The following is a 131,104-nucleotide window of genomic DNA, read 5'->3' on the forward strand; positions in this document are numbered from 1 at the left end:
TTGACGTAACGTGTCCTCAGCTAGAAGTCAGCGTGTTTGAAGACCGGGGCTCGGGCAGCTCCAGTCCCAGCAGCAGCATGTCGTCGGCAGGCAGCGCTCGGTGACTGGAGGGGCAGCGCCAGGCTTACGGGTACCACCACAGGGGCAGCGGGACGCTTACCAACATCCGCATGCTGAAACATGAGAGCACCAGGTTCTAAGACAAGTGCTGAGAAAAAAGGCGAGGAGGTGATCCACAGCATTCACACTCTCCTCTGCTGCGGCCTTCGACGTACCACCTCGAGAACAGGAACTGGCTTACACAAACACACTGGATACGCAACAGAACCAACACAAGTACAAGCCAACATCCAGGGTGTCTGTGAGGGAATATCCTTCACTCTCCAACAGCTGTCCGAACCAAAATAATCATAATTTCTTTTGTTCTTATTTCCCCCCTCACATTTTCCCTCATTCCATCACGTCTGTTTCCATGAGTCACACCATGATTCAGCGGGCTTATCCAACGGGACGTCAATGCTTGATTGTTCTCAGTAAGGGTCACTGTCACAATGTCTATCTGCACTGCAGTCCATGCAGCAGCACTGAGATCTGGAAGAAGGAAAACTACCTGCCTCCTGGGAGACGAATGTTCTCCGGTCTCGCTGAATGATTGCATTCATGTCAGGTGGGTCGGGGTCAAGCCGCTTTAAATGCTGGCAAATTGGGCCCGCTGTGGGACCGGTTGGTTCTATGCTCTGTTCACATGCACTTGGCTTCAGTATCAAACAGCTAACAGAGAGCACCTTGGCTTATTTATCCTCCTCATTCACAGCAGTGGATACTGGTGATCCACATCACAGCTGTAGGTCACCACACTCCTACGCACACACACACATGCATAGAACCGTGCCCAAGTGCTCATACAGACACATACGAGCGAGAAACATGCGTACATACACACACTTGTGGCTCTCAGCCATGAATTCCTGCACACACACACACACACACACACACACATACTCTGGCGGTTGCGGAGTCGACCCAGCCAGACAATATTCTCTGTGGTCTCAGCTCATTGCAGAAAAACCCAGGCCCATGGTCGTGCGCATGTGTATCTGGTGTGTTGTGGGCGTGCATGTGCCTGTGCCATTAGTCCCAGCCTCAACTAGTGTGAGATGAAAGCTCACTCGATCATTAAGAAGATGTCGGAGAACAAAGATCAGCGCTATAAATGAGAACCGAACACACTCTGACACGTTTGGTTCTGAGGAGACTGAGGCAGGGTGGTTGTTATCTCTGCTGCTGTTTGATCTGTGTTGGTGCATGGAAGTTAATGAAAAGTGTGTGTAGGAGAATCAGCACATGCAGGGTTCATTTCCTGAACTTCTTTTAGTCTGTTGGCAGCTTATGTTTATTTTAAATCCAGACTATAATGATTAAATAGAATGTGTTGCATTCGACTTGCACACCACAATAATGTAAGAAATGAAGAGATGTGTTGATGCAGATGCAGATTTAACATTTCTATCATCAAAGGCCTACTAGTTCATTAGTGGGGTTTTTTTTGTTTTTTTTTTAAAATCTGTTTTCCATTATCAGAAAGATAGGCATCAGTTTAGATGTCATTTTGTCAGTGATCCACAGTTGTAGCTCCCTCTAGGGTCAGACTGAGGAAGTTCTGAAAGAAAAATCACCAGAAACATTCCACCTTCTGCTCCGTAATGAAACATAATATTCATCTAACATTGCCTTTCTAATATCGTCAATGCACACAAGACAGAGCAGCCTGAGGATCATTAATTCCGTTTTTTAGGAAAATAGTTAATCCGGTCTGACTAACATGCGTGTGTGCGTGGAGGCTGACGAGACAAAAGATGATCATTATGTAGCAGAAAAGTTGATGCCAGTAGACAGCACACCCACACAACGCCTAACACAAGACAAGACCTCCTGAAAACAACCTAAGCCCTGTTTCACTGTCTGCATATTTTATTTCCGTTGCCACAGTTTCTGTCTCCATTTTTAGTTCTGCTTTTGTTAAACTCAGTCATTAACATAATCTCTTAGTTACCTGTGGGAGTGTAGCCCTCGACTCTTCTTCAGCCGAGTCGTCAGCTACAGTATGAGCAAAACCCTCAGCCTGGGCCCCTGCCTTGCGACCAGCCCTGTGTACTTTCACCAGAGCAGCAGTGTCAAGTTGAAGTTAAACTACTCACAGGAAAGTCATTGTAGATATAAAGACTTTTTGATTCACCCCAGTGGATAGTTTAATTAAAACTCGACATTTTAATACCTGGATGAATGAGACGAACCTACTCAGACATTTTACCACAGCAGTTGAGTTCAGTCGTGCTTGTGTTCAGCCTCCTGTGCTTTTCGATGCCTTCATGTTTCATCCCAGTGGAATGGATACCCAACCTGGGGCTGATGGACTGATTAATTTACAAATGACTCAACACTGCCAATAAGCGAATAAAGGAGCTCATTGGACAATGTATAAAGGAAAAAAAACAATGAGTGTGTCTGAACTGTGCAGCAGAAGAACTGTACCGTACATGCTCGTCTGAGTTTGTAAAGTGTAAAGAGGTGGATCGAAATGCCATAATGCTATTTAATTCCAAAACATCTTTGGTGCCCAGTATTAGTCCCTAAATACATTTTTGATGTTTTAATATCCTCTCTAATTTGGGCATCAAGTGACAGAGCAGCTATAAAGCATACCGTCTGTACAGCTGTCAGCTGCTTTGTCGTATCTTCTGGAAAATGAAGATAACGTTTTGTTTTCGTCCAAGAAGTGTTGATGATGTAGCTTATGATGTTGTTATTAACAATGTCAGTTATTGTAGTGGAGGTAAATAGAGGGGTGCTGATGGTGACGATCCTCAGGGGAAAAGTGTAAAATGTGCCAAATTCAAAGGCTGAAGTAAAGGATAGGTTCAGGTTTAAACATAGCAGCTAGCAGCTTTAGGGATTGCAATGATGCTGTGTTGGTTGGTCCACCACTTTCCAAACTGAAATATTTCAATAACTATTGGATGGATTGACATGAAACTTGGCTCAGAAATGGTATTCAATGAAAAATAGTAATTCCTTCCCTCCCTACATCTACATTGAATTATTAAAGAAAAGGTTGACGTTTTCTCTCAAGACAAGCAGCTTCAAAAACTCAGGGTTGTGTCTTGAGAAAGGTTTTTGTGACCAAAACTTCAACCTTTTCTATAGTATTTAATTCCTTGCACCATAAAAAAGCAAGTGGTGTGCATGTTGCCTTTGACTCAGATATCCATGGTGCCAACTAACTTTTCTAAGTTAGTTAGTTAGTTAGTTAGTTAGTTCAGAGGTACACGTTCCCTTCAGTTTGGATTGTATTTACTTTGGTGATCCCTCGACTAGAGCCATCATCAAGTGAACATTGTGAGTTGTCTAATGTGGTTTATGACTGGATAATGACATTCCCATGAGCCTCAGCTGTACTTTGTATTAACTGCTAATTAGTAGATGTTAACACGCTAACATGCTGAACTAAGATGTCGAACATTTTACCAGCTAGAATAGCATTTTTTCATTGTGAACATGTTAGCATGTTAACATTAGCATTTGGCATTTATCGGTGTCTAAGTGCAGCCTAGGTCCTGTGTGTAGGATGTAGTGGCATCTAGCGAAGGACGTTCAACCAACTGAATACCCCTCGTCTCATTCTTTCCTACAGAGACTGCTGAAACATGAAAAGCCCTCACTAAAGCCAGTGTTTGGTTTCTCTGTAGATTAAAGGGACTCATTCTAAGGTAACAAAAACGCAACAATTATTAGTAAAGAACATGTAATTATGAATATTACATTCCATTTTTGCCAATACATCCTCCTTAATCCTCCACACTGGACATATGGGCATGTAAGTAGTGTTTTAAAAAATACTAAATAAAATCTGAACCTATCCTTTAAGACTGAGGTGAAAAAGAAGCACTGTGTGCCAAATAACAAGGCGTTATGTAGCTTGTTCTTCCTGTAACGACTTCTTTGATTAATGAAGACAACCGAGGGAGAGAAGCTTGTGATATGGTAGTAATGTATTCTCGTAAGAAGATGTGCTCTGAGATATCAGTACATTATCACGGAGCAGATTAAATGTTTGGTCCTTGAACCTCTATCATGCTGAATATCAAGATAACCTCTGTGCCAACACGTGGAAGAGCAGCAGAGATTTAAAACTTGTGGACCAAGTGATGATGTATAGTCCTTTTCAGTATGTAAATTCCCACATGTCATATATTTAACCTGTACTGTATTTGAGAGCGCAGCAGGATCAGTAATGTCTGTTATGCTGTTATAAGTGAGAGATCATTCATAGTGCAATATGATGTCTTCCTGATGTAGAAGATGCCGTGTAGAGTCTGAGTTCTGAGCCGTTCTGCCTCGGGGAGACTAAAACTGCATTGATGTTTAATGCTGCATGATGTGTGTGTAAACAAAGCGAGTACCAGATGACAAGAATTGAAATCCCCGATCAACAAAGTCCCTCGGTTGAGCTGCTGTGAGAGAGGAATTTCTATCTTATCTTGGTGTTATCTGTGTGTTTACATCGGATTATTTACATATTTATTGAAATGGATTCATGTATATTTTTTCTCAAAGCTGATTATTATTCAATGCCTGGGGAGAAGAGTCTCAACTGTCTCCAAGAGATGAATAAAGTGTCTGATGAAGTTGATTATTGTGTCTGCAGGCTACTGTTTGTATCCAACGAGGTTCAATTCATGTTGTTGTTTAGAAACCCGACCCATGCTGCTCCGAGTTCATGTGAGGATCGATCTCTCTCTCAAACACATTTCTTAGGATGTCTACAGTAAAAATACCACAATGAGTCAAGAGTATGAGTTATCTACAGTTTGTCAAAGTAAACTCTTGGGCCATGAGCCTCAGCTGCCTCAGACTTTGGTGGTTTCGTTCTGCACATAAATGTGTCACTTTTGGTTAAATATTACAAAAGCTGGGAAGCAAAGTCACTTCATTTGGATATTAGTTTTAAAATCTTAAGCAAGTGAAGACAATCTGCCTCTGGGATGAAATAACGAGGTATTTTGGCCATTTGAGAGCAGCGGAACAAGCTTTAAACACAACAACATACAGTATGTTCACTTTTTTTGTTGATATGGTGAACATGTTAGCAAATTTGCAGTCGTGTTTCTGACCACCTGACAAATTTAAGTTAAATGTTCTCCTTTAACAATGTAATATGTAACATTTAACCATTAAAATGAATGAAAACTTGAAAAATGAATGAATGAATGAAATGAAAATGTAGTCAGCTGGTGCGTATCAGTTGATCACCTGTGGCTATAACTGCCAGGGAAACATCAGATGATACGTCATAAAGTGAGGAAGAAAGTTGTCGAATGTGACTAAATGTAACACGAGTAAAACTTAAAAACATTACCTCGTCTGTGAACAGTTCTGCCTGAGACACATCAGCAATGGTGGTTGTCTAACAATCAACGCACCAACTCCCATGATCCCACGCTACTTGATGACACCATCAAACTACGTCTTTTATTTTTCATTGATTGAGGGACCCCTAGCAGCAGAAATCAGTGGCTTATATAGGTTTGCAGGCTCACGCCCTCGCAGACTTGACATGATGGCAATGAACATGGCACAATACATGGGACAGTCTGAAAGTGGGTGGACATTTGGATTTAGCCCTGGACTCAACCACTGTGTTCAGCTGACATGTAACTTGCTGTACATGTTCAAGTTTAGATGCACTTCAGATTTACCTCAGATTTAAGGTTAAAAAACAAAGAAATGGCTCCATTTGTGTAAACATTTTGACATTCACTAACCAAAGTATTTTGTAAAGGCTATGTGACTAATAGAAAATTGTCCATAACTAATCAACCCTTCCTCATCACAGAAACTGTTTTGTTTGTTCAGAAAGGGGTCAGTGTGATGTCTGCAGAGGTTTCAGTGAACCCAAAGGAGAGCATAAAATGAGCACAAAGAGAATTTATCCTTGTGACTGATGGTTCTGGCCTTTTCAGGGAACTAAAGGTCAGACTAATTGGCTCACACCAAGTTATCTTTTAAGTTTGGTGCTTGGTGGACCACTGAAACGATTCTACTGCTAATATAGAGAATGAGAAATAATGTTTATCATTTTATATGTTATGACTTTATTAAGAATTTGAAATGTCTTTTTGAATAAAGTAGAGTGGAGTACACACAGCATAACTGTTTCATGACTTAATAGGCCACCAATTACGAAAATCGGTGAAGCTGCACTGGAAATGATTAAAATGTTCTCAGCCTTTTGGAACATTGTCCCCTATCAGAGCCACTCTAACAAATATTTTTGTGTTGGCATTGGATCAAATGACTACTGTATGTATAAAGTGCAACACATCCTAAACGACTGGATAGGTTAATTGCCAGTGACGCCGAAAATGACTTGTATTACCGTTCCCAAAGCAGCATGACTTCCTACAGAGGATCTTCCTCGTTTGCTCGTAGTTTGATTTGGTTTTGGCACTTATGAGCTGCTTTGACAGTCGAGCTGGTTGCTTTTATGATGACAGCCTGGAACACTAATGTTATTGAAGTTTTGACTCACAGCTGTAGGAAGTCTTCATATCTTTTGGCTCATTGTTTTGAATATGCGATCCATTTTGATTGTCTTGATTCACTCTCATCAACCTTGTTTTCAGCAGCAGCAGTCAGTCTGTCATCGTGGGCCCCCCTAAGACATTTTGACACCATTAAAAGTATGCTGAATCAGCTATTAGCAGTTCCTGTTTGTGATGTGCTAATTGACTTTGATACCAAAGAAAACTTAAAACATGATGAATCTCAGGCAAGTTCTGATGTTCTGAAGAATGTCCTTTTTAGCCACATTATTGGATTTTCACTTGCACTGCAGAAGATGACACCCTTGAAGAGTGAGTCCTACTGAATTTAGCCTGTCTGTGTGGTTTCAGATTTGACTGGGCTATGACTCAGAGAAACAGTTTGATTTTTACCCTGTTGCGGCCCATGACTCACATCTCTCCCTCCGTGCCCTTTTCCTTCAAGCATCCCGGACCTCCTGGGGAGATTAGACGGTGAACACAGTGGAACATTTAGCAGCTCAGGAGCCAGATATTTCCCTCAGGAGTTGGTTGCGATCAAAGTAATACCCATTTTTGCTAACGCTTTCACCTCACCACCTTTTTTTCCAGCTTGTTGCACTGCCACCAAGTGGCCAACAAATCATTTAATGTAGGATTATTAAGGTGTAATACGTTTTCTGAGTTCTGGACCAACTTGTTTCATTGAATCTTTTTTGCAGCGGTAGTATTTGTGTGTGTGTGTGTGTGTGTGTGTGTGTGTGTGTGTGTGTGTGTGTGTGTGTGTGCGCATGTGTGTACAAGAGGTGTACAGTAGATCCATCATAGCCTGCTCATAAGGCTAAAAAATTAGTGATAACGTCCTGGCAGATATTGAGGCTTAGTGAAGATCACAGGGGTAAAGACAGAGGAGGAGCAGTGAGGGCCAACTGATATTTACTCAAAGACAGCAGAGGAGTGAAGAAACATCTCAACACCTGTGGAGAAAGGTCACGCCTACGCTAACAAGCTACTCTCTCCCCCCTACACAGACCTTCTTTGTTCCTTAAAACCTTTTTTTTCCCTACCTTCTGCTACAGTTTGTTGCTGCAATTGTTTTGAGTTTCCAAGTTTTAAAATTCTCCATTCTTTGGCTGCATGGCACTTTCTCTGTCCATTTGACTTCCTGCACGCCTTTCCTGCTCTGTCATTTCTTGTTCTCTAAACAGGAAAAGTGGCCTGCTTTACCTTTTCCACACTTTCTTTTCTGCCTGAGTCACAGAGGGCCAGAGGGGATAAAAAGTCACTTTCTGGTATTGACTGGTTAAAATGTTTATTCCGAAAAATGACAAAAAAAAAATCAGTATCCTACCGCAGCCTCGTGTTCCACACATATTTTGACTGGCAGCGGTGCCTGGCAAACGCTGAGCAGTCATTATAGTGAAGTTTACAGTTGTGTGCTTGCATGTAACGCATCAAACATGTGGTCCCTCAGGAGAAGAAAGACTGAAATCAGGCCTGTAGTGACATAAGAGGAAGGTGTTCGCTCCTATATCCTGCTCCTAACGCTCATCTGTGACCGGAATCACACACAAATACACATTTATTTCAGTTCCCTGAACAAAAAACTATCAAAACAACAGGAATCCAGTCAAACAAAATAATCTGTGAACTCTGGCGGTCTAACACAGAGTCTCATGAGGCATCAAAACTCTGAGCTCAAAGCTGTGTTCACTCAGGCCCACCAAACATTTATCAACATCTGCCCAAATTCAGGATCACGGTGAGTTATGATTGTGCATTAAACCAACAATTGTGCATTGTTGCAACAAACAAGAGAGATTCAGTGCTACTGCTCCCAGACTTCATGTACACAAAACCCCACCCACACACAGACCCTTCTGGCTCTCTGGCTGAACATGGAGGTTGTATCTGATGTTTAACATTTTTTTTGAAATTCTGCTGTGAAACCCACAGAGCTGAGAGGCTCTTTGAAGAGCTGAAACATGGTGGAAACTGCAGGATTTGCCTCTCTCTGTTTTGGCCACACTTGATTTATTGTGCTTAGCTTTAGTTTTGGAGACTCTCCCTTAGCTAAATCGATTTTTTTCCCCCGCTATACTGCTGCCCTGCCTGTTGGCTTTGGCATCGACGTCCGCTCAGTTTACTTAACCTCCATGTGATTGACAGCCCTTGTGTTGTGTTTGCCGTTGGACCGCCCCCAAGTGCAGCACAGAATGCTGCATAAAAATACAATGTTAAGAGTCTGAGGATGGAAACGTGTGGTTCTGGTTAAAAATGTCACTTCTGATCACCTCGGGTAATTGTGAGACCGAGGTTATTGTGTGTCGCTCTCCTTAGATCTGTGGCTGAAGGCAAATAAACGGTGCTGTGTCAGTCACTGCTCCCTGCACTGCTTTTAAATGTTGAACAGAAACAGGGATGAAACAGGGATTAAGCCTTGAAACGTTGTCTCCATGTTACACACCCAACAGCACACACAAGACCAAAGGCAGGGATAAACAACAAAAGATTCACCAATTAAAGAGCACACCTACTGGACAATCCCCACTGAGACTACACATGGGACATTGTCCATTTTGACAGTGTTAGTACATGCTTGTGTATGGTACATGTGAATGTATATGCACAATGCATGTTGAATAGACTACTGCACCTTTGACTGCAGGAAGTAGTCACATTACAGTCAGTACAGCATAACAAGAAATCCAGGAAAAGAAATATATTTGTTCTTCCAATACGACTGTATCTCCGATCAAGGCAGATCATTTTTAAGGTTAGAATAAATTGAATTAGTGAAATACTTGGCTCAGTGGTTAGTAAGGTTGTCCAAAGTATTGTTACTTGGATACTTTTTTGATACCATGTGTCTAAAACGACACATAACCGTTAAGCAGTGTTGGGGGTAACGCGTTACAAAAGCAACACGTTACAGTAATCTATTACTTTTAGCGGTAACGAAGTAATATGACGTGTAACTAATAATATTTGAGTAATATATGACTACAGTTCTGTCACCACAATCCACGTTATCGACCGAAGTGAAGCGTTTCTTGTTGTTTTTTTAAGAATCCATCCACACCAACATGACCATATTAATATAGGCCAGCATGTGTTTAATATAACCGAGCCTATAAGTTCTTTGTTAAGTCTGTGTGACTGAAATGAGCCTAATGATGAAGCCTAATCCTCCGCAGCGTACTTTAATTTACATTCTTGAATCACACATGTCCATGCATTCCTTGTTCTATGGACTAAAATAAAAAGACAGAGAAATTGTTTTCATGTTTTTATTGGCTATATTATAGAAGGTATAGGTCTGCTGTGTTTTTCTATGACTGAGCCTACAATTAAAAATATTTATTCCTATCTCATAGTATATTAGACTTTCATCCTTTGTCTGCCTGCTCTTCACTGTGTCCAAGGCCAAACAGATCTGGGCTATTTAATTCTTCTATAAAGGTTATTTGGGCATTTTTTTTAAAGTAACTAAAAAGTAGTGTAATAAGTAATCTATTACTCTACGCAGACAGTATTAATGTAAGGTAATTTATTACTTTAAAATGAAGGTAACTAGTAATATGTAATATATTGCATTTTTAGAGTAACTTGCCCAACACTGCAGCTAAGTATGCATTCAATAGTACTGAAAGTATGGGAAGTGTTTAAAAAAAAAAGATCTGCAATCAGATTTTTAACACAAGGCAGCACAGATATTAAATCCTTTTGTGGTTAGCTCTGCTGCCTCACGTCAAGACCGACCCCTGTGCTCCAGCTGCAGCTCGTCTGTGCAGGGTTTGCATGGTGATGTCTTTATAAGTTGGGTCGATGGCAGAATTCTTATCTTTATTCTAACAGAGGAAATAATCTGAAAGAGTAATAATCAGTTATAACGTCGGACTTTAGTTCACTGCTGACATCTGGAAACAACATCTCTGAATAGAGGCCGAACAGGGGAAGAAGCACGAGTACTCAGACGACCACACAGCATTAAAACAATCACTTTGGATAACACAACTTATTTGGAAGAGAAGTTGAGGGCAAATTGTAAAGTTAATAATAAGAAAATGACTTCTTGGTTCAGCTTTTACTGACTGTACTTGTCAACTTCAGAATTAATGTTTCTTGCTCCTTCAGACTTTGTTGCTGCCATGCTCCCAGGTTAGAAATGATAGTCAACACTATTTTCCTTTAACCGCATGCTTTCTACCTGTTTTTGTACTGAGAATAGTTCCAGCCTCTTGTAGTACAGCAGGTAAAGGAAAGGAACGAAGGACAATGAATTTGATAATGTGTTATCACTTATTTAATTATCTTTGACGTGTTTAGATAATGGCTCGAAATTAGCAGTAATTACAATAACCTGCAGCCCACTTAACAGCCAGCTGTTGTGGGTAATGCCATTCATGCTCAAGTGGTTGTTCAAGTAGCTTAATCTGTAATGTCACTGACTCGTTTGAATGTTCAGGCACGGTGAAATTAGTCAAATAAATTGAAATCAATTGACATGAGGTGTGCTCCAGCAATTATAAACACGAATGATGAAGCGTTCATTTTCACCTCAGGTTGCACCTGGGATTAGTCCTGCACTGCCTGGCCCAAAAGCACAGGAGATGAGAGTCTGCACGGAGCATGACTCTGCTCATGAAGCTGAAAAACGTGCCTGGTTGTTTGCATCCGGGACAAGCTCGTTTTCAGAAACTAAAGAACAAACTGGCTTCAGCTACAAAAATGGCCGCCACAGTATATACATCCACATCTACACAGCTTTTTCTTCTCCACTCCTTCCGCTCCTTTTTTCTGGTCATTTCCAAGCAGTACAAATATTTTCTTAACATATCCTTCTGTATCTGATCTTATGTCAGTCTCTGTGGCCGCTTCATGGCATGTGTACATTGTGCAATTGCTGTTTGTGGGATATTTTGTGATTAGCGGTCTGAAGCACACACACAAAAAAGGCATTTGGATTGTTTTTCCACATGGAGCAGGCTGCACACACACAAACACACAGACACACGGGCCCAAACTCCCCTGAAACACACACACACACTGAGCAACGTGTTCCAGGTTTTATTTTTTCACAGGGACATCTCCACTTGCAGTTCATTTCATCAGAGAGAAACACAGCTGGAGCTTCTGGGACGCAAACAATCCCGTGACCATGCCAGACACACTCACACACGCACACCATCTTTCCTGCAGGTCGTTGGACATCATTTAATGACACTGTTCAGCTACATTACACAGTTTGATTTCTTTTAAAGAGGTCATATTATGCTTTTTGGGGTTTTGCCCTCCTTTATTGTGTTATGTATCATTTATGTGCCTGTAAAAGGTCTGCAAAGTGAAAAAGTCAAAGCCAAAGGGAGTTGCTCTTTCCCACAGAAAACACTGCTCCTGCCTGCCTGAAACGCCTGGTTTGGAGTCGAGCCTTTACTTCCAACCTTATGTGAGTCACTATGTAACAAGCGTTATAGAAATATATATATATATTTATATACAGCTGTACCACAGCCATGCTTACCAGCTGTAGCTGCGTTATTTTAGATCACACTACCTTGCTCGGCATGACCCGCCCTACTCTGCCTCTGATTAGCTACATCCCGCCCCTTAAGTAATGCACATGTGCAACTCTCATCAAAGATTGAACAGAGGCGAGATGTCTCACTCTGTAGCTAAAACAGAGCATTAAAGACACAGTGTGAGAAGGAGTGCTGCAGCAATGCACCATATGAGAAAAATAATGTGTTTTTTGAAAATTAAAGTATGTAAACCTACTCTACTAGGACCCCCAAATAAAAGTATGAACCTGAAAATCAGCATAATATGACCTCTTTAAAGCTTACCTCGTCCACAGCGGAGTCTTTTCTGTTGTTCTTATTACTGATAACATATCATTTCTCTACCTTTCTGTCCTATAAATCTGTAAATCTACTTCCATGTGTGTCCAAAGTGCTTGAGTAAAGTAATCCATCACTGTCAATACTGTGTTTTCATTTATTTTTTCACCTTGAATTAAACTCCAGTTTGACTGGACACAGAAAAGCTTCATATCTGAAATGAGTCTTGTATCACTGTGAGAACTGTGATTTCCAGACTCCCCCTGCATGTTTGAATGGGCAGAGTAGTAACACAGTATGTTTAGTTGCACATTGCATGTACACATCGTCGACAATCTTCTGTGGTATCCTTTCTCTCTTTACAAACTTCAGAATCAGCTGAAATGCCACAACACATTTCAACACATTTATAGGAAAAGATACAAACTGGATTCACACAACCATGTCTGACAACAAATGATTACATCGTTAGTAGGATTGTGTAGGAGAATGTGAGGGTTAAAACAATGGAGTGTCCTCTTAAAGCGTGCAATTTTTTGATAAACAACGTGTGGATCTTATTGTTCATGCAAACTATGAGCTTACATCTCAGATACAGTTCGAGGCTGACCCCAGAGTGTGATTCAAACTACAAAAAGTTTCCACTCCCTCCTCATGATAACACTTCCACAGCAACCTCAGTTGAACCTCATTAACATTTCTGTTTCTATAAACATATTCAAAAATTTAACTTAGCTGTGATTTCTCTGAACCCTCAGTAACTCTCACTCTCCACAGATTCTTTGGCTTTCACAGAGAGCATGACAACATCATCAGTGTGGATCCAACAGAGATCCGCCGTGAGTAATTTTAATTGCTTTAACACATCCATCATCGTTTGCTTATTAGTTTTTCATGCTCCGATGCCTCTTAGTTTTTCATTAAAAATGTCTCAGAGAGAAGTAAGTTCAGTGTCTAAATCTCAGCTGAAATGTTTGATATTTACAGGTGGCATCTGTGGTCTGGGTCCAACTCATTAGCAGGCTCAGGGACTTATGTCAAGGGCCACGAGTTTGGTGGAATGTGTGAGGTTTTCGGCTAAAAATGTCCAAAATTTATATAACACTTGCCTCAGCGAGTGAATAGGGAGAAGTCTATGAATCACACACAGACTCACAAACACACACGCACTACTCTGGAGGACTGTACAGGCCAACACTTGATGATGAATCTATCCCCTGCTATGACAGTGATTGTGGTCTTAAACTGGATGAGTTGGGAGTTACGCTGTGTAGTTTCTGCACTGCGACTGCTGAGAGGAGAACTGATGCTCCCCTTCAGAGTAATGTGGAAGCTGTCAACATCTTGTGGGGGGGCGATGTTCTCACTTTTTGCTCATCTTTTCGGCCAAAATATGGATGCATTTCCTAAAAAGTGTCAAGAAACATGTGGCAAAGGAGTGTTGCATAAATAAATAAATAAATAAATTGAGGGTTAAAAGTAAGAAGAATCACTTCAGACACATGATGAGGAAAGTGGGGTTTGTTTTAGTTTATTTCAGAGAATCACAGCCTCCAGATATCCACACCTTCTTACTTTTGTCTTTGTGTCTTTGCAGCTTTATCTTTATTTCTTTAAATGTTATGGCGGGGTCCAGTTCTGATAAATATTAAATATTGTGATGTAATGTTTATTTAATATTCACATTCATAAGTCTGGTGATATTTTAGATTTTTCATACTGTCAACAAATCTCTTAAAAAGACCAAAATCCATGATGAATTGACCCTATTAAGCATCGCCTGTGTTTCCAGACCTACTGTATACATGGTTTCTCTGTGCCATGGAGCTCCATTGTTCTTCAAACATTAGTAAACAAATAAATGAGCCACACTGTTGCGTGAGTGACATGTTCCTCAGCATTGGCAGGGACAAAACTTTTCATTTCATCAATGTGTTACTGGCAAGTTAATTTACCACCTATTACTTGTGCTCTGTGTGGAGAAACAGCTCCTGATGTCCCTTCTCTTTCCTCTGGTATCATGCATTCTATCTACAAATCACAAAATGTGTTGGTATGGAAAAAAATGTACATTATCTGTGCTGTGCAGTGCAGGCAATAGAGTAAAGGGAGTAAAAAGACTCAAATTTAAGACTGTGCTTGATGTATGGACTGACAGCCCTGATAACTAACAGTGATCAGCTCTCGCCTCCTCTGTGTCTGACAGTTTATATTTCAAATATCAAATGTGCACGTGACTTAAAGCTCCCAGCCCCTTCCATCCCAGTCATAAAATGCTAGCATCGCAGACCAAAATTGGTCATCTTGGAGACAAATTTCATGTTAAGTACACTTCGCTGCAGCAATAAATAGCATACCCAACAAATATGCATCATTTACTCCTGTTAGAGTAACATTTACTAAAAACTACAGTTCCCAACTGGACAACATACAGTCAGAATGCCACAGACAGGGTAGGGAAGTGACACATTATTAAGGGACTTACTTATGCTTTATTGACTTTGTTTTTTCATGGGATTTTTTGACAATAACATATAGAATATCACCAGGATTGTCCTTTATACTGTAGTTTTACATTTTGTAGCAAATTATTTTAAAGCTGTTTAATATCTTTTTATGGATTCAAGTCAACCTTCCAGCTACTGTGCTTATACGTTAAAATGACATTAAAACATTAAAAAGATTTAACAGATTACTTTACTGCACATTATTGAGATTAATGTGGAACATCACCAGTGCTACATTAAATGGACTGGTGAGTTTCATTTTAGGTGTTTGTCCAGAACAATAGTTTATTTCAGAAAGCATCATGGTCCATAAAATCGAGATCATTTTCCTTTTGTCTGCATGTTCTTGTCAACTGCCCATTATTTTAATCTTAAATGGGAAAATAAGCAATAACTAAACTGGCAATTGACACATTTTTTGCTGTAAACGTGATTGCACAACGTATTAGCTCTAGAATAATGACACAAGGATTTAGATAGGCACTCCTTTAAACCTCAATTTCCCTGTGCAGTTTTCTCTGCAAGAAATCTCCCGGGAAAATGAAGGCTGACTGGTTAACGAGTCAGTCTGGCAGCCCGGCACCTCTTCTAATTGGTTCACGTCTCTATTATATAGCTATTTTGTCCTGTGTTGTTGTTAGCTGCTACCCTGTGGGAAATGAAGAACAACCTGGTTGTCTTTGTGACAGCGGCACAGACAATAATACCACTTGGAAACACTAATGGGGGATTGACTGTTTCCACTTTTCTTTTCTATGAGAATCATTTAAGAAATTAATTTTAGCAGTGAATATTGAAGGCTGAAGCTCGTTTAAAATGCACCTCTAAGTTTTAATTTAAGTGGCTGATCATTAAAAAATCAAGTCAATTATGATTCAAGTACACCTTCAGGCTACTGTACTTAATCAAATTCATTTACTCCTGCCGACTCTTGTGCTCTCTCACACACACACACACACTCCACTGCGCTGTTGTGTTATTCATAGGTAACAAAATGTAAGCTACCATCAGAGACAGATGGTCTGGCATATGTTTCTCTACCCGACGGTCTCTTCGGACGCACACACATACACACAGAACCTAAAGCTTGGAGACCTGGTGCTCCTCAGCATCCCAGTAAGCCTATAATAAGACTGAGAGTGACATTGTAAGGATTAATATAGTGGCACTGTGGAGATACAGATGGGGCCTCAGCATGTCTCTAATGAATGTGGTGTGTGGAGTCAGTAGATCTGTCTGCTGTACAGTGTGTGCAGTGCTTTATGTGCTGCAGCCCGACTTATTGACTTGGCTTCGGTTCAGGTCCCACTAAGATAAGTGCCAGGTGATGACGTGAGGGCTCTGCGGGTGTGACACAGTTACTTCTGAACCCCGTAGCTCCCAGCGAGCATGCTCCCTGTGTGCTTCTTTATAGTCCAGAGGGGGCCGGGAGCCAAGAGGTGACACATACCAGCGGAGAGCGGTGGGCAAGAATGTGAATAACTGTTGGAAAAAGATAGCAGAGATCCACAGAGGAGAAGGAGGAAGAGATGTTTCAGTGAAAAGTTTGCTTTGAGAGTTTCTGTACATCCCCATTAAGCAGTGGAGAGAGTTGTGAAGGGGAGAAGACAGCGACAGCTACAGTAGTCCAGTCTGGAGATGGGAGGAGACGAGTGGTAGCACAGAGACGGAGAGCAGCCAGAAAGAAATGCCCGACCACCTGCGTTCCCCAGAAGACCGTGTACCCCCAAAGTAAGCGATCTGGGCTGCAGAGAAAGAGGCGAAACAGAGGGCAGGTAAAAGTTAGCCAACATCTGCGTCTTTATGGCTGAAAGAGAGCTCATTCACATGGGGGAGTTAGTCATGCAAGACAGCGGGGTGCAGAGAGGGGACACGGTCAGAGGAATGTTAGCACCTCTAAGCCTTTACTCCAAACCAGAGTAATTAAGGCAGCTTAAGGCATCTCGTTCTCTGGCAGTGCTTCCTTTGTTCTCCCGATCTTAGTAATCCAGCTAAGTCTACCCTGACTCTGCCAGGACCACTCACCCACACAGGCCGAGCCATCATCGTTGGGCTCAAAGCCCTGGTTGCATCTCCTCTTGGCGCGGCACTTATAGCTGCCATAGGTGTTGGTGCAGATAGGGCGGTCAGAGGGGCACACAGAGGGGAACTGGCTACACTCATCTTCATCTGAGGGAGGAGGATGGTAAGGCAAGGGAAGGAAACACACTTTTTGTCTTGATTTTGAAAAAAAGGACACAAGTAGAGAGCGGGTCAACAGATGGATGTTTGCAGCTTACCTGTGCAACGGCCATTCTCATTCAGGGCAAACCCATGACCACACTGTAAGACACGGTCAGTCTGATTAGAAACAAGAATGGGTTTGAATGAAAATCCTTTTATGTGTAGACTGTTTAAGCAATTATACAGCCAGGTGACAAATACAGTAAAAGTTGATAAATGAGTGGAGAAACATAACTAATAGAGACACTTTCACTCTGATTGAGCAATTGTTGTTGGCGTGTCTCGGAGCCACTTGCACCCTTAGAGAGAAGGCTAATTGCTTATGAACATAAGTTATTCCAAGTGATTCCATGTTGGCTGTAGCCATGTTCTCATCAGTGTATTTAAATTAGAATAGATTGAAAAAGAAGAAGAAGAAGAAGAAGAAGAAGAAGAAAGTGTATTGGTAAACATCTGGTTTTGTTTCCTGTTTGCAGCCTCCACTTCTTCTACATGTGTAACATAGCCTTATTCACATTGTCTTTTTTTTTTCTTTTTTGCAATATTTTAAAAGTTCGCTTCATATTTTCTTGACAATTAAATGGACACACTGCTACAACCATTTTATTGTGATGCCGTAAGGTTTGCATTTGTATAAAAATTTGAAAATCCCAGTCAAAATTTGTGAGGTCTGTGCTTAGCCGGATCAAACTGTGTGGAGCCCATATTAACCCAGTATTCTTCCCACTTTCGGTGCATGTCCCATGCCATAACACTACCCAACCCCAAGTTTGCTGTGTTGTAGTTTGACTTCACAGAAATTGAAAAAGGAATATGCAATAATATAAGCACAAAATATGTAGAATTAAGGTCTAAACATTAGTAAGCCTGAAGTTATCGGGATCACTGAGCAGTCCTGTGTTACATGTGTTCGTTTTAGCTCCTTCATCTCAGAGCAAAGCCAGAACAGTTCATTGATATTGAAATTGAAAACAAGGGCATTTTAAAATTCTACTCATAGTGGCCGAGCCAGTTCGACAAAGCATAACAATGTTTTAGATGTTGACAGTTGAGTATTGCTATGAAGCAGTGCTGTACCTCTATCTCCACAGTAGGAGTGATTTCCTCCTCATCTCTTGGATAGTGTATCTCCAACACTGTGTTGACGTCTGAGGGTTCCAGGGGTCGAGCCACCGAGCGGCCGTCTGGCCAGTACACCTCAACATTCGTGGCAACATCCTTACCTGGTCAGGCATACAGCACAGTCACAACACACACACACACACACACACACACACACACACACACACACACACACACACACACACACACACACACACACAGAGGAACATTCATACATCATTTTGTGATTTTCAGGAGATGCTGTAGTCTCATGAGGCCTTTCTCTTCCCCTCTTTCAGACAGGGAGTGGCACTCTCCCCTTCTCTCTCCATTAAACATTTTAATCAGGCAGAGAGAAAGCCCCTCTCCAGAGGGCCTCTGCAGCACTTAATTAAAGTGGCATTTCTAATGTAAACAGATCTTGAGTTACCTTGCCAGGCAGTGATCTGCTCAGCAGGTGTGCTGCCTGAGAGCCAAAGAATATTTCACCTGCTCTGAACTGCATGACGCCCTCTTGTTTAGTGGTGGGGGATGTATCACATGTCTTACAGTCTGTCGCTTTTTGCAAGTGTGTTCTGAAGCCACGATGAAGTGGAAGATTAGCTCTTGGAGTGTGTGATGAGTAATCAGGCAGTAAAATCAAGGGCCTCCAGAGATGATCTGTGTTTGGAGCCATTCCCAGGTAGCAGGGCTGGATGACCAGCAGCTGACAGTCCTATGGGGGCAGAAGGAGCTGGTTCTAGTCTGGCTTCCAGCGGCAACACCTGTCCCCCCATCTCTCTCTACTCTCCCATGGGTGTCCAATCAGGCTGGAGGTATAAAACAATGCTTTCCACATGGAGCTGTCATTTTTCTTCTCACTGCTCATTATGTCATCCATATCTCTTTGTCTGTCTAACCTTTACTCATCCGTCCCAAGCAGTGGTGCTAAAAATGGTAAGTCAACTAAGCGATTAATCGATCAACAGAGACTAAATCAACAACAAGTCTTTATCCAAAGAAAGAGCCAAACATCTGCCTATTTTGGCAACTCACATTTGAGAGTTTTTATCAGTTGTAATTGTCAGGCTAAATATGCTACCTGAAGACATCACCTTGAGCTCTGACAAGTGTTGATGGACAGCTACAAAAAAGGAAAAATAATTCCAAAATATATAATCTTTAGTAAAAGCTCTAACAGAGAACCAGTTAGCAATAACAGATGCAATAACAGTATTAGTTTAATTGTTGAAATAAAACCTTACCGAGGCCAAAGTGGGCGACAGGCTCCATCTCACACAGGTACCCTGAGCCACCATCGATGATCCGTGTGTGTGGGCCACTCTTTTTGGTGTACACCACCACTTTAGCTCCTCGGGCAAAAGCACCAAATTTGGTGCGGGGAATCACTCGCAGCCAGGAGTTAGTGGTTCCCTGAGACAGACAGAATAAGAAAAGGGAACTCTCAAGATAACACTGTCAAAGTGATGCTGAGGCTTTTCAGATGTCTTCCAAACACTCACCTGGATGACTTTGTAGACGGAGAGCGGCTGTGCTGCACTTTCCCCGTGAGACACCAGCAGCTCCAGACGGCCGTCACCATCAAAGTCTGTGGCTACAGCACCTGGAGAGCCATTACAGTGATGATGCAACTAAACACTTCCGGAAACAGCCTGCATAACAGTTATTGTCTTAATGCAGGGAAACATGGACATAATGTTTCATCAGTCATAGAACTAATTATGTGGAACAAGTCTTTATTTCTTTTATAAAGCACATGAAGGAGCACAGATCTCCAGTGGAGCACTGGTGCCACCTAATGGAAAGACTTTGGAATAGCAGACACTTGTCATTGTTGATGCTGAGATGAAAGATGAAAGCACTCACCAGTTCCTCGTCCTTCAGGCTCTGACGCCTCCCCAACGTTCAGCTCTTCTATCTGGGGGTCTCCATGTTCTCTCCTGCTCACCCTATCACATCAGCATCACAGCAATTGACACATTTTATATAGAAGCAACAAACTAACATTTTTGAGGTACTTGTACTTGAGTACCAAGTACTGAGTATTTGGCAATTAAAAGTACTCCACAGATTGAGATTGTACATACACATATATGCTGAACACTTGATAATACCATCATTAATTAATTAACCATAAATTTCCAGTAATTTTACTTTAGTTATAGTTATTTCTGTTTACAAAGAAATGCTTTATATATCATTTACCAACCATTTTCTAAACATCAGTTGCTACAATATAACAGCCATCCAAATAATGTTTACAGATGAGCTACACAGTATTATACACATGAGTTGTAACTTTACAATAAACAGTTGCTTGATGGATGGTTTATAAAGCATTTCATTGTTTGTTTACAGTGATATAACTATTAACTAAAGATGAATTAACTAGAAATGTTCAATTTATTAATGAAGTTTATTTCAAAGTGTTACCAAGATATAATCAGCTAAGAAAATATGATAAAGTGACATAAACTTAACTATATTACAGTACATAAAGTATGTAAAATTAGCCTTCCTCAACCAGCTACACATTAAAATATTACTGATAAGTTAATTTGTCAGAGATAATACTCCAATAATGTAATATACTGTATAATAATGTAACATCTAAGAGGGGATACTCAACTTACTTTAAATACATTTTGCTGACAATAATTTTGTACTTTTATTTGTGTAGAATGATAAATAGAGACTGCAGGACTTTGCAGTGGGGTATTGCTGCTTTAAATAAGGATCTTCATACTTCTTCTCCTTCCCCTCCCTAGACTCAAATGTCATCTCACATGACATTCAGTATTTGTAAATAGTAAGCAGGGCTGCAGGATATTGGAAAAAACTGACATGACATTGCGATATTGTGGTTTTCTGTGATATATAAAGCAACTGAAAAACACATTCATTTTATCAAAAAACCAAAGTAGGCCCTGCTTTTTTGGATACATTGATCAAGAATGACTGGTGGTTGCTGTGTATGCAGCGCCTGCATGTCTCTTTTGCTGACTAAGTGACAGACTTCTCCTGTAGATTAATCATAACAATGACAAACTTGTGAGTTCTGCTTTTGTATCAAGCAGAAAAAAAACTTGAAATTATATATGGTGCAGTCTTAATAGTAACTTTGAGGTCTTAATTTTTTTTAATGCTACATACAACGTAATTAAAATTTCAAAATGATTGACCTTCATTTATTTTATCTATTCATTTACTGATTTTTTCATCATAATTTACTTGGTTTTATGTGATTGTCATCTTTCTGTGAAGATGTTTTTTAAAGTATGCCTTATGAATGATTTGGCCTGACTTGAATGACAAATCATGCACATAACTACCTGCAATGCACCTTTAATGACAAAGCATTTCCATATCCAAGTTTCCTTTAGTTATAATTTCATTTCCCAGGGCACTAATGTGCTGATCCTGGCTGTTAAAGCCCTCAGCTCAGCTAAATATTGATTAGCAGAATTTAATTAATTAGCTCGGGCACAATAGTTTGAGCTTGTTTTTTTTTCAGTGCCAGAGAGCAGAGTTAAATTAGCTGATTCATCTTCATACTAGACAATGGCAGAGCCACGGGCTGTGGAGCAGCGACCCTCTCAGACCTTCAGCGTGTCCAGAAAGACAAATTCTCCTCCAGTGACCTGGCGTGCAGGACTATTCTGATCCAGGAAATCTCTGGGGCTTACACTGATTATTGATATTCAGTATGAATTGACCCACCAGCTCATGGCCACATTCATCATGACTTCTGCATCCTGTTCAGAAAAACATGCCAGATCAGATTCTTTATTCAGACAGGATGGGTTTATTCTACTATTAAGTCCTAACAATTGATATGTATCATATATTGCATTTTCAGAGCTCAGCTCATTAATATTATCTAGAGAGGAAGCCAAACCGTGAGCCAAAAAGAGACCTAAAACTGTCTTAATGAAAGACTCATTCATGTGTGGAGGAGGAGGCGGGATGCCAGACTAGATAAGTATCCTTGGCTGGGAATTTTAAATTCTTCTCAGCTTCCTCCAAGCCCGGTTTTAGAATATTAAATCAAGACACAAGAGTAATTCATTAAGCTCATCACCAAACTGCTATTAAAACTCACTACCATACTTGTGTGCGTATGTATGAGTGTGTCTATTATTGAGTGTGTACCTAAAGAGCCTGTTGGCAGATGGACCCCTGTAGGCGATGTTATTGAAGAAGACCTCCAGCTCGTTGTCATTGTCAAAGTCTGCAGCGATAACGGTGCGAACCGGGGACGGCATGGAAAACTTCTGGGATGCTATGTCCTGAGAACAAAGCAAACACATGGAACATCAGACACGCACACACACGCAAATGTATGCACGAGCTAAGAATCCAAACACAGGCAGGATTTTCTATTGCTGTGAGGTGAAATGCTTGAAATGCCTTTTCAGCAGTTAGAAGCTAAAAAAAGAAGAAAATTCAGCAGCAGCAGTCACAGAACATGCTCATGCTCATCTTCTATGCGTATACGTTACACCTCAATGTCTTGGGTTTCTTTCATATATTTCATATAAGTCTGTGTTCTTATATTTTCTTTTTTGGGTGAGTGCTGTTTTATTTTGACCTTTCAAAGAACTTTGAACTGGTTATGAATAATGATGCCTCTGTATGACCAACATACGCAAACAAGACAATCAGCGAGAAAATTGGTTATTCTATAGTTCCAGATTCTTGCCACTGGGTCAGATTCCGAAAATTAGATTCTATTTTTCATGGTGGAGTGCTGAAGATGAATTGCAGCGAGAGGCTGCCTAATGTTACAGCTCAGCTAAAGCGGTGGCCATTAATGTTTACATCCCGTTTGGCGGGTGTAGTTTGGTATAAAGAAAATAGTTTGTAAATGAAACTGCCCACAATACAGTCTCTGGATTATCTAGAGCAAGTGCGTCATGATTCCCAAAAGAGACATGCTGTTCAAATGTATTTTTTTGGGTGCTCTTAAAGCACCACAAGCTGCTAGGCAACTCACACCAAAACAATCTAGATGGACAAATAGCACCTGTAGTGCTATTTGCAAGCAGGAAAATATGTATTTTTGAATTTCAGGCAAACAGTCCCTTTAAAAAATCAGTTGCGTCTTCCAGTAAATGTCCTTTTTGTTGCTATATATGCTGATAACAGCATATTCTCAAATTCTATAAAATGCAATTCTAAAAATAGTTTTTTTTTCAATGGGAAGGATGGGGTTGGTTCACAAATGCCCCATTAACACCTAGGGGTAGTGTCCCCATTCTTGTTGGGATAGAGGAGTATGTCGAAATGTTAGGGCTACGTGGTGACCCTTCAAACGGAGGTTTATCAGGGACACCTCAAACTGAGGGTTATGACAACTCTCTGTCTTTCCATGTATTATGGTCCTTTTCTTCACAAAGAACATAAACGCCATGTACGACCACTGATGGCGTATGACGGTCTTGACGGGTCTCATTCATAGTGGGAGATTTCAACCACTACCTCAAGTAACTGTTCTCGAAACTGGAAAAGGAGGGTTAGGTGTAAAAATTGGAAATGGAATTGATCTTAAATCTCAACATTTTGCACTAAAACCTGTTTTTATTACAGCTTACATCCTATCTGTGTTCGGTCCAACAACACAGCGCACCAACCCACCAGTGGTGCAAGCTGAGCCAACTGCTCGAGAGTCTATTCCATAACATGAAGGTCACAAGTTCAACCTCCACAACAGACAGCACGTCCATCAATAATCCAGTCCTTGAGTTAGACACTGATCTGTCATCTCAGAATCACCCTAGCTACGAGTTTCATCAAAAGCCGAAAGATAAGAACAAAGGCCCGTTTTACATCCTCTGGCATCTGAAAAGTAGACTGCAGCTCTCCTGCCCCAAAAAAGTCTCCTCAGCAGAGGAGTTTTTGCACGAGAAAGTAACGGATATCTCCTCGCTTCAGTGACACGGTGATAAGTCGAGGAAGAGTTATAGAGCGGCCCTTCACTCCCTCCAGTATTTACTCCCTGTTTTAATTATAAGGCTCATAAAGCCGGTGGAGGGAGGGCGAACAGTGACCTTCTGCTTCTCAGGTGAAGGAGAGGGGATGGCCAACTGAGGCCATGAGGGGAGGGAGGGACAGTTCTTAATTTACTATATTACTAGCTGGATGAATAGATGTGCCATAAGAAAAAAAGAAAGGGACTCCCACCAAAACAAATATGGAGCATAGAAGCATGAGATTTACAGAAATAGAGGGGAGAAAGTTTGTTTAAAAAGTGCTCTACGGTTTTATATTATGAATCTGAAAATGGAAGGTAATTATTCACAACTTTTTTGAATGTGTTATGACAAGGAATTCATTATATTATATATTAAATTTTTTTTTTAATAATATTCCAAATATGTTGATTTTTAATTGTGTACTGTGTACTATTTTACTGCACTGTTTTATGACAAGAATTTCTACACTGTATACCGTACTCATTTAGTGTAAGAATCGCTCCGATTTCAGAACACAATTAAGAAAAACTTCTAGTTGGTAAGTTTTCCTTCTCTTGAAATACATTTTAATATGTGTGGGTGTGCTTTTGTGTAGAAGTGTTAAACCTTTTGTAAGGAAAACCTGGGCAATAGATTTTAATTAAAGCACAAACAGCCCTAATCGGCACTTTCCACTGCCCAGGCAAGCTGCTGTTTCAGCCCAATTTAATTAGCGGTTTACTGGAGTGATACAACGGCTTCATTATGCATGCCAAAGGTCAACACGGCGAGTAGGAGTGTCAGCTTGTGTGGAGGGAAGGGGTCCTGAATGTGTTGTGGGCTCGTGATTTAACAATCTTGGTTTTAAGAAAAACATCGGCCAGCTAATTCAATTTGTCTTCTGTGCGTGTTCCTGTGTGTGTGTGTGTGTGTGTGTGTGTCACACTGATGGAACTGTCTCTGGGCTAAGCATCACACATTAACCCCTTATTTGACCCCTATAAAGATGTCTCCTGTGACGTTTATCTCTTTGGTAAAAGATGCAGCTGCAGGTGCTGACAGATAGATCACCGAGCACGAAACCGCCGCAGATTTACAAGCACCAGAGCTCGTCTCCGTCTCTGCCGCTCTTTACTGTAATACACATACACATGTACACCGCTGCCTCACAGCGGTAGTCTATAGAGTCGTTGATTCAGTAAATCACTACGCGTCCATCTTTAAGTCCCACTCAATCTCAAAGTGTTCCCCCACTGACGAGTGTTAATTCACTGGCTGTCCGTTAGCATAGATAACTGTGAGTCACAGAGTGAATAGGTGAGATTTGCTGTTTGAGTGTTGCTTGTTCATTAGTCACTGATTCTGAGGAGAGAAGAAGTAGAGAGATCCACAGTCTCGCTTTAAAACTCACCTGCATCATCAGCTGCACCTGATCTTCTGATGAGGGAGTCATTCAACACAAAGACTGTACAATCTTTCCACCAAAGAAATAGTCCCAACCAAAATGAATGGTTACTACTTCAGATACGTGAATGCTTATTCAGTATGTTTTGTAATTTGGGTCAACTAAAACTTTGATCAATAAATTAAAGCCTCAGTGTGCTTCAAACAAAGTGCTCGTTAGTCTAATTGTGCACTGTATGAAACATTCATGGTGGTGGAATCTGGGAGGGCTTAATCTGACTGCATCAGATGATTCTTGTTTACAAAACCAATAATCAGACTTCCTGCAGCCACTGGTCAGTCATGCAGAGGTGTGAAGCTCTTTTTTAACTCTTCATGCGACGACTTCTGTCACTTTTTTATGCGAGCCTTTCCTTATCAGAAAAACAACCACACAAGTCAAAAATGAAAGCAGCTCATCACAATCCACATTTGTTAGGCAGCGACCTCTAGCAGCTGTAGTAATTATTACAGCTGCAAAGGAGGAAGTGAGGAGTAGAATTAGAAAAAGTCAAAAGTCTGTATAGGGCGAAGGTCGGGGATGGATGGGCGGGTTAAAAAAGCACAGGACTTCCATTCAGGAGGCCGCTGTCCGAGTCCAGATTGAAACCAGAAGTCACAATGAGCTCTTTTAACTTAGTAACGTAGTGAGGTAACATCACATACATAATAACATAGGTAACATAGGTACGTTACATAGTGATTGACCCCAACTACAAAAACAATCCTAAACCTAAGCAACTGTGACTGTACCATTTCAGTATGAGGATGTGTTATTTTGTGTGTACAACTGAAAGTGCAGTGATGGGATGTAACTTAACAGCTTCACTCAAGTACTGAAGGACAAAATCAAGATACTTTACTTTCTTTTCTTTTCATTCTACCTTCACCTTCTAATCCACTACGATTCAGAGGGAAATATTTTATTTTTGCTTTCACTACATTTATTTGACAGCTTTAGATAGTGTATTAGTTATTTTTATACCTGCAGATAGTGTGGGAGATGAGAAAAAAGCTCTGTGGTAATTTATTTTTTTATTTAGTTCTGTTTTGCAGGTTATGGTACGGATTGCCTAGTGTCAGTGAACCCTAACTAACTGTACATGTTATCTATAAAAGTATATGAAAAAAGTAGTTGTCGATTAATTGATCAATTAGTTGATTGACAGAAAATCACATGTGACTGCATTTCTCACCTTTTAACATTTTTTTTTGTTGTTGTTTTTACAACCAAACAAGCAATCGATTAATAAAAAAGAATAATTAGTTCATGAATCTGTAATGAAAATAGTCATTAATTGCAGTCCTGGAGAAAATCGTTCATCAAAATGAGCTCCACCTCAACCGACTACAACAGTAAAGTCTACTTTTATTGCACAAATGCATGAGTAATAATAATACAATGATATGATATATAATTATATAACAGTCACAGGGGACATTTTACTGCACTGAGCATCAACATGGACATTAAATGAATTCTCCAGTCAGTGCCCCTGACCAAGGCACTGGCTAACATCTGGAGTTTGTCCCAGGGCATGTACAGTGCTCACTGCTCCCTTGGGATGGGTTAAATACAGAATACCAGTTTCACTATGTTGTATGTTGTACGATACGTGACATAAATAAAGATTCTTCTTCTTCTTTTAATACTCAACTTACATTTTCCTGATTGTACTTACATACTTTTACTTAAGTCACATTTTGAATGCAGGATCTTTACTTGAAACAGTGGTGTTAGTGTGGTATCTGTACTCTTACTTAAGTAAGGAGCTGAATACTTCCTCCACCACTGTGAAACACTGGAACAGGTACACTTTTTGCGCATCCAACCATCGTTCGAAGCTTAATGGTACTTTCAAACCGACACTGATACAATAAGTCTTTAAATAAGTATCGGCATTTGTTTGCATTAGGTAATCTAACCAAGAAACACCCTTGGACCCACCTTGAACTTCTGTTTGCGGTTATTCATCTGAATGTACAGGCGATGAGGTCCATTCCAGTTCCCGTAGACAATGTCTGTCTTGCCGTCACGGTTGAAGTCTGCCAGAGCAACCCCTCTGCCATGCTGCATGGGGTCCTCCACACCTACAGGGATATGGTAATACACTCTGTTGTACACCAGATTCACATGAACTGATCTACAAGGCAATGATGTGTTAGACTGTGCACGTTGCTCTCACCAGCCTGCTGCGCCACATCAGTAAAAGTTCCATCTCCGTTGTTCCTGAACAGGAAGTTGGGTCCGTACTCGTTGTCGCAAAAGACGTCGGACATGCTCTGACTGACAATAGGCCCCACCACGACACCTCGCCCTCCTGCACAAATGGAGAAAGACAGACAGAGAATTAGCCAGTAAAAAAGAGGTTGAACAGAGAATTTGGGGGGAAAAAGGAAGCAGGATCGGTGAAACAACAGAGGGAGAGAAATCGGCTTCATAACAAAAGTGAACGACGAGAGATCATTACTGTTTTTCCAGGCCATTTCCCTCTGAGCAGAGCAGGTCTTTCTGCTGACACAGACACTGACTCTGATGGGCCACACACATACGAACACACCTCGGCACAAGCACAAACAAATACAAAAACACAAAGATGCGACACACGCTGGGAATCTTTTGCATTAACCAAAAACTAACAGTGATTTTCTCCTTACGAACAGATCTCTGTGACTGTTCAACACTCTCTCAATATCACTGCAGGATGTTCCAATGACATTCGATAAAGTGAAGTGTCTCACTAAAGTGTCTCATCTGAGACCAGCGGAGTCTAATTATGGAGTTGAAAGAGCTTTGATTGCCCTTCCAGTGTGCAGAATCAGTGCTGTGAGTCAGGACTCGCTGCTGATTTACTGGCCCGCTCCATCAGCCCAGACAAATATCACTCGCCCCCTATGGCCATAAACCACTAATGTCTCTCCGGAGATATGTAACCATTAGATATACAACTTCACCGACTGTCCCTCTGCTCTGATTAACGGCAGTTTGATGACAAAGCCATCCACCGTACATCATTCACAGTCATTCTGGTCCAGCCCACTCTGCCCCTCCGATGGCTTGGATGACATCCTGCATGCAAAAGGATCCGCACATGATGAAGATTGATTTTGTTACGCTCAAACACAAAGTCGTGTCCTGTTTCCAAAACTTCCTCGGACACAAGCGTCAAGGACTTTTCAGCGGTTACAATAAAGTATCATCAAGGCAGGATTTTTTACTCATGATGATCTCTATTATCAAAGAAACAAATCATGATGAAATTGTTCATTTTGGCATTTATTGTCCTCCTCTTCCACACCGAAGCAGGTATCCATCACAGGGTTAAGTGAAGTGTTGATCCAAGCGAGGGAAGTGAGCTGAGGTGAGGCGATAAATTCCGTTGCTATTTTTGATATAAATAATCACTCTCAAGGTCATCCATTCAGTTTCGGTAACTTTAATCAAAGTAATTCCTTTGCTCAGTTCAGTTCAGAGCGTTATTGTCCCAGAACAGGAAGAGCTATTGCAGCAGGCAAGGCAGAAAAAATCAATGAAAACACATTCAAAGTTGAGAGAAATAGGAGGCATAAAAATGGTAAACACAATGCACACATAAAAATGCAACAAATAAGCACCAGGGTTTGGTGGCAACTGAAAGTCTGGCTTTTGTATCTCTTACACCACATTTTCAGAAGGCTGTATCTTTGTTAAAAAGAGGATTTTAAGTCATACATTGCGAAGAAGGTTCTTGGGTGATTTGTCGACTAAAATGTCCGACCCGGATGACTGCTTCTCATCAGTGATTTTACCAGCCACCCAGACAATGTTCCCTTGCACACTTAAACAGCCAGCTAGTAGGAGGGTCAGGAGTGAGTATCTGAATACTTTAAGTGGAAAATACAGTCTCTGTTTCCCTTTCTTGCATGTAAAGCAACACTGACTCTGACTCCTGTAGCAGCGTCCATGTACTTACAGTATATTCACAGCTTCAGAAGTCTTGTAGAACCACAGCAGGCTGTGACAGATGTCATCTCTGGGCCGTTGAGCTGCTCTGATGTATGTGTGTGTCGCCCTTTGCGTCCTGTGACTTTGACTGGAGTAAACAGCTGACAGGGCCAAAAGAGCCCACAAACACTTCTTCCTCCCTCTCTCCCTCTCCAGTCATCTCTTTCTTCTCTCATGCTTACGCTCGTCATGTTCTCCTTCATTCTCTCACTTTTTCCTTTTTTTCTGGCACTCCTCCAACTCTCCCCGACTCGCCTCCTGTCAAGAACGCGCTCCGGACCAACGTCCTATATTTCAGACTCTCTGGGTACAAGCACAACAAGCATATGCTCCTCTGCAGATGTCTGTATAAATCAGGCTGAAGGTCCAGTGGTGCTGGAGGATCTTGCACTGAGGGTTTACATCACACACACTCATTTCTATATACCTACCAGTGAACTTGTTGACTCCGGCCTGCTCTGCCACATTGGAGAGGGCAATGACACCCTGTGAAAGGTCACTCGCTGCCTCATCCATTTCAATCAGAGCATGAGGACCCACATTGCCACTGGCATAGTTAGCTATGTAGATAGCATAACGCCCTGTGCCCTGGGGAAAAAAACAAATATGGTTAACATTTATTAAAGGAGACATATTACACTCGTTTTCAGGTTTATAATTTTGTTTTTGGTTACTGCTAGAATAGGATTACATGCTTTAATGCTCAAAACACACATCTGTTTTCTCATGCTGTCCAGTGCTGCAGCACTGTATTCTATTGTGTATTTGCATTACTGAATATATTGGGGACAAAGTGTATGTTTATATTATGAAGACAAAATTCATGTTAAGTTCTCACTCTTGTTATTTCCTTTTTATTGGGATATATTGGTTTCAGGAAACAGGTGTGTGCCAACAGAACAGGAAACAGATGTCTTCCTGTAATCAAATCATGATTGTTGGATTCTGTATAAAGAGGATGTACACTCATACTAAGTTTCAGGTTTTTTGCAATTAAACTCCTTCGATCACACAAGCTGCAGTCTCTGCATTTTTCCTGAAGAATACTTTATCTAACACTCTTTTAGCTCCTGTCTCTTTAAGGCCCCTCCTCCTGAATACCCAGTCTTCTGATTGGTTTGCACACACCTGAGCCAGCACCGCTAACAACAACGGAGCTCCATTTCACTAAATCACTTATCATTATTATTATTAGTAGTAGTAGTATTATTATTATTATGGATCAAACTATTTGCTGGCCATAAATTATGCATATGTTTGACATGGTGAAGTAGTGTGATGTCACAAAGTCACGAAAAAAGACAAGACTACTGACGAGGCATTTCCCATTAGTACGGACTTTGACTTTTTTAACTTTCAATACACAAGAATATGCACAAGAACCGATATAAAACACTGAAGGAAAAAGAAAAAAAACGAAAATATTAGGTCTCCGTTAATGCAATATAAAACCTGCAGTGTGGGACTTTTGTCTCCCCCTGCTGGCAGAGAAAGTAATTTCCAGTACCAGTCTTTGCTGGTTGATGTAAAATGCATCACTATCAAAGTCAGCACAGAATCCATATTTAAAAACTGTGGCAGTGATAGGCTTAATCAGCATTGTGTGAACTCGTTTAGCAGCGGCTTGAATGTAATGGATGTTCATTCATATGTTAAAGTCCCACACTGCAGATTTAATGTACTGTGGTTATATATTTAATATAATTAGAAAGCAGAGTGGGCATGTGTAGCTCCATAAATCATTTGATGATTCAGCAGAACTCTTAAACGGTTAGTTCACCCATTTTACAGAAAAGACATATAATATTTGGTGTTCACAGTATTTATGAATAGTATTTAAACTTAAAATTTAACAGCAGCCTCTCTTCTTTTAAACGTATAATATGTAATTTCCGCCGTTGGGGGGGCTCTCTATCAAAATAAAACTACTTGCAGAGTGTCGTGGGCGAAACCAGTCAAATCAGATTCTGCTCTGATCTGGAGCCGTTTACTGACAGGAGAGATTACTGTTTAAAATTTTGGGATCAAAAAATGGATTAATCTTCACTCCTATTTATCGACCACTCGACCAGTGATCCATGGAGCTGACCTCTTTTATCTGTGTTTCTGTCATCTTACTGTAATAAATGTTGACCGCTGACTGGAGCTGGATGGGAAATGTACTTTATTTCATGGAGACATTACAGAGAGGAGAGGGGGAAAGAAGAGGACGAACCGGAGTCTCTGGTGCTGAATAGTGACAGTTTTAGAGAGTTAAACACAGACACACTCTCCTTGCGTGCCGTTGCTGGCTAACGTTATTCAGAGCTAATGTAGTAAAGTAATCTGGCTGTTTACAGCGGATAAACGCTGCATGAGTAAGGCGAATAAACATACATGATCCTGCAGTCAGACTCACTTTGTTGGTGGTGGATACAGCATTAAACAACCACCATTGTTGATGAAAATGTATCTGAAGTAACTCAGACTAAAATGTTCACAGACAAGGTAATGTTAAAATATATATATATATATATATATATATATATATATATATATATATATATTTATATATATATATATATATATATATATATATATATATATATATAAATAAATACAATTTTATTCATGTAAAGCTTAGTCTCGTTTGCTTCCCTATCCCAGAAGTAGCAACAGCGACTTAATGAAACGCAGTTAGTTTGAGTAAACTTCTGGGTTTGTTGGAAACATTTGCGATAATGTAAGTACACAACCCAACAAAATATATAACAATGAAATGGTCATTTTCAGACATTTTAATACAGGATTTCTACATATATCTTGAAGGGAACTCTGGAAAGACATGTTGCTGCTGATTTTTAATCTTTAATTGTTGTCAGCAGCACCAACAATTTTTTTTTAAAAGGTTAACCAACCTTTTTGGACACAACATATTACCACCTTTTAGGTTAATGCTGCTGTAATATATCTTTATCAAATTAAGTGTTAAAAAGCTCTATATTCCAACAGTAACCACTGGTATAGAGTGTATGGATAGTAACCCCTGTCTCTCCTCCACCCTGCTCATGCAGTTAAAGTGAAAATAAATTTTCTGGTATCCCTGCCCTCTTTATCCAATCAGGACAGAGTCCATAAAGAGGCGGGACAGAGAGCAGGATCCTCCTGTTTTCTGGTATTTCTGGCGATTACTGTTGCACGTGCATGTGGTGACGTAGAGAAGACGGAGGGGATTGCTGACTGCAGAATGGACAGGAAGTTAGCTAAAACGACGACTCTTACAGCAGCTTTAATTTGGGGAACTTGTTAGCAAACAGTTCATTATTAACACATCCAGCAGATTCTAAACAACTTCTTCATTCAGTGGCGACAAGTTTGTGTCCACCTGACTATAAGTCCTATATTTTCACTCTTTTAGCTCTGGTTTTGGTCTCAACCAACTCCTGGGAGAATTATTTGGCTCTTTAGCTGCTTCACCATGTTCACAAGATAGTATCTAATTGTTTTGGTATGCGGTTGGATGCTGAGCAGGTAGGATACGGTGAGTTTTAAGGGATTTTTAACAAAAAAAAAAAGAAAGAAATGAAAGAAAGAAATACAATGGGAGTCTTAAGTTGTGTCTGGACAGCTAACCAATGAGCTGAAACTCACTATAAAGCTCAATAAAGCCAAAGAAGAGCTGCAGATTCAGGTGAAATCTGATGCATTGTTGTTCTCCAAATTGTTTTTATAGAATTAAATACACTATTTGTAACCTTTTCATTCTTTTTTAAATGCACAGTCTCACCTTCTCCCAATCAAACCTTTTCTCTCCCCCTTTATCTCCTTTTACCTTGTTTCCTACCCTTTACCCTCTCTCCCTCAGCCTCTCCCCTGACTCTTTCCTCTGCCTCCCTTTGGAGATTAATTTCACACTCCATTATCAGCCAGAGTCCCTGCAGACACAAACTCACAGACGGAACCACACTAATAGACTACACACTCGATTCCAATGAGCTTTCCCACCAGGCCTAACATATTTCAATCAATACAAACACATGCACACATGCAAAAACGCACACACTGAACGCGCCATTCCACCACTTGTGTTAACTTTACTGTATTTTCACAAGACAAGAAAAGCAAATGAGGCTCGTTGATGTAAATGTCATGAAGCGTCACATGGCCTGCTGAGGTAGGAGGAGGAGTGGGTTGCACTTACACGCACACACACTCAGACACACTCAGACACACTGAGAATGAACTACAGCGAAAGACCTGAAGGCCACCAGCAGTTACTTAACAAACTTAAAAGTCAATGATTTTTCAATAAGTCTTCACCCAAGGCTAATTTCTGTCACTGGGATTGGCATTGTGAATAGTGTGACATGCATGCCTGCGTGTTGGCGGCGGCGGCATGCCCTTTACACCAGTCTCTACAGCTATCACTGAGAAGCCTAATCTAATTTGGTTTTTAAAGGGAAACGTATATTGTGCTTTTTATCAACTGCATTTCAATTATTCTGGCTTTTAAAATCCACTTATTCTCAGAAGCTCCATCCTGCCTGAAAGTGAAGCGATCCATCAGTTCAACGTGAGACCCCTCAATATGTCACCTTCATCAGTTTGTGAAAGACTAATGATGAGACGTCACTTTCAAGGAGACTGGGAGGGATGAAACTCTCGGATGACTAATTATCCCTCTTTTCCTCTGAGTGATAACACTTTATTTATGAGCAAACGAGACCGAACGCGTTAGCCTCCTAGCATGCTTTGATTTTGGCCTGTGTAACCTTCTCTCATTGTTCCAATCTGTTCTAATAAAACTTGCTCAGCAGTAGGAAAATGTGATCTCTCTTTCTTTCCGTCAGTCTGCTGGAACTAGCATGGAAGAGCACACATCAGGGTTTTGGCTTCCTCTGAAAGCATTATGCCATTAACAGCAGATATCTCTCCAATCAGTTTGGCAGCTGCACAACCATCAGTGCTCACTGAGATGCGACTGTGGTTAAGAAAAATCTATTGTAATCCCTACTGTCCTCTCTTCCTACTATTACTTTCTTTATCCCGTCCCCTGATTGGAAGTGAGAACTCTACGCGTGTGTGTGAGATAAGACACAAAGAAAGAGTGTGAGCGTGTCAGTCAGAGAGAGAAAAAAAGGAAGTAAAGGAGGTGGAGAGAAAGGAGGAAAACAATGGTAAAGGGACTGAGGGAAAGAGAGAAGACGCTACGGGCAGAAAGCAGTAGTGTGCAGTCATCACTCCTCCCCTCGTACGATGTTCTATAAAACAAACGAGCCCTGGCTTCTGTAATTACACTGGTGCGATGGACAGAAGAGAGAAAATGGCACACCATTCCCCCAAATGAACTGTCATAGCACATGCTGAGAAGGGCGGCGTAGGCAGGGCATGAGTTATCACTGGTAAACAAACAGAAGCACCCATGCATGCACGCAAAAGACACTCAGGGGAGTTTGTGTGTGTGTGTGTGTGGTGCAGATCTGCATACTCTACTCTGTGTGTGTGTGTGTCTGTGTGTGTGTAGTACCTTTCTGTCCACACAGGCCACTGAGCGCCCAGCCATACGGTTGGCAACATCTCTGTGTTCGTTAATGTCATCGTTCAGCAGATCTTCAAAGCGTCCATTACGGAACTTAAACAGCTTGTCAGAATATGTTGCCCGACCTTGATGTGGAGAGACGCAGAGTTCAGCAGAGGCAAAGACTGTGCTGAGAGTAAAGAGGTGTTATGCAATACAAGAACCGTGGGTGATTGGAAACAGAAGAGCAGGTTGCTGTGGCTGCAAGTGACCTCTCTCATTTTTATAAAGATGATGGAGGGGAGGTGTTGCCGTTTGGGCAGTGCGCGCTCTGCAGCTCTCAGATTGATTAATAGCAGCACAACACTTATCTGTTATCTGACGAGGACTCAGATGAGATAAGCTTAATATCTGCTTACTGATACTCCTGCTTTGCCTCTGTACAGAAAAGAGGTACAACCCCTGTGTGAGTGCAGTGTATTTTTTATGAAAGCGTTACTGTACCAGACTGTACTGTACCAGAAAAGGCGTTATTGGTGTTGAGGACATAAATCTCCTCCCGACCGTCCCCGTCGATGTCGCACGCTGTCACCCCGATGGCGTTGCCATGACGGTCTCTCAGGGCGTAGAAAGGGGAGCTACGGTTGTCAACAGCGATGTTGACAAGCCTTTTCTTCTCCTTGTCGTACTTCAGCACCAGGTTTGGGCCGTTGTAGCTGTCAACAGGCACCGAAGAGGAAAAGCGGTTACACCTTCATTTCATCAGACTGACAGCAGGAATTTGGAAGAAGTGCGATTCTTTGTTGTACAATTCATGAGTGGTAACTTCTGATGCAGCCTATAAATTCTCAAAACAATGTTTATGTTGCTTCATTTGTAGATAAAGTTACTCTAGATTCTGTTCTGCAGAATATTGTAAAACTGGGTTTTTAAAAGCCCCTGAGAACTGTGTGTGAAAGTGTCAAAAGTTAAAGGGGAACAACTGTTTGTTGTGTGTATGCACTACTACATATGTAAAGGAAACAAGTGAAAGTGAAAGTTCAATAAATTGCCTCCAGTGACCTCACTTAAGGGAACCAACACATGTTGGAGCAGAAAACAATACAAAAAAATCTGTAAGTGTTGAGTAAGAAAGAATTGACCATAACCAGCAAATCTAAAAAAAAAACACTCAGCAGTCGACTTGCATTGTGGGTAATGTAGGCAGGATTTCATACCACATCTCTGGTTTTGCAGGATAATTCTTTTTGTGCTTAAAAAAAAATCAAACCTTCCAACAATATTACAGTAGTTCGATGTAGAAAACCTGCCTAAGATGGACCAAGAGTGACATGGTTTTAAAACAACTTGTAACTGAACTGAAAAGACAATCGCACAAAAGAGGTGCACACCTTGACATTTGGCAAAACTGTGAACATGCAAAATTTTTAACATTGTAATGTGTTCTTACTTTTATATGTATGTAATTTCTCTCTTTGCATGATCTAAGTATTAATCACAAACTAAGTCAGTTGAGTACTATTTAAGCTAAAATTATTATCACCAAAATATTTGTGACTAAATACGCAACAATCAAAAATTAAGCACTTAGAATATAACACTGCTATTCTACTACATCAGGGCTGTGTGGGTGTGGTTAGATCATGTTTGATTGACAGTGGTTTGGCCTCATAAGCAAAAACAACCACCAGTCATCAGATTTGGATTCAAATGTTGCTCAAATCCTGATTGAGATCATCTTATAAGTGAGTCAAAAGCCCAGTGAGAGGAGCACGGACAAGAATTGTCAAAAAAATAAATAAATAAATCTTGCAATTAAAATGTTGTGTTCATGGAGGACCACAGCATTTAAGAAATAAAGTTTTCAGGGACTTTAAAATCAGCATCGGTTTTATAATTGTAAACACGGGGTGGACCGCAAAGTCATTTGCCTCAGGATGTCGATTAAATCAATCATCCTCTTACTGCACCAGGGATGGGTGAAGCAACAGCTTGTAGTCCAAATCAAATTTTGGCTAAATATTAAAGCTCTAAAAAGCCTCTTCGCAGTTGTGCACATTTGGATGTACATTATAAATGCTTTGAAATATTTTTGACATAAGTAGTCTGTTAGTGACAATAAAAGTGACACAGAAACGAGGCCACAAGGAGGACAAAAATCTGACACATCAAAAACACTTCAAACACTCCGATCTGTTCTGACCGTCATCATGGCCGTACAGTAAACCACATCAGTGTAATATAAAGCACTCCATCCTAAGACGCATCTAATCTTCAACCAAATGACATCCTCTATAAGGTTTTGTGATGCCCTCCTGTCCGGGATACCTGCTGAATAGGAAGTCTTGGCTAAATGACATTTATTAAGCAGGGTCATTTCGGTCCATCTATATTCTGTTAAGCGATGGGAGATTCATTACTGCCTCACTGGATATAGGCAGGCTTGCCAAACTGTTCCCATCATGGGCGCTCTATTCAATCACATCCATTTTCATCAGCTGAGTGAGCCTCATGGCACCCTTACTCATCTCTCGTCTTGGACTCTTTTGCCTTTGTCTTCAACCTTTAGCTTGGAAAATGACAGTGCACTTCCATTTTAGCCTCCAATTTAGAGTTTGATATTACTCAACGGTTAATTAATCGCTCTAATTGTGCGTAATGAAAAAAATTAGAGTGCTTGTAACACTGTAAAAAGAGCAAGGGGACATCAGAGATTTAGGGTTCACAAAGCTTGAATTAAAGTAACTTTAAGAGCCTGCCTCCCCCCTTTTTCTCACCCAGCTACAAACATCTCCAGGTCTCCGTCCCCGTCCACATCAGTGACGGCCACGCCATAGTTGAGCTGGGTGGGGTTGTTGTCGTAGTCGGGAGGAAGGACGGTCTTGGTTACAGCTGAGAACATGGGCTCCGATCGCTGAGCCGAGGAGACGGCGGGCAGGAACAAAACCAGCCACAACAACATCCTCACCTAAAGGGAGAAACACAGTGTTTGAGGAAGGCTGCCAACACGCTGTTCGTCTTTGTGCAGCTTCAAAAACCCCTCACACTTTCTTCTTTTTGAAAGGAATCTCCAAAAGATTTCATGTGCTGAGCAAAAGCGCAGCGAGTCTAAAGAAATTCACATGCAACACTCTTCGACCGGGCCGCGACACAAATTGATGCTGGCAGCCGACTCGAAGGGGAATCAAATAAAATCTGTAAGTCATACACTTGGAAACTGCAACACATGCCCTTGTTGCTAACACTCCCAATCCATCGCGCGGCAAACATCAGCAGATCGTTGGCAGAGCTTTCTGCTATACTCAGACATAAAGATGAAGATATACCACCGCAATCAGCAGCGTTCTGCAGGGTTAGATCTGAACAACCCATCACAGGCCGACAGGCTGAGGAAATAAAGGACAGAAAATCCATACATGGAGCAAGGGCATTAGCCAGAGGCCAAGTGAGCACTAAGGAAACCAATATGACCTGATATAACAGACATGAGGTGCAGTTTCCTCACAGACAGGGACCAACTCTAAATTAGGAAAGTTCTTTTGAGGGGCTGTGTGGTGTGCAAGTGTCCTTCTGGTGTCAGTAGATTAAAGGTGAACGTGGATGAATCCATACAAGCAACTTAAGCGTGGGCAGGTAGAGGTGCTGGTACTGAAGAGATAGAAGAGAAACATGCCTGAGAGGAGAAAGGAAAGAGGTAGGTCACCTCCTTACTGCAACAATAAAAAGCTCATCGTCAACAGCACTGCAAAACTTAACACACACAACACACAAGTATGGAAAGGCGTTTACAAGCTGACAACTTGATTTGCTCTACCCGTGGATTTATGAACGCAGCCTCCGTCATCATTGCACCTGTACTGCCACCGAGCCGTTCCCACATCCTGCTGCAGATTCTCCCTTTCTGCTGTGACTGTCCAGGTGATGTATGGCTCTTTAACATCTCCCACAACAATTCAATTTGAGATAAAAAAAAAAAAAAAAGGAGGCACTGCTGTTTGAGTAATACTCTCAAAAGCACGACGGCAGGGAGAGGATGCACCTCGGCTGACACCTGCAGAAATATGGCCCCGGCTAATGCTAGCTCTCCTGGCAGGCGGCGCGGCGATAACGCTGGCCAGCAGTGATGTAGACTGTGGCTGTTAGCAAGAGGGGTTAATTAACAACACTGGGAGCTCAAGATGAGGCGTTTTCTTCCCATTAGCACGGGATGTAATGACAAATGAGCTCAGCTGTTCCAGACTACACCAGGCAGCTCATATACTGTGTGTTAGATAGGGGCAGTGAGCAATAAATAAAAGAGAGGAGGATAAGAAAACTTGAAAGTAAAAGGAAAAGTGTTGGAAAAGGGTACAGGAATATCTTTAATGTGAGGAATCCTTTTAAAGTAGACAACAAGAGACACAGGATCTACTTTTAGTTGATTCAGCTACTTTAGAGGAGCAGTTGAACTTTAAGAACCACACAAATAATACAATATAAGACAGGACTTCTTCCTGCCATACTGCAGCAGGACAGCGGGCAAATGTCAGCTCATCACCAGCCTGAAAACCCAGAAAAAGTCATGTATTCCTAATAATTCAGCGATAACAACATAAAGAAGGATGTCGAAAAAAGGACCGATGAGTGCTTAAAACCATTGGGGACCATTCTGATAAAATGGTGGAGTACTACATTACCCAGTCAAGGACGTACAGTTCACTGCGGTAAAGACTCCCCACTTGAGTCGCCAAGTAAAGTTCCAATGTGACTTTTCTACAAGCAACGACTCACAAAACACTCATCGGGGACATCTGCAGGGTCAACAACAAGCCGCTCTCCCACAAGAACACGAAACATCGAATGAAGTCATTTGTAATAAAACAGTCAAAGACCATGAAATAACCCTGGAAGGAAAAAAAAAAACATGCTGTTTGAAGCAGAGAAATGTTTTTTTCGGTGTGGTTATTTATGTTGGCATTAAGAGGCCATTACCACAGCGTGCAACATCAGCATGTGCCTTGTGGAGCGTTCAAGCCCGGCTCTGATCCTGATAACACTGCGACAAAGAGCACAGCAACATCTTCAGTTTCAAAACGCACGCTTCCAGAAGCTCTTCTGTGTGAAGGACACCCTCACTGCAGAACACACACACACACACACACGCACACACACACACACACACACACACACACACACACACACACACACACACACACACACACACACACACACACAGCTGTACCAGTGCCAGTGAATTGCACTTAACAGTCACTCTGAACAATCAACAATTGCCATTAATGTTAAGCTCCAATTCATCCATCATTAAACACAGAGAGCATGAGACAATAAAACACCTTCAGTCCAGCAGAAACACAACTCACTATAACGTCTCATCTGCTTCACAGCAACACGCCAGTTTAAAACATGTTTTATGTCATGAGCCAAACTTCATGGTGAAAACAATTATGATGTAGAAAGTTACACACTTGAACTCATCACCCATCTGATGCATGATATTGAACAACTTAAAAATATGATAATGTCTAATAATAATAATAACAGTATCTCTCCATATTTTAAAATTAAGAGATAAAATTAAATAAAAAATGCACAATTTCAAATGAGAATACTAAGTGCAAAAGCAAAAGCAACTAATTAAAAAATAAGAAACTGTGAATGAAACTGGTAAATGACCAGAAAAAATGTGCAAACATGACAAAAATCGTTTTAAATAAGGGATCTTTGCTGCAACAAAGAGTCTAATAATAATAAAGACGCCTGCGGTCGTTTTTTCTGCTCATCGGCAGTTTTGTCTCTTTTAATGAGGGAGTCCACTTTGTGTACAGCAGCTTTAAATCCTTTGCTGCAGGTGATGATAAAACACTATCACGAGCTACCTGACAGGAAACTGACAAGAAAGCATCTTACTCATTGGACTTATGATTTGCTCTGACAGGAAAGTTGCGTTCAAAACCAGCGCGGAGATCAACTTTCTATCGGCGCTCTGCAGCAGCAGATCCCAGCGGAGCGCTTAGTTACAGTCATCCTGGACCCGGAGGAGGCTTCAGCAGCGGGATAACTCACAGGCAGGTCGGTACTCACAGATGCAGAGACGCTCGGAAACTCCCGACAAAATCCTCCAGCGACTGACAGCGGGCAGGAAGACAGAGAGAGAGAGAGAAGGTAAAAAAAAGAAGAAGAGAGAGACAGTCAGCTAATTGTGCTGTGGATACCAGCGGTTATCTCAAGGGTTTTTCCCACTTATCCCCTTTACACAACTTCAAAAAGATTTGCTTTATGAAATCACTTGTGTGATATTTGAGCCAATGGCCGGACAGCTTGCGAGGTGTTTAAACGCGCAACCAATAAGAGAGCTGGGAAGCAGCGGGTGGGCGTGTCCCCAGGTGTCCATCATGAGACGGCACCGGGGCGCAGCTGGGATGGGGATGCAGTGGGATTTCTTTTGTTTCTTCTTCTTCTTCTTCTTCTTCTTCTTCTTCTTCTTCTTACATCAATAAGGAACAATGGATGGCTTAAATAAAATCCAGCTGCACAATAGATGACAGAGATGTAAGAAATGATGTATTTCAACCATTTTAGAGGTAATATTTTTGGTAACAATTTAAAATTAGGTTTAACATGATATACTTAAGAAATTATTAATATAAGTGACCAAATTAGCTGGATTCCATTTACATAGAGCTTCATTTTGGACTATGTTAAATGAAACGGGAGGTCAGATTCAAACATTTACATATGAGACGTAAATATACATAAACACAGTTACATAAACTTTTATCTGACTGAAATCCAGCTGACTTGATGTATAACAATGTATGAAATCATTGTCAATTAACATAACTTGGCCAGTTATCTTTTAAAGGTCTCTATTAAAAGTTCACACATAAATGAAACTTCCATCACATCTACTCACTCACATGTTGATGGAAAGTCAGGTGAAGTTTCGTAGTCCACAAAACATTTCTGGGGCTTCATGGCTAAACAGCGTTGCAGCATTCTCCTGAACAACTGGTAGATGGGGACTTGTTTTGAAATGTTAAAAAAACAACTGGAAAGAACATAAAAATGGTTCCATACAGCTTGTCCAGCGTAATCTAAGTTTCTGTAAACCTGGGGATCCCAAATTGGTTTGAAAATATGTTTTAAAAGCACCTTTTAAAGCTAAAATCTTCACTGTAGCTGCTAAGCTAAAAATGTTAGCTTACAACCCATCTCAAGCCAAGCCCCCAGGAAGAGCGTCAGGCTTTGAAGCCAGTTTTCAAAGTAGCCAGACCATGTAATTACATCATCACCTGATGCACTGCAGACCAAAAAGACTTTTTCCCACAAGCTTACACTGTGAAAATAAGCCTCTGTAAAAGGGTGGATACTTTTTTTGAGTGTTACAACCCCCGCTAAATGACTCGTTGCCCTGTCATAATTTAAGCCATTCGGTCCAATAATATTTGGAAAGTCCAGAAGAGCCGCACGATTAAATTATTTTATCCCCATTCAAGTTAGCCGGGTGCTAAACCAGAAGTTAGCCGGCTTGTCACAGAGTGCACACAGTCTATGGGCAGCACAACATGGAAGAGCCGCGGATTTTCATACCTGGGAAGTCAAGGCTTTTTGGCTCCAAAACACCATCAAGCAGCTTTCATAGGAATGAACGAGGCTCTGCCTCCAAGTCTGTGTCCAGTTTTAATATAACGTCCATGGTCTCAAGCAGTTGCATGAGCTTGACCATGGGTCAGGAGTGAAAATATTGTTCTTTCAAATCAATTTGGGATCTCAGGGGTTGTAGAGACTTGGATTAAGCCAGATGGGAATCTCCATCTACTTCAGCTGTTAAAGAGAATGCTACAATTGCTGTCATTCTGCGGTGAATACTGCTGAACTGTTGTTTTTTAAATGTGTTTTAGGTTGTTTTTAACTTTTTATAGAGATATTCATTACAGTTGAAAGCACTGATACATATTGGAGCTGGCAGAAGTGGTATTTTGTTTCATATTGTGTACTCGGGGAACAGCAATAAAGTGAATCTGAATCTGAACTTCATTTGACTTCACATCAGCATGAGAGTGAGTAGATAATAACTACATTTAATTTGGGTGATCTTATCCTTTAAGTGTGAACTAATCACACACAAATCACAAGTATATGATATGCACCCTTATCATAAATTGTTTCTATGGGTTCATTATAACCTGTGGTCAAAACTCACTGAGGTTTCTTGGGGTAAAATGTTGACGCATGTGCAGTCGTGTGGTTTCAGCCTGGTTTCAGGCAGCATGAAAATGTTTGTCTACCAGTGTTGTTTATAGGCTATGATCAATAATACTCTGCACTCATATCTGCTGAACTCTGGCCCCACCCTACACACACTGCAGCTTGTAAACAAAGCATTAAAAAGAGCAATGTTTTCAATAACAATGATTCATTTAGGCAAAATTTTTCATTATCATCCCCACAAGTCAAACCTTCAATTTTATGTATGTAAATTCTTGATTATATGGATTAAAAAAAAACTACTAAATGGTCCTTTAAGGTTTTGACGTTGACGTATCAATAACTCGACTGAACAAAATAAGGTAATTAAAGTAATTAAATGCGCACTTCACTTACAAATGAAGCTGTGGGTTCTTAAACCGCCTTCTCCACGTTATCTAAGAAGAACCAGAGAGCTGTTTCAGCGTTCTTTGAGGAATAAAGGGTATAAAACAACAGCATCACATTTGCATGAAGCAGCGTTACAATGATCCTCAGAAAAAATAAATAATTCTCTCTCTCAGAGTGATGAACAAAAAGTTAGTGTTCTGTCTCATAACAATCACAAGTGTGTGTGTGTGTGTGTGTGTGAGAGAGAGAGAGAGAGAGAGAGAGAGAGAGAGAGAGAGAGAGCGTGTGTGTGTGAGTTTGCAGGTTTACTGCTGCCAGATGTATAATTCTTATGTCATGCTCCACTGACTCCAGCCTCCCAGAGACCCCCAATGAAATGAGTTGTGTGTGTATGTGTGTGTGTGTTGGTGTGTGTGTGCGGTTGCGCACAGCCTGGTGAAATGAGATGTTCACATCCCAAGGACGTCTCCCACCATAATTTAAACTCACTGGTGCTGGAAGACTTCAAACTGAAAGTGCTGAAGTCATAAACCAGTGCACTTCTGTCTTTACTGTTATTGTCTGTGATCTACTGGTGTAAATCTGCAGGCAGGTGGCTGTGACTCAAACAATGCAAATACCACGACAGAAACCTGAAGCTTTTCCATGCTTTGATTACTGCATATTGGCTCCAGGCTATAAAATCAAGTTAAAGACCCAAAGTCAACACTGCTTTTACTTATTCTGATTGCTCTGGTGTTGCAGTTTATCTGCCCCATTTGATTTACAGGTTGCAGAGTTCTCTGACACGGTCGCAAAATGTGAAGGGGTTAGAAGAAGAAAGAGAAAATCTTCCAGCCTTGACGTACTGCTGCAATCGCACGATACCTTCAGCTATTTATCCCTGATCTACAGTCTCTCGCAGCAGAGACCAGAGTGTTTTTATTTACGAGGGGACAAAGAGTAATCTATCAGCACTCAGCTGAAGCCAGTGACAGTGTATAGTGTGACTTTGAGGCGGAAAGTGAATTGTATTCCCTCCCCCGGGGCACACTGGGACAAATCCCAGACAAGATGTTGTGGTTTGCGTCTGTCTCCATCGCCTACACACTCTCATCCACCGCTTCTCACCACCTAACTTCACCCGCGCTCGTTGCCAAGGTCGTGCCCCCCCCCTTCCTCCTTGTACGCAATGATCTTAAAATAGAGCTTCTTTAAGTGAAGATGAGGAGTGTAGAAAGCTCAGGGGAAGAACGGGGAAGGGAGGGGCTTTTACTACAGCATGACAAAATGTCCCCGTTCCTCTTTAAGGGCTGTTGAAAGATGTATAGTGCTACAGCATCATGATGAATCCCCTCCGCGGTGGATAGGAGAACACTTCTCATATCATTAAGCTTTAGTAATGGTCCCAATGCTGCGTCCCCTCTGGCAGGGTTGCCTGACGTTCACTCCTCTGGCTAACAGGCCTGCTGGCTACCTGCAGATTCCCACTGCTTTACTGCTGCTGCTGCTGCTGTTGCTGCTGCTGCTGAGGAAAGGTTAGCTTCATGGAGCAGTGTTTAGTGAGGTTGCTCCAGAAAGTATTCTCATCAATTTAATATCATATTTTAAGCTTTTATTGCCCACAAAAAAAAATGCAATTTTTCAGTTTTTGTTTTTTTGAACATCTGTACCGTCAAAAGCGCACAAAACTAAAACAAATGTTGACGTTTATGATGAGCAGCTCAAGCACTTGGTTGACAGAATAACAAAATGTGTACAGATATGAGCCTTTGTAGATACAGTAGTTAATAATGTATTAGAAGAGTGTTCCAGCGATTGAGTGCTGCACTTCCAGACACAACACAGACAGAGTCGAAACTCCCTTTGACCCATTTTAGTCTTTAATCTTTATCATACCAGGGGGGAATTTTGTAATCACGGCCTGCACATGTTTGTGTCAAAACATGCATGCAATATGTAGCGAACATACGCTCATATATTTATATATTGCACATACATATTCCAGCCTATATCCCTACACATACAGTACACTGTTAACAAACAGCAGGTTTTCACAGTACATTCACACAGTAAACTACTGTGATTATGCTTTTGCAATGAATGATGGGTAATGTTTTGGGAATATTACAGTACGCTGCTGTGAATTTGAATTGAAGCGGCAGTCTGAAGCGGTCGTAAAAAAAAATTAAAAGTAAAAATTCTACATTACAAGAAAATACTGTAATAAGGCTACAACACCATACAGCAATTAAGCAATTAGATATTATAGTTTTAAAACAAGGTATACATGCTTACATGCTAAGAGGTGCTAGCACGATGTGTTCCAACAAGTTACACGAGTTAACAGGCTAACATGCTGACAAGCAATTTGGTTGTGTTAGCGTGAAAACTCATTACATTGCTGTAATGTTACTGTAAATTTGTATATTTACAATAATGACAGACGGTTATTGCAGTATAGCCTATATATGATTTTACATAAAAAACACTGTATTTCCACTGTAAAATTGTGTCTGGTCACTGTAGAAACACAATATATTACTGTGATTTTCATTTATATTATTGTGTAAAATAATTACGGTACACTACTGTGAATTTACTGCAATTGTTTGTGAATAATTTACTGTAAAATAACAGTACTGTGTTTCACAGTGTATGTACAAACAGCTATACCTAGAGACTTATCTTAGCTCTCTTGGGATGAAGCTCCTACAAAATCAGGCTCTTGCTCATTTTTGAGTCCTGCGTGAAATATTACATTTAAAATGTAGACATTGTATATTCCTCTCTCTAGCTATTCAAGCTGGCAGATTGAAAAATACTCTGGAGGAAAATAGATTGTGGGAGCTGTCTGCTGTAGGAGAAGTGGAAAGTGAACCCCATTTTCTGTCTCAGATTCATGTCTGCCTTGTCCCAAAAGAAACCTAGATGTGCTTTTTAATTACTTTTGATGGCTGATGGATATATTGCTGGACTTTTTGAAGCATCATTTGGAAAATGTATGTGCGGTATTCTGTATCTGGTTTGTTATAATTGTATTACATTGCTTTTTTTGTTTTGCAGTTTGTTGAACAATTTCTCACTTGTTTGTGTTTTATTCCCTGTGTCATTTCATGCTCAAAATACACATTTGAAAACATTTGATTTTCTGTGTGGATGAGCTCCAGCTCTGATCTTTGAACCTGTGCACCGAGCCTGCTGTACTGTATTTAAGCCCTCCAGGGTGTGAGTGCAGCGTGTGTTGCTGCATGCATTGGTGTGACTGCACATATGTCTTTCCCCAGCTCGCACACACACACACACACACACACACACACACACACACACACACACACTCATCCACACATACTCACATGGGATATAGGTTTAGCCAACAGGGTCCTTCATAGATCAGCCTCCCCTGACAGCTCTCTTAAATGTCCTTGGCAGCCCCCCAACCCCCTGCTCTCGTTCCCTCTCTGTTCCTACACCTTTTTCTCTCTGGCCGAGTCCCTGATGGATGCTGCCATATTTCTCTGCCTCTCTCTTCTCTGGAATGCTCCCATAACCACTGGGCCCTGTAATGCATGACACAATCTGTATATTTCCCATTAAGTGTCACTTTGTGAATGAACCTGTTTCTCCACACACAGAACGACATGCAGAGGACAGAGGCTGGAGGCTGACCAGCTCTGTTAAAGTCCAGATAAATGTCTCTTGGACCCTTGAGTTAGACATTCTTACAGCTTTGTACTGTTTGAGTTTATTTGATGCTACTAATTATTTACATGATCTGCTTCTGTAGCTCCAGCTTTGCCAAGTGTCAGTTTCCCCTTAACTCATCTCCTGAACTTGGACGTCCTCACAAGACTGTGAAGAATTACACTTGGAAAGCATTGTTTGTTTTCTCTTCACCCTCCACAGTCCCCAACTAATACTTGTTTTTTTTTACATCATGAGCTTTTGTACACACTCTCCGCGTTGCTATCAATCACATTTTTAATTTAATGTATGAATATGTGATTTATGTTGCTCGGGCAGAAGATATAAATCTATTTTGTGGAGGGAGAGGGAGGAGGGGGGATAACAGTGCTGATGTTCCCTTATTGATTGGCTGGCTTAATAGTGTTTGTTCTTTATAGCTGATCTCAGGAAATAAAGAAAATAAATAGTTGAGAATGAGTTCAGTCACTGCGATGCTCACGAGGACGTGAGAGAGAGACGGAACGAGGAGGAAAGAAGAGACAGCAATAGAGACAGAATGATACAGCAGTTGATTACCATATGCATGTTGTCACATCTGATTCTTAATTTGGTGCAAACACACAGAAAGTAGTTAATTTAATAAACTTTCATCTTTTGCATCCTTTGAGTTTAACATTGAAATCAGGTCACAAGTCACATGATGTTTTCATCATGTTTAAATGAAGCTGGTGGCTGCATCGAGCTATAATACACTTTGCTTCCAGGTATCGCTGTACTTCATGTGTTCGAAGCGTCTTACCACAATGTCACAAGTCACAGAACGCCATGTTTCTTTGTAAACCCAGGAGCCACATGGTAAGCCGTCAGTCTTGAGTCATATCTTTTCTGCTAATGCAGAGTGTCAGGCCATTATTTGCTCTGAGACTGCTTTACAATTCTCAGAGGATTTGTCAAATTGATTTGAAAACCAAACTGCGGTTATTGCCCAGCACCAGGCTCCTTGGAGTGATGAATGAAATTTGTCTTGACATGTCAAGTTAGGGGGAAAGGAAAGAAATGACTGTAGGTGAAGTGCTTGGCCATGTTATATAAATGCATTAAAGTCATAACAGTGCTTGAGTTTAAGCTCAGATTCCATCAGAAGAACAACCTTAGTCATAACATATGGAAGAAAACACTAAAAGACCTCAGACCAGTGAGCTTCTTCCAACATGGTCCACACAGAGAGGAGGAGAGGAGCGCATAAATCCAGCCCATTAGCCCTGAGGTCTCCTGATGACAGTTCCCGCCCCATGGCTGATGTAAACCAAACTTCCTGTTCGGAGATGAAGAAGCCTGTCAAGCGGCTGCAGCCACCTCGACCCCTCGTCACCCTCCCTCTGAGATGCTCACGCATTAATAGTAAAATCGATTCTAAATGAGGGACAAGGGAAACAAGTGAGAAACAAAAGGATGCGTCCATCTCCGGTGGAGGGATGTGCAGAGGCGAAGACGCTGGAAGGTAGGCTGGTTTTAGAGCGCTCCACAAGGTCTCTTAAAAGCATGGAAACATTTGCCCTGACATCCCCGTCTTCTCTCTCCAGCTCCATGTCAGGTGCTGAGGATAAATAACAACTGTTGGTATGGACAGTGATAGTCCTAAAAACAATGAGGCGTGCAGGTTTTACATTGTGCTTGTCTATAAAACTGAAAATAAAACAACATCTCGGCAGTGATGGAACATAACAAAGTACATTTACTCAAGTACTGTACTTGCATACAATTTTGATACTTGTACTTTACTTGAGTATTTACATGTAAATGTTCTGCTACTTTATACTTTCACTCCACCACATTAGAAGCAAATATTATCCTTTTTACTCCACTATATTTACATGTTAACTTTAGGTAGTTACTTTGCAGATATTGCTGTGTCAGTGCCAAAGTAGAGCACTTTTAAATGAATTTATCGCTAATCAGAGTGAAAAAATATTGATTTTGATAGCAATAAAATTGCTACAATTGTTACAATGCAATGTGATGATATCCAATACAATAAGATTCAAAACGATACGATACGATACGATACGATACGATACGATACAATACAATACAATACGATACAATACGATACGGTGCATAATCGGCAGCTCCACTCAAGAGGGTAACACACAAATTAAACATAAAGTTACACATATTCATAAAGGCATATCAAACAGTCACAACCATGAAACAAATCATGATTTCTTCGGATCCATAGTGTATTTAGCACCATAGTGACTTTAGCTACTAACTTAGACTGAAGTTAGCTACTATCCAAAGCAAAAAAATCACTTCAAGAATTCCAATTTGATCTAGAAACCCCAGTCTCTGTGCTATGACAAAGGCAGAGTAAAACATCCACTTGTATTAATGAGTAGACAGATTTTGTTACTTCTGATCTAGAAGAAAGAATGCTGGTTTTGAACTGTCTCAAGTCCTTGTGGTAAGAGGAAAAACTCATATCAGCAGGGGAGCAGACTTTGACACAACAGGTCCATCGGGTGAATGCCTGTACGTTCATTCTTGTTTTAGCAACAGGAGAAAACAATACCACTTTTTTGTTGCATAATGGCAGACTTGCTTTGTGCCATAATTCAACCTGCATTTATCAGGAAAAATCGAGCCTGGTGGCAGACCAAATATCAGAGAAAGTGAGGAACCAATCTTTATGCAGATGATGTCATTTTTCTACAGCCATTACACTGTGCAAGCTGCACTTCAGAAAGATAAGTTAAAGCAAAAAAAACGTGTCTTTTGCCAGTTTAAGTATATCTATTGTCAGATACCAGCTTAACAAATACTTTTACCAAAGTAATATTTTAACACGATATCTTCACTTTTACTCAAGAATGACTTTTGGGTACTTTTTACAACACTGCTTCAAAGACATATTTACAGCAACTTTCTAACAAACCTGTTCTCGTTTCTCTTTCCAGTCTTCCCTCCATGGTTCTACTCACATTTTAATTTAAATACTGTGTTTTTCATCAGTGGTGGTCTTGACAGACTTTCCCAGTCTGCAGGTTTCTCAAAACAACCTTATGAACAGAGTAATGTTTTCATCTCATCATGCCTAATAGCGTATTGATCTCAGCCTGGAAGAAATTACTACATCATCTCCTTAGCTGGCTTGTGTCATCATTAACAACCTGGACTTACATTACAGACAAATGCTAAACAGCTACACAGATCATGTCCTACCTATCAGATCTGTGGTCACATAAGGTCAGTTTAACCCAATACGACAACTCTGATGTGTTGTGGAATTAAAACTGTTGTCAAAGGGCTTCGTTAAACAAAGTTTTAACATCTCTGCCATGTGTTCTGTGGTCTGTAGCTGTAAAACTCTGCACTGACTGCCATCCTCAGTCAAGCACTCTCCCTCCTCCTGTGTTTCTGCTGCTGTCTCCTCAGCGGGATAATCAGCCACTCTCCTGCAAGGTAATTCCTGCTCAGGAGTGCATGTGGCCGACACTGCGGAAATTCATTTTTTGGTTTAATTTCAGGCCTATTGATCGTGGAGCGCTTTATGGCTGCATGACATCCATAATCACAACAATGGCGTGACAGCGGAGATAAATAATGTGGCACAGGCTCGGAGAGAAGGAGGGATGTAGGGATGAAAGGGACGCAGAATTGAAAAAAAGGAAGAGCCAGGTTCCATCTCTTCCTGCATTCTGTATTAATTACCCAACCCCACCCTATTACATCCTCCCAACCCCGACCCCGTCACCTGATTGATCTCCCCTCAGAGGCCATAAATTAGTTTTCTTCCCAAACTTATCTGAAATCTGTTTGTTTAAGCATCCATTAAAGGATAGGAGCCAGTGCACTACAGTAATTACCAACGCCACTGTAATATCTATAATTATTATGATTAGTGGAGCAGAATTAAGTCACTGCTATAGAAACCACAAGGGGCCAAAGCCACAGCATGATTACGAGGCTTTGCATATACTAATGCTGTCGTCGAGCGCAAGCCGGAGCGATGTTGCTGAAATGTTGATTCAGGCAACAGTGGATGCATACTGAGAGGCAATCAAACCAAACATTTAAATTGTAAACTTAGGAGCATGAAATGAATTTATCCTGGTGGAGCATGTTGACCAATATACAACATGCCACTGTTTTAAAATTAGATACTTTCACATTATTTCACACTTATTTAGATATTTGCAGAAATATGCACACATTCCCGGCACACTGTTGAGTCATTTTCTCCTCTGTAAGCATAAACGCCTATTTCAGAAACAGCAAAGGGCCAGTGCGGTCAGTGTTTGTGTGGGCAGAAAGTTTAAGAGAGTCCAGAGAGCTGGTTTGAGCCGGCAGCAGAGGCCACAGCAGGTCTTTTACCTCAACTAGGTGTGTACACATAACTGTGTTTGTGTGCAACTTCACCACAGCTTTGCTCAATTTCACCTGCCCTCAGCTAAAGAAGAGCTTTAAAGCTACATTATATTTATATATATCATATAATGAGGTGTGATAAATTGAAGTTCAAAATGTGACCTTTCGTAGTGTACAAGCAGTTAAATGATAATGGTGTCTAGTAAACAGTGATGCAGCAGTGCATAAAGCATGCCTCTTCTTGTTGTTGGAGTCTGAGGGTGCTGACAACTCCCGCTCATAAAATGTCTCAAGTCAGAAAAGGCGATAAGGATGCAGGGTTAATGCGGCTTGGCACGCAGTTTTATTTGTGCGGAGGCGGAGAAGTCCCCCCTTCTGGAGAGGAGTTGAGCCGAGTGGATACTGTTGCAGGACGAGAAGCAGCGGTGCGATGGGGGATGATCAGCGGAAGACAGAACAAGTAGGCGGGAAAGAGAGGAACTGACCAGTATTATTACAACCTGCTGGGAAGGATTATACAGGATTGAATCTATGTATGACTCAGAATTTTTTCATTGTTTTACAAAACAAACAAAAACAGACATTAAAGGCGACAATGTTAGTGAAGTTGTAGTTTTATGGCTGAAAAGTTCTACCTGATGTGATACAAAACTGTGGAATACAGTTTGAATATTGAAAGATTTTGCATCTATTTCATCATAATATATGTAAAAAAATACTCTTATTAAAGGGACACTCCACCAATTGTACACATACAGTACATAAAAGTTTACAAATCAAGGTGAGTGCGAAACAATTCAGGTATTTCAGGTTAATCTTCTCGTTGTGGGTCTCCATCTCAAATTCTCTCTGGTTAGCCTGGACTCCATCAACAGTCCATCAGTCGTAAAAATCTCTCCTGCAGCTCCATTCTGATTGTTGTTGGTCACAGCACAATGAGCTACTAACCTAAAGTGTGTTTGCAATTGCAGTATATAGTTGTGGTTTTGCAATGCTGCGGAAAATGAAAGGTTACTTGACCAATCAGCGTCATCAGTGCTGCAATCAAAACCCAGAAACTTCCTGGACTTTTGGAAAGTACCACTGCCCAAACAGGGTTCCTGTGGTGTGAATGCAGGTAAAGAGCGAGTACTTTGGGAAAGTTCCCACGGATGAGAATGGGAGGTTTGTCCAGTCTGAGAAAACAGACAAAATTGCTCATGAAAAATGCTGTTTAGTAGCATTATGGGAAATGTAGGACTGAGTGTTTTTCACAGCTGACCCATACAGGGACCAACAGTAATTAGATCTTGGCCTCTGCTGCATTGATTTTGGACCATTTTTTGGAATCTGTCCATTGCAAGTCCCCATATTTTATAGCAGCTAACTCTAAATTGGCAGAGACCACATTTATGTTGTGATATTGATTTCAAAATGTTTCCCCCTGTTAAACTGCACATACCAATGTCCCACTGCACTTGACATGACAAAAAAAACACTATGTAACGACAAAAAGCTTTAAATTCACAGGGCAGATTATGGTTGTAAGAATTTATTTTCAGTCATGTTGCATGTACTCCCTGTAAAAACTTCACTTGGTGTTTCTAAGTGCTGGCACTTAGAATTACGATGACCTGGATGACTGACAACCTTCACCAACATGTTCATGGTGTCTTTGTTCTGAGCCGCAGGATTTCTCTGCAGCTATACGTGCATACAAAATCAGACAAGGCTTGGTGACAAAACGGTTTCATGTTGGTGTTCAGGATGAGCACCTCAAGGAGAGAATTGTACTACAAGGCTCCACACCACTGATCCACTATAGCTATTTGTATGTGAGTCAACACCCCACCTGCTGTCTTCTTTAGGGAGGGCCAGTGACCCTATCATGGACACGACCTGTTAAGAGAAGCAGCCTCTCCTTATCTGCATGCCCTTGGAGTACGCGCCCATTGATATGCCACCTTGACTCTATCTTCATGCCAAGATGCTTCCAATTATGCGAGCCGCTGGAGTGAGGCAGAGCGTGGGTTTCTGTGCGATGAAAACTGGTCGACAGGTAATGTGATCCCTCCGCTTTTCCCCCCACAGGGTTTCCGCTCATTGGCTGTTCTTTTGATTAAAAGAACAGCCAATTCTATATTCAACACTCCCCAGTTCACCACAGTTTCATGACCTCATAAGGAAGACTATGTAGTAAATGGTTTCATCACCAGGGCATGAGCCTACATCTATTACATCCAGCAGTTCCATACGTCATATGTGAGGATTTTTTGCTGTGACATCAGTTCCTGTGTTATCAATCTTTCTTTAGGTGCCTCTTTTTAAGCAGCCTGATGTCACCAGACAGCCGGGGCAGAGGTGACGGCACAGTCGGGGCAGCCCCGTGACTGACAGCAGATGAAGTGACAAGCTCAGTGTTAGAGAGCCACCGGGAAAGTGAGAGATGGATGGAGAAGAGGTGGATGCTGACTGTTTATAGCCCGTGGGAGCTTCTTCACCTAGCAGGATGGTTGTGTCAGACCTTATTCTCTTATTTTATGTCTGTTTTCTGGTCAGGCTTCCAGAAATCTCTCTCTGTCTGGACTGTGGACTGTATGTTCGAGAAAAGGACAGTGCACCAGTGATTTCAGTCTGATCTCATCTTGTCACTTTCTTTTTTCTCATTCATATTCCATTTATTTGGTTTTCCTCACTTCCAGGAGAGGGCAGCACTTCTTTACCAAATGTTATTCTAACCCCTGCCATACACAGTATTCCTGCGCTTTATGCTCTGCTGTGTAATTTATTGAGGAGAAGTTATGCAGACAGAGATCATCATCTAGACTTTTCCAGCTCATTCCCTACATGCTTCTCATCCCTTTAATCTCAACTTCCACTATTTGGAAAAGGAAGCTTTTCAGACTAAAACACAGCTTGTCTGATACACTGTGATTTATGAAAGATGCACAATACAATTTACAGTAGACTACAGTCACTTCCACTTGTAACTCCTTTCTTTCTTCCTTTCTTCCCCTTTCTCTCTCAACTCGCCTCACTCTTTCGTTTCCCCCCCTCTCCCTCTTTCTGCTTCTGCTCCACCCTATAATCACGCCAGTTCATGGCTCTCATTTGGAGTGGTATATATAGCAGTAATTGTCAGGGTGCAGTACGGAGACTGGGCAGAGCATGTGTACTCTCTCACAGGGCTGCTTTGCAATAAATCTAGTAGTGGAGAGAGAGAATTGGGGTGGGGAGAGGTGGTGGATGGGCAGGGGGGGTATGTGTACGTGCACGAAAGCACTTGCACACACATAAAGACACATTCAGTTATAAACAATGCTTAAACAATACTCAAGCACATAGAGAAGGAGATAAAATTATCCAAGCACCTAAGAAACGTCATTGTACTAATTTGTAAGCACTCTTATATCGCACTGCCTATTCATTTACTCTCTCAATGGGCCAGACATGGAAATTGAATGTGTCTCATAATGTGTTTTTCACTCAACAGGATGAGACAATTATGCAAATGCATTCATTACTCAAGAAAGCGCAGTCCTTATCTGCAAATATTTACAATCCCAGGTGATGCGTGAGGGCCAGTACGTCCGGCGCTCCATGAGCTCATGGAAACACACTCAGGTACTGTGCAAATACATAATAATGAAAACAGGTGAATCAATTACAAGTAGAGGGAAGCCATAATGAGCCTTCTCATCAGCTCTTCTGATTACACAGCAGCAGCTCATCCCCCTGGACGTGATAAAAAACAAGTCATCATGAGGGTAAAACCAGACACTTTTATCAGAGCTGCCACGTCAAGACATTCCTGCTCAATAATCTGAAGTCTGATCACTTAAATCCTTCGTCATGTCTGTCTGGCGCGTAAACCATGGAACACTGCTTCCAAAAGAGAAAAACCTGTAACGCAGGCTAGTTGTTTGTGTGTTTGTGTTACGGGGTGGGGGTGGGGGTGAGGGGTTCCTCGTAGCTTGTATGGACAGGTCTGTCATTCAGAGAGCGCACACAGTCTCCATTGTGGAGCCGTCTGTGGTCCCCATCAGGTCAGGGTGGGGTGGCAAAGGGGGCCTCCCGAATAAAAACACGTGCAGCAACAGGAAGTGGGCCTGTAAGTATAAAACGAGAACTGCGTGGACAAGTGTTTATGAATGGCATTCGGTCATATTTCCTCAACTCCATTCTGATTCATCTTGACGGAGTGATTGAGTCTGCTTGTTTTTAACTCGGTCCACACATGTCCACACTGCACAAGAATGAGCCTCCTTCCAGATGTAATCAAGATTGTGACTGACAAAGTCTCTTAAAGCAAGTTCCAGACACTAGTATCTAGTGTCTGGCAGTGTGATGAGATAATTTGAGCTCTTTCCACGGTAGTGACATGTTTCCAGTGAACAAGTGAAACTACACAAGGAGCAGGTGGTTTTATCTCTAACCTGCATTTTGAAAGGGTAAAAGGCTCAACAGAAGGGAAGGAAAAGATGAAAACATGTGCTGCAAACAGGATTTTAAGAGCTAATCAAGATAAGTACGTGAACATTTGCATGTGTGTTTGTAGCAATAAAGTATGCTGAAAGTGCATGAAAGGATGCTGAATGTGTGTGAGTGAACCCAGGTGCTCTGCTTTCAAGTATTGCTTTCCTGTTTGCCCAGCAGCTGTTTCATCCCAGTGAGTGACCACTTCACAGCTCCCATGTTTTCTTTCTGGGTGGACTTGTCAGTCGTGATCAAATCAGACTTTTGTTAAGAGTAAATTTCCTTTCCAGACGTGGCTGATTACTTCACCCGCTGCTACCAGATCTGATATGCTTGAATTTAGCCATTAATTCCTGGACACTTTGGGTATTTTTCTTACTGAAATAGTTGATTTCTCATTTCGCATGAGGGGCAGTATTTGCAAAGGATTTAGTCACAGAAGATCTGACAGCTTGAAAGGGTTAGCTGAGTCATTTTAGGGGAAATCTTGTGAAATGAAGTTCCAGTATTCCACTAAACTTTAAATGTCTACAAACCAAGAACCCAGAGCACTTAAAGGAGACATGTTATGCTTATTTTCAGGTTCATCATAAAATTTTTGTTTACTACCAGTGTTGGAGGTAACAAGTTTCAAATGTAACACGTTACAGTAATATGTGTCTTTTAGCAGTAACGGCGTAATAAAATGCGTTACTTATAATATTTCAGTAATATTATACTACAGTTATGTCATGTAACATGTTCCAATCTGCGTTACCGACCGAAGTGAAGCATTTATTGGTGTTTTTTTTTAAGAATCCATCCACACCAACATGACCATATTAATATAGGCTAGCGTGTGTTTAATATAACCCAGCCTATGAGTTCTTTGTTCAGTCTCTGTGTGACTGAAATGAGCTGTATTTCGTAGGCCAACTGATGAAGGCTAATCCACCAAGCACACTTTAATTTACATTCTTGAATCACATACGCCCATGCATTCATTGTTCTGTGGACTAAAATAAAAAGGCATAGAAAGAGATATTTGTGTCTTGTCATGTCATTGTTGGCTTCATTATATGAGGTATAGGTCTATTGTGTTTCATATGACTGAGCCTACAATTACAACTATCTGTTCCAATCTCATAATATATCAGACTTTGATCCTTTGTCTGCCTGCTCATCCCCTGTCCATTTGTTTATTTAAAAAGATCTGTGCTATTTAATTGTTTGATATAGGTTATTTGGGCATTTTGTTGAAAGTAATTAAAAAGTAGTGTAATAAGTAATATATTACTCTACACAGACAGAAATATTGTAATGTGATGCATTACTTTAAAATAAAGGTAATAATAATAATGACACACCTTTCAAAACCAAAGTTACAAGGTGCTTCACAAGATATAATAGCATACAGTACAAGAAAGACAAATTAAGCAAATAAAATGCAATAAAATCAGATGCTTCACAAAATACAATACTGGTGCAAAGAGCAGTAAACAAGAAATATAAAACACAGAGATAAGACAAAGTATAAAAGAGCCAGATTAAGACATGGCATGATTAAGACAAGAAAATATATTATGCAAATGCGAACGCTTGTCTGTACAGGTGTGTTTTTAAGAGCTTTTTTAATTGTGGCAGTGACTCAGCTGCTCTGATGTTTAGTGAGAGTTTGTTCCACAGTGTTGGAGCGAGAACCATAACAGCGCAATCCCCCTTTGTTTTCAGTCTGGACCGTGGGACTGTCAGCAGGATTTGGTTCTTTGATCTGAGGAGTCTTGGAGCAGAATAAGGGGTGAGTGGTTGTGAAGTGTAACGTGGAGCGAGACCATTTAGGCCTTTAAAAGTAAACAGTAAAATTTTGAATTGAATTCTGTCATGGATTTGTAACCAGTAATAGGTTACTAGTAATATGTTATATATTGCATTTTGAAAGTATTGCCCAATACTGTTTACTACTAGAATAGGTTTACATGCTTTTACATGTGTCTGAAACACTCTGTTTTAGCTCCTGTCTCTTTAAGACCCCCCTTCTGAATAACTTGTCTCCTCTGATTGGTCAGCTCACATACGCCTGAGCCAGCACCGCAAAGAACAGAGCAGCTGTGCTAAATTAATTCTAATGTGTCAAACTACCCGCTAGGTATAAATTATGCAAATGTTTTTCACGGTGACATAGCGTGATGTCACAAAGTCACAGATTTCAAGGCGGGACTTCTAACGAGGCGTTTCAGAAGCTGTGTTTTCTGTGGGAGAGAGGGGTTTCTGTTGCCGTGGACTTTGGCCTTTTCAATTTTCAAGATCTTTTACATGCACAAGAACTTATTTAAAATACTGAAGGAAAGTAAAAACCAAAAAAGCAGAATAGTTCTCCTTAACCAGTCTGGACAGATCAGATATTCCCACGAAATAGCTGACATATATCAGAGCAAGTGGAGGGAAACTGCTGCTTCTTGAGGCAGAGGAAACATACAATTCGAGGCATTTTCTCATCAACAAATATTCTGCAGTGTCATGAATTAACAGCAAGAAGGAGGCAGGAAGCAGAGGACATTTTTAGTATGTGATGAAGTTTTATTGATTCACAGTAATGATGAATGAATGGCTTTTGATTCGTTCTGTAACTGAAATTTGCTTCTGACTCAGCCAGTGTCTATCCACAGTTATCCAAACTTTCCTCAAGGAAAAAAACATGTTTATCACCTTCATACCTTAAATTTTTTACCTGCAAAATAAACATGTGGGTACAGATCACTGTTCGTAAGAGCGCTGACAAAAAAAAAAAAAAATAACAGCTCCAGTTCATTTGGTGTCATCATGTATGCATCACAGCTTAAAGCAAGCTCAATCACATCAAAACGACATGTTATTTTTTTTACTCTTTAGATGAGTTCAAAGTCCCTGAGAGCACAGCTTCCTATGAATGTGACTGTAGATAAGCACCACGTAGCTCACACTCTCAGCTTTAAAGACAAAATAAAAACATGACTGGCCATGGAAAAAAAAAATGTCCCAGTGCTCTGCCTACAGCATGGGCCACAAATACAGTAATGTGACGAGAGTGGTGAATGTGAACCAACTGAAGCTATGGGTTGATATATAATTTTAAATAACACACAGAACAGACCATGTTTATATGTCAAGAGCAACTGTACACAAGCACAAAACAACAGAAAAGCATATCAGCAAACACTCAGTTGAGACCTTCAGCTCTATCTTCTAACATTTGTGTCTCCAACAGTTTTTAGTAAAATGTCTGACTCTGATTACAAAAGGTTATTCTGCAAAGCAACAAATTCTTCCTAAGCCTTCCGTGATGAGTCAAAATCATGAAGGCCCAGTGAGGAGGAAGACAATCTGCTGAAGAAATCAACAAAGTCGACAATTGTCTCTTAATGAGTGACGTGTCCTTTCCACAATTTGTCCATTAGAAAACCCATCTTAGGTTTAACCACTCAGACAATAAGCAAAACACATCAAACACATTAATGGGGTACAGCAACATGATCGTAACACAAGTTCCATGTTGTAAAGAATGAATGGAGTTGCATCACTGTTTGGTGAGGAGCTAAAACATTAGCAAAGAGAGTGTAGAAAGATGCATTATATTTCAGCAGGCCCGGCTTTAGTACAAATAAGGCCACTGTTTACTGAAGCATGAATTGAGGAGTTTATTTTTTTCTCTCAGACAAACATGTTGTTCTCGTTGGGGAGCTGAAAATGCCAGCTTGTGGTCTTTGTATGGCTGCCTACTAAAAGGCAGATCTGGTAGTAAAAACTGTATGTCTGCTAAGTCTTCCTAGAAAACTTCATCCCTCTCTCTCTCTCTGTCTTACTTTCTCAATCTTTCTTTCAATCTCCCTCATCAAACCTCTCAGATACTCAGAATCTCTCTTGTACGTTGCGTAAAGGTGGTAGGTCAAGATTCTTGCTCCTTTCATAAGTAACAATTCCATAGTGTCTCTTTAAAGCACATGCTATAGCTCTAACCTTAACCGTAACCTTAAGTCTAACCCAAACAGACGTAATTAAAAGGCTTTTTATATGCTCTCAAAACCCAGCCTGCCTGCCTGCCTGCCTGCCTGCCTGCCTGCCTGCCTACCACAATACTGTGGTTTTGTCAGGCTGGTTCTCCCTCCCATCAGAGAGACTGGAAGAGTGAAACTGTACAGTTACAGTTGTTTTAATAACTAAAATAAAATGAATCAAAAATTATTCATCTGCATCATGGGAAAGTCTTATACTATGTCATGCAACTACTGCACGAAATCATTTTCCTCCCTCGTTAATTATGTCAGAAAAACAAAATATTCCATATTGTTAATGAAGCACTAGCTAACAAACTGAGCATGCTGTGTATGTGTGAAGTTCATGAATAAATAAAGTTACAGCATAAATAGTACATTGTATATGAAAAGTAAACACAAACCTTATATTTCACTTTCTGAAGACGGTATTTTTTAGATAAACACCCTAAAAAGTTAATTTGGTGGCTAGTTTAAAAAGTATGGGGGCCAAACTAGAATACTGATGTTTAAAAGATAAAGTGCTTTGTTCCATAAAAATGATTTGACCTCTTCTTACCTACTCTAGATGAGAAGCAAAACTTTGTAGCAGGACTAAACCTTTATAAAACAACGATTTTGTTAAAACCAAAGCAATAATAGCTAATTAACTGTGATAATAAACTACCCAAAATGCAGTGTACAACACTGTTCACCTGAAACATAGTGAGGTCAATATAACGACATACAGTTTTGTTAAAGAGCACCAATATTGAAGTAATGTAACAGCAGAGTAGTTACAAATGACTAGATAATGAATAATCTGGAGCCAATTAAAGTACTTGTTGCATGAAATCAGCCTTGTGTGACAGAAATTAAACTCTTTTTTTAATTTTTTTTTTTAGATTTTTATATCTCCTAACTTGAAGATGAGATTTCCCAACAGCATCGGCTTCCCTGTTGTCTTTGTGACGGATTAGTTATAGCGACAATAAGGTCTTTCATGTGTATACGTTTTGAATAACCAACTTAAGTTACTAGTCGTCCACATAAACAAAAATCAGTATAGTTTGAATTAATATCCAATATCTTCTTACTTAACTAGAGTAAAAAAACACGTTGAGCCGACTGGCACCTGTTCCACTCTTGTTTGTCAATGGAGTCTCTGCAATGGTCGCTGCTGTGAGTATTTTATCCACATCTGTCAAGAAGATGAACAGGCGCCATTTTGTGTGTTCTCTGTTATTGTGGGTCCTAAGGTCCCAAGGGCCTGGGGCCATCGACCTCAACCCACCCTGAGTAGTCTCTGGGCCCCACTGGAAGGCCTTCGTACTGGGCCCTGGGATGGGCTACACAAAGTTGTTGGTGATTTGCCTCTGGTGCTCGAACAGGTCTTCAGTCTCTGCACTGTATGCATCACCTATGAGGAAAAAAGAACATAAAAATTAGCGACTACATTAAAATGCACAAAGTATTCCTGTGTTACCTATTTTCAAAAAAAGGACAATATCCTTACTAAGCTATTTGCACGGCAAATGAAAAATAATATTCCACTAATGATCCAGTTTATATGCAGCTGTACATGCTCTGAATAATGATCACAGCCTCCCTCTTCATTCAGTCAACTACTGTCTTGAAAAGGTTGTGTTGCCATATTTGTGTAACTCCAAAAACCTGCTGATATCCGAGTCTTTCATCATGTTTAAATGTAGGTGTGTGCTGCCCTCCGACCACAAATGTGTGCTTCTGTTTTGTGCATGTCTGTCTAACCCATCCTTACAAACTGCTGGCTAGGCATCGCACAGAGCTGACCGTAAACAGTTGGGAGAATGTGTTGCAATCCAATTTAGACGCATACGCTGAATGTGCTATATACATGTCCAAAGAATACATAGACACACATATCTTAGAATCTCAGAATACTAGTGTAAATTTTATTGTTCATGTAAACATAGTCAGTGATGAAGGAGGCGAGAGATTAAAATGAAGTGAGATAGCAGTAAAGGGTTTTCTGTCCTCACCTGCATGACATCCATACATGTACGCTCTGTTGCCGTCATATTTGCATCGACATCTCATGACATTGTTCATGAAGTCAGACTCTGCCATGTCCATTGAGGGGTTGATTTCCACCTGCAAAAAGGACACAGTCATATTCAACCTCTGCTGCAAATCAGTAATAATTCAACATCACAACAGCAGATGTCTCTGACCTGATGACTTGCAGCTGTGTACCTCATCACTGCGACAAACATTTATTAGTAAACAGAGGGAGTTTATCACTTTGTTGTTCTCATTTTCATCTACAGTAACACTATCTCCAGCTGGCCAGGCACATGGTCAAACAAGGAGTAAGTCTCCTCTCTCTACACACTGCGAAAGCCATTTCAATAAAGAGCAGTTGGATGTAAAATTGTTGGAGGGCCTGTTATTAAACAGCGCTCGTGGCTGGTATTGTTTTTATAGTCAATCCCTTTCTCATCTATAAAAAGCCGGATTACTTTTCCATACAGTATTCCTATTTGGAAAGACAAACACACTATACACTATGTTCTCATGGACTTAAAGTTGGAAAGATGTTCACTTAGTAGTCTGCAGCTAAACATATGGACTGAAAAACACTTTTGCAAAGCACGAAACATAGTGGTAGATCTTTAAGGAAAGCCCATCGTAAAATAATTTATTACTTGTATGAACAAAGACGCTTCTGCCCACACAAAACATGATAACTTTCTGAAGAAGAGGTTGTGCAACTTTAGGGCTGAAGTTGATGGAATGTGGTTATACCACAGTGTTGCCCCCCAGCTCCTGCAGAGGAGAAATCTGCTCCACTCCTCATACCAACACAGGTATGCAATAATAAGCACTGGAATTTATGTGTTGTAATAGAGTAGTTATGTATAGGCATGTTTATGTGTCTGAAATCAGTCTTATTCTGAGTGCAGCCATATGCTGTACTAATAGTCTGTCATTTGCAGTGCAGCTCTATAACTGCTGATACAACCATTCTCTTAATCTGGTCTCGTGATAATACTGAGAAGCCATTTACTCTAATAGCTGCTCTGTAAACTGCTACACCCACTTTAAGTACATGTTACAAACAGCTACAGGGAGAAAGAAGGCAAACTACACACACACACACAAAAAACAAACTTTAAAAAACTTTGTGAATGCACAATAACTCGCCTCTCTCAATTTTTCAGGGTAAATTACAGTGCTGGACCGGAGTGTACGAGGCCTTTGCAGAGGTCTGGTTCAGCGGCAGAATGTGTTGCTCAGTGAGAAAGTGGCAATAAAAATAAAAACAGGGCAGGAGGAATTCCTTGGTGGCAAATTAGCCGTTCCTAATGGAAGGGGGGACTAGCTGCTGTTTGACTAAAGGGAGGCAATAGTTAATTTGGGTAATTGGTGTGTTTCATTAGCGGTGGGTGGTTCAAGGGAAGGCCTGCTGAACCTTCTGTAAAGCCCGGGATCAGAAAAGTCAGGCATCATCTGCACTTTACTAGATAAATGAAAGAACATAGCAGTGAAGGGGAGCTGCTGTAAAAGATGTTTGTATTTTTCCAATTCTGCAGCCTTGGTGAATAACTCACTCCTTGCTTGGCTTACTCAGTGTTTTCAGTTTTTTTTTCTCTCCTGTTCTTCTCAGTTTAATTTGCACGTCCCCATAGTGCTGGTCTCCTCAAATGACCCTGGCCTTTTTACTTTCAGCAGTTCTACCAATTCTACATTTCTGTCCTCCTCTATCATTCATTCCCCCTTTCTGCCTCCACATTGTGCTGCAGCAATGCACTACTTTATAATTACACCCCGCTCGGCATGCCAAAAATACAGTCGGCACATATATGTTCGTGTCACATCTATTACGAGTACATTAAATGAAATCCGTCTTCAATAGAGAGTAGAGAAGTATAATTACAAAGATTGTGTGACCTCACAGACAACGTTGGTAATTATCAGTGAGTTACACTGTAACCAGTCTTGCACAGCTGGGGGGTAATTGGCAGCATGAGATCTGAGAACTGCTGCATACCATGGTGGGATCAGTAGTCTGAACTGGAAATGGAGGATAATGGGAGATGGAGTCCTTGATGTGTTTTAGTGTACCAGCCACAATGACTCGACTGATTGACCCTGGTTGAAGTAATAACATGGAATGGTTGAGGTGATGCCTTTGTTGAGGTAGGTTAGGATGTTTTACTGAAATAGATTAATGAATCATGAGGAAGTCCACCTCCAGAGCCTGTGAACTTGTTTCTCATTCACTAAATCTTGGACCTTGGAGGAAGGACTAGATATTTTGTCTGAATTCCTGCCTAGAGATAGATGATAAGATTGATACCAATCTCATACCTGTACGCTGAATATGAAGCAACAGCCAGCAGCCAGCTAGCTTACCTTAGCTTTAAGACTGGAAACAGCTTGCCTGGCTGTGTCCAAAGGTAACAAAATCCAGCTGCCAGCTCCTCTAAAGCTTACTGATCAGCATATTATATCTTGTTGTTTAATCCGTATGAAAAGTGTCAAAAGTAATTTGGGACTATTTCTTGGCTGGGTGCAGTCAGAGTCTTTGCATGTAAACAGTTGAGACTCTAGAAGACAAAACTCCTGGATGTAACTGCATAAAATGTTGTGTGTAGTTTGTGCTAAGCTAAGATAACTGGCATCTGGCAGTAGCTTCATATTTATCTTTCAAACATGAGAGTGGCACATATCTTCTGGCAAAAAAGCAATTGCCATAATGTGAAAATGCTCTTTTACACATAAAGTTACATAATTTTTATGACAAATTTAGCGCATATATGCACATTTTTTTCAATACCAGCAAACCCACCAGTAGATGGCTTGCCTATCCATTTATTTTTTCCAGTGTATCACATGCAATGTCAAGAAAGTGTGAAAACAGGGAACAGTACAAAGCAGCTTGGAGATGGAATTTGTGGCTGAGATGACAACACGTGTCGTGCTAGAAACAGGGTTGCTGCGGTGTCAAAATCTTTCCAAACAACATCATTTTTGGGATTGGTTGACAGCCTCTAAATATGTCAGGGAGTAGTTTTGGTGTTTAATGCACAGTCATTTGACCTGGGGATGAATGCTGATGTTACCCTTTCCTTCTGAGGACAAAAGCCAGATGTCAGTTTTTGTTTTTTTGTCCAGTGTTGAAGGGGTTTTTAATGGTGTTTGATTTTCTCGACATGAAAAAATTGACCAAAACTGCGAATGGGGAAACATGAGAAATATAAAATGACTTCTAACCTGGAAGATGTAGTCCCCTGGCCGTACGTCTGTCACATCAATCCACTGACAGTCGATGTCGTGGCGATACGTATCCCAACAGCCCACAGAGATACCCTGATCACCCATGTTATAGCAGGAGAACCGCTTCTGGAGTCCTAACACATACACACACACACACACCAATAACATTATCAATCACAACATCAAAGCTCATTTAATGCTCAGCACTCCCTGGTATTTTTAAGAGCCTTGAGCTTCCTGAATTATGTTTGACTACATATGAACGCTGCTGCTTCGTGAGTTATTTCATCCATGATATAACAAGTAAATGGAGAGTGAACAAACAACAACAGCAGTGATCTAATACATTAACCACAAAGTAAAAAATCTAAATAGCTGTAGCTGAAATATTGATATTAATTTCCTGTCACTAATGGGAAAAAGTATTTTACTCGGGCTCATGAATAGTGGTGAACATTACCATCGGGGCAGTATGTGTCCTCCAGACAGAAACTGGCCTTGTGTCCCTCTGCAATCCTTGTGCCGTTCAGAGTCAGCAGGTCATAATGTGTGAACACCTCGATGCTGTGATAGTGCCTGGGAGGACAGAAGGGAAAGTCCAGGTGAGAGTGTGTATGTGCGTGTCTGCACATCTATGAGTGTGTGCATTTACACAAACTGAACACTGGCTCCCTATGGCTCGCAGCCTAGTGACCTCACTGCTTGAACATGAGCGTGGGTGTCACCGTAACACCTCTCACAGAAGCTTGTTTTAGCGCCGGCTTGGTCGAGCTGTTTACTCATTCTGAGTGAATGGAGGGCTTTGAAACACACACACCATAGCTCTGATGTGTTGTTGTAACAAACTGAGGCGGACCTGACCGTGCTTGGGCAACCCTGTCCTTTGTATTACAGCCTGACCTGTGGTTACTGGATCGGTTCCACCGTCATTTCCACAGACACGTGCTGCAGGGCGGCTAATGAATCTGGAGCGATGACAACACCGTTTCAGGCCACCCGTAACTTACTGGGACCCATTTCACACAGCCAATACTGTGGCCTTCAAATGGCTCCTTCTTCTCTCATGACGACAGGCCTGAAAGTGCTCTCGTCATCTGACAGCTTACTGAGGGGAACAAACTGAGAGGTAGAGTGGAATGGGAGACCTGAGGACAGCTAATGGACAAAATGCTGCTGACAGACAAAGGCTCTTATGTTTAATGTTGCATGCTACCTGCAGAGCCCCTCATCAAACCACATGTGCACTGGCACAGAGATCACACTTAAGCATATTTTCTTTCCTGGTAGCAATTGAATGTAATTAAATTAAATATAACTCAAATTACCTGAAGGGAGCTGTCATTAATGCACGTACAAGCAATTTCATATGAGGAACAGGTGGTTGTCGGAATATTTTTTCGACAGCCTCTAAAAACCACAGTTAACTCGAGTACAGGACACTTTAAACCAAGAGCGCAACCACAACATCCCACGAACAGTATTTCAATAGTAACAACCTACACACCCAAGCAATGTAACACCTCCATAAAAATTCTCTCTACCTGTGACACTGGTGCCATGTCCAGCTCTCTCTTGTTGCTTTGGGTCTGAAATCGGACCGGCCCAGGTTCATGATGCGGGAGGAGAAGCGGAGCAGGCGGCGGTGGCCGTAAGGCCAGTTCATCCTGGCAGCAGACGAGGACAGACAGTTCTCCTCATTGGCACAAGTCAGCAGGTGGAGGGGTCGGTCTTCCAGGTAGGCTGTCTCCTGGACCAGCTGTGCATCCAAAACGAGGTCAGGCGCCGCTGAGGGAGGTCAGATGAGAGGTTATCATAGGACTCAAAAAGGTTTTAGTCGAGGAGAAGATGGGAGGCTACAGGAGGATGGCTTGACTTACTTTCTGAACAGCTGACCCCAGCAGCCTTATTTCCTCCTCCTCGAGGACAGTGGACATGGTTGTTGCGACGACACTGTTGAACTGAAAGCTCTGTGCCCACGCAGTGAGTTCCACTGAGAATCACTTCAGCTGAATTTGGGTCACCAGACCAGTACCAGGTCTCCTGTCAAAGGGAGGGCGTGGGGGGTGGGGTCACAGGACATGAGGTTTTCTATCAGTGAGCAGTATCATAGCTCATTGTCCACCACAGTGAATACAAGGGCTGAGACTATGGATTGGCCTCCATGTGCTCATTTGTTTAAACATCCTTTGTTTGTTATTTTATCAATAACTCAGACAGTAGTGATGGGATTTTGACAAATCTTTGAGGAATGGTGACATTTTTTAAAATTACACTGATTGGTTTAGAGGTGTGAGTGCCACATTGTTTATTCAGGACATCATAGCCTTAATTGTAAACACTGATGATGTGAAAAGTTGCTGTGTGTATGTTGTGTCATTTACCTAGGCACTAGAATCAGAGATCAAAATGACATTCTTCAAACCACTTTGTCAGTTATGAATGTCATGTTGATCAGTGGGATGATTACCTGATGAGCGCTGGCAGCGAAGCCCAGGCCGAGCTGTCTGCATACCACCATGGCCTCGTTGATGCCCCAGTTCTCACTACAGACGGCGCCCCATCGCTTGCGACCCCCAACCTCCATCAACACCTCCACACGGCCTTCTGATGGGACTCTACCACCAGCAAGCCTCACCTGTAAATCCATTGGATTAAAGGGATTAAACTGATGATTTGTTATCAGTGAAAGCTGAGTGTATGTCTCGTGATAATGTAGCTTTCATACCGTGTTCTCTATGCCAGTCTTAGGAACGTTACAGCGCACGGAGGCATCCTGGCTGTGTTTAAATGTCCATGGTTGGACTTCCTGGAAGTAGCAGTCTAGGATGGAGCGCTCTGAGCCCATACACTGGACACTGTTCATGTGGATAGGTCCTGTGCCTGCAGAGAGAGGAGGAGACATGGTAGATTTAAAGACAATGCTGCAGAAACCAAAAGGGCATGGACATAACTGAGGGCAATATTTCTTGTGCACTGCTTGTGCCCACCCAGCACAGACACAATGAGATTAGCAGACTTTATCACGCAAAGGAGCACACACACATACAAAGCTCCGTGTTTCCTTTCAAATGTTCTTTCTCCACTTAATCTTCAAACCAACAATGAAATGCTGTCATGACAAAATGCTCCTGCAAGCCAAGCAGAAGAACCACCTACCACCATCTACTCTGGGGATCTGTCACAGCTCATTACCACCATTCTGTTGCTTTAGGCACAACAACAACAACATTGTGTGTAGTCCGCCACCCTGGGTGAACAAACAAGACCAAATCTGTATCAACAACATAGAGAGAGACTTTCACTACTGTTCGTTTGTAGTGTAAAACCAGATAATCTCTAAACAACATGAAAGATGGTTGAAAGAGAGCTTAAGATTTTGTTAAAGCAAGCAGCTGCTGCTGTTGTAATGATGGGAGTGTATGAAAACAGAACAAACAACGGCTTCCGTGTTTTCTTAAAACAAAAGGCTCAAACTGCAAACTTGGAAATGAGGTTTGCACTGAAATAAACACAACCAAAACCACACAAACTGGGGGAAAGCGACAAAAACCAACAAAAAAAAAGGGCGAAAAGGAAGATGAACAAAATGGTAGAGACCAGAATGCGACCAAACCCAATCTGTCTCTGTGTTGGTTTTGGTAGATTGCAGGCCTGCCTCCATACTGGTCACCAAGCGTGGGTTCACACGTATGAAAATGACACATCTGGACCACTTCCGCCTTGATCTGAATGGTAAAGGCCACAAACTAGATCCAAACTCCCACTGTTTAAGTTACGTGACAAACATGGGGCCAACTGGAGCGATCCTCAAAATGAAGTGACATGCTGTATTTAAGCCATAGTTTGGGGAACCCATGGAAACCCAAAATAAATTCCATGAAAGTGGCCACACACATTTAACATGCACACATACACATACAGACATTCAGGGTGATTTACTCCCTTATGTACATATAGTACACTGTATGTATATGTAGTTCACAGGCAAAATTACACAGTAAAATAACAGCGTTGGTCAAGAAAGGAAATAGAAACACTGTCCCTGTAATTTGAATCACTGATGGTGATGATAAATGTGATGATGAAGGCAGTTAGAGGGCTGGTCGAGCTTTTCTTCACTTTCTTTCTCCCTGACATCAATTTCCATGAACTTCAACATTAAATGTCCAAGACTGACAGCAGTTGCAGCTTCAAGAGCAAAACTGCGGCATAATATAAACCCGGTAGCTTCAATTCAGAATTTACAAGAGAACGGTTTAGCTCGATTACTGTATAATTAGAATTGGCAGAGATCACTTGGACGGATTAGAAAATGAAATTACTTTAAGGGATGGAAATAGGCTAACATTGGTCACATTCTTGTTGAGAATAGCACAAATAGTTGGTTAGTGGTTACAAGGGAAGCCCTGTTCTTTTCCTCTCTGAAATTACACTCTGTTTAAGGCACATTAATGGAGTGCTTGTAGTGTTTTTCTTTCCACGGAACGTCTCTTTCTAACAAAACCTGTCTGTCACCAGACAGATCTGTTTCTTAGCCAAGTGCTAAAATCATATGAGTTTGTAAATAGATCTGTCTGCCTGTGGGCTTTTCAGATGGTAGAAACCAACCAGCATCGAAGTCACGTTTTTACTTTGTCAACAGGATTTCAAAGCTGGCCAACAAGTTATATGGTGACACTTAACTTATCCCAATGTGTGCGATGTGTGTGCCTGTATATCACACTGCCTCAAGAGACCACATTTGAATGCGGTCTGCCACCGACCAGCCAGTCGACCAAAACCTTTATCACATTATCACATTTGTTCATCATAAATAATTCACAACCTTTTGTGGGGTCCTGATGCTACAGACTGCTGACTGAAAGACTGGAATTTCTTTCTCCCATGTGGACAGAAAGCAAGCGCGATGTGATGAGTCAAAATGTTGATGCCTTTTAAATGTAATGATTTTAAGTACAAGTAAACTACATTTTAAATAAACCACCCTTCCAGGTTGCCTTTCTCAGTGAGGGTTTTTTCTATCAAAGAGTCTAATTTAGGCCTTTTCAAACGACATATAGGCCTGTCTTTATGTGGCCTTGGAGCCCATGGAAAATTATATGTCACAGTAAAATGTCTAACAGGCTGAATGTTATAGAAAGGAAGCTGCAGGAGGACTTTGAAGTTGAATCATTCAGCAATGGCTGTGTATATGTAACTGTAAGACAGAGACAGACAAGACGGGAGAGTACTGCGCTGTGTCACCATAAAACTTTGGAAGTTTTGAAATCCTGTGTGTGTGTGTGTGTGTGAAAGTAAGTACATCTATGTATATGATGTGTGTTTATGGGCCTTATTTTAATCGCAGAAGTGCAACGACAAACACAAAGTGGTTTGTGTTTAGCACGCAGACTGTTTTTTGGCACAATTTTTAACAATCCAACACTATTTCAGTCAGAATTTTGCTGTATTCCACGTTGTTAATGGTTCCATGATAACTTCAAATGTGACAAAGCAGCATTTGCTTTTTTATTCAAGAATAAAACATGAAATATGAAACACATGATGTTGTGTACACGTAATTTAACGAGGGTAAACACAGTGGATTCCGTGCATAATGGCACTGCATCCTGCTGCAGATTTAAAAGCAGCGGCTGTTTGGAGAGTGTTTAATGAAACTGTTGGTATTTTGAGCATCTGTGCCCTTAGCTTGAAGTATTTAGTTTGCTGTTGTTGAGAAACCACCACAGTGGCAGCTGAGTCAGAGAGTGAGCTAGAAAAAGATGTGGTTCAGTGACATCTATTCACATCTTAAGAGACATTTCCTTCAAAATACCAACAACTCATTCTTTATATTATCCTCCCACCTGTGCACTGTGCACCGTTCTCTGGGCACCAACATACATTTCCAGGAGTGAGACAGGAGTAATATGAGGTAAAAGTAGAGGGTAAACCTGCCATTTTTCAAACCAAACAGAGCCACATCTTGAAGTTATAATTCCGAGACTGATTTTATGACATACATACACACACACAACCATGCAATATATCCAGGCTAGCACTTACATGCTTGCGAATACATAAATGTAGTCTTGAGGTTGGATCACGGAAAACCTATTTTAGGTAGAAAATTGAAAGCTTTTTCAGCCCCTCCTGACAATTAAACACCCCTGCCTCATACTGCTGGAACCATGATGAACCTGAACACTGACCTGACAACTAGAGGTGCTGATTGAAACCAGATGAAAAGGGGTTTGAAGCTGGTTGCAATGCAAGTCCCCTTCAAAGAGCCAACTAAGCCAAATGAGTTCTGTTAGACTCATCAAAAAGAAAGGTAGTATAAATGACATCATCTGCAGAAAACACAACGTATAATGTTAAAAAGGAAAAGGGGCTAATCCAACACATGCAAAAATATCCCTTGTATAATCAACTACACCAGCAGACTGTCATCCCACATTTCATCTCGATCAGCATGATTAGAGACTACACCCCAGCCTGAGACGTGGGGAAGCCGTTCTCACATTTCGTAAGGGTGGGGACACCACCGGCGCAGCTGGATACTGACTGAACCTGTGATCACCAGAGCTGGAAATTTAAAATCGAAGGAAAAAAGACCACAGTGCTCAGCGAGTGAATGAGAAGCTTTCTTGAAGTTTGCTAGATTATGTCTGTGGATTTAGTTACCAAATGTCAATGTTAACCACCGTAGAGTATTTCATCTTGTGTGTGAGTGAGCACATGTGCACGGTGTTTGAGCAGCTGGCAGCCCTGGCACAGGATCCGTGTAATCACAGCTGGAGATACTGCAATCCACACATTTGCAACTTCACAAGGTAACATACACAGACAGAGACAAACACACAAGCCCATACATTATCTGATGATCAGTCAGGGCAGACGGGTGCGGCGTCTAAGATAAGCAAAAGATAAGCAAATCCCTGGAAAAGTCTCTGTCTTCTCTAGAATACCATGACGCATGATAAACATTCAAACATCTAAATTGCAGACTCCAAACAACTAGATTAAATGTGGAGTTTTTCAGAATTTCCAGTCAGTGTGTCAAAGCCTTCGCTCTGAACTCTTTTCTCTCTCACCTTGACCCATAAAGGCTCCAGCAAGGGCATCAATGGCACTGCCGAAGCCCAGTTCTCTGCACACCACACTGGCTGCAGTTCTTTCCCACATGTGGTCCACTATGGTCCCCCATTTACCGTCTCGGAGCACCTCCACACGACCCTCGCCCAGCCTGGGGCCAGCCTTCAGTCGCACAGGCTGTATAAGGCAGCAAAAGGAATACACTTCAGCTCATGTTCGGTCCATAAACTTACAGTATAATTGTGGCAGTGAAGGCCTCGCTTTGTTATTCTTACCACAACTGGATATGGGGCCTGGGGTCTTCCTGAGGAGATGCGAGCAAACTGAGGTCCTGGTACACACTTGACCACTGCATGTCTCCCGTTCTTACAAGGGGTGGGACTACGGGGGATTGACAGCTGAGCAAGGCACTCTGACAGGCTGTTCTCAGTGCCAAGACAGTGAACTTTTTCTACCCAGAATCCCTTCTTCTTCGCCATTAAGCTCAATCTAGAAAGAAGAGAAGTGTGTAAAGGTCATATTGATAACATTTTTATGTAGACAGATCATTTTTTAGAAATAATACATCTAAAGAGCTTGTAGAAAGGTGCAGCATAAGGGTTCTCTTTTCCTTAAAAATAGTATCATGTTGTGAATTTACAATTTTACAATGTTTGTCAGGTCCAAAATTATTGTTTTGTCTATCTCTGTATTGGAATTCTGACAGTTGGTTCCAGCTTCTAACAAGGTAGTATAACGCTGTTGGAATCACTTGGTGCTGGTGTTAGCATTAGCTACATAGCGTTAGCAACATTAGCTACATCAAACTGGCAACCACGTGAGAGGCAGGTGAGTGGAATAATGGAGCTGTTGTGACCAGAATGCAATGGTAGGGGATTGAATGCCACAAGTTCTGGCTGAATGTTATCAGTAATACCTTTAATTAGCAACAATCATAGTAAAAGCTAAAACATCCTCAGTCAAGGGGGTTTAACACTCAGAAAACTTTCCTAATCTGCTTCATCAGGACTGTGTAGGTTTTGTTTGATCAGATTTGATTGACTATGCTGGTAACGTAAGCAAACAGCGAGAAAAGAATGGATGGAAAATGAACTGAAATGAAGTTCAACACATTAGGTCTGCCAGTATCTCACAGTTATAAAATGAGTGAGGTCAAATATGGCAACATAAGGGAATAGCTGTCTTTTTTTATTACCTTGTTGAAGGATCTGCAACCTTTGTGTCCCATATTTTCCTGTCATGAAATCAAAGAGCAGAGATGGATGTTAGTTCTTCCAGATCTGTATATTTGTCGAGGTTACCAACACACACACACATCACCCTGTGAGGTGACCTGGGCCACCAATGTCTTATGTAAGGAGGTAATCTCTGTAAGATATACTGCAGCATCTGCTGTTTGTTTAATATGTAACCTGGCCACACAGGAGGGGTTTCTGCCCCAGCGAGCTGAGGCACATAAAGAAAAGTCATCTTGCTGGAGTACTCGGGGATGGCTTAAAAAAGTTGCAGCTCAGACGCTGACATTATCGAAAAAATGAATCATACAGCTCCAAATAGAACTTCTGTATAAAAACCCAGAATGACTTGTGAATGTGGCTTTGTGGTGAGTGTATAGTTAGGTTTACTGATTGTGATGACATATATAGTTTAAAGAAGAATGCACTGCTCTTGCTCTTGTTCTCTTTCAGGAACTTTATCCTTCTTTCTTGCTTTATAGATTCAGTAGTATATATTTCCATCTGGAATGTGGGCAGCTTGCTATTTACTGTTTATGTTTAGAGTGGCCAGTGTATCATATGTTCCTGAGCTAAATGGCAACAGACACTTCCTGTCACCAACATAAGGATAAGTGTTCAACAGGAATGTGCTGCTAATCCAAATTACCCACCTTTACGTTAAATAAAATGTCCTTGCCTTTTAAACCAACATAGACCCTTTGAACATAAGCCTCCAAGACTTGTTTCAGTGTTTGTACATGACTACAGGATGTAAGAACTATAAAAGGACAAAAAAATGCAATATATTTTGAACCGTGTTGTTAACCTCCAAAGCCGCATGCCATCCAAAAAAATCATGACATTCAACACCAATGATGTACAACGCTTCTGGGAAAACAGGGTTTGACCATGCACGATATACAAACAAAAACTCTGGCACTACGCTGTGCTGCACATCCAAGAAAGGCCAGAACCAAATAAAGATTTATGCAGCAACAAGGCTGGCTTACTCGAGGGAGCAGTGGAGAGGAAAGCCTTCTGTTCTCTTGGCAGACACGCAAAGCAGACATGCCACACAGACCATGCCAGGACATCCTCAAACCACTGCAAAGTGCATGCACCATCACCGACATTCACATCAATTACACCAAAACACTCAGGAACACACACACTAAAGCCTGACTGATGTTTCAAACATCTGCCAATGAAGTTGTTCTGTTTACTACAAGTGTTTGGCAGTAGGTGAAATTGTGCCATATATCCCTACTCTGATAGCTCATTATCACCAAAGACTGGTACATCACAGATGTTCTGATATACTTGTGGCATTTATGTGTCACATTTATCTAAAGCTCTTTTCATTTTGCCTCTCATTCACACTAACACATACTGATGGCAGCCCAGACCTGACCATGAGGAGCAATTTGGGGTTCACTGTCTTGCACAACATCTGGATCATCCACCCTATGTTCAGAGTACAGTATTTACTGCACACTTACAACTGGAACTCCATAAAAAGGAAAGCACATAAACAAACACATTTTTAAGTTTACTCTCTGAGGAGCTGTACATCAACATGTCATCACAAGAGTGGGAAGCTAAAATGTTTTTCATTCTTTGTGGCTCCTAACACATTAAAAACTAGAGTGGCGCTCAGAAGACCACATACCTCCCGCCAAGACCCAACAGTCTTTAATTCAATCATGCCTAACTAAAATCAGATAAAACATATTTAAATCTGCTAAATCCAGATTTTTAGTTGGATCCGCAACAAATTGTACTCACTCATAGATGTTTTTCATTAAGATCCATGCACTATCCCTTGAGAAATTTACATTTTATCCTGGATATATAAAATCCTGGATCTGTCCCTTCATCTGAATCCGAACCACAACTTAATGGGGTCTATTCTAGGCTGAGACCCATTCTACATCCAGGTTTCGTGGAAATCCGTTCAGTAGTGTTTGTGTAATCCAGCTTACAAACCAACCAACAAACAGACAGGGGAGAAAACATAACCTTCTTGGCGGAGGTAAAAATGACCTTCTACAGAAACAAACATGTCTGAGGATATTTGTATGAAAGCACAGGCAGGTCAATATTTGAATTTCTGACATGAACTCTAGACATTCCTGTAAAAGTAAAGCAAAAAAACCTTTGCAAAACAAACCGAGGATGTTGGAATCAAGAGGAGCATTGTCATGACATGATGTTATGTAGATGGTCACGGACTGCTGACTGAACGTTTTCCAGAATCACATAACAACTTGTTTCCTGATTTTGTAAGTGGTAAATGAGCCAGAAGAGACCTCTCATCAAAAATATTAGTAAAACTGGTATACTTTGATCTTAGCAACCATTAATCAAAAAGAGACATTTTTACAAATTGCAGATGTTATTTTTAAATGACTTCAAATGGACTTTAGATCGTTTCTGAGGCCCATTTACAGCACAGATGCAGCCATGAGGAGGATGAAGTGCTTAAATCACGAACATCTGTAAATGAAATCTGAATAGCTTAAATAGCCTTCCAAAGCTATATCAAACATTTGACTTGATAGCAAAAAAATCCCATAACTTGAAATCACGTGCATGGCTCTACATAAAGCTGCGTGTGATGTCACGAGACCTGCTGTTAATTGCGACACATTGTATAGAATTTAACACTTTGTCTTTACAGTGTCTTGAACTGCACTTGTAAAATATCTTAAATGTGTCTGCCATGTGGCTCTGCAGCAGCATTTCACTGGGGATAGACAGTGAGGAGCATACCCTGAAACACACATTTTCCCATGAGGCAAACATGTCTGTGACTTGTTTGTGACCTCACCACAGACCAATCAGCTAACCATTTTCCCTCTTCAGAGACCAACAGGACTACTACATGGGCTATAAATGATGCCATCAGGTCTTTCATTTGACTGAGTTAACAGCACTGTTGTCCTTCATTCAAGGAGTGTAAAATGCATGAAAGTCACGTTTCTAATACATCAAATCAAATAAGTGACAGTTTGGTTCTTCTCTTAGCTGTGAAGGGAACTAACTCTTTAAAAATGCATGTAACTGTAATAGGTAGTATGACCAGAATAATAGCAATTCTCTACAAGGTGTGTGCTGATGCAATGAACAGACAGCCTCAGTATTAGTTTGTTTTCCACCTTAAGAGCATTCATCACCCTTGCTTATCCAAACAGTGCATCCAGCACTTGTTGTGGAGCCAAAAGAGCAGAGGCTAATGATAGGGAGTCCCACCCGCCTGTTAAGAGACGAGAATTACACCACTGTTTGGGTTTCATGGCCCTCACACTGCTCACTGGCTTTCATTTCTAAAAACACCATTGTATCTTTTGTTAATTTAAAAATGCTCACAAACTTAAATCAATAATAAAGAAATCGGGGTGCAGATCCCATTAAAAAAATGATTTTCACTGCAATTGAAAATGAACCCATTTGTACTAACAAAAGGCATATTCTGAGCAGTTCTTGCCACATGGAGACCTTGTTTGAATAATGAATAGTATATTCTTGCTGGGGAAAATAAATTTTTTGGCTGCTTGGGAACATTGTGTATGACCCTTAGTTTAAGTATAATCTTTGACTTTAATCTGCTCTTTAAAAAACAATTCTGCTGTGAAAACGGCAACATCGACCCTTTATATCCAACACTACGCATGCTAAAATATGTTACCATTAAACTTGGTTTACATGATGCTTATTCAGCTTATTAGGTGGCATTAAAGTGCTTGAAAATATTTTTTGCAGTAAAGGAGTTATCTTAATAGTGGACTTAAGGCTACGCCAAAGACAAAAAAAACAAGTCCTTGATGCAACTTATTATTTCTGGTATAGAGCACACTGAAGCCAATATAAATATTTTAGAAGATTTAGTTTTTCCCTATGTTTAGTATCTATGAAAAGGATCTTGCATGTCAAATAGCTGCTAAATATTTCAACACTGACCAGAGTGAGCTGATACAAATCACTATGCTTCAACTCAGTTTTGAAAGCTAGCTTCCACAGTCTGCTCCGGGCCATAAAAATAGCCACCGGCATGCATACAGAAATTAAAAGATGGTAAAATAAATTAAAGAGAAGGATATTGAGGAGGATCACATAGACATCAGACAGGAAAACCAGACTCGGTCACACAAAATGTCACCCAAAAGCCTGAAAATGATACCCTCATTTCGGCTGAAACATAATTAAACATAAAATGCCGGTTAAGTCCCCAAATCACTACGGTGACAGAGGAAGACAGACAGCTGCTGACACAGCGGGCCGCGCTGCAAACTGCAGCTGTAATTGGACATATTTCACACGAGCAAGCGAAAATCTGGCTTGTCTGACTGCAGCTCTTGTTCGTTCTCTACATCCCCTCTTTCTCCTGTTACTCTCTTCCTCCTCCATCGCTAACTCTGCCTTACTCTCGCTCACACACACAGCTATAATTGGGGGTGTTTTTTCACTCTCAGCAGAAACCCCAGAGAGCCTTGGTCATGACCAACCTGTAATTACAGCATCTTCAGAGTCTCATCCAAGAGACACAGGCGGCCGAGAGACATGGCACGGTCCGGGATGTCTAAGAATGGACCGAGAGACGTGAAGGTGGAGAAACAGGGGGGAATGTCACCGGCTAAATTTGGTCAAGCCGTGCAATACAATCCTGAGCTTTTTTGGCAGCTGTTAAAGTGGAAGATGTTACATGGAAACTGAACATTATATTGTTTTCAAACCCAATTGTCCTCTGTGAGTCTGCTCACATTTTGTAATCATAATTACAGTGGCACTTCCAGTCAGAGTGCAATCCTTACAATTACCCTAAGTCGAGGCTGAAATAACATTACCTGTATTTCAAGAATTCTTCCGTAAACATCCTTATACAATAACAAAGATAGGGTTTCATCCTGATTTTAGAAACCAAATACTGTAAAATAACTTGAGTCTATCGCCGGCAGCTAAGCGTTGAGGCATGTGTACACCTAGAACCACTTTGAAGTCAAAAACACATGTTGAGAGAGAACAAATATGCATCTGTGGAGATAGAAAACAGGTACAGATTTGGAAACAAACACATCATGGTGGTTCGGACCAGTATAGCTGCTGAGGCTACAGCAAAACACCAGGTCATACCCGGGACAGGCACACAAAGATGTAGCCAGTCACGACCGCTTCCATGCAAGAGTCATTTAACCTACACCACATTAAAGAAAATCAACACAATGGGATTTTATCACTGTGCATTTAGAAGCAAAAACAGTACGTTGGATAAAAACACCACATATATGCTACTGTTCAAGTCTCTTTTCCTCAACCTTAGACAGAGACTTAAAACAACATCCTGAAACAGCCAGTGAGCTGATTCCCTGCAGGCTTCACTCCAAGTCCTTCAAGCTACAGCAGCCCTGTCCTCCTCTGGAATATTTCTCTTCTTGGTAAGCAGCCAAATCTCTAATGTTGCAGTCATACAAACCTACACATCTTATTCCTCACTTCACTATCACTTGTGCCTCTCCCCTTCTTTGCATAAAGTGGCGGATCTGTGCTGTGATAGAAAATCGAAGCGAGGCATGAAAAGCATCACACCTGCAATGCGGGGGAAGCCGTACTCTAATAAATGATACGGCACAGATCGTGTACAGAGTCAGGCAGGGGCTGTTCTACGACAGCTCATTCTGAGGACCTTTTATTACAGAAGATATGATGCCTGATGATGCCCTCCTCCAACAATAGAATCCAGTTATATAGCATCACTGTGTTCCCAATAACAGAGTTCAGCGGAGATAGCTTAATTCAAGGGCAATGCCAAAATCTTTCCAGTGAGCGAGTGTGCTCCAATATGGGCAGTTTGTAAAGTCAATAAAAAGTTAGAAAAGTCTATAAAACAAATGAGTCAGCCACTCCAAAGTAAAAGCGTTTCAGTTGTGAGAGGAATCTAGCACCTACAGTATAGAGCAGATGTTGCGGTCTGTCGCCATTGAGTCAGAATAACCTCGGCCAGGAGAGGGAAGGAATAGCTAAACTGTGAATCACCTACAGTCGGCTGCTCTCCAGGAGCACGATCCAACTGGGTCCCCCTTCCACTGAGGACAGCAACTGGTCAGACGCTGTTCAGTCTTATAATAGCAATGTAGTAATGCCCTGCTAATGTGTGGTCCTCCTGCGGTTTAAGAGCAGAACCTTCCGAAAAACCCTATTTATTTGTTTTATTTTTATCAGGAGGCGAGGCAGTATAGATGTGTCAAAAGGGCAAATGGAGACACCTATAAATAATGCTTGGACTCAGTAAACACTTTCAAAAGGAACAGTTTGCCACTTTAGGAAAAACTGTTTATTTGCTTTTATGACAGGAGTTAAATAAGAAGATTGATGCCACTCTCTTGATGCTAAGCTTAGCGTAGCATAAAGACTAGAAACAGCTAGCCTGGCTCTCATCAAAGATAACAAAACCAGTTGACCAAAATCCCATTTTATGTAGCCAAGCAAATATGTGTTTTTACAGGTTGATTTTTTCCCCTTAACAGATAAACAAAATATAACATTTAATTTGTGTCTAGTTAGCTTTGCAGGTTCTGTTTGGTGGATTTTGTTACATTTGGACAGAGCCAGGCTAGCTGTTTCCCTGTTTTCAGTCTTTATGCTAAGCTACACTAACTGCTGCTGGCTGCAGCAATTCATTTATCATAGACATATCAGAATGTCTATATTTTCTAATTTAACTCTTGGCAAGAAAGCAATTGAGTAATTTCCACTCCTTTAGGTAACGACCGAATCATGTCTTTAGCACCGACTATCAAAAGGTGCCCAAAGTACCAAACTTGGGGCCAGAATACTTAATCAATTATGTTATGTCATCCTAAAATTTGTCCTAATTTTAAAGTGGGCTTCATTTAGGAAAGTTCTGTTTTAATGACTTGGTCTTAAAGGTCCAGAGTGTAGGATTTAGAGGGATCTATTGGCAGAAATGGAATACAATATTCTTTTTTTCATTAGTGTGTCATCACCTAAAACATGAAGCATCATTAGCTCACAATGAGCCTTTTATATCTACAGAGTGAGCGGGTCCTCTTCCACAGAGTACACCATGTTGTACCACCTAATTCCAAACTAATTTCACGTTTTTTTGCATTTTTAAGGGCCACCGCAGGTTCTCCTACATGCTAGGAAGGGGAGGGTGAGGGGAGGGGTATTCTTTTGGTTTCAATCTGGAGCCTCACTGCTAGATGCCACTTAATCATACACATTGGACCTTTAAGACACAATGATGATGATGAATTTGCAAAGTTTGGCTTATTTTCTTAAATATACTTTGAACACAATTCTATGTTCCTTGAAGTACCGTGTTGAAAGACTTTTTTGAAAATGAAAGTATTTTACAATGGAAAAAAATCTCAAACGATGCCCAGCACACGTACGCACACACACACACACACTGGCAGGATGTCACACATGCTGTTGGAGTGGGATGTAAAAGTGAAGAGATGCATGGCTGACTCTAGCCTGCAGTGACTGCCCTGCCAATAAGACGAGTCGCTCCACAAAGACCCTCATCCCACTCTCCAATAGCCACCCCTGTCTCACACATGGTATCGATGGGATAGTTAAAGCACAATCAGCAGTGATATTACACCTCAGCATGGGAATCTAAAAGTTAAAGTGTAGCTGTTTGTCTGAGAGCTGCAAGCTGAAGATAGCATCAGAGACAGAGTGAGAGAGAGGTAATGAGGTGAGCAGAGGTGATTTGCCTAGAGAGGGGTGTAGAGAAAGGGCAGTAGAGAGGGGACAGGGATCCCTTTATCATCATCCTGAAGCTGAGGAAGGAAGGGGGGAGTAAAAGGAGACACAGGGGAGAAGTGGCTGGGGGAGGAAGATAAGCCCAAAAAAGGGCCTTTACTCAAAGTGGCTGTGAATGGGATGCCACTGTTGCGTTTATATTCTTCAGGGTGTGTTTTTATTCACTTCACAATGGGATGAATAGCAGAGCATGTTGCCCTTTTGAACCAAATGTTTTGTCATCTAATAACTGAGCTCACAGAGGTGAATTGTGTTGCAGGAAAAATTCATACTCACTTGTATGTTTTGACATTGTGCTTAGTTGCCTCTGGAAAGCCGAGCATCCCACACACAACCCGGCTGCTGTTGAGACTCCAACCCATGTCACACACCTGCCTCCATCTCCCAGCATGCTTCACTTCCACTACACCCTCTGTGACCAGGCTCTTCTTCTTGGTAGCCATGAGGATGGGGCGAAGACGGACCTCTTCAATTTGCACCTTCCTGTTACCCTTGGGGAAGATGCGCATAACATATTCAGTCACATGTCTTTCTAAAAAAACATAAAACTGTATCAGAAGTAAACTGGAGTACCGGGTGGTGTCTTTGGAATCTGGGGATCTCCTGAGGGTGTCCGTTTCCATAATAGCCATATCCTTGACGCCCACGGGAGGCCACTAGTCCCTGCCACTGTGGTGCCGGGCTGCCGTTGGGTCTGGCGATGGTGGTGTGGCCTCTGCTGGCTGTTTGATCCAGCCTGCGCTCAGTGCTGCACACCACCCCCAAGTCTTCAGAGTGTTTACAGTCGTTCACCCCCCAACCGTTGTGTTTGCAGTCCTTCAAGGACTTCTCTGAGCCGTCACAGCGTACATTATCCATCCATATTGGGCCTTGTGAAAGGATAAACAATTCATTACTTCATTCATGATGATTTTCATTGATTGTTCAACAGAAAGACTGGGCAAAGCATCCACACAAGGGAGGCCAGGATCAGTTCCTAAACACCTAACACTTGACTTTTACTGGCACGCTGATTTAGGGTTGCACCTTACCGGCCTGTTTAGCAGTAGATACACAGTATTTTACAAGGCAGGGTGCTGTAGATCCTGCTCCTTGAATCCACTCAACCTTCTCTTTAATTTGGATTTAAAAGCAGCAGTAAAGAATGTACATAAACCACAGCAAGTGTTGCACAAGTCTGGCAAGCCAATGCTGTCATTATTCTGAAACAAATGCCCTCTTTTGGCCCATATATTTGCCCTAGCAGCCTGCCAGGAGACCTTAACGAGATGTAGACTCCATTCCCGCAACAAGTTATCTTTGTCACTTTATGATGTTAGTTATTTTGGATGTCTTAATTAGCGGACTTTCGTTAAGCCATACACTTAGTTTGGTGTTGTGTGTTGGGTAAGCACACTTTCGCATGGAAGTTGTAGGAGGAAGTTTCTGTAGGAGAGAGGTTGGGAACCGGTCCAACATGGCAGCGACAGCTTAAAGGTCAAGTGTGTAGGATTTAGGTGGAAATGGAATATAATTTTGTTAATAATGCTTTCATTGTGTATAATCACTTAAAACTAAGACTTTTAAATGTTAATAATGTTTTCGTTACCTAGAGCCTTTTACATTTACAGAGGGAACAGGTTGTCTCCCACCATGTTTCTACAGTAGCCGATAACAGACAGACCAAACACTGCCTCTAGCAAGGGCCTTTCAAGTTTATATTGGTCACCTTAGAGGAGGGTGCAACCACACTGCTAGATGCTGGTAAATCCTACACACTGGACCTTTAAATCTGATAAATCACCATGTTAATGTAATGTTAATGTGTAATTAATACAATAGGCCAAATTCACTCAACGGCCATTTTCCCGTGACGTTATGCTCACGGTGAGAAGCAAATTGTTATCCTTTAACCGCGTCCTGATTGATCAGCAGCTGAAAAGATGATAGATCGTGAAAATCTGGAGCGACATTGGGCCATATTTCAAGGTAAAACAACATATTTGATAACCCATCAGTTAACATTAGCATTCAAGCACTTCCTGGCTAACGTTACTGCTTGATTACATCCAGTGCATTTCACTTCCAGCCTTAAATAAATGTTACCGAGATGGGTGTTGATATTTTAGAATGAATGTACGCTTTTCCTATCGTATCATCTAACACTATCAAACAATAACGTTCGCTAGGAAGTGGTTGAATGCTAATGTTAGCTGTTGTCTGACGTGAGCTAACGGGATATCAAATATGTTGTTTTACTTTAAAATATGGTTCAATGTCTCTCCGGATATTAACTTTCCATTGTCTTTCTGATCAGTCAGGAAGCTTTGAAATGCAAACAACTTGTCAGATTTCCTACGTTTACAGGACTTGCAACCTGGATGACATTTGAGCTTCCCACCCTGAGTGATGGCAGAGGAAAATGGCCGCCGTGTGAATATGGTCAATTAACGATGTAGTCCGGGTGATATGCAGCAAATTTGAGATGAATTGTTCATTTTTTCATAAAAGCATTAAACTTGGTAGAGTTTGGGGGACTGAACATGAAGATGGAGTCGCAAAAACGCCTCATGGTGGAAATGGCGGCCATTCTACTTTACGCCATAACTGAACTATGTATTTTGCGCCATATCTCCTGAACCAAACATGATAACACACAAAGCTGATGGCTGCCCCTATGTTTTCATGGTCAATGATTACAATGATATCATGTACATCATCATACATTGTTCAGGTGAACTGGACTAATGGCTCTGCTCTAATTCAGTGTGTCAGTGAACCTCACCAGTGAGGCAGCATGATGGCTGAAAACACTGCAGAAAACTTCAACAGGCTGCAGCCCTTAATTATTAATTAGCTACAGCTTGGAGATGTGCCAACATATCAAGGTCTATCATAGCTTCTCTCACACACAAACCAAGTCAGTTTGGCCTGGTAGAAAATTGGGCCATTTGAACCTTTTGCTCAGTAAAATCCCAACCTCTAACACCAGCTGAGTTGTGATATGGTACAGGAAGTGCTCTCACCCGCTCCTTCTCCATACTTGGCGCTGTGAGCCCACGTGATACCACTCTGGTAGCCCAGCTCTCGGCACACCACGTTGGCCAGCTTAATGTCCACCTCGTCGTCGCAGACGGTCCCCCACGTGTTGTTGTGCAGCACCTCCACGCGCCCCTCGTTAGCATCTCGCTGATAGTTGCCCGCCAAGCGCACCTTGGCGGCCGGCGCGCGCGGCGCCCTGCGCTGAGCGGCCGCGGTGGTCCGCCTCGGTTCAGCTCGAGCGGGACCGGAGAGGGACAGCAGCAGCAGCAGGACGCTCAAGCAGAGGGTGCGGGTCATCGTGACTGAGAGGAGGGGGTCTGCAGGTAGAGGTTCAGATGATTCAGTTTTGTTGAATTAGACGATGTTGCACCTTTTTTATTATTATTACTAATTTATATTAAATATACTAGTCAACTATCTTGTCAATGAAGCGGCCAGTTTAGAGCCACAGCTGATTTCCTTTTAATGGGAGACACGTCTCATCACTCTTTAGATACATCCTGAGAGTTAAAGGTGCACTATGTAGTTTGGGGAATGAGAAGAGAAAGATCTATATTGACGTTGATGAAGGTTCTCAGTCATCCAGGTCATGGTAAATCTAGGTGCTGTATCGTAGGCAACTGGACTTGTTTCAGTTTCTTGATGACTTTTCACTTCTCATCCAAGAGGCTTCTTCAGTTCTAACTACTAACTACTAACTCCCCTCCAGTTAGTTAGAAGTGAAGAAGCCTCTTGGATGAGAGGTGAAACGTCTTCAAGAAACTGAAACAAGTCCAGTTGCCTACAATACAGCACCTAGATCTATACTGACTGATTTTCTTTTCTTTATGCCTAAACATATTTAAAAAACATGACAGTTTATTCATGACTGAATAAACTGAATGGACAAGCTGACCATAAAGGACAGCACAATTCCATACTGTTTATATGTGGCGGACCCTGTGTTCTGGGGACCTTATTTACCTGTTTTTTTTAACAGCCTGTTTATTCAGTTATGGAAAAGATACACATTTCTGAGTTTGTATTACTACATCATTAATATTATAAATATTGAAATTATGCATTTGAATGTCTTCTCCAAAATAGAGCCCCTTTAAACTACTTTGCATTAAGACTGATTAATTTCAGTCAAATAGCCAGGCAGTAGAGATCCAGAGATAGAGGCCTAAATGTTAAACAGACCAACGGTGACATCCTCTGGACAAAGTAGTTCAGGTCGTCATGGCAGAGTAAAGCCACTGGTCTGCACTCATCTGTTATCAGCGATGGACAGTGTACTGACTGAGACAGTAGCCAGTGCAGTGGCAGTTTATCTGTTTCCCAGTCACAGAAATAAAACTTGTTTTATAATCCCACATTTGATCTTAATCACTGCTGCAGCATCAATGGAAGCCTAAACGCATAAAATGAATGCTTTTCACTCATGTCAAACACTGGCGTATAATTAGAGATACACCCACCAGCCTTCTTTCGTATTGCAATTCACGTGAATTAACATTCCCCGAGGCCAACTAACCAGACACGAACACGAGGCACGTTTTAAACTGGAGGTTAACAAGTGACACAGGCAAACAAGGAGGCAGTGTGGGAGACAGACACTAAAACATTAAATCATTGCATGCCACATGACAGCACAACACAGAATACACAAAATCTGTTTGTCAGCTGTGATGGTGAAATTACAAAGGAACAAACCAGCAACAAGCAAATAGAGACTCGCCTCAGTAAATCATAGTGAGAACGCCTTATTCTGTATACCTGTTACTGCTTAATTCAGTGTGAGACCTAAATTTAAATTAATTTTTTTCTCTCTAAATGTTAGAACTTTCGTGGCACTATAGCTAACTATTTTTTCTTTTATAATTAATCTAATTAAATTAAGAATCCAGAGAGGACAAAAGCGTCTCAACCCTTAAAACACCTGTTACACATGCACCCGGATGAATAACTACTTTAAAAAAAGAAATAACTTAGAAATCAAGTGAAAATAAAATAATTTACTCTGAAAAAAGTCGAAGGAGAAGGTGAAAGTTCACTCACCTGGCAGGCAGCGAAAGTTTGCAGTGGTGGACGTCACTGGCTAGGGGAGAGTGACTGAGTGAAGGAGTATGACTACTAAATGCTCTCCTTTAGTCAATCCTCCCTTCTTCCCTCCTTCTCCCTATATCCCTGCCTCCCTCCCTCCTTCCCTCCCTCCCTCCTCCTGTGCTCTCTTTCCCTGAAGGCATCTTTCTCCCATTTAAGAGTGTTGACTTAAATTAAATGCTAAATGTAAAGCTGGTTTATTAGATTGCAACCTAATTGTCTAAATGATGCTCCAACAGCTGTTCCTATAAAATGAAATTTAAAAATCAAAGTAGTGGGTTCCCTCCACTGAAGTCTTTCTAACTGAGTTGGCATTCATATAATTGTAGATAAATACTTTTTAAGCATTACTGAATGAGCTGTCAGATGAATGAGGCAGTCTGATTCAAGATATATGAAACTGACAGTGAACGTTATTTCGTATTTTCCAGCAACCACAAGACTCAATTTCTGGATGGGATCTTTAGTATCTTCCCAGAACTGTTCGTCATACATTGTGAAATCCATTTTAAATTGAGTGTTTCTCTCTAATTCGGCCTCTATACACCTCTCTTCTCTGATAGGCTGAGGGTGCTTTACATAACTCGACGCTCAGAGCCTTACACAAGCTTGGGATTGAACGTGTGTAAATGTGACCAACAGGAAGGACTGTACTTCCAGAATAGTCTCAAACATCAAGTTTCAAGTGTCTTAAAGAAGCTCCCTATACCACAGGGTAGATATTTCCTTGTTGAGATGGCCGCAAACCACCAACTCTAAAATAGGCCCAGCCTCACCGTAGCCATGGTGAACGTGACTGATGAGAATATACCATACCTCCCCTGCCCAGGAGTGTTACTATAGTGTAACCTGTCATCATGGTGTAAAGATTTAATCAGTGTAGACCCAGATAAAAAAAAATAGGAAAAACGTCCTCCTTTATTGCTTCCTAGCCGGGGGTCACTTCAGTTCTCAGTCCTGATCCGACTTACTGAGGCCTTTCTACATGTTTGAAAGTTGTTTATTTATTTTTCGAGTCATTTCCAGAGGATTCGAAACAAATTTAGCAACACGGGACATTTTTGGCCTCGGTGTGTTGATGAACTGTATTTCAGTTTTTCGAGTAAACCTCAGTGGGCACCTTTTTGAGGCAGCAAGGTTTATTCATAGGCATGAAAAATTACAATTGTGACAGGGGAGCTAGGAACTGAAACATCAACCACGACCATAAAAACACTTACCCCGTATGCAGAGTTCAGATGGTGAAAGAAAAAAAAAATCATACGTTACATACTGTGTGTACTTGTGTGCGCACATGTAAACTTTGAAGCTGTAATTGAGATGTTTGTGTGTGCCAGTGATGGTGCGACTGGGTGGCAGGATGGTGGTCCCTCCCTGACTGGTAAACCCGAACAGGAAGAGCAGACCCCCTATTAGCGGGGCCAAATCAGAGGGATCTCCAAGGCCGACAGGGAGAGGAATGAACAAAAAAAAAAAGGTGAAGGGGGTTTAAAAATATAGCTATAATTTATTTGTGCGACATCCTTCCATTATAACCTGCGATGCACTCTTGCATATCAGACAAATTAAACTAGCCTAGACAGGTGTCGCTGCGTGTGTGCCAATATTTAAAAGCTCAGTGGGTGTGTGTGTGTGTTAGTGAGAGTGTGTTACAAGGTCTCAGAGGGCTCACGGGGCTAAGAGTGTGTGAGCGAAGCAGCCCTCTGTGGCAGAGCTCTCTCTCTCTCTCTCCACCTCTCTAATTACGCCGACCGAGCCGGCTCTGCCCTTACCCACAATCTGTGGAGGCATGAAATAAATACATGCTCTCCAACAATAAACAAGTGCCTTTTGAAACTACAGCACCTCCTCACACTCACCCCCACTGCCGTCTCTCCAGGCTTTCATAATACTTTTACTTTCATACTGGCTATAGGAGCGTGTAGGCATGTACTGTATAGAGGAGAGGCTGCACAGGTTAGAGGGCTGAGAGTGGAGAGAGCTGTTCATAAAAGTTGACATTAGATCTAACATCAGAGGCCATCTTCGCCTTAACCGCAAGGTGGGCTTAAATTGGACAGTAAAGTTAAAGAATATTTCAATTAAAGGCACAAATTTAGTGTCAGCAGTGAATACCGAGTGGTGGAAGAGACACTCTGATATTTTACACAAGTGAAAGTACAATACTACAGTGTAAAAATACTCTGTTACAAGTAAAAGTTCCATTCAAGTACATATGTGTCACCAGCAAAATGTACTTTAAGTATCAAAAGTACTCACTATGCAAATTAAATCATGGAGCCTTTAAAGGTGCAAAAAGTGATTCTGGAGACAGACAGTTGATTTTTGATTCCCAGGTCATCAAATACTGACGCTTTGGGCTGTTAGGTCGGGCTGGCAACTGACCCAAAATGTCACTATTTGACAACCTGGGAATAAGACTCAACAATCAGCTGTCTTAAAAAATGCACCTTTAAGGTCCTGAAAGATATCAATATTTTTTTTAATCATTTCTTCAGATTTTGTACCTCGTTGTTATCACGATCAACAAGATAGAAAAAAAGATTTTTCAGGACCAATTAGCGTCATAACTGAAAACAACTGAGTATGTGGTGCCTTTAATCTGTAACAGTGTGTCGTATTCAATGAGTTGATCGTGTGTTCTGCATGTTCAATCAAAGTCACTTTTGCAGTTAAATGCCTATGGTAAAGTTAATAGTAAAATACTTACCTTCCTTTTAAATGTAAAGGACTGGAAGTATAAAGTAGCCAAAACTGGGACATAGGCTACCTAATAAAGTACAAGAACCTCAAAATTGGGTTAGGGTGTACTTATGTACAGTATTTGAGTAAATATACTTTCCACCACCGTTAATACCTTCACATACCAATCTGATATCCTTGGAAATCCTATTCATACAGCCTAAAATCAATCAACTATAAATCCATGCATGCAATTTCTACACCAGTTCAGTTTGGGGATTTAAAAAGAAACAAAGCGTCAGGGACCAAGAAATCATGATTTTAATCCTAAAACATCTGTTATTGGACCAGCCCTGCCTATTTTGTAAATGCCCTTATCTTCCAAATCCCACACCTCCTGTTTGTAACACAGGCTTTCTGCTCATTTTGATGAGTGCACAGAACTTCATGTGTAAAATCTGTAGAGTGCTCCTTTAATTATTGCAGCATCTTGAGTATGTACGCACTGGCAGGTGGCTTCAGGCTTCAGTTCCTCTTTATTCAAAACGTCATCTGTGGCATAATGGTTGCTTTTCCCACACGTTCTCAGCCCTGTTAGTCACATCTCCATCTCCCACTGGTCTGCGTGGTTTCAGATTCCCTAATGCTTCTTTCATGCTGGCCGCACAAGTGTCTCTTACCAGTGATGATAGGGTTACTTTATTCCCCCCACACCAGTCTGGTCTGCTTTGATTTACTTCTTCAGGGTTTTGAGCATCAGGAATGACTTAGAGCAACATCTTGGTTCCTGGAGATCAAAAAAGATATAGGCATTGCATAGGCTGGTTAAGTTGGGGACATATTTCAGTGCGAAACCTTTCATGTACAACACTGCCTCCCTGTGGCAGGCAGGAAAACCGCACATCACTGTCAGAAAATTCACATTTACAACAAGTGGAGACTCAGACCTATGTGGTATAGGTGGTTCAAATACATTTATTAAATATAAAAGACTCTTTTGCAGTGCAGTAACGATAATACAAAATAATTGGAAGATTAACAGGATTGCAGTGCTCTGGTAATCAATGTGTACATCATCATTAAAAATCCGTTTTCCTGAAATAGTTTGAAACACAAAAGAATAAAAACATACCAAATAGATAAAATTTAACTCAGGGAAATCTTACAATTGTGTAATTTAGAAATATCCTCAAGATGAAATTGAATATGCTATGGAAATATCCAACACATTTTATTAATCTGTAAATTAAATGCACTTTTCAACCATCTCTAACGACACCAGTCAAATAAGGACAAGTAAGTTTGTTAAATCGACAAGTGCAGTTGTAATGTTTGGTGTCCTGTTCCTTTTTCACAAGTTTTAGCCACAAGACAGAAAGTAATACAAGAGAAGTAGAAGTGACAGCATGTGACAGTGTTGGCACTAATGATTCTTAATAATGCAAGTCTCTTGAAGTGAGAGACAAACAGGAGAAGGGACATAACCTACCATAAAGTGAGTGAAAGAATTCAAAGCTGTACTCATCTCCCAAAGTATGGTGTAAAAAAAGAAATAGAAAAAAAACATAGGTATAAATAGGAAAATAAATACTCTCACTATGCTGTGCATAGTTTACAAGTGAACGTAGTGTGGGCTTAAACCAAGTGATATAGCTGTAGTTGTTTTAATGATACAGACACAAGCCAATGGGGTTTTAATGCACTGTCTAGTGTTGAAACTCCTGAAAGAACAAAGCTGTTTTCAGTGCAGAGCCGTCAGATGAAGCATTCTTTGGTTCACTGAAATACTGAATTGGAGACCTCCCTAAGGTCAAAAACACTGCTTTCAAAGTTCAATAGTTGTTTGACTACACACATGACCATGAATGTGTGTGTGCACATGACCAAGCATGAATTCTTATAAGGCACTGTCCTGGAGTATGAACTACTTTATCGATGACGTCGCCATGTTTGTCATAGACAACACCCTACAAAAAAGACTACCTACACCAGAGGTGGGAGGTGTGTGGAGTTCTGACACAGAACTGACAATCAAGTCGGCACATGACTTTTGCATAGACATAAAGCACTGTGATGTTTACTATGCAAATGTACCTGGAAAGCATTTTTTTCATATTGTAATGATGAGTTAAAGGAAGGCTATTCATTTGCACCAAAGTCCACTAAAATAGGAAGAAGTCTGCAGAACTGACTGGATGTCACACCGGACATTTCATGCAATCCAATACAACAAAACCAACATCTATGGCCCCAAAATGGCCATAGAGTTGAAACAATACCTCTCTGACACAGTGTCACGAAAAATTTAACACTGCAGCCTTCATAAAGGTAATATGTGTTCTACTGAATTGCATGAAATCAAGTGTTTCTATTATGTTTATGAAGCACAATGACCTCCAGAAGTTGTCCAACAGCTGAACAGGCATGCAGTGTGTGCGTTCGATCTTTCAACAAAAGGATAGCCAATAGGTGAAAAAAGAGACATACACCTAATCCATGCATTAATACAGACAAATTTGCAATATCTGAAGTGTATTTACCCACGTGTGATCATCTTAACTAAGGCTACAAGCACAGTATGAAGGCACCTCCCTGGGTCTCTGTAGCTTATTGGCTAAAAGAAAACCCTTGTCTGCATAGGGGAGGTACTGAAATATCAAGTATGTCTGTCTTTGGTCTGGTGGAAAGTGTGCTGATATGGGCACACGAATAACAAATGGGAAATGGAGACCCCAGAATGAACTGCAAACTAAAAATCAGCTTCACAAACTGCAAGATAAAGTACTGGTCAACTGTGTGAACTTTAAAAATGGGGAGGAACACTGCTTTGTGGTGGAAATTCTGTGGAAGGAAACTCCCCAGGATTTTCACTGAAGAGCCCTGGCCTGACACATCCATACTGAGTCCTTTCATTACTGCTGTACATGGCAGCGACATCACTTCTTTTTTCAATAGTAGGCCAAGGCAGTTTCACTTCCTTGTTATGTTGTCGGCCTGTGAGGTTAGGTCATATCCTTTAAAAAGGAATAGGTCCACTATTTGCCTTGAAGCGCTGTGATTATGAAGGTTTTCATTCAAAACAAAGACTACACCAGGTGAATTTGTTAACCTGCTGGTTAATGTTGTATAACTGATCAATAGTTCTTGTATTAAAATAAAAACCTTTATACTCCCAGTCTTCCGTGGCACATGTGTGATTATCCCTGCTGGCTCTGATCCTTTGACTATTGTGGTCCATTCAGTACAGTAAGTATTTTAAGCCCAGAGAACCTGGTCCAGTAAGTGCCGGCTCCTTTGGCGCAGTCTGTGCATCCCAGTTTCCTGCACACCACTGGGGCAGAGATTAGGCCAAATTCATGGCTGCCAGGGCTTCCTGTCCTTGCCTTTCTGATCAGGAATGTGTTTGTAGCGACATTTGTCCCCAAAATGGCAGCCGGTGGTTCTCCAGAAGTAACACTCGTCTCCATTTACTGGGCCACGTCGTCTCAGTCTGGATGGAGAGGAAGATGACAGAGACACAGTTAGATGCATAGGAAGCATATGAAGTATAAAAGCACTTTAAATTGTAGTCCTATTTAATGATTTCAGTGGCCTACAGAGTTTCTAAGGTGAGACTGAAGTGCTTCTTACCCAGCAGCTGCCCCTGCCTGCTGTGTGACAGGGAGACAGGTCTTCAGTGGGAAAGGAAGGACCCTCTGAGTGCGACGGTCTGGATATCGCACCACTAAACGGGTGTTCTCAATACAATAACCCTGCAAGAGGAAGCGTACATGTAATTATCCACTATTTAGTTTAAAAAAACAAAAACAACAGACGGACACAAGATTTTGAGAGGGCAACAAAAAAGTGCTCACATTTAGTTTCTCCATGGCACGAGCAGCCATACTTGCATTCTTGAAGTTGACAAAGGCACAGAATCTCTCATGCAGCACACGGATACTTTCTATCTCACCGTACCTACAACGCAAAGCAAACAACTTCACAGCAGGTCAACAACTACCTTGGTTAAATATTAGATTACATGTTCTGTTCAAAGATGTACAAACACAAATGTTTTCTGAAATGCCTTTCTAGTAACTGAATTAGGAATAGTTAATTGTTTGTATAGACTGATATAAAGTCATAATAGGGCTGGGTGATATGGCATTAAAATGATGTTTTTAGGCCAGTATTTTGGAAGTCCCCAAAAGCACTTCATGAATGCCAACACTGGTTGACGAGATCAACTATCACAATATTTTTGACCAAAGACCTCAATATTGATATTGAGATAATATTGACTATTGGTCCTTAAATATCACAATGACACAACACATTGATTTTTGATAAATAATTATCAGTAATGTAGATATAATGACAATATAATTAGAACAAGAACAGTCTGATAAGTTTAGAAAATGGAGCCTTTACAATCAGGCAAAGACAACAATTGCCATATCATGATTTAACGATATCTAAAATCTAAGACAATAGACATCATAGTCTCATCACAATATGCCCAGCTGTAAGTCATAAACTAGTTTGGTATCAAATATTGTACTGGACTATGTTCGTACATTTTAAAAAGGTCCCACAGGTGTTTCTCAGTTAGCTCAGTCGTCACATTTCCAACCCACAGAGATGGACAAGGGCTTCTGAGGAAAAGAGAAAGAATGTGACAAAGCAATAAAATCACAGTTCAGATAGATCATTTTGTTCAACTTCTCCAAAGAACAATAAAGTTGTGACAAACTATGAATAAAATGTATAAACTAAGGTGAACAACATTCATTTTAGCCACAAAAGAAGCTTCAAACCCCTCTGACCCCTCACTTTGATGGTCACCTACCCTGGTTGCAGAACTGATGGATCTTGGCTCCCAGCTGCAAAACAAAAAGAGCTTCAACAATAGAATATATTTAAAAAGAAAGGCTGAGAAATGCAGGCTCTTTTTTTTTTAAAAATAAAATATGAAAATGCACTATGTACATGTGATCTTACCCCTGGCAACATCAGAACAAGCTGTCAGAACAGCCTGCACAGTTGAAAACTTCTCCAGCAGCATGACACTTTGCCCTTCTTCAAAACCAAGTTCCTGAGGAGAGAATAGAGAAAAAAAAAAAATCAGCCATAAAAGTACAATCAAAAGGTTTAGGTTTCAAGTCAAGATGACTAGATTAATAGTAAACTGTCTAGAAATAGAAAGTTCAGAGGAGACTCAGGTTATTTTCATTCACAGCTGTCACGCTTTACAGGAAACCCCTTCACCTCACCACATTGTAAGTATGTTTACCATTAACTGCAGCACTTTGCAGTTAAAGAGGTCATTGACGGCCTCCTCACAGTCCTTGTCCAGTTTCAGCACCTGCTCCATAGCCTTTTCTGCCTCACTGTAACGCTACAGCACACAAAAAAATACTTAGTAAAGGCTAATCCTATCCCAAAGGCCTAAATGAGAAGTTATACAGCAGGTACTTCTGTGATTGCATGCTATATCCCATTACCACAGTAGCCTGTACCTACCTTCATGCCCATGAGAGCACTGCCCTGGCGGAAGTGTCCTTTGGGCCAGTCTGGAGCCAGCTGAATGGAGCGTTCAGCGTCTGCCAGGGCCTGAGGGTAATGCTCCAAGCAGTAATAGCAATAGGAACGGTTCCCAAAGAACCTGTTGTCCTTTGGATCACATTTGATGGCTTCTGTAAACATAGCGACTGCTTGTGCGTACTGCCCCTCCTGCACCAGTTTTATCCCTTTTTCTGCTAGAAAGAAAAATGCTTGTAAATAATTCTCTGGTGAGCTGGTAGCCCGAGGGCTGACCGCAATGCTGCAATGCTGCCACGTTTGTACAAAAGGTACATTAATCAATAATTTCCTTTTTCTATGAATATCATATTAAAAAGCATGCAGAAATCATTCTTCACCTGTCAGTGATGCGCTTTTCTTGGTCATGGTGTCAGTTCCATTTGTCTGTGAAAAAAAAACATGTTCAATATTCACAGCTGGGAAAATGTACTTGATCATCAGGTTCTGAACACTGAACAGGAAATACTCCAATTACCATAAAATAAGCAAATCTACATTTACTGCTGGGAAAACAAACAATAAAGCCTTAATTCAACACACAAATGACAGCTGAGATATACTCGGTCAACACACACATGCACACACACGTTTCAACAACTGTTGTAAAGGATTTTATGGTCCAGAGTCCACTTTTCCACACATTTGGACTTTGGAACTGCTGCGGACAGTTATTATGAGAGCTACTCATCTTAGATTATCTATTAGAATTCATTCACCTCTCTCCTCGACTCATTCTCCTTGTTTTCTTTGGACTTGCGACTCGATCCTTTGGGTTTGATATGGCTAGCAGCATTAGCAAAGAAGGCACTGCTCACATCCCACTCTGGCTCCTGTGGTACACAGAAAGTCAGACAATTATGTGTCATCCAAGTCTACAAGCTGCAGGGTTATATATTTAAAACAGATATTACACCAACTGATTAATTGACTTAAACTAGAGACTAGTGTAGTGGCCCTACCTCTTCAGTAGATCTGCCATGGGTCTTCTGATGTCCTTTGATTCCTGAAGGAGCCATCACTGGAGCGGCGTCTTGCTTCTGTGAGGCAGCTGCCCCATTCACCTCCTCTTTCTGCACTCCTTCTTTCTCCTCTTCAGCGCCGACTTCTGCTTCTGACTCGCTCTCATCCAGTTCAGACTCTGCACCTCCATCCTCGTCTTCATCATCCTAAATAAAAATACAGTATATATCCAGTTATCTGCAGTAAAGGTAAATGCACAGTAAATTTACAGTAGGAATAATGTGATTTTTACCCGTTCAGCGCTCTCATTTTGCTTAACCTGCTCCTGCTTCTTGCGTTTTCGACGGCGCTGAAACAGATGCAGTACTTGACACGTCAGAAAATGCATGATTTTACCCGTCATTCATAGCATAATAGACTATAGAGTGCCACAGGTATGAGTCCTAAAACTCCTAATAAGATAGCATTTTTGCACTTCCGGTTCCCTCGCCTCGGAAGGGTTTATTGAATGGGTTTTCATTTAGATGCCTGAAGTAAGTTCTGTGGTTAACACAAGTTTAAGAGATTTTCACGACATAAAATGTGCCCGTAAATACCTTGTGAATTTTTAAGACTTTACATGTGGCTAAATGAAACTACAGAAGTTGTCACGGACATTAAACGTCATCATTCTGAACATGGAGACTCATTTACTAACTACCCCGTCTAAATAGGCCGACTTAAGTTACAAATGTACTGTTAAGAAGGGCATCGAGTAAGATCTTAAAGGGGTTTATGATTTTTTTTGCTCACCTTCCTCTTCGCTTTGCGTCGCTCTGCCCTTTGTCTGACCTTCTCCTCCTCGCTCAAATCCTCCTCTCCATTTAATACATCCTGAACAAACACACACACACATACACAGAGTTGAACATCGCACATTGTACCTTCACCCTTGCGGTCCTGACAATGCCCTGTCGGTCTGACACGATTTGTTTACCTGTGGCAAAGGGGCATCATCACTTGGGTCAAGGCTTGCGGCACTACAGTCCATCTGCTCCTCCTGCTGCTGGACAGGGGGGCCTGTCAGAAGATATACAGCATGTCAGCCCTTTAGACACTGACTACATTGTTTTATTCTGCCTTTAGTTTTTGTTAACAATTGTGCACCAGATATGTCGTTTTAATGTGGCTCTGGTTCTTAGGATAATACAGCGTACAGGAGAAGTCTGCACAGCTGGTTGTTATTTATGCACATTATGTTCCATCATCCCTCATCAAGAAAAAGGTACAAGAAGTTCCACGTTTACTTAATTAACTGATGTTTCACAATAATGTTTCTCTGTACAAGCATAAGTGCCACATGTGCGTATCAAGAGCCAAGCTGACCATGATCTTTGTAACACTGGCTGTCTGGATTGCAAATAAACAAATGTTCCACCTTCCCTGTTAACGTTCACCTCTAACCACTACGACCTTTGATTACAGACACCAAAATTCTTAGTGACATTGGGTGGAGACAGGAAAAATGATGTAATGCTTCCTTATTAAAAGAAAAAAGAGCCAGCCCAACTTGAAGCAAAAGTGCACACAGGACAGAAAACTGCTTAGTGAGATTGATTCAAGTCGGTTCCTTTCGGTCTTGAGACACAGATGTTTACTCTAACTTTTCCACATGCAACACACAGCTGCCTCGGGCACGGCTGTTTGAGAAAACGATATCTTTTCTGAGAAACAAGCTTGAAAAGAGGCATAGACAACAACCACTGCTCTGAATGTGGGATAAGTGTGGGTGCTAGGGCGCATAGATCAGATCAAACCACAACTCTGTTGCTGATTTAGGCCCAAAAGCAGCAAGAAAATGGCAAGACATAAAGGCAGCAAAACACCAGACCATGCTGGAATCTATGTGGTGTCAGATTTCCATGTGTTCAGCAAAGATCTCCAGAGCAGTGACAAATTCATACTTAGTCTGTGACTCATGTTGTGACTCGTGAGGCATTGATGGGAGTGATTGCAACTCTCCTGCTGCTGGGTGCAGTTTGTGGTCTCTTAACGCAAGCTCTATGTATTGCATATGGCATTTCTTGTAGGAAAAGACAACAAGCAGCCACTTGACTTCCTCATTTATTCTAAAGTGTGCTGGGGCCCTGGCCAACATTTTACACAGTGCTGAGAAATTCACTCAATATATGATTAGAGAATTAGCAAGAAAAGTTCCTGACCCCGCTGTATAAACTATCCATCCATGTACATTCCAGCACATTTTTTGCATCTATTGAATTAAAGGGTAACTCCACCAATTTTACACATTAAAGTGTGTTTACAGGTCTTGAGGAGTACGCCTGCATTTGTGGAAAAAAGTGTAGCGCCTTTTGTGGCTCCAGAGGAAGCTGCATGTAATCTGATAAGCTGCCTCCAGTGATGTCACTCAGTGGCTACGTTGCATTGTGGGTAATGTGGGCACCACTTTTGAAAAGCAGTTCCCTGGTCTACATTGCACTCCTATAACACTGTTGGGCTCATTATGGGCAGTTTAAAAACCAATGATCAAAATCAGTAAGCCCATGCCTACTTTACCCACAATACAATTTAGTGACTGAGTGACATCACTGGAGGCAATTTATCAGATTACCTTCAGCTTCCTCTGGAACCACAAAAGACTATATTACTTTTTCACAGTACCACACAGTACAGTAGTACTTTTCCACATGCAGTAGTACTCCCCAATACCTGTAAACACACTTTAAATGTATAAAATTGTTGGAGTTACCCTTTAAGTGTCATTGCCTTGATACAGTAATTCTCTCCAAACAGACATAGAAAGTGGAAGGAATTTCAGCTGTCCGTGTCCGGCTCACTACTCAAATGTCAAGAAACAACCACTGCTCCATCCCATTAGCTGAATCAGGCTTTTTGTTAAATCTTAACTTATACTGGAATGCCCTCCCAACAAATAAATGATACAAGATACGTGGACGAAAGCAACAAAAGAGCCTCTGTTTCTCCTGTTCAAGGAGACTGCTTAAATTGGTGTGGAGTTGAAAGGTGAGCTCTTTCCACAGGAATGCAAAATAACAGTGTATCATCAAGGACGAGAGCTTTAACCAGGAAATCAGCTTCTCACTGCTAGTTTTCTTTACTGCTCCTCAACTCGGCAGTAGAGCGAGAAGAGAAAGACAATGACACATCACCTTATCGCTGAAACAATCACTACTTCACAAAGCGTCAGTGGTGTGAAGTGATTTTTAGAAAGTGACTAAAGACAGGGTGCGTTTACACAGCATTAAAATAGAAACCTGCTCAGTGAATCATTAGTCTTTGTGCCTGCAAAGTGCATGACTGCAGGGTACAAGTGTTGTGGACTGAGCTGAGCTTTTAAAAAGTAAACATGACACACACAAAAAGACAAACTATCCAGTCTGATGTGCGCTCGTCTGAAAGTGACACATTTAAAGCAGCAGAATATCTTTCAAAATAAAAGCTGTATTGTGGGGATGCTCATCCGCCTCTGATGGGGGTTTTAACAGCAAGCCAGTAAACAAACCCGCACTAACAGGAAACTATACGTGGAGAAGCAAAAGAGGAACCGAGTTTGGGCACATGACATATTTAAAGAGACATAACTTGATGCTCATATAGCTCTGACTGTACCACCGAGCATGGTCGGGGCCATACACGGCTGTGCCACCTACAGTATTTGAGGCATTGTTATCATACCAACATGCACCAGGGAATGTACTCCTTCTAATCTGTGTTAGTTTTAACCTACACCGAACATCTCCTGCTATATGAAGCACACCCAGACTTGTAAGTTACGTTATAACTGGCCTCGTGGGTGTAAAAGTCTGCTTTAGATGAGTTAGTTCAACTTCTTGGCACCGACTGCGCGAACTTGGAAGCGGTGCAAGCAAGGGTGGAACTGGCAGGAGGGGAACCTTCATTGTTTAACCAAGAACACAGTTAAGAGCCTCACGACACAGACAAACAACGAAGATACCGCCAAAAATACATCGTTTAAAAACCCCAACGTGTTACATTTAATCCACGGTTTCATTGTCAGACGCGTTTTGTGGTCACTAACGGAACCAGTTGAACTTGTGGTTGAGTTTAGAAAGTTTTGAAAACGGGGACGTTTCTTACCGCTCCCGAGTCCCAACAGCCTGTATATGCCTCTGGTGAATTTCATGAGCGCAACCATCCAGCATTATCGTCCCAGACATCCAACAAAAGGCACTTAAACAAAAGGTTTAAGTCAGAGAGCACACGTTTGTAACATTGGGACAAGCGATATCGAATCTGCGGGAATCTTCGGTGGTTTAGTCCACTTCCTGAGCGTCAAACGCCGACGCTGGGTCCACCCTGAGCTGCGTCTTAAAGGCACAGGACACCATTATCGATTATTGAAAGGTTCAGATCTTATCACAGTGAGTGATGAGTAGCAACAAAGAATGCCTCTTATCGCAGCTAATTAATTAATAATGGTTTCCTACCATGATTGATTCCACTGATGTATATTTAATTGATATTATGGCCCACTTAAAGCACCACTTGTGATACTAGATCAATTATTACAAGTACACTCCATTTCAATTCATTTATTTTACTTCTTACTTAATTTTACTACTTTAAATATTTTAATTACATGTACATTTCCCGTTTAATTCATACGGACATAACTCCAGTGTAAAGGGTCATATTCAATGTAAAGCTGTCCTATTATGTTGAGTCAAGGTGTATGAATGAAATAACTCTTAATAACTACTTCACTTTTGTGTATAATGCTTGCATAATAAACACATTATGTGACCTGTTACATTGAACTTATGTTAGAAAATTAGTGCTTTTCCAGTCTACTGACCACTCAAAGCACTTTACAACACTTGTCACATTCACACACTGATGGCAGAGGCTGCCATGCAAGGTGCAAACCTGCTCATCAGGAACAGTTTGGGGTGTTTACATCGCTAGCACATCGCTAGGGTTCAGTATCTTGCTCAAGGAATGCCTCGACATGCAGCCAGGGGAGCCAAGGATTCGAACATACGACCTTCTGATTACTGGACAACCCGCTGTACCTCCTGAGCTACAGCCATTTCCAGTGTAGATTACATTTACATGTTAACATACTTAAAGGTGTGATATGTAATAATTTCAGTGAAAACATTCAAAAATTTAATTGTCAATAGAATGTAAAAAAAAAACAGTTTTGACCTTATGACTTCAACGTATTGTGTTGCAGAGATATATATTGAAGTTAACATGCTAACCAGCTAGCCCTGTCCAATCCCAGTAACAAGCTCCTGTGCTAGTGATATAAACACCAACACTCCCCCGGTGCTCCGAGCACCCTGTCGGAGTGCTAGCTGCACAGCTAACTGAGCTAACTAGCTAACCACAGAATTTGATAGGTGGCAAATTCTTACATATGGTACCTTTAAAGACACTGTTTTAGGCTAATTACTTTTTTTGAGTGCAACAAAAACCCAAGAATATAAAAATATTGGAATAACACAGGCTGGACAATACTTAAATACAGTTTTTATGATTTTTCAGCTGTTGTTTGAAAACACACCATTCAGAGGACAAAGACAGTTGATTGCACTCATGCTTTGGGTTGATAGCCACCAACCTAAAGCATTAGTATTTGACAACCAGGGGATGACACTCAACAGTCCCAATGTCCCAAGCACCAAAACAATAAATAAGAAAATATAGGCAGAGGGCAGGGTCTCTGCAGACACAGACACCCTATCAGTAAAAGAAGTAATAGTTTTCTGTCAAAGCACTGGTCTTCAGGCCACATTTATTTAAACAGTCATCCAACATTGAGTCAACTGTTGTTTCATATTTATGTGAGAACTCTGAATAGTTAACAGTGTCCTGTGGACGGATAAGCCTCTTTCACAGGACAGTTTGACTTTTCACAGTAGAAAAAAATCACAGGTTTATATAATAAAGAAAATTATGGCTGCATTCTATTTATCTGCTTTAGTTTAAATATACTGCCTGGCCAAAAAAAAAGTCACCACCTGGATTTAACTAAGCAAATAGGTAAGAGCCTTCCAGTGGATAATTACTGTAGTGATTAATATGTTTCAGCTGGCAACACATTATTTACCCTAACTGATGCAGTGAGTAACTTCTCATTTCTTCAACAACAATGTCGGGAGACATATCCTGTGGTCGTGGAAAAGGATGTTACTGTTTCAGAAGGGTCAAATTATTGGCCTGCATCAAGCAAAGAAAACTAAGGAGATTGCTGAAACTATTAAAACTGGGCTAAGAACTGTCCCACGGCTATGTTTAATAGTGAAAGTAAGAACTTTTCCACATGCACAATGTGAAGAGAACTCAAGGGATTGGGGCTAAAAAGGCTGTGTAGCTTTATGAAAACCACTTATCAGTTAGGCTAATCAGGAAAAAAAGGCTTCACTTTGCCAGGGAGCATAAAGATTGGATGCTGGAATGATGGAAAAAGGTCATGTGGTCTGATGAGATCAGATTTAGCCTGTGCCAAAGTGGTGGGGGCATCAGGGTAAGAAGAGAGGCGGATGAAGTGATGCAAACCATCATGCCCAGTGCCTACTGTACAAGCCTGTGGGGGCAGTGTTACGATCTTGGGTTGATTCAGTTGGTCAGGTCTAGGTTCAGCAACATTATGTGCCCAAAAGATGAGGTCAGCTGACTACCTGAATATACTGAATGACCAGATCCTCAATCGGTGGTTTGCGCCCGAGCCACTTAAAGCAACACTGGCTACTGATGCTGTGATAGAAGCCATGACCAGTCCAAGTAATCCTGATAGTGAGCTTTTTCCATCTATGGATTCTATGGATGAATCAGTATGCACACTTTAAAGAAAATGACACGTATTTGCTTGAATTCATTTAAATTTATTCATACAAAGTTGTAAAAAAGTCCCATTATATAGTACCATATTTTTATCATTACACTGACAGTTTGAGGTCATTTCATGGAAGTATCATTTACTCTAAAAATGCATTTGTCTTCAACATTATTACTGTGCTGTTACTTAATGTGTTGACACACAAGTGTCACAACAGGATTTTGTGTGGCAATATTGCACTAGAGATCAATATCTTGATATCTTATTTGATAGTTTTCTTTTCACCGGTGGAAACGGACGGCATATAAAGAACCTAAAGGCCACTTTTATTGATTCTCTCCTTTGCTCTTACATTTTATGTAAGTTGTATTGTTAAATCAAACATTATCCCCTTTTTACTTAGCAGATAGCCAACGTAATATGGTGCAACTGATCAGCAAGTGTTGAAATGTATGGCTCAAAATCAGTCAAATTCACAAGAATAATACTGAATACTGATGAGTGGACCGCAGACTGATGCTGTCAGATGTTTCAGCGACGTTTGAGGTCAGCCATGACAGTGAGTGCTGCGTTCCAGCCGGGAGAACCCATCACACCACCACCTAAAATAAAAAACATCAAACATTTAAAAACGTACAGGCTGAGTCAGTCTTATTTTGTGTGGAGAAATCAGAGACTGTAGTCAGTGACTTCATTTCTTTATCATCAGCAGCAAGGATAAGATTTCCTCGAAAGGTCCAAAGGTTGAATAACTCTGCTCTTCTCACACCAGACAACATCCCATAAATGACTTCTACTACACTACACACAACGAACAGCCACGTTTGCAATCCAATATTCATGTGACAGTTAAGCATTAAAAGCAAACCTGGATGACAGCCGCTGCCACACAGATACAGCCCTTTAATCGGTGAGCGGTAGTCTGAGAGAGAGGGCAAAGGTCGTGCTAGGTAGAGCTGGTCCAGTGACATCGATCCATGGAAGATATTCTGTAAAAACACAGCCAACGTGTTGACTTTTCATTCTGTGTTACTTGATATAATTACATCATTGTGGGAAAAAATAGCCCGCCAGTTGTTTAAGCACACCATTCAGTGCAGTTGGTGTCACTTTACATAGCTGCTGTGAACTTTGATTCTGACTCATGGGTTGTGGTCAAACTGTCTGTAACCATTAACTGCTTATACAACAGGTCTGTATCTGAGCAGATAGTGAACACAGCAGAGGACGCAAATGACTTCCTCGTCCACTGAACAGTTGATTGTGTCAAGCAAACCGGATTTGTATCAACATTCAAATTTGCAGTTCAGTTCTATAATGTGCACAGTGTGCGGTGTGTACCCCTCCAGTGAGCCCAAAGATCCTCTCCAGGTCAGGTGGAGCCAAGATGTCTCTGCCAACGACTGACTTTTTGAACCCAGGGGCGTATTGTTCCACCCAGTCGAATACTGAAGAGACAGACAAACACATCCTTTATCACTGAAACAGGTTAATCAGTATACATACATTAACAGTTTATCCATTTTGGAAACACTTCCTAAATTTCACCATTCATAATTTTAAAAAGTACAGATTATGGCCTCAAATTATGATTGCTTCTAACTAAATTCCTGTTTTTCAGAAAGTGGATATCTCGTTTTTTTCTCTCTAAGCCATGCTGCGTATGCTTGAGTAATACATTTAGTGGCCATGTACTTTTTTGGCACATGTGGTGCTATAAGAAGTCCCATTGTGTGTTACCAGTGTCTGCGAAGGCCTCTCTGTCCTGGTTCGTCCACTCCCTGCCTTCTATGTGGTAAGGGGTGAACTGGGTGAACAGTGACACCACGTGGCAGCCAGGGGGAGCCAAAGTCGGATCCAACACTGAGGGGATGGTCATCTCCAGCATAGGTCTACAGGAATACAGGGGGCATGATGAGACAAGATGGTGGAGGGTGGGTGAGAGGGTGAGTTAATGATGATGATGATGATGATGATAATGATGATGTTTTACATACTGTCATTAGTATTACTTTTTGCAGCTTCCATGTTAACTCTACAGTAACAAGAGCCTAACACTTTGTCCTACATTCTCTACAGTGAGGAATGTATGACTCACTCTTACTTAACATTAACCTTGTTTTCTGAATTTAAATTGTTTAATCTTATCAGGAATTAAAAGAAAGCATTATGTATGTCTCACTTATGTACATACCTTGCTGAAGGACGTCCATTCATGGCCTCTTTGTACGCAGTCTCCAGCACCTCCACGCTTTCACAGTTGAGGTGAATGGAGCACTGGTGGTGGGGTCCGGGTTTATTGTCTGGTGTGGGAGATGCCAGGAAGTTTGGAAGCTTGTCCACTGCCACTGCACAAGCAAAGAAAATGACATGGAATCAGTGTTTGTGCTACGATTACATATCATCTTAATGTAAATTTAGATTTTTGGTAAAGCAAAATCTCAATCAATTCAGTATTTGAATTAGCACAACCCTCAGTACATGCAATATGTTATGTATAACACTGCTCAATTGCTTTACAATAGCTATGCCTGTTAAAATAAATACTACAGACTATCATTAAGCAGCAATGCACTGTAAAGGCTCAGTTAAAGGCTGAGCAATAAAGCCCTACAGCTCAAGCTCTATACTGTAATTAACATGCAGGACCTACAAAGCACCACACAGGAAGCTGAGGAATGCTTTACATCTTCTTAGTTGTGTGTTTTACACAGCTTTATAATACCCTAAACCTTGAAATGTTTGCTTAGTACAAAAAGCTGAGGCAGTGACCTAATCTTACACTGTAATGATATAAAGCACTCAACAGTGGAGTCATAAAACCTGATCCGTCCTGATACACTACATCTGTTGGTGCCTTATTGTCTTCAATGTATTACACCTTCCCACTTCTTTGCAGATTTTAAAGTGTGTGAGTATTGATTCAACCCAAATAAAATGTTCTTTGAGCTTCTTTTGTGCTCCTTAACAAATGAAGTAGATGGGAACTTGTTTTAAAATATAAAAAAATATATATAAAAACAACTGAAAAAAAACAAACTAAAATGGCTCCATACATCTCGTCCAGCATAATCCTGGTCTCCGGAAACCCCGAGATCCCAAGACGTTATATAAACCCTCAAATGCACGGTCGACCTTCTGCACCCACTTCAGACGGATGTGCTTTAACGCTTTTCGCTTAGCAGCTACAGGGAAGATTTCGGGATTAAAAAGTGTGTCATGAACGTCCTTTTAAATGAATTTGGCTTCTTGGGGCTTCCAGAGACTTGGATAGCATGAAGCGCCAGAAATGTATTATGGACTACGAAACTTGTCCAGACTTTTCATCCTCATGGGGGTGAGAAGATAATGACAGAATTTTAGTTTTTTAGTGAACTAATCCTTTAAACAGCCCTTGCACACAGATGAGACAATGAGCCCTGCAGCTAGTAGCCTAAGTGTCTATCCAGTTCTGGTTGTTTTAAGGCTTACTGTGACACTAAACATCCTCATGCTCCAAGGAGGCAGCTTTAAAGGGAAAAGGGTCTCCACTGTGGGAGCATTTTATATTAATTCAACAGCACCTTTGGTTAAAATTAAAGCCAGAATCAGAGCAGATTTACCATTGATCTTGGTAACAGGTGAGGTGTAGTCAATCTGATCCACAGCTCTGATGAACTCTGGAGGAAGGGCAGCCTACAATGAGAAACAGGAGGCCAGAATAAATTCCGTTGTCTGGTGCCATTGTTACACATGCTGTGCATGTTTTCTTTATTACCTGTGGAGTGAGATTCTTGAAGGTAACATACGGGGTGGCATTTGACAAAACAACTTTACTGTGGATCTCTGTGCCGTCTTTCAACACCACTCCCTTGGCAGCACCATCTGAATCAACCAGGACCTGTTCCACATCCTGCCGAGGATACATGTTGTTTATTCATAAAGAGCAAAACAAACCGCATCTAATCCGTATAATTAATCAAAACCGCATTACCTTCTCAGTGAAAATGTCTACACCATGGGATCGAGCAGAGCTAGCGATAGCCTGAGACACGCCGCCCATTCCTCCTTCCACATAACCCCATGCTCCCTTCTCCTTCTCCAGCTCTCCCATCACGTGGTGCAAGAGCACATACCTTCAAGGCAAGACCATAAAATCTGTATTTTCTAAAGGTCTCTGCAGTTAAACCTGTAGTTCTGAGTGCACTGAAAGGCATCTCACCCACTACCAGGATTACTTGGACTGGTCATGGCTCCTATCACAGCATCAGTAGCCAGCGTCGCCTTCAGTGGCTCCGACTCAAACCACCGATTGAGGATCTACGACACAAAATATGAGTTGGTCATGATGCAGTCAACAGAAAAACAGCAACTCATGCCAAACTAAACAAATTATCACAAACCTTCGTTATTGGCGCAGTTACAATCTCATAGAAATCTGGAATGTTTCTGCCCAGTTTCAAACCTTTAAATTCAAAAACATAACTCATAATGACTTAGTTACCACAGAAAACAACACGGGCACATTGTGAATAAGTTTGTTTGCCAAGCGCACATCCAGAAACGCACCGCATTTGATAATAGGCCTCAGGGTTTTAGCAGCAGCCAGCCTCATCCTCAGAGATCCAGCCGTCACACCTGGAACATCTACAGGAGGAGCATCCAGAAGAGGGTGGATGGCTCCTGCCAGCTTGTCAAGGTGTGCAATGAAATCAGAATAAGCCTGGAAACATGAGGTCAAGAATGGGTCAACGTGAGGAATGTGGGATTGTATGAAAAAAGGGCAAAATAACTTTACACTGGTGGAGAAATAAAGGGGAAAAGAGACACTTTTCTGTGAATAGAGCTTAATAATAACCAATACAGTCAATCATTCACTATAGTTGTCTTAATGTTTAATCACCTGAGCATCCTTCTGCGAGAACTTGCCGATCTCCATCTGGTTCATGGCCAAGTCAGCGCCCAGGGTGAGAGACCTCGGCGGGGCACCTCCCACCCCCTCCTCCAACATGGGGGTGTAAGCATGGGGGTCCCTCATATACACCTTCAGCCCATGTTTCTGACGTTATGTTACACAAAAATGAAGATCACTTAAAGCCTTCTCAGAAAGAGTTTTAATATATGATTTAATATATTTTAAAACTTTGTAATGTTTACCTTGAGCTCCAAGTCTGCATATATGTGGGGTCTTAATAAACTGAGCAAATAGGAACACCTGGAGAAGCGGAAACCTGACAAAATAAAGTACATCTCTTTTAAGTATGACAATACAGCGCATATTAACACTTGTCAAAGTGTAAAAACAGCGTATAACCCCTGCAGATAGTCTAAAGGGTCAGTTTATCAAAATCACAGACAACTTTCATGTTGCAGTTACTCTTTTCCTACATTTTCAAGTATACTAAGAATATTTCAGAAAGTAGTTCCAGTTTACAGTATGTGTTCACCGACTGACTGACTGACTGGTCTGTATTGACCCTTTATGACCTGGGTTGAATCAGGATTGTACCCAAGCCAGAGGCCACCCTACCAGGGAAGATCTCCTCTGTGACAGCTGCTCCTCCCAGCACATGTCTGCGCTCCAGCACTGCTGTCTTCAGTCCTCCCTTCTGAAGATAGGCAGCCTACAAGCACAGACACACACACACACACACACACACACCACCTTTACCCCTATACTGAACCGTATAATGTTTTATTACATACTGTAGGTGTTGGGAAACAAATGCATTGACTTACTGCCACCAGTCCATTGTGTCCTGCAATAAAATATGAGATATGTCAGATAGTTTTCCTAAAAAATGTAAATTCCTCTTTAGATATTGCTAAAATAAATCAGCTCCAGTGTTCAACAGTTGTTCAAGCTGCTCTCCTGTATACTTTACAGTCCAAGGTTGACCAAGTCAGATGATACTGTAATCTTACAAAACACCCAAATCACTTCACTACGTAAATTATTTTTTCAGGAGTGAGAGAGAAACCTCACTAACTACTTTTGCAAACTTAGTTGAAACATGATATCACCACTACTTTGTGCGCTGCGGGTTGTTTACTGCTGCACAGCTCTGATGTTTCCTGCGCTTTTTGTTTCCCCACCAGTGCACAGGGCTCACCTCCTCCGATGACCAGTGCGTCATACTGGGATTTTAAAGCGGTGTGACTGGATGTGGATCTAGTCACTGTCCCCAAAACAGCCGCAGCTCTCCGTCCTCGGCCAGTCCACACCGCTGCAGCCATGGCAGGAGTCTGAGGTAGTAGTCCACATCTGTCCCGCCCCTTTTCGCCTAGAACCGCGTGAAGTAGATCCGGGTTCCTGTGACCCGAAACAGTCCCTCATCGGGTTTGTGTAAGAAGGACGGAGGTGTGAGTTAATAGCCTAGTCATGAGGGGTTGTTGGTGGCTGATGTTGCAAGGTATCAGAGAGTGGAGACGGTGTAGTAAGCAGATATTTTAAGTTTTGATGTGCATCAGAAAGTTAGTTTTAGGTTGGTTATTGGACAGACATTCACTCCGGAGACACCCAGCGGCGCCTCTTACTCAGTTTCCCCCAGTGTTGGCAGCAGGAGGACGGTTAGCTGCTTGCAGAACCTCGGGCTGCGCTGGAGGCTGATTTAGGGACCATCAATAAATTACTCTATTGTTTGTTTGATTTATACGGAAGCCCTAAAGGGCCATGCATTCATACATTTTATTTCCTATTATTTTTTTATCATGATTTTCGCTGATATCATCAAGTCAGCCTGAAGAAACATTGTTTTTGTGTAAATCTACAGAAGCCCTAAAGGGTCATGCATTCATACATTTTATTTCCTCTGTTTTCCCGTGATAACGAGTTAATTTCATTTGTTTTCTCGAGATCTCGAGTTATTATCTGGAAATAACAACTGCCGTTTTCCTGAGATAACGAGATAATTTTCTCGAGATCTCGAGATAACGAAACTTTGTTTTCCTGAGATAACGAGATAATTTTCTCGAGATCTCGAGATAACGAAACTTTGTTTTCCCGAGATAACGAGATAATTTTCTCGAGATCTCGAGATAACGAAACTTTGTTTTCCTGAGATAACGATATAATTAATTCGAGATCTCCTCATTAACTACATAGCTGGTCAGACATCAGGCTCACTTAGATTGCGCTGCCGATATAGCTGAAGCCTGGCTAACCGTCTTTTTAGATTATGCACACTAATGTGTATATTATCTGTAATAGCAAGGCATAATGCTATTTCAGCCTGTGTCAGGCCTTGATTGAAAACATATGTGACGTGGTGATCGATACGCTCCTGCTACTCTGACATTGCTACACTGAATGATATTTCCTGCAATGATTTAATATACTACACTATCGTTTCGTTATCTCAAGATCTCGAGAAAATTATCCCGTTATCTCGGGAAAACGGCAGTTGTTATTTCGAGATAATAACTCGAGATCTCGAGAAAACAAATGAAATTAACTCGTTATCACGGGAAAACAGAGGAAATAAAATGTATGAATGCATGGCCCTTTAGGGCTTCCGTAGATTTACACAAAAACAATGTTTCTTCAGGCTGACCTAATGATATCAGTGAAAATCATGATAAAAAAATAATACTAAACTAGTTTCATGTAGAACACTTATTTTGATTACTAATGTGTTATGTATTTATTTTGCAAAAATATTTTTCAACAATAGCGTCAATAGCGTCCATGTCATGTGACCCAGTGACTCCAAACCAATTCCAAATTGTATTACTAAATGGAACAAATAATAAGATAGAAAAAGCAGTCAAATGTTATAAAAACAGGTGTTTCTTATTTGTCCCATTTAGTAATACAATTCGGCATTGGTTTGGAGTCACTGGGTCACATGACATGGACACTATTGAAAAAAAAGCCATTGTCTTATATTTTTGCAAAAGACATACATAACACATTAGCAATTAAAATAAGTGTGCTACATGAAACCAGTTTAGTATTATTTTTTTTATCGTGATTTTCACTGATATCAAGTCATCTTTTTCTCGTCTTTTTCTCAATGTGCCTAACCCAAATAAGTTCATGCAACCATCCTCTAAAGCACAGAGGAGTTGGTGTCTTCCAGTCTTTGAGAATAAAGTTATTTTTCCTAATGCAATGCCTATCATTAGAGCTGTGTCAGGAGAGAGAGTACTAAATAAAGAGCCAGTAAAATAATAGTAAAAACTATCAATGAATAGACTAAGCTCAAGCTGTTTTCTTGAGGAATTTAAAACTTGTTACAAACTCATGTGTCTTACAGCAGGAAATGCAGGTGATTTATTGAGCATTGTCTGTCCATCAGCCTGTAATTATCCTGCTGTCCACTTGGTGGCACAGTTGTCCCATGTAAGCCAGCTCCAGAGCCTTGTATCAGAGTTTTCCACAAACACTGTATACATACAAACTTCAGAAATACATGGATGATGTCAAAATTAATTCATCAGTTTTAGATTATACTTGCATTTTGTATGTGTAGTTTCTATGTTGGGATATCAACAACAGTCTAAAAGCCTGACCAGTTTATGAATAATATATATCCATTTCACATCTAGATAGACTCTTTCCAGATTTTGGGAATATTTACAAATATGTAAATTTCAAAAAAATCCCACAAGATGTCAGAATACAATGTGACCGAATGTGAAACAACAGCATTTTCTTGTGACTTCTTTGTAAAGGTGTCTTCACACAAAATATATGAAAAAACATAATTAAAAAGTGCAGTTAAAGACATCTCTTATATGGTTTGGGGTTATCTCACAGTAAGAGTCCTCCTAAAGAGTTTTAAGATGAGCTCTTCACACAGACTGGTTTCTTAGTGCTGCTGTTGAAGATGTCACATTTGCCTAGTGGTTCACTTACCCTGCATTAATAAGATAAGAGGCCATAGATCATCTGTGGGCCTAAGCAGCATTCCAGGGAGTAGACAGAGCCAGAGATTGTCTATGGGGATCTAAGAAAGGAAAGGTATTAATTGGTCCAAAAACAACCAAACACAGCAGAATGTAACCGAGTTATCTTCTCATCTTGCCTGTATCATGTGGATTTTTGACCATGTTTTGCTTAGACCGTGTAAAATAATTCCTGAGGCTTCTATAGATTGTGCACTCTCTCGGCGGAGGGAATGAAATGAGGTGTTATGGTGATCTAGAGTTTCCCGCTAGACCTAACATGCCTCTCCCTCGGTGTATTAGAGTAGCATTAGTTTCAGGGAAGAGAGATGATCCTGATATGCTGTCTGCTTGGTTTTCCTTTAAGGAACGTCTGCGGACAACAGCCAATCAACCATAACTAGATCAGAAGCAGGAGATTTTGTTCTTGTAAGCAGAAATTAACACTTCATTCCCCTTTGTCGGCAGAAATTCAACACTACAGCCCTTCAAGGCTCTCCCAGGCAATAAAGGAGAAAATTCAATTATGTTATAACAGCGCCGCACCAAAACACAATTACCTCATTTTCTGGAGAAAAAAAAGTGCTTCTTTTCCTCCAGGCAGAGAGATTCACTGGTGAAGATGTGAGGCCTGGAAACATTCATCTGACAGCTCCCAGAGTTCAGAAGAAGTAAAATATAAACTACTGTCTCATAGCAGATCGTAAAAGGTGTTACAGCGCTGAAAAAAACAAACCATTTGTGAGTGTCTTCTTCCTTGTAACTGTCTTGGACATCTACTGTATGTTTAGTTTTAAACCTATGATCAGTAACTATTGTGAGTTAAGGGGAGGTTTCATTTGGCTTGGGAGGAAAAACTAAATGAATTTCAATATAGAAAGATACCATGAAGAATGAATGTATAAATTAATGATGATCAAATGTTGAAAGAATGTGTTTATTATTAATCTTCTGACGTAAAATCAACTGACAAAAATTTTAAAACTTTTGTGAATCAAGCATGAATTCAAAACATTTCTCGTCTTTGAGAATTTACCCTGTCTTATCTGATTACATTGATTTAGTTGTATATCTTTAGGTTTGGGATTTGTGCACAGAAAAAAGCATATCCAGCATGTTTTCTGGGACTGATGTACATTCTTAGAATATTTTTCTTACATTTTATAAACTGAACCCAATCAAAAACAGAATTGACAGATTAATCGATAATACAAATAATTGTTACTCTGCAGACTTACATTGATATATAATATTTTATTGCCACCTAGATAATGCAGCATTCTCCTTAACAACTGAAGCAGATAGAGACTTGTTTTAAAACGTAAAAAACAACTGGAAAACAATAAAATGTCGCCATACAGGTCTTCCAGCCCTCTCCGGAGGGCCTGAGTTTCTAAATAGGACAACTTTTTCCATCGGCATGAGGGTGAGGAGATAACATGAGAGACATGTATTCTTTACATGCCAACATGATGTGCTGTTTGTTCATTCATATTTCTACATACAACTGTTTTTTCACTTGATGTGGCACATATTACATTTTTCTTACTTAATACTACTAGATGCTTTCTAACTGGCAGAATTATTTTACTTATTTTGAACAAAATGTTGCTGTATATCTGTAAATACTGCACAAACTGAAACTCAGTGGACTGGATCACTGTTGGATATTGACACACAGCAGCACAGCTGGTGTTATTCAGCTGTTTATAGGCTCTATCTTGAGTCTGATCATAGCTGACCATCTACACATGAATCAGTTGCTCAGTTAATATCTCCACTATTTAATGATGCAACATTGGGTAGAGCAGAAATAGCAACACTGAGACTACACACTGCAATTTGACAAGTCAGGTGAGAACACACACTGCGCTGCACAAGAATCTTCTGCACTTCGTTCCATCTCAGCAGCTCCAGAGATGAATGTTAGACTGACCGTAGGTGACCTAAGTGGGTCTTCTGATAGCTTTCACAGCTGCACTGAACGATTAGCGTCCAGTGCCACATGACAGGGTTTGAAGGCGTCTTCACCAAAATGCATCATGAGTGGCACGTCTATCAGCCAATAGCGTGAGGAGGACATGGCTCTCGCAGCCAATCAGGGATCGTTTCCTCATCGCGGCCTGTGGTGGGGCTCGGCGTGTATCTGTCCGCCACGGCCTCCCTTGCTTGGCTCCGGCTGGGAAGTGTTGAGGCGGGGAGGGAATGGTGTAGCAGGCAAGAAGCTGCGAACGCACCCCAAGGGAATGTAAAACTTCAGGACTGAATCGCCCACAAGACGCCGTGTCTGCGTGCCTAAAGACTTAACACACTACCTGGTTTCTCATGGAAGCAGATGGATTTGTGAGGAGGCGTCGGATGACAGCGGAGACTGCAGGCAATGATCCCGGGGTTGCTGGTGCATCTGCCGGGGCAGAAGTTCGATGGCTGGGGGGAAGATTCTGGGGAGTTTCGGAAAGTATCGTGGGGAGCCTGACACCCCGGATCGGAGGGGAAACGGAGCTACAGACTGTTGATTTTATCCGCGTGGCACAAGATGCACAAACAGAGGACTCTGAACCAGACTATGAGGGGTTGCCACAGGGAGCCTCCACTAGCACCCACATGTTGGCTGGAGCCGTGGCCGGGATCATGGAGCACTGCCTCATGTTCCCCATCGACTGTGTCAAGGTAGCATAGCTCAGAGGCTAACCTGCTGACCCGCCGCTTTTTTATGAATGTTCTGTGCTTGCATAGCCCGGTCTCTGTTGTGTAGGGTGGGTGTTATTCTTGTGGCCAACATGTTTGTTAGCATAGCACATTAGCTGGCTCGCTAACATAAACACGCTGCAGGGCTGACGGCTGTGAGGACAAGGTCAGTCGGCTCAGTTAGCGTCTCACATCCCTACTAGCTAACTCGTTAGCATGCTATTATAAGTTAAGCGCGACTAACGTTAGCAACTGGCTAGTTGTTATGACAACCTTTAGCAGGGTCACGCACCGGAGCCCATTCGGTCACTTTTGGGTGAAACTAAGTTGCTAAACATCATGAAATAAATCTGCTGCCAAAGACTTAACTGATGCAGTGTCAAGTAAATAACGTTAATGTGTTTATTTGACATGGAAGTAATGTTAAATGAAACGGAAATGAATGAGTAAGCTAGTTAAGTAAGTTAGCTAATAAGAGGAAACAGTTAGCTAATTCCAACTGCGACAACAGATCCAGATCGGCCAAGGCTACTCTTTTTGCAAAAACAAGTGGTTGGTTCAATGTTATTGTTTGTTGTACATTACGCCCTGTATGCCACTGTTATTATATTACTATTAATATAACGTAAAAATAATAACAGTGCAGTTTTGAGACAACATGGCCCTTCCTGTCCACAGTCGAGCATCTGTTGCTGCCTCCCCAACATAGTTTGGTAGTTTTATACAGTGTGATAGCAGGCCTTCTGTTTACACACTGTAAGAAATTGTTTAACAAAAGGTCTTTTGAGCACATGTGAGTCATTCAATTCACTGGGCCACTTCTTATCATGTGCTCCTCTTAGTTCTGCAGGTTTTATTTTGTTTTTAACTCAAACGTCGCTCATGTGGCGTGACCTGTGAGCCCCGAGAGGTCAGCTAGTTATGTGTGAGGAACAGGGTTAAGAGAGATGCGGCAGGTGACAATGAGCTCACTATAGCCAGCTGTCCCTGTCAGAATGAAAAGCCGCTCATACGCCGATGCTTCATCAACGTCTCATCCACCTGTAGCCGAGCTCTGTTGCAGCACGTCCAACTCCAAACCTGGACAAGACCAATGTTTACAGAGCCTCCTCGTGTGTAGAGCGTCTGCCACACCGCCATTTGATCCCAGCATCCTGCCAAGCAAGCCACAAGAGATTTGGGGCGTTGTGACTCAGCAGAATTAAGTCTTCTGCACATAAACAGCCACACATTTAGCAGAGAATTGGTTACTTAAATGAAACTATTAATATTTTGAGGTGCATCTAACATCTTTCTTTTTTTGTTTTAGAGGATTCCCCCTCTACCAAGTAGAGACTTTTCCTCCTCTACGATAAGCTCCTCACTTAAGAGATTGCTGTGTAATTATAGTGTAGAACCGACAGTCGTTTGCTCTTCTTGTACCCAAAATCCTCGTTGTTGGTGGTGGATTTACAAAAGCGTGCTGCATTTGTAGGTGTGTATACAGCTCAGTTTCTTCAAAGAGTGGTCCGTGTGTTGTTTACATTCAGTGCAAAGGTCATTGCTTTCTAGATGTGCAAACATAGTATGGATAAACACACCAGACCCAAAGCTGTACGCAGGACCTGCATGCCTGCGTTTGAATGGGGCATGAATGATTGAGGAAGCCAGTATTCAGATTACAATCTCTTTTCACTATCGTGCCAGCAATAGGTTTGAATGCCAGTCTTTAAGTAACTTGATGCATATACTCACACCACTTTTGGCTAGTTCTCTTCAGGCCCCGCATTCCACAGCTGCATTATAGACTGACATGAGGCCGTGTTTGTGCTTTACCAGAGCGCTACATGCACACACACAGTGGGGTGCAAGTTTGTCCATTCAGCTGGAAGTTTGGTATTCAGGGATTATGTCTCTGCTAGTTCCTCAGAGACAGACGTCCCCGGGCGACCCTCTCTAAATAAAACCAAATAGCAGGTGACTGAAATGCTGATCCCTTGCACTCGTCCTTTAAATATTCTTTATGTAATTTATCATTTATCTGTGTGTGTGTGTACGTGTGTGTTTGTGGTAGAGGAAGAGAGAAAGGTGTGCTTCAGGGTCAGTGGGAAAAGAGGCTTACAGGAAGTCAGCTTATGTCCCCTTGTGACCTTGGAGCTTGTAACGCCATACTTCCTTCTATTCATCTATGCATGTACACCAACACACCCCCCACACAATGTCAAACACCTCATTTCCCTCATTTGACCCCCCATTCACACTGAAGTCAGTTCAGGACTCTTTGCTGTGTTGTGCAGACATATGGTATGCGTAAATAATGCATTCCATTCTATTCTTGTATCAAATACAGGTCAGATTTATTGGACACATTTCCAAACTTAATACTGAACCTTGTCGGGTGGGAAGTGAGCACAGTGTTGACTTTGAACTTTGCAACTTCTTTTCCAGACACGAATGCAGAGCCTCCAGCCCGACCCTGCAGCCCGCTACAGGAACGTGATGGATGCTCTCCGACGAATTGTAGCCACGGAGGGAGTCTGGCGGCCAATGAGAGGGCTGAATGCAACAGCAGTTGGGGCAGGACCTGCCCATGCCCTCTATTTTGCCTGCTATGAGAAACTCAAAAAGACTCTAGGCGATGTCATTCACCCAGGGGCTAACAGCCATTTGGCTAATGGTACCATAAAACATGCATATACACACATTAACAGTGACATTAAATGTACAGATCGTGCATGGCTATCTTAAATTTGAGATCGCCATGATATAGGTTGATATATAGGACTTGGCTACAGCAACATCATTGTGATTTCTATGAAGTTGCTGACTCAGCCTAATCCGGGTATAGAGCAGACATGCCATGACCAGTCCTAAAACCCCCTGGCAGGCCGTCAGATTGGCTTTTTATAGCTACACTTGTATACTGTAAGGAAGCGTCATAGTCAGGAAAGTTAGTCAGTTGGTCTTATTTGGCTCAAGCTCAGCAAAGTGACCTCACCTACAAAACAAAAAGAGATTTACATTTGAAAACCTTGCTCTGGTTGTCCAACAATTTCCTTATTCTTTGTCCCTACTCTCTCTTCTCCTTGTTTTCCAGTCTAGTGGGAGGCTGGGTAAGTCGTCTTTGCTCTCCCATCTTATCAGCTCTCTCCTCTGTTGGTCCTGTTTTTTCATGCTTACGGGTTTGGTTTAAAATATCCTTGAAAAGGAGCAAAGAACCGCCTTGTCCACTAGGTGTCTCTCTTTGCTCAGGTTTGGCCTCCTGAATCCAGTCAGGCGTGATCTCTAGTTTACAAATTGCTGAATTAGCACCAATTCTGCTCTGATGACATATTGTTTTGAGCATGACATCTGCTTTTAGGAATACGGCAGTGGAGGCTGTGACTTGATCAAAACGGTTCTTATGTTGCAAGTGAAAATGCTTTTTCCTTCTCAGCCTATACCTCTTTGCTCCAGTGTCTTTTTTTATTTTCCTTGCGTATTCCTGATGATGTGCAGTCATTTCTGAGGTTTGTTTGTTTCAGGGACAGCTGGGTGTGTGGCCACATTGCTTCATGATGCAGTCATGAATCCAGCTGAAGGTGAGGACAACATTTTTACAATACAAAGTCATTTGTTTTTGACCACAGGATTGGGTATTGGGTATTGTCGTATTTGTCGTACAGAAACATGAGTGAAGAAACTTGCAGGTGACACATCTGGGCCAACCATCTTCACATGTTGGCCTTAACCCCTGGAGTCTCACATATAGGCTTTCACAGCTGCCCCCAGTCCACCTGCCCAGACATGTCAGTAGAAGGACACTGGTCAGAGTCCTCTTGCGCAGCTGTTAGATGGGCTGCAGCTGTCAGAGGAAACACTATTAACATGATACACTGCATCTTTGTGCGTGTTTATTTCAACTAAATGTGCTTTAAAGAGAAATTTAATGCAGGTAATAGCTCACTAATTTCTTCTTTTTCCATTTTTGTCCCTTTTCTATCGTCAACCCTGGACATTTTCTGCCCTTCTCCATCAATACATCCACCCATGTGTCTATAGTTGTGAAGCAGCGCATGCAGATGTATAATTCTCCCTACCGCGGCGTGTTGGACTGTGTACGCGCCGTGTGGCAGAAAGAGGGCCCTGCTGCGTTCTACCGCAGCTACACCACCCAGCTCACCATGAACGTGCCCTTCCAGGCGCTCCACTTCATGACCTACGAGTACCTTCAGGAGCTGCTCAACCCCCACAGACAATACAATCCCTCTTCCCACATGTTGTCCGGAGCGTTGGCTGGAGCCATCGCGGCTGCGGCCACCACGCCTCTGGACGTCTGCAAGACCCTGCTAAACACCCAGGAGTCTGTAACCCTCAGCTCCCAGTCCCCCGGCCAAGGCCCCGGCAAGGGCCAAGGCCAAGGAGCCCACAGACACATCTCAGGCCTGGCCCACGCCTTCCGGACAGTTTACAGGCTGGGCGGCCTGCAGGGCTTCTTCAAGGGAGTCCAGGCGAGGGTCATCTACCAGATGCCCTCCACAGCCATCAGCTGGTCGGTCTATGAGTTCTTCAAGTATGGACTCACCAAGCACCAGCATAACAAGAGGAGAGCGCAGCACATGGAGTCTTAGATGGTTTAATCTCTTCTAATATTGCTCTGCCCTCCCCGTGAGGAGAAGATGAAGTCAAATACGCACATAGAATCTGACTAAAATCCACCTCAGTTGTCCCATCCCTTTCAGACATAGCAGATAAGAAAGACATCTTCAAAGACAGTTTGAGTAGTTATATTTCTGCTACGCTATTTCAAGACTAAGTTTGGTTTGAGTTAAGTTGTTTCACTCTTCTAGGAGAAAACATTTACACAGTGTTATAGAACTAGTTAATCTGATTTTTTTTTTTAAGCCATTCTAGTGACCACTACGTTTGTCTTAGCTGAGGACAAATAAGAAGAACGCACAAGTTTTTTGAGTTGCAAAGTAGACAGCAGGTGGCAGAAGTGTTACTTTGTCAACTCTCATGTAGTTTCATAAGCTTTGCTGTCCTAGGACCATCATTTTATTTTCACCCATCCAAACCTTGAAATTGCAAATTAAACGTATAACTGACTCCTGATTCAGACCCCTTTCTGCATTCATGATTAAATATTTTTTATATCTGATAAAAACAAAATTCAGCCCAAAGTTGAAAATATTATGTTTATTTTTGACCCAATTTCAAATCGAAAGCAAAAGGATCTGATACTTTCTCTCCTGACATGGCTCATTTAACCGATCGTGCCAACATGGCAACTCAAATAACTGAGCGGAAAAGTTAATACCATCTTTTTATATTTTGATTCACTGAACTGTAATTTGAAACGTAGACCAATAACACAGACAACTGATCAGATACAGGGTTTTGTTTTTGTTTTGTTTTGGCAGTTAACAGTATAAATATGATGTATCTAGCATATTTTCCCCCTTTTTCAACTGTGGATGTTTAGGATTGGCCCCTATCATGGACGGAAAATACAAATTTTAGGAATCTGAAGCTTGTGTTTAATTTATTTTAATAATTTTGATTCCTCAAATGATGTTTTATTTCCAGCAAATATATTACTTCAAAATTTTCCTTTGATTTTCCCCATTTATGTGTTCATCCGCCCCTCGGATCATCCAAATACTCACCATTAATGCCTTGTGTACATGTTTGGCGGAGTAGAACAGGGCAGCATTAAGATGGCCATCTCTGTGCATTAACTGGTGGTATCTGCTGGTTTTAGCTTGTGAACTACTGAGTTTAAATATCTGCTCGACAGCAAAGGTTGTCTACAGTGTACCGTGCCCAAAAGAATTTAATTCAGAATATCAAGGAGTTCAGTATCCCACAAGTTATGTATCTGTACCCCCATTGAGTACACATAAATGGAAGCTGTCATTCTTATTAATTGATGTCTGATTGTTTCCGACACTGAATTGCACTCGTTGAATAAAGACTGAACAGCGGGGTCGACTCGCTGCTCATAAACGATGGGAGACCTTGTTTGAATTCTTTAAAAGGGACTTGCATATATGGCACATGTTGCTTTTTCAATCTGGGTGTGTATAAAAGCTTTAAACTCATTGTTTCCCTGGTGAATAGAAACCAAAGAATGTATGAATGAAAAATAGGTGATGGCCTAAGCCACATCTGTACTGCCAGAAACACATGGAGTGTTTGTGTGTGTGTGTGTGTGTTTTCAGGTATTTATTTTAAGTTTGAGGCAGGTACAGTTGTTTAGTCTTGAGCACAGGTGCAGATTTAAACTTTGACCCACAAGACTGAAAACACAATCTTTACTTGTGGACACACACTGCGTACAAACAGCTGGGAGAGTGAAGCTTTTTGATTTTTTTTGGAAAACTGATGAAGTAAAATTTGTAGATGTTGAGGAACTGAGAGGTAGATTGTGTGGTGGAAAACTCTTAAGTAGCTAAAAAGATGGAACTTTAGTAGGTAACAAGCCTAACATAAATTATAACAGCAGAAATTAGAAATGAAGTGTATTTTTAAAAATACAAACAAATGCATAGATACAAATACATACAGAAGAATCTCTTTCTCCAGTGGAGAGAGGAGCTTTGAGACACTGAAAGTCTCATCTTGTGACAGTGAAGCTAAGCGACAGGTCTACACAGGGTCCTGGAAACAGGCATACCTGAGAGATCTGTGACATTAGAGAAGCATCAGAGGTTATACATGTGTTGGAATAAAGTGAGATATGATGAAAGGAAAAGACAAGACAAAGTTACATAGAATTTCCTCCATCACATGTCACTGTATGGAGTACACCATATTTTCATGGAGAATATTGGAAAAAAACTTTGGCCTATGTCAAATTGTTTTATTATTACTGTTTTGATTTTATTTTTAGCAAAATGACATGTCAACAGGGCTTCTAAAATGATGGTAGTTGTAAATCAGCTGTAAGTGAGGTGGTGACCCGATTACCTGATAAATTGTTTTACAATGAAAAATAATTTTAAAAGTTATTTTTTGGAATAAAGCAGAATTTTACATGTCCATATTATTGCTCCCCTCCCAAAAATGTCACATATGAATTGAATATTGACTGTTTTTTCTCACATGCGAGTTAAAATTTCCAGTTGTGGAAAGGTAACTTGACACATGAATTCAAAAGAAATCTGCTTCTTCACATGTGAATTCCACATATTCAAACATTTTCACATGTGAACTAAAATTTTAACGTGAAAATAAAAAATGTCTCATGTGAACTAGATATTTTCATAAACGACTGGCTTTTTCACATATGAATGAAAAATGTGCGTTCGTGCATGTGAATTAAGTACGTATATATGTGTCTGGCTGTGAAGTGTACATATCCAACATGTGGAAACAACTGGAAGACATATGCAACAGACTACAAACCAGTAAAATTCTTCAGTGAGAATCAGTGGACACATCGGTTTCCGACAAGCAGGTTTAACACATTATAGATGGTGGTGAGGAGTGACAGCCTCCTCGTATACACACACACAATCACACACAGACACACACACTCACACCCATGCTTGTCAGGCAGACACCTGTTCAAACAGGGAGTGTTAATGAACCGTCTCTGTCTCTCTCTCTGTCTCTCTCTCTCTCTCTCACTATCTCTACATACTATACATGTGTACAGTATGTGTGGCCTGTCATAGTTTGTGTTTGTATCGCTCGCTCTCTGTGTGCGCTCCTCTCTTTCCTCTACTGCTCAGCCAGCTACAGCTTGCCCATGTGTCTACGTTCATGAATCTAATGAGAGACTGATTGACAGGCTTTACATGAGGAGGAATGTTATGGATTGAAATGGCACATGGCAAATAATAATGTCCTCTTGTCACTGGATGGACACGTGGGTGGATTTAATGTCAGCAGTTAACATTTTTACAAACCGCAGACACATCCAAGGTTGACATTTGTACCAAACGTGCCACATCAAGTTCACATTTTGCTTATTAGCTGACTCTCACATTAGGAGGTTGAGGGGACGGTGGTGATTTTATTACAGCCAACCAGGATGCCAAACAGCTACGTTCAAGTCAAAGCGGTGGATTTTTTTAAGGAGAACTGGGGACATTTCCAGGGGGTTTTGTGGTGACCAAAACCGGCTATTTTTCAAGGGAAGTTAGTTAGTACCAAAACAGGTATTTTAAGCCAAACCCTGATACATCCCCAACCCTAACCAAGTGTTTTTTGTGCCTAAACCTAACCTAAGCATCAGCTCGTTGTGTGAGAGAAATAGGAAATTCAACCTAAACAGACGTAAAGGTGCAACCTTCAGTTCTAACCTATCTGTGCTTTTGCAGAAACATACTTAGCAAACATTTATTCAGGGCGATTGGGTTGCAAGTCCACCGGTGTAGTATTTACTGGAGTTGTGCATGTAGTGTTGAAATAGAAAACACTTTATTACAACCTTGTTTAATCCACATTGCTCTGGCTGTCACTTCTATTGGCTATCACAACATCATACTCAACAAAGTAACTGCAGAGATCTTTTGTCCTCCTTAAAAAGTCGGTCCAGCTGAGCAACAAGCACACTTCAGTCTGACACAGACACCATACTCGCCCTCTTGTGCAACAGATCTATGTTATAGTGTTGTAGTTTAGTGGTATCTTATTTGGCCAAACTGTTGACTGTTGTACTGACAGTGGTGTTTCTCATCAGCCCAGAGTAAGTGGTTAGGCCCGTGGAGGTTTTAACATGTCATAGCAGGAAAAGCACAGACGTAATTAATGACACTAATAATGGCTGCTTTCTGTTTAAGCGTGCCAATTTAGAGCCTCGATGTAAGTTGGCTGACTTTATTGGAACTGAGCCCTTACTAGCATTATTAGTAACACCAGCGCTCACCCAGCTACAGTTTAACATGTAAATGGAGCCATTTCTTTTTCCAGTTCCAGTTTTTTCTTACTTTTTAAAACAAGTCCCCATCTTCTTCAGTTGTTTAGGAAAATGCTGCAACAATTAGCATTTAGGTGAGTGGACAATGATTTTCATTTTAATCTTAAGCCTTGTAGTGTATAGAAAAATCATTAACTATAATACAGAAATATATACAGGAACATGCTAAATATTTTCCAATTTATTTATTATATACCCTGTGCAGTAAATCTGAGTAAGTGCAATAATGTGCTGCTGAGTTTTTATTCTTAATCAAGACGAGTGAATACATATTTATTACTGTTCTTACACTTGTTTTTATACTTGATACTTTTACCTACTTACTTGCATTGACATTTCATTGTACACTGTGCAATGACAATAAAAGGCATTTTATTCTCCTATTCTATTCTAAAAAAATAAAATAAAATCAACATTACACCAGAATAATACAAAACAAAATATGCCGGGGCAAAAAAAACAGAACAAAAAATAAATATTTAGTTGATAAGAGAAAGGAATTGAAGATGGAGGAGTGGATGAAACCTGGTCACATACAATCCAAAATAAAAGCACATCATGTCTCATATACTTTGTCTGTGTTAATGTACATTTTGCTGATCTAGTCAATCAGCCTCTATTTCAGTTTCTGTGTCCTTCTGTTCTTCCTCATACCTTTTTGAAGAGCTACTGTTCGTAGAGTAGATAAGCAAACCTAACTTTAGAGGACTTGTTTGATGATTCATTTAAACATAAAACACTTTAGATCTCGTGTCTCTTAATAGAGGTCTGCCATTATGATAATATTGTCGACAATTATGACAGTGAGTAATGATGTTGTCGCAGCATTTACGCTCTGTACTTTACGATTCACCATTTTAAACACACAGACATGAACTAGAGGGAAGCGTTATTGCTCTCAGACTGGCACACTTTACGCTGCCAGTCATAATTATGACATCTGAGGTGTCTAACTAATGTGTGAGGATCAGTGGCTGCAACACTTTCTCCTCCAGACTGAATATTATCGCTATTTCAGGGCCATCTCGTCTGACTTTATTTGGACAATAACATGCGCGCGCACACACACACACACACACACACACACACACACACACACACACACACGCTGCATTCATCTTCTCTGGTGGAAAAGACCCTTACGAGTTGATGAAGGGCCGATAAACACACATGCATACACTCCCTTGTGTATTGGCGTAAGCCCATGTTTTGGAAACTCAAGCCTCCGGTCAAAGCCCCTTACAGCAAGCACCTGTGGAAGAGTGTATTTCACACACACACACACACACACACACACACACGCTCACAAACACACACTCTAAGGGTACTTAGGAATGTGTACGCCTAAAGGACTCAGGTCCTCTACAACAACTCTCCCTTAGTCGCCTGCCTTCTCTTACTCTACATATTTATGGCTCTTTTGTTGCTTCTCTTGTAAGATCTCTCTCCATATATTAAGCCAAATCATGACTGGACCACTCAGCATGAATTACAGAGTGATACAGGATTACACCGTAATGTCCACTTTCTTCCATCCGTGCCAGCAGCTAATGGACGAGGTGTGATTACAGGCTCTTCATCTAACTCACTGGGATACACACAGACACATACAGGTTGTGATCTCACGCTCCTTGGGGGTGCCGCTGGATAAAGGAGCTGTTGTTGCAATCCCTTTGGCTGCAGTCTCTCCCACTCCGGGCAGATACAGCGAGTACGAGGGGAGGAGAGGAGCCAAGAGAGGAGGAGAGTCTGAAGTAGTGGAGAGCAGCAGAGCAAACAAGCTTTTTGGTGCATAAATTTAGCAAATAAAAGAACATGTGATACACATTTCTGGCTGGTGTAATTAGTTTAGATTTTGTTCTTTACTGGTATTCTGTAAAACTTGATCCTGTGTAACAATCTAACCAAAGTGCTAATAGGATTTGTGCAATCTGATATAAATTGTGTTTCTGAGAAGAGTGGGCTTTTCTTTAGCTGAAGTGATGCTGGAATATTATATTGTTACGCCCTCACTCAGGGCCGGTTTAACCTGCCGGGGGGCCTCAGGGTACAAATGAGCTGTGGGCCCCCTGACAGGGTGGGTTCTCCTATGTAGTTGGTTATAACTTGACTAAATACAAATGTACTCAAGAAAATCAACTGGATTATTTAAAGTTCACAGCCCCTCCCAGTATAAAGGTTAAAATGCAGGAGTTGTCCTCGGGCATTTCAGATGATAATGCAATTTAATAAGCCATTTTACTGAACAAACAGGCTTTAGTTATGTGTATATTTGACTGAACTGCCAATCCTTTGTAAATGCACGTGTTACTTTGTTTAATCTGTGTTTCAGAGTTATTAGAATTCATGCATGTAAAAACGAGTCAGAAATATCTGATTAAGCTATCTACTCGTTTATGTGACCTGACTGGCTGAATGTTTTTGTAATTTGAGGAATGTTTGTCACAGTTTGAACAGGCAGGTTGAACAATAAAAGTGAGCTTTGATGATGAGCTTATATTATACAAAATACAAAATGCATACAAGAAAAGGCAGGCAAAGGAAAGTCCAGGGAGAAAACTAAAGAGAAATACCAAACTGAAGAAAAACCAGTAGCCACTGAAACAAAGTGGGAACACAGAGGACACGCTAGGACGGGGGAACAGGCGCAGTAAAACAAGAGACATATATGAACCAAGAGTAAAGGAAAATGGTGTCAGTAATCCATCCTTGCCCTCATCTCTACTCCTATCCGCTTAATAGATTGTCTCCGACAGGTCTGTTAGATATAGAGATGAATGAAAGATGACTCTGGGCTGGATTTTATGATCTGCTTACTAATCGGTAACTCTGACATGACTCCAAAGATGACAGCGGCAGACTGAATTATGAAGCATATCAGAATGTGAATTCCAGATGAGGGTCAATCTACCAAAAATAACAGAAAGATTATCAACCTACCGTACCAGTTGTGGCTTGAATTTCTCCCATGGTGCTGTGCTGTGAAGAATTAGGATGCGGGGGAGATAGGCTCCTGTCATCACTTAAGAGAACAAGTTAGGGAGGCGGAAATTCTTCCCACCAAGGATACAAGATTACTAACACACAAATACATTCACACACACAGCTATTCCAAAGCTGCAACAGAAGAGAAAACAGCTGTTTGGATTATGAGCACATGATATGATGCAGGATAACACAGAGATGTTGCGTGTGGCTGTGGCGTGAGTGCGAGCTTGAAACAGGATCCTTCTCACTTCTCGTGCAATAAAAGAATAACATGCAAGACTTGCAGTGAATAGAGAGCTCCTCGATAAATCCAAGTGTTTATAGTAAAATGCCATTGCTAATGGGGCAGACTATGGAGCAGGGGAGAGAGGGTGAACAATGCTCCTACTGCAGGGAAACTGATGTGTGGACGACACCGAAGTCTGATAGTGAAACGAAGAAGAAGAAGCTAAAAAAGAGCGGCGGAGGCTTTGTGCAAAATTTAGAGGGTGTGTATGTAAAGTTGCCGAAGGACTTGAAAACTTACTCTGCCACGCCACGTTCATGATCAAAGCAAAAGGAGCATGCACACACACACACAGACACGTCATCATCCCTTGGGCCTTTGGGAGTGAGGCCTTGGCAGGGTCTGATGAACTGCGGCATTGTCTGGGGTGATTGCAGGTGTCCGGCACTTTCTCTCCTCTGTCTCAAATGTTGTGACTAATTCCTTTAAAAGGTAAGCGAGGTCACAAAATCTTCTGACAAACACTTGAGACACACGCACACACACACACACACACACACACCCTCAGTGCACAAGTGCAAAGACACACCGGCAGTTCAGACACATGGCCTGAGACCAAAACTAAAGAGTTGTCTGTCAGTGGTGCGGACGTGTGTGTGTGTGTGTGTGTGTGTGTGTGTGTGTGTGTGTCGAAGCAGCACAGGTGCAGTCAGGGACACTGAGGGAGAAACAGGCCTCCTGCCCTTTGAACTTGATCTTGAAAAGAAAGCTGTCTTCCTCTCCTGTCAAATAAGCTTAACTGTTGTGCCTTCGAGCACTAGTCAGCACAAACTGGTCCAGTGAAAACCTTGAGGCATTGATTTATGCACTGAAACCATTCGTATTACCCACCAAGTTTCCATTACACACTGCTGTCAGCAGTATTCTTGTTTAATCTATTTTAAAACATTTGAATTCATTAATTTTCACTCTGCGTAGCTGCTTCCAGTCCAGGTAAAAATTGCTAATTTGTTATCAACAAAGTGTTTTTCCCTGGCAGACACCTTCAGGGAGGATTAACATTGTGTCCCTCAGTGTGTATCAGGCTGACTTCAGGCTTGACAGCATTGGTTCAAGGTTTGGATATACTTTTTGCTCTCCCTCTCCGTCCTAACCCTGTAGCCTTGTGAAATATATTAGTTATATTAGTTAGTTAGTTAGTTAGTGAATGTGGTCTAATAAGCAGAACATGGAGCCTGAGAGACTAAAAACACATGAGGCAAAGGCAGAAAAGGAAACACCTCCATGCAAGGTTTAATCTAAAACTGCAAGAGAAAGGCAGCTTTAGGGACAACAAACTCACAAAGGCTTGAAGATACTCTGTGAGGGATGAGAGTCCCTCTCACTGGAGGTGCAGAGAGAGACCAGGAAGAGGAGAGGGAGGAGGGTAGTTTGAGAGGCCGTAAGTGGGCCTGAGTAGTTCCTTTATCAGCCGGCTGATAGGAGACGTCTGTGTGTCAGAGCTGCTCAATGCTCTCCTTGTCTCTGCTTATCACGCCTAATTAAAACATTTGGATTCCTTCGGCCGGCTCTGGAGGAGTGTGTGTCTGTCTGAGCCTGTGTGTGGGAGACATGAGAGTGGACAGGAGTCAGAGGAAGGAAATGTAGCAGCTTGGAAGACTTCCTGTCCATCTATGGACAGAGGAGCTCAACACATGCTCACCCTCAACAACTGACCCCAATGGAAATACATTTTCCATACATGTGACATTTTTCTATGACAATGTTTTCACCTTGTAGTTACATTTTACACTGATATGAGGAGCTGACAGAACCTTATGTTTAAAGACTTGTCATCTTCATATGTATTGAGGAATATACTGTATTCAATAATGTATTTGAAATGTATTATAGAATATATCAACTGTTTTATATCAAATATATCAATTATTGCTGTTTTCATATTTTGTAAAACACAGTATATTTTTCCAAAAATATATTATCTTGTGTATGCAAAATATATCTTAAAGGTGCACTATGTAAGAACTTTAGTTTAAAACATTCAAAAATTAACAAAAAATATCAACATATTGTGAACTACAGCTTTGACGTCTGTGTATTGTGTTGCAGAGATATCTACTGAAGCTAGCATGCTAACCAGCTAGCCCATCCCACTCAAAGCTCCTGTGCTAGTGGTGTAAACATCAACACTTCCTGGTGCTCCGAGCCCCTAGACCAGACTGCTACCTGCGTGGCTAACTGAGCTAACTAGCTAATGACAGCTACACTTTGCAGCAGTTAGCTGTTACTCTAGTGATATGCTGCCCCCTGTTTATTTTAAATATGAATTGAATAGTTGGTTATACACACTGCACCTTTAAGTTAGGGTATATATTGAATTATTTTTTAAAATATATTCCATTATTTTTTTATATATCTATGGTCACATTTTTTTTTCTTACTCTCTACTCCATCCTGACCTTGAGCTTTGTACTTTGCCTCCTTCTGCCCCCAAGACTCTCCATCCTGAACGTCCTGTATCTGCTCCTAATGGACACACACACATTAACCCACAGACACACACCATGTGGAGCCGATCATGTGCTTCCTCCAGATGAGCCTGTTCTTTATAAACTCTGTAAGGGCTCGTCTCTCTGTTCTTTTCTAATCATCTTCATGACTTCTGCTCCATCTGACAGACACAGAGCTGGGATCACTGCATTTCTTTACATGACCACTGGGTCACAATAACTGCTGTGCGCCATACTCTGCTCCACATCATAACAAAAAGATTGGGGCAAAACATTTCTGAATTATAAACCAGTTGTCACAAACTGATTTCACTTTGGAAACAGTCAAAAGCAAAACGAACTTGGATCTCACAACGGGGAACTTACCAACATGCCAAACTGAACAATGTGGGCTGATTATACAGAATTGGTTCAAATTGTGCGCAAAGGTGTGATGTCTGATTCCTTTTGAGGGGACTTCTGAGCACTGATGCGGTTGGCGTGATGGATGTGTCGTCCCCAGGGGGAGCTGATGTCCTATAGCTTTACTGTAAATGTTTACATTCCTACATTCACTGATGCTATCTGCTAATAGTTTCTGGAACAAGCCTGAAGAGTCCTCTGGGTGGGATTATTTGTGGTGTGTGAGTGTGTGTGTGTGTGTGTGAGGGAGAGAGAGAGAGAGAGAGACCAGGTCAAAGGGAAGCAGATCTGTCTTTAAACAGAGGTATTAACTGTGACCCCTCTCTTTCCTGAGTCCTGCCCTGTGTCTGCCGAGGGCCAACGCATTAACAGCAGCAAAACACACACACACACGCATGCCGCTGCCCTCTCTTTTTTCCCAAAGCAAAACATTTAACCGTTGTCATAATTGCTTCTGATAGTACAATTAACGATTGGCTGGGTATGAATCATTTCCAGAGCCTCTCCCAGTCCTGCTTTCGTGTGAGCTCTAAGTCTGTTCATATTATGCAGCAGTCTCAGTGCCAGCAGCACTTATGTGAAGATGATATTGTTTAAATCAACAAGGCCCTTGAGAAAATGATTCCTGGCACAATGGGCGCATCGGAAATGCATGTGTAATTGCTGCTCAGGAGCCCTGTGAGAACTCTCTGTCAACAGATCCGTATCTTAAAAGTGTAGCCAAGCATGGATTAGGTGAGGACTGTCATTCTTGCGTTGCTCACCGTTGCTCAGCCCCACCCTCAACGCATTCCTGTCAGCTGAAAAATCTAAAAGACAACTGGAAGTTACCTGCTTCCACTGGCTTTATTAAGTCCTTTAATGCTTTGTTGAGCTGCTGCCCCTGATTGTTTGAAGAGGCAGACGGGCATGTTCCTTCTGCACTACTGTCTGGCTCCTTTCATTCGCTCTCTCTGCTTTATGAGCCCATTCATCGGGAGCCACACTAATAAAACACAACTCAAAATGTTTACATACTTGAGCTTTACATATTTATACACGCTTGATGGCCGGGTAGACTAGTACCTTGAACGACACACAGTTGCTGATATCTGGGAATGTAGCGAAGACCTCTGACGGGGCAAGAAACATATCGGACACACATTTAAACAGACTCCAAGGTTAGCCACATGTATTTGGAGGAGAAAACAAAGTCAAACAAAGTTACAGTTATTACTCAAAAGCCAGAATAAAATGTTGGCATTCTAGGTTTCTGCAAAGCACATGTCAAATCATATCAACATTTCTACGATACAGGCGATGAGCACTTCAGATGACATCTATTTGGCTGACTTTCTCATCGGAGGAAGAGTGGTTGGGTGGTGTCCATATAGCTGATAAGGGCAGTCATCAGCAGTGATGGAGGTCACCTCGAGACAGCCACTTGCTCCAGCTGACTAAAGCGGGTATATTTAGGGAGATGTTGGGAAAGCTGTAGTATTTTAACCCAAAGCATGATCTGTTCTTTACTCTAACCGAGTGATGTTGTACCTAAACCTAACCAGAATTTAAAGTTGCAATATGTAAGAATTTTATCAGCCATATCTATTGAGGTTAGCATGCAAACAGCTAGCCCTGGCCCATCCCATGAAATAGTCTGACAGAGTAGCTCACGCCTCCGGCGCTGACTCGTGTCCCCCCTACACTCGTGTGCTAGCGCTGTTACCAACACTCCTCTGGTGCTTTGAGCTCCCCTGCTACCAGTTAATAGGTCCCCTAGCTGCTTAGCTAACTGAGCTAATGGCAGCCACAGGCAGCAGCACTTACCGGATGCTCTGGTGATACGCTGCCACCAATTTTTTTGGAATG

At 41.3% G+C, this 131,104-nt stretch overlaps 6 protein-coding genes across 10 annotated transcripts in view; 2 read left to right on the plus strand and 4 right to left on the minus strand.

Annotated features, from left to right (window-relative positions):
- The window catches only part of golga7bb (golgin A7 family, member Bb), a 14,881-nt gene extending 14,777 nt beyond the window's left edge, over window positions 1-104 (plus strand). Inside the window, exon 5 of the mRNA XM_073482490.1 lies at window positions 21-104. Coding sequence (XP_073338591.1) covers window positions 21-104 — 84 coding nt within the window. The remainder of the gene's footprint in view (window positions 1-20) is intronic.
- Window positions 105-16,545: 16,441 nt separating this feature from the next.
- On the minus strand, window positions 16,546-38,093 carry crtac1b (cartilage acidic protein 1b). The gene is made up of 14 exons (XM_073482308.1): window positions 37,909-38,093; window positions 35,651-35,847; window positions 35,141-35,277; window positions 30,066-30,222; window positions 27,836-27,970; window positions 27,598-27,740; window positions 22,405-22,541; window positions 20,119-20,201; window positions 19,755-19,855; window positions 19,497-19,665; window positions 18,229-18,374; window positions 17,208-17,250; window positions 16,954-17,097; window positions 16,546-16,673 (listed from the first exon to the last, which is right to left on the minus strand). Exons 1-14 carry the CDS (start codon window positions 38,091-38,093, stop codon window positions 16,546-16,548), a joined length of 1,905 nt encoding a protein of 634 aa, XP_073338409.1.
- Window positions 38,094-61,383: 23,290 nt separating this feature from the next.
- Window positions 61,384-82,159, minus strand: loxl4 (lysyl oxidase-like 4). Its single transcript, XM_073482015.1, is given in 12 exon segments — window positions 61,384-61,624; window positions 62,226-62,337; window positions 65,464-65,600; window positions 65,927-66,042; window positions 67,008-67,251; window positions 67,344-67,506; window positions 67,934-68,346; window positions 72,543-72,720; window positions 72,819-73,032; window positions 73,739-73,777; window positions 81,828-82,042; window positions 82,125-82,159. Coding segments are annotated over 11 exon segments (1,854 nt in total). The 5' UTR covers window positions 81,995-82,042; window positions 82,125-82,159; the 3' UTR covers window positions 61,384-61,553.
- An 8,132-nt stretch (window positions 82,160-90,291) lies between these two features.
- LOC141009112 (uncharacterized) lies at window positions 90,292-100,158 on the minus strand. Of its 4 annotated transcripts, none has more exons than XM_073481529.1 (15): window positions 99,981-100,158; window positions 96,838-96,920; window positions 96,654-96,734; window positions 96,154-96,210; window positions 95,861-96,067; window positions 95,618-95,731; window positions 95,240-95,285; window positions 94,842-95,074; window positions 94,612-94,716; window positions 94,320-94,413; window positions 94,168-94,201; window positions 93,896-93,973; window positions 93,194-93,296; window positions 92,970-93,091; window positions 90,292-92,829 (listed from the first exon to the last, which is right to left on the minus strand). In XM_073481529.1, exons 1-15 carry the CDS (start codon window positions 100,036-100,038, stop codon window positions 92,694-92,696), a joined length of 1,551 nt encoding a protein of 516 aa, XP_073337630.1. In that variant the 5' UTR covers window positions 100,039-100,158; the 3' UTR covers window positions 90,292-92,693. The 4 variants fall into 4 exon arrangements, with proteins under 4 accessions (XP_073337630.1, XP_073337628.1, XP_073337631.1 ...); XM_073481527.1 differs by having other exon boundaries at window positions 94,842-95,077; window positions 99,981-100,123; XM_073481530.1 differs by having other exon boundaries at window positions 92,605-92,829; window positions 93,896-93,970; window positions 99,981-100,123.
- A 2,554-nt stretch (window positions 100,159-102,712) lies between these two features.
- pyroxd2 (pyridine nucleotide-disulphide oxidoreductase domain 2) lies at window positions 102,713-108,903 on the minus strand. The gene is made up of 16 exons (XM_073482457.1): window positions 108,780-108,903; window positions 108,406-108,425; window positions 108,197-108,290; window positions 107,824-107,897; window positions 107,570-107,725; window positions 107,236-107,389; window positions 107,070-107,131; window positions 106,889-106,986; window positions 106,661-106,802; window positions 106,445-106,579; window positions 106,290-106,362; window positions 104,882-105,035; window positions 104,428-104,579; window positions 104,029-104,135; window positions 103,556-103,676; window positions 102,713-103,289 (listed from the first exon to the last, which is right to left on the minus strand). The coding sequence occupies exons 1-16, from the start codon at window positions 108,901-108,903 to the stop codon at window positions 103,219-103,221; spliced, it is 1,737 nt and encodes a 578-aa protein (XP_073338558.1). The 3' UTR covers window positions 102,713-103,218.
- A 4,781-nt stretch (window positions 108,904-113,684) lies between these two features.
- Window positions 113,685-120,218, plus strand: slc25a28 (solute carrier family 25 member 28). 2 transcript variants are annotated; one of them, XM_073481728.1, is made up of 5 exons: window positions 113,717-114,225; window positions 116,671-116,899; window positions 117,320-117,335; window positions 117,747-117,803; window positions 118,264-120,218. In XM_073481728.1, exons 2-5 carry the CDS (start codon window positions 116,861-116,863, stop codon window positions 118,830-118,832), a joined length of 681 nt encoding a protein of 226 aa, XP_073337829.1. In that variant the 5' UTR covers window positions 113,717-114,225; window positions 116,671-116,860; the 3' UTR covers window positions 118,833-120,218. The 2 variants fall into 2 exon arrangements, with proteins under 2 accessions (XP_073337828.1, XP_073337829.1); XM_073481727.1 differs by lacking the exon at window positions 117,320-117,335 and having other exon boundaries at window positions 113,685-114,225.
- The last annotated feature ends 10,886 nt before the right edge of the window (window positions 120,219-131,104 follow it).

This window comes from Pagrus major, chromosome 15 (genome assembly GCF_040436345.1).
Source record: "Pagrus major chromosome 15, Pma_NU_1.0".
In the NCBI taxonomy this organism is placed as follows: Eukaryota; Metazoa; Chordata; class Actinopteri; order Spariformes; family Sparidae; genus Pagrus; species Pagrus major.

What these genes read in the sequence shown, in the direction of transcription:
- slc25a28 (XM_073481727.1), top strand. Translation starts at nt 113,881, where the DNA reads ATGGAAGCAGATGGATTTGTGAGGAGGCGTCGGATGACAGCGGAGACT. An exon ending in TAACAGCCATTTGGCTAATG is followed by an intron (nt 116,900 to 117,746) that starts GTACCATAAAAC and finishes TGTTTGTTTCAG; the next exon opens with GGACAGCTGGGTGTGTGGCC. An exon ending in AGTCATGAATCCAGCTGAAG is followed by an intron (nt 117,804 to 118,263) that starts GTGAGGACAACA and finishes ATGTGTCTATAG; the next exon opens with TTGTGAAGCAGCGCATGCAG.
- crtac1b (XM_073482308.1), bottom strand. Translation starts at nt 38,093, where the DNA reads ATGTTGTTGTGGCTGGTTTTGTTCCTGCCCGCCGTCTCCTCGGCTCAG. An exon ending in TCTGCCAACAGGCTCTTTAG is followed by an intron (nt 20,202 to 22,404) that starts GTACACACTCAA and finishes CTGATGTGATAG; the next exon opens with GGTGAGCAGGAGAGAACATG. An exon ending in TGTCGCCCACTTTGGCCTCG is followed by an intron (nt 18,375 to 19,496) that starts GTAAGGTTTTAT and finishes ATGCCTGACCAG; the next exon opens with GTAAGGATGTTGCCACGAAT.
- pyroxd2 (XM_073482457.1), bottom strand. Translation starts at nt 108,903, where the DNA reads ATGGCTGCAGCGGTGTGGACTGGCCGAGGACGGAGAGCTGCGGCTGTT. An exon ending in TAGACATTTTCACTGAGAAG is followed by an intron (nt 106,580 to 106,660) that starts GTAATGCGGTTT and finishes TATCCTCGGCAG; the next exon opens with GATGTGGAACAGGTCCTGGT. An exon ending in TCAAGAATCTCACTCCACAG is followed by an intron (nt 106,363 to 106,444) that starts GTAATAAAGAAA and finishes TTCTCATTGTAG; the next exon opens with GCTGCCCTTCCTCCAGAGTT.
- LOC141009112 (XM_073481527.1), bottom strand. Translation starts at nt 100,038, where the DNA reads ATGGTTGCGCTCATGAAATTCACCAGAGGCATATACAGGCTGTTGGGA. An exon ending in AGAATGAGTCGAGGAGAGAG is followed by an intron (nt 95,286 to 95,617) that starts GTGAATGAATTC and finishes TTTTTTTCACAG; the next exon opens with ACAAATGGAACTGACACCAT. An exon ending in TTGTTCTGATGTTGCCAGGG is followed by an intron (nt 94,202 to 94,319) that starts GTAAGATCACAT and finishes TTTGTTTTGCAG; the next exon opens with CTGGGAGCCAAGATCCATCA.